The 144,179-nt window shown below is 39.1% G+C and overlaps 1 protein-coding gene and 1 long non-coding RNA gene across 2 annotated transcripts; one reads left to right on the forward strand and one right to left on the reverse strand.

Moving 5' to 3' along the window:
• Positions 1-51,195: 51,195 nt before the first annotated feature.
• Positions 51,196-98,994, forward strand: LRIG3 (leucine rich repeats and immunoglobulin like domains 3). Its single transcript, XM_033221456.1, has 19 exons — positions 51,196-51,727; positions 57,425-57,496; positions 57,701-57,775; positions 79,708-79,839; positions 80,364-80,507; positions 81,578-81,721; positions 82,081-82,224; positions 82,618-82,761; positions 83,664-83,744; positions 84,650-84,721; positions 86,935-87,006; positions 87,492-87,655; positions 89,622-89,942; positions 91,734-92,015; positions 93,298-93,750; positions 94,549-94,707; positions 96,589-96,732; positions 96,830-97,105; positions 98,333-98,994. Exons 1-19 carry the CDS (start codon positions 51,492-51,494, stop codon positions 98,575-98,577), a joined length of 3,360 nt encoding a protein of 1,119 aa, XP_033077347.1. The 5' UTR covers positions 51,196-51,491; the 3' UTR covers positions 98,578-98,994.
• Positions 98,995-130,742: 31,748 nt separating this feature from the next.
• LOC117091042 lies at positions 130,743-139,686 on the reverse strand. The gene is made up of 5 exons (XR_004440220.1): positions 139,673-139,686; positions 135,239-135,244; positions 133,639-133,648; positions 133,144-133,145; positions 130,743-130,861 (listed from the first exon to the last, which is right to left on the reverse strand). It is a non-coding gene; the product is annotated as an uncharacterized LOC117091042 (long non-coding RNA).
• Positions 139,687-144,179: the final 4,493 nt, after the last annotated feature.

Genomic DNA, 144,179 nt, shown 5'->3' on the forward strand with positions numbered 1-144,179 from the left:
AGTGAGAAAATGCCAAATGCCCACTTCCCAGGACCCCAGAAGACAAGTAGGATTGTCAGGGAGGCTTTTAGCATTTCTATAATCAAAATAAACCAGTAAACAGGGTGACTCTAGTAGCAGCATTTGAGGAGAAATATTGTCAAGAGAAAAAAAGCTGAAATCTCAGACACTGTCTTGCCTAATGCAGGACATCTGGTTACCTTATACTAGTATGGTCAATACATCAGAAGAGTCTAAAATGCAACATCCTGATGGCCATATTAACTCTCCCATATAGAGCTTACCCTGGAATTTCCTGTATTTGTGTTTCAATTTCTGGGTTTATTTCTTCACGTTCTTCATGAAAAGAGCTGGGGGTAGTGGGGAGAGTGGGCAACAGGAAAGAAGAAAGGGAGAGAAAGAAGAGAAACAGAAAAAGTGTTCAGGAGATTATAGCTGCTCTTGTCATGGGGGCAAGGGTGGGGGGAGATGTGGAGTGGGTGACTGACTAGATGGCATGATGAATATGTTAACTGGTTTCACTGTAGTAATCATTTTACTATATATATGTATCTGATAATGTCATGTTGTATACCTTAAATATGTACAATGTTTATTTTTCAAAGATTTATGAAGGTAACATTTAAATGATCATTCCCTCCAGAAATGGGGCGGAGGGAAGTCCTTAGCCTGAGGAAGAGGTATTTTAAGCAGACATTTAATGAATATAAGCATTCAAAAGAGGTGTGAGCTTATATGTGTTCTGATTAAGCAAACACCATAAAACAAATACTTTCATTAACTAAGAACATTAAGTCACCATTTGCCAAGTTTATCTTAAGAGTCTTTCCTGTCAAATGTCAGAATTGTAATTTTAGCTGTTCTTTTAAAATAAGGCTTAATTAGGACCCAAAAGTAAGGAAAAGGATTTGACTTTTCTATGACATGGCAAAAGGGTGCAACCAGATCACATTGCACAGCCCATGGGAGCAAAGTCCCAGCTCTCAAATTGCTTTTCTTCTAAGTTATAGGAAGTTGCGATAGCTAAGATCTCCAGGGCTGTCTTTATTCAGTGGCTGAGCAACAGGACACTCACTATTCACTTATTTGTCTGCTTTGTATGGCTGAACAACCTAAGAGTACTCTCTAATTTCATGTAGAGGAATCTCTTACACATGGAATTTTGAATGAAAGTTGCACAATTCTTAAGAATTCATTTATTAAATAGTGATTTAAAGAAAAACCCTTATCAAAAAAAAATTACATTTGGTTTTAATCTACTTTTGTACAGAAAATTACTATTTTATTAATTAATTAATTTTTTTAGAAAGGAGTCTCACCACATTGCCCAGGCTGGTCTTGAACTACTGGTCTCAAGCCTTCCTCCCATCCTGGCCTCCTGAGTAGCTGGGATTACAGACTCGAACCACTGCACCTGACCAGAAACATATTCTTATTGTTGTGAAGTAGGCCAGTATGTTTAAAACTGCTGGGCTTGCAGGACTGAACCTGGGAAACAGGCCTTTTGCTGTCTATGACTCTGTGGCCCAAAATCTGCTACATGGTCTTCATCTTTCTTCATTCATCTAATGGGTATGGATCAGTGGTGTACTAGAGCTGACTGTACACATTTCTTCCCAATTCCATATTCAATAACTTGGGTTGCTTGAAATTGGCCATAATGGGATTACTTACATCATGAACACGGGCAAACACTACAAATACCAGAGCTTTTCCCCCAGAGAGCTAGCTGTTAAACATTTACTACACAACTGAGATTGAGTGTGATATTCACATTGACAGTGTAATGACAAGTTTTATAGGCATTGTTGAAGAGTGTGTTTGATTTTTCATTTTCTATGTAAATTTGAATATTCTGATTTTGAAACGGATCACCAAAGCAGCCAATAGCCACCTTTATTTCAAGGTGGTCTATTGTAAACCATTAAAACTATTACAAAAATTCATGAATGAAGAGTTTGATTCCCCACTATTTTTAGAAACAAGTAACTCTTAAATGGGAATGATCCCACACTAGAATTCAACATGAATCGGTATGTTTGCTTATTCATGACACATCTGGCCTATCGTAAAGCTCCATTTGCCTTTCAGCATGATGAGAGATTGACTGAAGGTGTCATTAAAGACCCTCAAAAGGTATTTTGTCCTGAACCTTTAAGGGTTAGTTAGAGCTGGCAAAGGTTACAGAAGGAAGTAGATGTTCATAAAGTGTAGTTTGGAGTTTGGTAGGGTAATATGCTTCTTTCTCTTAGATCAGCAAGGATAACAGAAGGGACCAGACCACATAGAAGAGATATCACCTTTGTGCAGTTAAATATAGATACTCCTTTTAGGATAGCTATAAATCTGTCAAAAAGGCCTCCCGGAAGGAATTGTATACTTGCAAAACCACAAACTATGGACTTGGGTCTGTTTCTATTAGGGAATTCTTTCCCAGATATTATGTCACTTTATTTATCTTTTAACATTGTTTATGAACAGGTCTGCAACTATAGAAAATGTGTTGATTATACCTGTCACAATGAAACTGTTTTCCAAACACTTTACAGTTTTCATGCCAATAAAATAACTTGGAACATCTAGGGCAGATAGTTTAATCACTAAATTTTACACGTATTTACTTATGACATCATTTTCTATTTCAAATATGACCAGATCCCATACTCTCTGTTGAGATTGAAGAGGTCATTTTATATATAACAAAAAAAGTGTCAATTTTTTCAAACAAATGATTAACTATTTTTTAAGTTGCTTTTTCAGGCTGGAAAAAAAGGGTAGCCAAGCATTTTCTGAATGGTCAAAGGAATATCATAAATATGTATTTATGAACAGTATTAGCAATACAGAATCAATGACTTTATAGACATGTAGGCTGAGATCTTGAAAAAAATCAAAGAATTATAGATTTTAGGGGGTGGAATCTTAGAAATCATGTCTGATTGTCTAATGTAACAGATGAAGAAGTCAAGCAGTGCAATTAGATGATTTGTTAGGGGTCATACATCTGGCAGGTGGCTGAAGACTTTTGGCTAAATCAAGCATTCTAATTTCTGAGACCATTTTCCATAGCACCGTGGTCTTTCCAAGATATATAGCTGACATGCTAACATAGCATTTATAGTGTTAAAATCGTGCCTCCTTTTCACCAGAGGGACTTCAGTAGATTTCAGATAAACTCTTTTGTTTAGTGTTTTCATTTTTAAAATTATATAATGTAGCACCTTTACAATGCACATGTTGACATACAGCATTAACTCTTCTAGGTTAACCATGTTACATCAGATTTGACCAGGGGTGGGTGTTATATTTCTGGAGATATGTTTTCAGTCTAATACTTGTAGAAGTCAATATATTTCAGTAGAAATTATGCTTCACAGCTGGAAAAATTAATACAAAAAGGTTACTTAACATATCCAAACTACAGCCATAGTTAGAGTCAGGTCATTGCTATCTTTCAAATTAGATGGCTTTCCACTCAACTACACATCAATTTAATCTTTAGTAACACAGAGGAAAACCACAAGAGCAACCTAGTGGCTTCAATTACCCGTAGCAAACATTCATTTACACACACCACTTCAGGGCTCCACACTGGGAAAAGCCCTCAGTACAAAGGAGAGAACACATTCTGAATTCAGTCCCCAGGTAGGAAAACCCCAATACTCTTAAAGTAGGAATCACTCTTTGGAAAATTAATTCTCTAGTCTTTGAGCTCTACTCAAATTTCATATTCATCTTTCATATGTGACTTTTGATTTGCAGTGTTCAATTATTAGTTTTAGACTTTTAGAGTCAAAAGGGGTCTTGAAGATCCAGCCCCACACAGCACAGAGATTCATTCAGCATTGCAAATAGTCATCTATGTGTTACTTAAATACCTCTAATGAGAGAATACATGTATTTTTTTGTCAAAAATCTTACAAGGGCCCCGATACAATGCAACACAAACATATCACTTCTGGGGTATATCTCAAAATTCATAACATCAATGTAATAATGAGAATATATCAGACAAACCCAAAATGAAGGACACTTTACAAAATAGCTGACAGTGTTTTGATCTTGGATTGATCTTGCACTGCCCAGTCTTCAGAACTGTGAGCAATAAGTTTCTGTTATCTATAAATTAACATATGTAAGGTATTTTTTAATAGCAATCTGAATGAACTGAGATAGTACAAAAACTGGGGAAATCCAAATGTTAATTTCTTATTTTGATAAATAGACTATGGTTATGTAAAATGTTTATACTAGATATAAATTACATGAGAAATTAACATTAGAGGAAGCTGGGTGAAGGGTATATAGAAACTCTCTGTACTAGCTTTGGAACTCTTCTCTAAGTATAAAATTATTTCAAAATAAAGTAAAAAGTATCTTGGCTAGACGTGGTGGCTCACTCCAGTAATCCCTGCATTTTGGGAGGCCAAGGCAGGTGGATCACATAAGGCTAGGAATTCGAGACCAGCCTGGCCAACATGGTGAAACCCCATCTCTACTAAACATAAAAAATTAGCCAGGCATTGTGGCATGCACCTGTAGTCTCATCTACTAGGGAGGCTGAGGCAGGAGAATCACTTGAACCTGGGAGGTGGAGGTTGCAGTGATCCGAGATCATGCCACTGCACGCCTGAGTGATACAGCAAGATTCTGTCTCAAAAAAAAAAAAAAAAAGTATCCTACAAAGATACTACTTCCGTTTTATGATGAAGAAACTGATTGACTAAGATGTGAGAGTTAATGAGTTTTTAACTTCAGCCTGTCCCTTACCTTTTTTGGTAACTAAATCATCAACGTTTTGTTGAGAAGCAGCATAAAAATGAGTGTTGGACACTTCAAAGCGGTTTCTGCCACTCACAAACCAAAACAAATTTCCTTGGCTGTAAAATGTCATGGTGATTGGTACAATGTACATGCTCAATAACTGTTAGCCACCTACTGAACATCCACTGAAGGCACAGAAAATGACTTAGCTAATGTCCAAGCAGCCACTTTAACAGCAGTCCCCAAACCTGGCTAAGCAGCAAAATCAATTGGGGAGCTTTTGAAAAATATAAATTCCCAGGCCTCATTGCATTTTTATAAATCTCTCCAGGGGACTCAGATGTGCAGCCAAATTTGGGAGCCACAGTTGTTTGGTATTTAGAGACTCACCAAGGGGGAGTTTTTTCTATAGTGTTCCTTGAAAGTCAAGAATTTAAACCTAAGCCTCTGAATAAAGAACCAATAGATCCCATACAATAGGTAACATTATACATAGTTTTACCTTCCCTGAGGGAGCATTGAGAAAGGGGCATTTGTATGTTATTTAAGGAAAGGTATAACTGCAGAAACTAAATCTCCTAGACAATCCTAAATGCTATTAGATATTTATGTATTCTCATTGTAATCACTTTGTATTTAAGCCTCTTGCTTTCATTTTTCAGTTTACTAGAGCCAAGAACATGCCCTTTCATTTAGCATGAGTTTGCTCACTTGATTAGTTAGTCATCATTTTTCAGAAAATAGTCATGACAAATTTGGTCCCAGGTGGAAAAATCTGCCTGGAACGGGACAGCATGAAAACACTAAGTAAAGACAGAATAAAGAGGGGACATTGCATAATGATTTACATTTTCACTTAAGGGCCAGGACTATTGGCTAATGAAGACCGTATATATTTTTAATTTACACGTATATGCATGCACACATACATGCACGTGTGTGTGTGCATATACATAAACATATGTAAACTAAGGTAAAGCCAAATAAATGTTTTTTGGGGGGTGGGATTGATAAGGCCAGGATGAAAGATAGAAGTGAAGAACTCAACAAGAAAATAGATAAAAGCAGATGGGTTACTAACAGAAGCAAAATATTTTGGGGAACTGAGTTCTACCACCACTAGCAGGACTTTAGGTACGCTCAAATCACTGGCACTAGCTTCTGCTTCAAGAACAAAGATGTTTGCCAAGGTCTCATTCTCTCTTTATTTCATAACGTACCTTGGAATTCCTATATTCATGCTAACTACTCCTTTGGGACAGAATTTTATTTTATGCTCTTTTATTTTTGTTACAAAGCAATCTGTAAGAATCGTGATTAAAAACAACATTTTGTGCTGTGCCTTTTAAGCATCTGCACATGCTCTGCAATCTTTGGCCTAATTTCTCTTCTTGCTGTGTTCCCCTAAAAAGCTGCTCTGAGAACACAGCATATTCAAAACCAATGGGTACTCTGTGTATGAATTAGCTCCAGGAGTTTCATGAAAAGATAAGGCAGTGGCCTATTAATGAGCAAAGGTCAGGCTTGACTTAGAGAATGGTTTCCCTATTGCTTAGCCTGCTGCCTTCTCTCATCACATCATAAAAGCTTCTAAAATGTAAGTAGTCCCATTAATTAACTTTTAAAGAAGATTTAAAGTTTATGCGTAGATGTGGTATTTTTTTCCCAATGGCCTTGTAGTCATCATAATTTAGAAAAGTGTGACATTAAAATGTCTTCATAGCAGGCAATAATTCTACTTCTAGACATCTATCCTAAGAAAATTATCAGATAAGCTATGATTTATATAAAAATAGTTCATCATAGCATTATTTATATTAAATACCTGTAAACAATTTAAATGCCTGACTTAAAGGGAAAAATTATATATAATAGGGTACAGCCATATAATGAAAAATTAGATGACTTTACATTTATGAAGAATTACTAACATGAGAAATCTTTACGAAAATAAGTTTTTTTAAAAGGCAGAATATTACATTGCTCCTAACATATAATTTAAATCAAATATAAATGAGCATATATTTGTGGCAGCAGAAGGTAACAGTTCAGACTGCTAGAATTCACATTCAAACACTCTCCACTGTACTTTGTATGCCTTTGGCCGAGTTATTTAACTTCTCTGTGTCTTAGTCCCCTGGAATATTGGAATGGTAATATTATCTACCCCATAATATTTTTGTTAGAATCAAACCAAGAAATGTATATAAATTACATAGAGAAGTGTCTGGTTCATAGTTCTCAATAAATGTTAGCTGGTATTATAATTATGTTACTGTTTTGTTTTTATTATTATTTGTATTACTCTTATTATTAATATATTTAAAATCCAGGAGGGAAGAAGACCCAAATGTTTACATTAGTTACCTCTACATGGTAAGTTTAACATGGCAGTGTTTCTGTTTAAGTTTTTTCCGCTTTTTATAAATTTATAACAAGATGCATAGCAGGCTTTTAAAATCAATGAAAAAGAAACTCACCTGATATAAACATGAAAAACAATCACTATGACAATTTTCAATCCTCAAAATGCCAAAGTGTATGCACTATAGTGATGTCCACAGCAAATAAGTAACACATGTCACACACTGAACTCTTAACACACTGATGTTATTTCCAAGTCACTGACTTCAGTTTCTTAGAATAAGAAGGGTTTCCCCAACTGCTGAGCTATAATTTAAGCCTACTCCTGCCCACATAATTGTTAAAGTCAGACCAACCCATTCCTGTTTGTTGATACACTTTATTTATGTCTTATTTCTGAAGAAATACCCTTAAATATAACAGAGTCGGCAATGGGCATTTGTTTGTTTTGTTTAGTTGTACTCTGTCATCAAAAAATATATATCATTCAAATGAAACAAAAAAAGTCCATGATATACAAAAGAACTTCCAGTTCCAAAATGAAGTGGAATCAACCCAAACTAAATATGTAGGATTATGCCCACAGAAAATAATTGAAAAATTATCATGGAATTTAGTTACCAACAGTGACGCATCTTAATTTGATTTACAAGCTGCCACCCTCAAGAGGGTAAATAAGATTTGATAAGACCTATAAGCTTTCCAAGCCTTTGCGTTATTTGTCCCTTCAGTCCAACCACCTAACACTCTCTGAAGAGCTCAAATTTCCACCCTGGGAATCCCACGTCATGTTTAATTCAATTGACACATACAAAATCTCCTCTTCTAAGAAAACCTTTAAGGCTCAATTTCAAAAGAATCTTTTCATATGTTTTATATTTAAATCTATAAAACTAGAACCAACCAACTTCTGAAATCAATAATATACCAGTTCTGAGATAGGTTTGTTTCATTTTATTTTTATTTTTTATTACTTATACATCACTCCAGACGTGCTATATGCGACCGTGCAAATGGTACAGCTGAAGAAGTCCTACAAACTCATTCTCTTCATAAAGGGAATAAACCAATTATAGCTGCTTTATAAGATCACAGTTGAGGCAAGTGGAAACAGTATTTCATTTATTTGGCAGCCAGATCCTTTCACACCTGAAGGTAGCAAAACTTTCAAACAGATCATCCACAGTAATAAGAAGATGAACCTATTGCTTGAATCCAAGTACAACAAACACAGTATATACATTTAAAGAAAATGAAGTGAAAGAAAGAAAAAGCATTCTCATATTTGATATAAATTGGCAATCATATGCCAGATGATGTAAGATACTCAGGTCAGCGAGCCTCATTTCTAGTTCCTGCTGTGCTGTTGTCCAGCTCTCTGACCCTAGACAACTTAGTCACCCCTTAAGACCTTTGTTTGGCCGGGCGCGGTGGCTCAAGCCTGTAATCCCAGCACTTTGGGAGGCCGAGACGGGCGGATCACGAGGTCAGGAGATCGAGACCATCCTGGCGAACACAGTGAAACCCCGTCTCTACTAAAAATACAAAAAACTAGCCGGGCGAGGTGGCGGGCGCCTGTAGTCCCAGCTACTCGGGAGGCTGAGGCAGGAGAATGGCGTAAACCCGGGAGGCGGAGCTTGCAGTGAGCTGAGATCCGGCCACTGCACTCCAGCCTGGCGACAGAGCAAGACTCCGTCTCAACAAAAAAAAAAAAAAAAAAAAAAAAAAAAAAAGACCTTTGTTTTTCTTTACTCTAAAAATGAACGTTTAGGGCAATATATGCCAAATATGTACTATATGCTTAATGTATATGTAAATGAAATTGACTTTTTCTCTATTACTGCCTTATAAAGTAAGAAAAAAAGCTAGGTGGATTTTTGCCAAATTTGGAGGATATTTTAGGGTGATCTGACTTAATAGATAAGCTCCAAGGAATATTCGCTTCGGGCGCCTATTGATGAAAGTAGGACAGTCTCCACTGTCAAGGAATTGAGGAGAAATAGGCTTTGATTTCAAAATCAAAGGGCAGACAATCCGAATTTCAGGAGCTGATTCATAATGGAGCTGTTCATTACTTGGGTAACTCTAATAGCTAGCTCAAGGGTGAAGAACAGCAGGAACATATTTATTTAAAGATTGTTAATTATTTTTCTGGAACAGTTCCAGACTAGTTATAATACAGATTTAAGTTTGCATGTATATATAGAGAGGAAGATAACTCTTGGTTGAATGTGTGTTTACAAGGTGTTTCACGGCGGTCTCCTTAGAGCAACAGGTATCGCCACTCCCTTTCTACCTTCTTTAGGGCCTACTTGATCCGTTATCTCCCACAGAGGTCTTTTTCAACCGCTCCTTCTTCCCTGGCTCCTTTTCTACACTATAAAACCATAACCTGCATCTCTTCCCCAGTCTAAGGGGCTCTACACCTTATATCTACCAATGTTCTTGAGAGTGGCCTGTATTTGCTGCTGCCAATCTCTCACTTCCTACTCACTATCCCACCCACTGCATTCAGACTTTTTGTCCTATCCTCTGACCAAAGTACCAATGACCCTCCAAAAGCCAAATCAGTGGCTACCTCTCAGTCTTTGTCCTGGGCCTCTATGCAGTATTTAATACTGTTTGACATACTCTTTCTGGGATGTCAACCCAGTGCCACGGTTTTACCATCATCTCCACATTGGTCTTTATTGCTGGCCCTGACCTCTCTCACAGGCTCCACTCAGATCTACCTGCTGACTGATTATTTCTTCCTGGATGTACTATAAACTCTCTTAAGACTCAAAAATTAAATCCACGATTTTTTCCTAAACCTGTTTGCCCTCTTTATTCCATTGATCAGTTTGGTGACATTACCATTCACACCCTCAAATACTACTTACCTGAGAGTCACCCACATTTCCTTTCTTCATCACCTCTCAAACTCAACTATAGGCCTAAGTACCTTTTACTTTCAGTGTCTAACTCCATTCCCAATATCCTCAATAACTCACAGAAGAAATGAAGCACTAGCTTCTAAAGTGGACTCTGCATCCCCATCTCACCCACTCAAGTCCATTCCTCCCACCTGAGTGTCACAAGGATTTTTCCCTGGCTCTGCTTTCCTCCCTGAGATCTTTTCCTGGGTGATCTTGCAAATACTCAGACTTGTAGTCATTATGTATCAGCAGGTAGCTCTCCTACTGATAATCACTACTTACTTCTGTTCCAAACATCGGTATAAAATTACCAGTTGTCTGGTGGATGTTCAGCATGTAACAAAGCTGACAGCAAAAACTTAACAGATTGTCTTCATCAAAAATCCCTTCCCTAACTCCTATATTCACTATTTGGGTTAATTGCAATACTCAACAATGTATAAACTGAACTCAGTTACCTTCGTTGAAAACCTGCACCTCGGCCGGGCGCGGTGGCTCAAGCCTGTAATCCCAGCACTTTGGGAGGCCGAGACGGGCGGATCACGAGGTCAGGAGATCGAGACCATCCTGGCTAACACGGTGAAACCCCGTCTCTACTAAAAATACAAAAACTAGCCGGGTGAGATGGCGGGCGCCTGTAGTCCCAGCTACTGGGGAGGCTGAGGCAGGAGAATGGCGTAAACCCGGGAGGCGGAGCTTGCAGTGAGCTGAGATCCGGCCACTGCACTCCAGTCCGGGCGACAGAGCGAGACTCCGCCTCAAAAAAAAAAAAAAAAAAAAAAAGAAAACCTGCACCTCCCATCTTGGAGAATCCATTTAACTTTTCAGAAAAACGTGGAATCATCTTCAGCTCCTCCTGCTTGATCATCAGCCACACACACAGGCCAAGAAACTGTTGATTACAAGCCTGAAATGCCTCTTTCAAATACATTCTTGCTTTTCTGTTTTGGTGTTCTATTCATTATTTTCTATTATGAAAGTAATTCAACTACATTATTTAAAACTCATAATTAGAGAAAGAAAAAAAATCCCACCCACATGATCCAACAATTTGTTAGCATTTTGCTGTATTTCTTTCTAAATATTTTAAAGCACCTTTCAGAACATAGTCATAACTATAGTATATATGCAATGTATTCTCTTCATATCCCAATGTTTTCATTATTTTTCTTCATGATGCTACATAAACCTTATGTCATTTTAAATGGCTGCAATAATTAACCTAGTGCATGTTCCACACATATATTATAGCTTCCCTAAAATGAATTATTTTGGGATACCTTTATTCTGATATTCTTGCTGAAACTCCATACACAATTGGAGATATGACAGCTAATCAAAGCAAAATGTCTAATTTACAGACATAACTTTTTAAAAATGTTTTTCAATTGCTTATCTAAATTATAACAAGCAATATTTCTCATCAGAATTTTCATAATACCATTGGTCACCCATAGGGCATATGTATTGCTACTAGATCCTCAAATCAAACTGAATAAGAATGTTAGTATCTTAACTAACACACATGAACACCTAATTCTGGTCTCTCCATAGAATCTCCTACATTAGGAGTCAGTTAAAATTGTCCTTCACTCCAGAACAACAGTAAAAGGTTTAAAGCACTGGCTCTAAGCTTAGGGAAATACAGGGGTAGAGGAAGCAGCAGCAATTTCCTGGGAGCTCGCTGCATCCCCTAGCTGGCCGTTCCTGCCTGGCACCACAGGGATCCATCGGGAGGGTGACCAGAGGAGCAGGGGATAAAACTCCACAGGGAGAAGAAAATCTGTAGCTGAACTTTGTAATAATTTGAACTGGGTGAGAAACCTCCTGCCAGAACTATGGGGAGGGCAGAAAGCCGGCATGCAGACTCCACAGGCGGGGGAAGAACCATGCCCTTTTCTTTCACAGCTGGGAGGCAGGTAGCCTGTGGCAAGTTTTGAAGCCCTTCTAGTCCGGGACACAGTGGGAGTGAGATCAGCCCTTTGGTTTGCATAGGAGCTGGGTGAGGCCTGTGAATGCCGGCTTTCCCTGACTTCCCTGACAACCTGCATGACTCAGCAGAGGCAGCCGTAATCCTCCTAGGTACAGAATCCCAGTGTACCTAGGAATCTAGGTGACCTGCGAATCTTACCCCCATCCCCCACAGCAGCTGTAGCAAGACTTGCCCAAGGAGAGTCTGAGCTCAGACATGCCTAGCCCCTCCCCTACCTAATGGTCCTTCCCTATCCACCCTGGTAGCCGAAGACAAAGGGCACAGAATCTTGGGAGTTCTAGGGTCCCACCCACTGCTGGTCCCCTCTCCACACTGCTACAGCTGATGCCTTCTGGAAAGTGCCACCTCCTGGCAGGAGATGGACCAGCACAAAAATAGAGCATTAAAACACCAAAGTTAAGTGCCCTCACCAAGTCCATTGCACCCCTCAATCCCCAGCACCTGCATTGGAACAGGCACCAGTATCCATGGCTGAGAGACCAATAAACAGTTCTCATCACAGGACTCTGTGCAGACAACCCCCAGTACAAGCCCAGAGCTGGGTAGACTTGCTGGGTGGCTACACCCAGAAGAGAGGCAACAATCACTGCAGTTTGACTCACAGGAAGCCACATCTATAGGAAAAGGGGAAGAGTACTACATCAAGGGAATACCCCATGGGACAAAAGCATCTGCCAACAACACCCTTTAGCCCTAGACCTTCCCTCTGACAGAGCCTATCCAAATGAGAAGGAACCAGAAAACCTCCCGTGGTAATATGACAAAACAAGGCTCTTCAACACCCCACAAAGATCACACTAGTTTACCAGCAGTGAATCTAAACCAAGAGGAAATCCCTGATTTACCTGAAAAAGAATTCAGGATGTTAGTTATTAAGTGAATCAGGGAGGGACCAGAGAAAGGCAAAGCCCAATGCAAGGAAATCCAAAAAATGATGCAAGAAGTGAAGGGAGAAATATTCAAGGAAATAGATAGCTTAAGAAAAAACAACCAAAAATTCAGAAAACTTTGGACATACTTTTAAAAATGCAAAAAGCTCTGGAAAGTCTCAGTGATAGAATTGAACAAGTAGAAGAAAGAAATTCAGAGTTCAAAGACAAGGCCTTCAAATTAACCCAATCCAACAAAGACAAACAAAAAATAATAAGAAAATATGAACAAAGCCTCCAAGAAGTCTGGGGTTATATTAAAAGACCAAACCCAATAATAATCAGTGTTCCTGAGGAAGAAGAGAACACTAAAAGCCTGGAAAATATATTCCGGGGAATAATCAAGGAAAACTTTCCCAGCTTTGCTAGAGACCTAGACATCCAAATACCAGAAGCACAAAGAACAACTGGAAAACTCATCACAAAAAGATCTTCGCTTAGACATATTGTCTTCAGGTTATCCAAAGTTAAGATGAAGGAAAGAATCTTAAGAGCTATGAGACAGAAGCACCAGGTAGTCTATAAGATTAACAGCTGATTAACTTACCAGATCAACATCAGATTTCTCAGCAGAAACCCCTACAAGCTAGAAGGGATTGGGACCCTATCTTCAGCCTCTTCCAACAAAACAATTATCAGCCAAGAATTTTGTATCCAGTGAAACTAAGCATCATATATGAAGGAAAGAAACAGTCATTTTCAGACAAACGAACACTGAGAGAATTTGCCATTACCAAGCCATCACTACAAGAATGGCTAAAAGGAGCGCTAAATCTTGAAACAAACACTGAAAACACATTAAAACAGAACTACTTTAAGCATGAATCACACAGGACCTATAAAACAAAAACACAAGTTAAAAAGCAAAAACAAAAAGATGAAAGTACACAGGCAACAAGGAACACGATGAATGCAATGGTACCTCACACTAAATGCTCCACTTAAAAAATAGGGAATGGCAGAATGGATAAGAAATCACCAACCAACTATTTGCTGCCTTCAGGAGACTCGCCTAACATATAAGGACTCACATAACCTTAAAGTAAAGGTTGGGAGAAAGGCATTTCATACGAATGGACACCAAAAACGAGCAGGAGTATCTATTCTTATATAAGACAAAACAAATTTTAAAGCAACAGTAGTTAAAAGAGAAGAGATGAAGAAGAACATTATATAATGGTAAAAGACCTTGTCCAACAGGAAAATATCACAATCCTAAACGTATATGCACCTAACATTGGAGCTCCCAAGTTTATAAAACAATTACTAATAGACCTAAGCAATGGGATAGACAGCAACACAATAATAGTGCGGGACTTCAATACTCCACTGACCTCACTAGAGAGGTCATCAAGACAGAAAACCAACAAAGAAACAATGGATTTAAACTATACCTTGGAACAAATAGACTTAACAGATGTATACAGAACATTTCATCTAACAACCACAGAATACACATTCTATTCAACACCACATGGAAATTTCTTCAAGATAGACCATATGATAGGCCATAAAACGAGCCTCAATAAATTTAAAAACATTGAAATTATATCAAGTACTCTCTCAGACCACAGTGGAATAAAACTGAAAATCAACTCCAAAAGAAACCTTCAGAACCATGCAAATACATGGAAATTAAATAACCTACTCCTGAATGAGCATTGGGTCAAAAACGAAATCAAGATGGAAATTAAAAAATTCCTTGGGCTGGGCGTGGTGGCTCACACCTGTAATTCCAGCATTTTGGAAGACCAAGGTGGGCGGATCACCTGAGGTCAGGAGTTCGAGACCAACCTGGCCAACATGGTGAAACCCTGCCTGCCTCTACTAAAAATACAAAAATTAGCTGTATGTGGTGGCACATGCCTGTAATTCCAGCTACTTGGGATGCCCAGGAGATGGAGGTTGCAGTGAGCTGAGATTGTGCCACTGTACTTGAGCTGGGGTAACAGAGGAAGACTCTGTCCCAAAAAAATAAATAAATTATACATATCTATATATAGATATAGATATATATGAGCTGAATGACAATAACTATACAACCTATCAAAACCTCTGGGATACAGCAAAGGTGGTGCTAAGTTGAGAGTTCATAGCCCTAAGTGCCTACATCAAAAAGACTGAAAGAGCACAAACTGACACTCTAAGGTCACACCTTAAGGAACTAGAGAAACAAGAACAAACCAAACCTAAATCCAGCAGAAGCAAAGAAATTACCAAGATCAGAGCAGAACTAAATGAAATTGAAACAACAACAACAAAATACAAGATAAATGAAACAAAAAGCTGGTTCTGCTAGGCACGGTGGCTCACACCTGTAATCTTAGCACTTTGGGAGGCCGAGGTGGGTGGATCACTTGAGGTTGGGAGTTCAAGCCCAGGCTGACCAAGAGGGAGAAACTCCATCTCTACTAAAAATACAAAATTAGCCAGGTGTCATGGCACATGCCCGTAATTCCAGCTACTTGGGAGGCTGAGGCAGGAGAATCACTTGAACCTGGGAGGTGGAGGTTGCAGTGAGCCGAGATCGCGCCATTGCACTCCAGTCTGGGCAACAAAAGCGAGACTCTGTCTCAGGAAAAAAAAAACAAAAAAAACCTGGTTCTTTGAAAAGATAAATAAAATTGATAGATCATTAGCAAAATTAGCCAAGAAAAGAAGAGAGAAAATCCAAATAACCTTACTAAGAAGTGAAACAGGAGATATGACAACTGACACTACTGAAATACAAAAGATCATTCAAGGCTACTATGAACAACTTTATGTACGTAAACTAGAAAACCTACAAGAGATGGATAAATTCCTGGAAAAATACAACCCTCCTACCTTAAATCAGGACGAATTAGTACCCTGAACAAAACAATAACAAGCAACGAGATTAAAATGGCAATTAAAAAATTACCAACAAAAAAAAGTCCAGGACCAGATGGATTCACAACAGAATTCTACTAGACATTCAAAGAAGAATTGGTAACAATCCTTTTGACACTATTCCATAAGGTAAAGAAAGAACCCTCCATGATTCATTTTATGAAAACAGTATCACCCGAATACCAAAACCAGGAAAGGACATAACCAAAAAAAAAAAAAACTACTTTCAAGTTCGTATGGAACCAAAAGAGAGCCCCCATTGCCAACACAATCCTAAGCAAAAAGAACAAAGCTGGAGGTATCATGCTATCTGACTTCAAACTATACTACAAAGCTACAGTAATCAAAAGAGCATGGTACTGGTATCAAAACAGAGACATAGACCAATGGAACAGAATGGAGCCTTTGAAATAGTATCATACATCTACAACCATCTGATCTTTGACAAACCTGACAAAAACAAGAAATGGGGAAAGGATTCCCTATTTAATAAATGGTGCTGGGAAAACTGGCTAGCCATATGTATGTAGAAAGTGGAAACTGGATCCCTTCCTTACACCTTTTACAAAAATTAATTCAAGATGGATTAAAAACTTAAATGTTAGACCTAAAATCATAAAAACTCTAGGAGAAAACCTAGGCAATACCATTCAGGACATAGGCATGGGCAAGTACTTCATGACTAAAACACCAAAAGTAATGACAACAAAAGTCAAAATTGACAAATCGGATCTAATTAAACTAAAGAGCTTTTGCACAGCAAAAGAAACTACCATCAGAGTGAACAGGCAACCTACAGAATGGGAGAAAATTTTTGCAATCTACCCATCTGACAAAGGGCAAATATTCAGAATCTACAAAGAACTTAAACAAATTTACAAGAAAAAAAAATCAAACAACCCTATCAAAAAGTGGGCAAAGGATATGAACAGACACTTCTCAAAAGAAGACATTTATGCAGCCAACAGACACATGAAAAAATGCTCATCATCACTCGCCATCAGAGAAATGCAAATCAAAACCACAGTGAGATACCATCTCACACCAGTAAGAATGGTGATCATTAAAAAGTCAGGAAACAACAGGTGCTAGAGAGGATGTGGAGAAATAGGAACACTTTTACACTGTTGGTGGGACTGTAAACTAGTTCAATCATTGTGGAAGACAGTGTGGCGATTCCTCAAGGATCTAGAACTAGAAATGCCATTTGATCCAGCCATCCCATTACTGGGCATATACCCAAAGGATTATGAATCATGCTGCTATAAAGACACATGCACATGTATGTTTATTGTGGCACCATTCACAATAGCAAAGACTTGGAACCAACCCAAATGTCCATCAATGATAGACTGGATTAAGAAAATATGGCACATATACACCATGGAATACTATGCAGCCATAAAAAAGAATGAGTTCATGTCTTTTCTAGGGACATGGATGAAGCTGGAAACCATCATTCTGAGCAAACAATCACAAGGACAGAAAAACAAACACTGCATGTTCTCACTCATAGGTGGGAATTGAACAATGAGAACACTTGACTCAGGGTAGGGAATATCACACATCGGGGCCTGTTGTGAGGTGGGGGAAGGGGGGAGGGATAGCATTAGGAGATATACCTAATGTAAACGACAAGTTAGTGGGTGCAGCACACCAACATGGCACATGTATACGTATGTAACAAACCTGTACATTGTGCACACGTATCCTAGAACTTAGAGTATAATAATTAAAAAAAAAAACACTGACTGATATCCTTGATAAACATTGATGCTAAAATCCTTAACAAAATACTAGCTAACAGAATCCAATAACATATCAAAAAGATAATCCACCATGATCAAGTGGGCTTCATACCAAGGGTGCAGGGATGGTTTGACATATGCAATTCAGTAAACGTGATACACCACATAAACATAATTTTTTTAAAAATCACATGATCATCTCAATAGATGCAGAAAAAACGTTCGACAAAATCCAGTATCCTTTTATGATTAAAACTCTCAGCAAAATTGGCATACAAGGGACATACCTTAATGTAATAAAAGCCATCTATGACAAACCTATAGCTAACATAAAGAGTGGGGAAAAGATTAAAGCATTCCCTTTGAGAACTGGAATAAGACAAGGATGCCCACTCCACCACTCCTCTTCAACATATTACTAGGAGTCCTAGCCGTAGCAATCAGATAAGAGAAAGAAATAAAGGACATCCGGCCAGGCGCGGTGGCTCAAGCCTGTAATCCCAGCACTTTGGGAGGCCGAGACAGGCGGATCACGAGGTCAGGAGATCGAGACCATCCTAGCTAACACAGTGAAACCCCGTCTCTACTACAAATACAAAAAAAACTAGCCGGGCGAGGTGGCGGGCGCCTGTAGTCCCAGCTACTCGGGAGGCTGAGGCAGGAGAATGGTGTAAACCCGGGAGGCGGAGCTTGCAGTGAGCTGCGATCCGGCCACTGCACTCCAGTCCGGGCGACAGAGCGAGACTCCGCCTCAAAAAAAAAAAAAGAAAAAAAAAAAAGAAATAAAGGACATCCAAATTCGTAAAGAGGAAGTCAAACTGTCACTGTTTGCTGACAATATGATCATTTACCTTGAAACCCCTAAGGACTCCTCCAGAAAGCTCCTACAACTGATAAAAGAATTTAGCAAAGTTTCTGAATCCAAGATCAATGTACAAAAATCAGTAGCTCTTTTACACACCAACAACGACCAAGCAGAGAATCAAATCAAGAATTCAACGCCTTTTACAATAGCTACAAAAATAAAATAAAATAAAATAAAAATAAAATAAAATAAAATACTTAGGAATATACATAACCAGGAAGTTGAAAGACCCTCTACGAGGAAAATTGCAGAATACTCCTCAAAGAAATCATAGACAACATAAACAAATGGAAACACATCCCATGCTCATGGATGGGTAGAATCAATATTGTGAAAACGACCATATTGCCAAAAGCAGTGCATTCCCCATCAAAATACCACCATCATTCTTCACAAAATTAGAAAAAGCCATTCTAAAATTAATATGGAAACAAAAAAGAACCCACATGGCCAAATAAGACTAAGCACAAAGAACAAATCTGGAGGCATCACACTACCTGATTTCAAACTACACTATAAAGACACAGTCACCAAAACAGCATGGTACTCGTATAAAAATAGGCACATAGAACAATGGAACAGAATAGAGAACCCAGAAATAAACCTACATACTTACAGCCAACTGATCTTCCACAAAGCAAACAAAAACATAAAGTGAGTAAAGGACACCCTTTTTGACAAATGGTGCTGAGATAATTGGCTACCCATATGTAGGAAAAAGAAACTGGATCCTCATCTCTCACATTATACAAAAATCAACTCAGGATGGATTAAAGACTTCCAAGCCTGGAAACTATAAAAATTCTAAAAGATAACATTGGAAAAATACTTTTAAACACTGGCTTAGGAAAGGATTTCATGACCGAAACCAAAAAGCAAATGCAATAAAAATGAAGAGAAATAGCTGGGAATTAATTTAACTAAAGAGCTTTTACATGGCAAAAGGAGCAGTCAGCACAGTAAACAGACGACCCACAGAGCAGGAGAAAATTTTCACAATCTATACATCTGACAAAGGACTAATATCCAGAATCTATAACAAACACACACAAATCAGTAAGAAAAAACAATCCCATCAAAAAGTGGGCTAAGGACAAGAATAGACAATTCTCAAAAGAAGATATGAAAATGGCCAACAAACACATGAAAAAATTGGCAACGGCCCGGCGGAACAAGATGGCCGAATAAGAACAGCTCCAGTCTCCAACTCTCAGCGCGAGTGACACAGAAGACCGGTGATTTCTGCATTTTCAACTGAGGTACTGGGGTCATCTCACTAGGGAGTGCCGGACAATCGGTGCTGGTCAGCTGCTGCAGCCCGACCAGCGAGAGCTGAAGCAGGGCAAGGCATCGCCTCACCTGGGAAGCACAAGGGGGAAGGGAATCCCTTTTTCCTAGCCAGGGGAACTGAGTCACACAACACCTGGAAAATCGGGTAACTCCCACCCCAATACTGCGCTTTAAGCAAACGGGCACACCAGGAGAATATATCCCACACCTGGCCGGGAGGGTCCCACGCCAAGGGAGCCTCCCTCGTTGCTAGCACAGCAGTCTGCCATCTCACGGCAAGGCAGCAGCGAGGCTGGAGGAGGGGCACCCGCCATTGCTGAGGCTTAAGTAGGTAAACAAAGCCACTGGGAAGCTCAAACTGGGTGGAGCTCACAGCAGCTCAAGGAAACCTGCCTGTCTCTGTAGACTCCACCTCTGGGGACAGGGCACAGCTAAAAAACAACAACAAAAAAGCAGCAGAAACTCTGCAGACGCAAACGACTCTGTCAGACAGCTTTGAAGAGAGCAGTGGATCTCCCAACACGGAGGTTGAGATCTGAGAAGGGACAGACTGCCTGCTCAAGTGGGTCCCTGACCCCTGAGTAGCCTAACTGGGAGACATCCCCCACTAGGGGCAGTCTGACACCCCACACCTCACAGGGTGGAGTACATCCCTGAGAGGAAGCTTCCAAAGGAAGAATCAGACAGGTACACTCGCTGTTCAGCAATATTCTATCTTCTGCAACCTCTGCTGCTGATACCCAGGCAAACAGGGTCTGGAGTGGACCTCAAGCAATCTCCAACAGACCTACAGCTGAGGGTCCTGACTGTCAGAAGGAAAACTATCAAACAGGAAGCACACCTATACCAAAACCCCATCAGTACGTCACCATCATCAAAGACCAGAGACAGATAAAACCACAAAGATGGGGAAAAAGCAGGCAGAAAAGCTGGAAATTCAAAAAATAAGAGTGTATCTCCCCCTGCAAAGGAGCACAGCCTATCACCAGCAACGGATCGAAGCTGGTCAGAGAATGACTTTGACGAGATGAGAGAAGAAGGCTTCAGTCCATCAAACTTCTCAGAGCTAAAGGAGGAATTACGTACCCAGCGCAAAGAAACTAAAAATCTTGAAAAAAGAGTGGAAGAATTGACAGCTAGACTAATTAATGCAGAGAAGTTCATAAACGAAATGACAGAGATGAAAACCATGACACGAGAAATACGTGACAAATGCACAAGCTTCAGTAACCGACTCGATCAACTGGAAGATAGAGTATCAGCGATTGAGGATCAAATGAATGAAATGAAGCGAGAAGAGAAACCAAAAGAAAAAAGAAGAAAAAGAAATGAACAAAGCCAGCAAGAAGTATGGGATTATGTAAAAAGACAAAATCTACATCTGATTGGGGTGCCTGAAAGTGAGGGGGAAAATGGAAGCAAGTTGGAAAACACTCTTCGGGATATCATCCAGGAGAACTTCCCCAACCTAGTAGGGCAGGCCAACATTCAAATTCAGGAAATACAGAGAACGCCACAAAGATACTCCTCCAGAAGAGCAACTCCAAGACACAAAATTGTCAGATTCACCAAAGTGGAAATGAAGGAAAGAATCTTAAGGGCAGCTAGAGAGAAAGGTCAGGTTACCCACAAAGGGAAGCCCATCAGACTAACAGCAGATCTCTCAGCAGAAACTCTACAAGCCAGAAGAGAGTGGGGGCCAATATTCAATGTTCTTAAAGAAAAGATTTTCAACCCAGAATTTCATATCCAGCCAAACTAAGTTTCATAAGTGAAGGAGAAATAAAATCCTTTACAGATAAGCAAATGCTTAGAGATTTTGTCACCACCAGGCCTGCCTTACAAGAGACCCTAAAGGAAGCCCTAAACATGGAAAGGAACAACTGGTACCAGCCATTGCAAAAACATGCCAAAATGTAAAGACCATCGAGGCTAGGAAGAAACTGCATCAACTAACGAGCAAAATAACCAGTTAATATCATAATGGCAGGATCAAGTTCACACATAACAATATTAACCTTAAATGTCAATGGACTAAATGCTCCAATTAAAAGACACAGACTGGCAAACTGGATAAAGAGTCAAGACCCATCAGTCTGCTATATTCAGGAGACCCATCTCACATGCAGAGACATATATAGGCTCAAAATAAAGGGATGGAGGAAGATCTACCAAGCAAATGGAGAACAAAAAAAAGCAGGGGTTGCAATCCTAGTCTCTGATAAAACAGACTTTAAACCATCAAAGATCAAAAGAGACAAAGAAGGCCATTACATAATGGTAAAGGGATCAATTCAACAGGAAGAGCTAACTCTCCTAAATATATATGCACCCAATACAGGAGTATCCAGATTGATAAACCAAGTCCTTAGAGACTTACAAAGAGACTTAGACTCCCATACAATAATAATGGGAGACTTCAACACTCCACTGTCAACATTAGACAGATCAATGAGACAGAAAGTTCACAAGGATATCCAGGAACTGAACTCATCTCTGCACCAAGCGGACCTAATAGACATCTATAGAACTCTCCACCCCAAATCAACAGAATATACATTCTTCTCAGCACCACATCGCACTTATTCCAAAATTGACCACATAATCGGAAGTAAAGCACTCCTCAGCAAATGTAAAAGAACAGAAATTATAACAAACTGTCTCTCAGACCACAGTGCAATCAAACTAGAACTCAGGACTAAGAAACTCAATCAAAACCGCTCAACTACATGGAAACTGAACAACCTGCTCCTGAATGACTACTGGGTACATAACAAAATGAAGGCAGAAATAAAGATGTTCTTTGAAACCAATGAGAACAAAGATACAACATACCAGAATCTCTGGGACACATTTAAAGCAGTGTGTAGAGGGAAATTTATAGTACTAAATGCCCACAAGAGAAAGCAGGAAAGATCTAAAATGGACACTCTAACATCACAATTAAAAGAACTAGAGAGGCAAGAGCAAACACATTCAAAAGCTAGCAGAAGGCAAGAAATAACTAAGATCAGAGCAGAACTGAAGGAGATAGAGACACAAAAAGCCCTCCAAAAAATCAATGAATCCATGAGTTGGTATTTTGAAAAGATCAACAAAATTGGCAGACCGCTAGCAAGACTAATAAAGAAGAAAAGAGAGAGGAATCAAATAGATGCAATAAAAAATGATAAAGGGGATATCACCACCGACCCCACAGAAATACAAACTACCATCAGAGAATACTATAAACACTCTATGCAAATCAACTAGAAAATCTAGAAGAAATGGATCATTTCATGGGCACTTACACTCTCCCAAGATTAAACCAGGAAGAAGTTGAATCCCTGAACAGACCAATAACAGGCTCTGAAATTGAGGCAATAATTAATAGCCTACCAACGAAAAAAAGTTCAGGACCAGATGGATTCACAGCTGAATTCTACCAGAGGTACAAGGAGGAGCTGGTACCATTCCTTCTGAAACTATTCCAATCAATAGAAAAAGAGGGAATCCTCCCTAACACCTTTTATGAGGCCAACATCATCCTGATACCAAAGCCTGGCAGGGACACAACAAAAAAAGAGAATTTTAGACCAATATCCCTGATGAACATTGATGCAAAAATCCTCTATAAAATACTGGCAAACCGGATTCAGCAGCACATCAAAAAGCTTATCCACCATGATCAAGTCGGCTTCATCCTTGGGATGCAAGGTTGGTTCGACATTCGCAAATGAATAAACGTAATCCAGCATATAAACAGAACCAAAGACAAGAACCACATGATTATCTCAATAGATGCAGAAAAGGCTTTTGACAAAATTCAACAGCCCTTCATGCTAAAAGCGCTCAATAAATTCGGTATTGATGGAACGTACCTCAAAATAATAAGAGCTATTTATGACAAACCTACAGTCAATATCATACTGAATGGGCAAAATCTGGAAAAATTCCCTTTGAAAACTGGCACAAGACAGGGATGCCCTCTCTCACCACTCCTATTCAACATAGTTTTGGAAGTTCTGGCTAGGGCAATCAGGCAAGAGAAAGAAATCAAGGGTATTCAGTTAGGAAAAGAAGAAGTCAAATTGTCCCTGTTTGCAGATGACATGATTGTATATTTAGAAAACCCCATCGTCTCAGCCCAGAATCTCCTTAAGCTGATAAGCAACTTCAGCAAAGTCTCAGGATACAAAATTAATATGCAAAAATCACAAGCATTCTTATACACCAGTAACAGACAAACAGAGAGCCAAATCAGGAATGAACTTCCATTCACAATTGCTTCAAAGAGAATAAAATACTAGGAATCCAACTTACAAGGGATGTCAAGGCCTCTTCAAGGAGAACTACAAACCACTGCTCAGTGAAATCAAAGAGGACACAAACAAATGGAAGAACATACCATCCTCATGGATAGGAAGAATCAATATCGTGAAAATGGCCATACTACTGAAGGTTATTTATAGATTCAATGCCATCCCCATCAAGCTACCAATGACTTTCTTCACAGAATTGGAAAAAACGGCTTTAAAGTTCATATGGAACCAAAAAACAGCCTGCATTGCCAAGACAATCCTAAGTCAAAAGGACAAAGCTGGAGGCATCACGCTACCTGACTTCAAACTATTACAAGGCTACAGTAACCAACACAGCATGGTACTGGTACCAACAGAGATATAAACCAAGGAACAGAACAGAGTCCTCAGAAATAATACCACACATCTACAGCCATCTGATCTTTGACAAACTGAGAGAAACAAGAAATGGGGAAAGGATTCCTATTTAATAAATGGTGCTGGGAAAATTGGCTAGCCATAAGTAGAAAGCTGAAACTGGATCATTTCCTTAATCCTTATACGAAGATTAATTCAAGATGGATTAGAGACTTAAATGTTAGACCTAATACCATAAAAACCCTAGAAGAAAACCTAGGTAGTACCATTCAGAACATAGGCATGGGCAAGGACTTCATGTCTAAAACACCAAAAGCAACGGCAACAAAAGCCAAAATTGACAAATGGGATCTAATTAAACTAAAGAGCTTCTGCACAGCAAAAGAAACTACCATCAGAGTGAACAGGCAACCTACAGAATGGGAGAAAATTTTTGCAATCTACTCATCTGACAAAGGGCTAATATCCAGAACCTACAAAGAACTCAAACAAATATACAAGAAAAAAACAAACAACCCATCAAAAAGTGGGCAAAGGATATGAACAGACATTTCTCAAAAGAAGACATCCATACAGCAACAGACACATGAAAAAATGCTCGTCATCACTCGCCATCAGAGAAATGCAAATCAAAACCACAATGAGATACCATCTCACACCAGTTAGAACGGCAATAATTAAAAAATCAGGAAACAACAGGTGTTGGAAGGATGTGGAGAAATAGGAACACTTTACACTGGTGGTGGGATTGTAAACTAGTTCAACCATTATGGAAAACAGTATGGCAATTCCTGAAGGATCTAGAACTAGATGTACCATATGACCAGCCATCCCACTACTGGGTATATACCCAAAGGATTATAAATTATTCTACTACAAAGACACATGCACACGTATGTTTATTGTGGCACTTCACAATAGCAAAGACTTGGAATCAACCAAATGTCCATCTGTGACAGACTGGATTAAGAAAATGTGGCACATATACACCATGGAATACTATGCAGCCATAAAAAAGGATGAGTTTGCATCCTTTGTAGGGACATGGATGCAGCTGGAACCATCATTCTTAGCCAACTATCACAAGAAGAGAAAACCAAACACCGCATGTTCTCACTCATAGGTGGGAACTGAACAATGAGATCACTTGGACTCGGGAAGGGGAACATCACACACTGGGGCCTATCATAGGGAGGGGGGAGGGGGGAGGGATTGCATGGGAGTTATACATGATATAAATGATGAATTGATGGGTGCTGACGAGTTGATGGGTGCAGCACACCAACATGGCACAAGTATACATATGTAACAAACCTGCACGTTATGCACATGTACCCTAGAACTTAAAGTATAATAAAAAAATTTAAAAAAAATTTTTTTAAATGCCCAATAAAAAAAAAATTTTAATTGTTTAAATAGTTGCATGTGGCTAGTGGTTCCCACAATGAGGAGCACAGCTGAATATGCGCGTACACCCATATTAAGTCACTGATGGATGGAGGACTGTGTGCTGGTGTTGAAATGTGTCACGTGAGTGTATTCCTGTATTACTTGTGTCAGTGGAAAAGGAATGTTTACAAAGCAAAATACAATAAATAGCTTCTCAAAAGAAAAAAAAAAATTAGCAACATCACTAATGATCAGGGAAATGCAAATCAAAACCACAATATGATACCACCTTACTCCTGCAAGAATGGTCATAATCAAAAAATCAAAAAAGAGTAGATGTTGGCATTGATGCGATGATCACGGAACACTTCTACACTGCTGGTGGGAATGTAAACTAGTACAGCCACTATGGAAAAGAGTGTGAAGATTCCTTAAAGAATTAAAAGTGGAACTACCATTTGATTCAGCAATTCCACTACTGGGTATCTACCCAGAGGAAAAGGAGTCGTTATTTGAAAAAGCTACTTGCACATGCATGTTTATAGTGGTACAATTCACAATAGCAAAATCGTGGAACCAACCCAAAAGCCCATCAATCAATGAGAGGATCAAGAGGATAAAGAAACTGTGAGATATATATATACACACACATATATATATGTTATATCATATATGATGGAATAGTACTCAGCCATAAAAAGGAATGAATTAACAACATTTGCAGTGACCTGGATGAGACTGGAGACTATTATTCTAAGTGAAGTAACCCAGGAATGAAAACAGTATATCGTATGTTCTCACTGATATGTGGGAGCTAAGCTATGAGTTACACAAAGGCATAAGAATGATAAAATGGATTTTGGGGACTTGGGGGGAAGATGGGGAGGTGAGCAAGGGATAAGAGACTACAAATATGGTGCAGTATATACTGCTTGGGTGATGAGTGCACGAAAATCTCACAAATCACCACTAAAGAACTTACTCATGTAACCAAATACCACCTGTACTCCAATAACTTATGGAAAAATAAATAAAGAAATAAAGTATTGCTTCTAAGTTCAAAAGCTAGCTCTTTCCTTTACTTAGCTTGTAACTTGAAGCAAATTTATTTAGCTTCACTTGGTCTCAGTTTCCCCATCGATGGAATGATGACAATACGAGTAATTACTATATAGTATTATCAGGAGGAAGAAGAAATGATATAAGTTATATAAAGTTCTTGGCTGGGCGTGGTGGCTCACGCTTGTAATCCCAGCACTTTGGGAGGCTGAGGCGGGTGGATCACAAGGTCAGAAGTTTGAGACCAGCCTGGCCAACATGGTGAAACCATGTCTCTACTAAAAATACAAAAAAGTTACCCAGGTGGTAGTGGTGTGCGCCTGTAATCCCAGCTACTCGGGAGGCTGAGGCGGGAGAATTGCTTGAACCTGGGAGGTGGAGATTGCAGTGAGTAGAGATCATGACATCACTGCACTCCAGCCTGGGTGACAGAGAGAGACTCCGTCTAAAACAAAAAAACAGAAGTTCTTAGTCAAGTGTCTAGGGCAGTGGTCCCAACCATTTTGGCACCAGGGACTGGTTTGATGAAAGACAATTTTTATGAGGACAGGAAGCGAGGAAGTAGTTTTGGGATGAAACTGTTCCACCTCAGATCATCAGGCATTAGTTAGATTTTCATAAGGGGCATGCAACCTAGATCCCTCGCATGTGCAGTTCCCAATAGGATTCAAACTCCTATGAGAATCTAATGCCAAGGTTGATCTGACAGGAGGTAGAACTCAGGTGGTAATGCTCCATCAGCTGCCGCTTACCTCCTGCTGTGTGGCCTGGCTGCCAACAGGCCTCGGGCTGATACCTGTCCATGGCCCAGGGGTAGCAGACTCCAGGTCTAGGGTATAGCAAACACTGAAAAGTACTGGCCATTATAATCATTTATCAGGCTTGGAGAGTAAAGTCTAGACTCTGTCATCATCTTTTTATTGCTGTGGGGTTAGTAAGTCTGGGCCTACATCTCATTTTTGGTTTTATTCACTCACACTCCTGGGTTTTTCTGCCCGTCTTGGGTATTACTGCATTCTTTATCATTGGGAGATAGTAAATAGCCTGAGTAAACAGGGATTACAACTCAGTACATGGCTCACTACATCTCATGTCACAACAGAAAGAGCTGTGAGCACTGTAACTACCTGATTCATATCCCACCAAAATGACATTGAGGTTGGCTCCTGTCTACGTAACTGGCAAAATGCAAAATGTGTATTAAAATAATTTACTTTGAGGCCGGGCGCGGTGGCTCAAGCCTGTAATCCCAGCACTTTGGGAGGCCGAGACCGGCGGATCACGAGGTCAGGAGATCGAGACCATCCTGGCTAACACGGTGAAACCCCGTCTCTACTAAAAAATACAAAAATCTAGCCGGGCAAGATGGTGGGCGCCTGTAGTCCCAGCTACTCGGGAGGCTGAGGCAGGAGAATGGTGTAAACCCGGGAGGTGGAGCTTGCAGTGAGCTGAGATCCGGCCACTGCACTCCAGCCCGGGCAACAGAGCGAGACTCTGTCTCAAAAAAAAAAAAAAAAAAAAAAAAAAAAAACACAAGAAACTAGCCGGGCGAGGTGGAGGGCGCCTGTAGTCCCAGCTACTCGGGAGGCTGAGGCAGGAGAATGGCGTAAACCCAGGAGGTGGAGTTTGCAGTGAGCTGAGATCTAGCCACTGCACTCCAGCCTGGGCGACAGAGCAAGACTCCATCTCAAAATAATAATAATAATAATAATAATAATTTACTTTAAGAGTCTATAACTTACTTTGACTAGATTTTACCAAACTACTAGTAAATTTACCAAATTACTAAATTTTAATTGCCAATTGAATTTATCCATGCTTTCAGTCTTAAAGTTTTGGTCACCACTTACTTTCTCCTAGTTTTGAAGGAAGTGGTAGGAAACTATTTTCAAATTTTTCTAATGAATGAGTTTCTTGATAAGAATTATTCTGATTTTCCATGTGTATGTATTTGATTTTTCTTTTTTTTCAGTATTTACTTAGGTTGACATCTGAAAACTTACATAAGAAGTGCAAGTGAAGGAAAACAAATTATAAATAGAAGTGATTAGCTCACCGCCACCAACCCCCCAAAAAAGAAAAAGGCTGGCTATATATTTAGGAAAACCTAACTTTTCTTCTTTTATAAAACATAGCAAAACTACCTATAACTAAAGCACTATATAGATATTAGTTTGGTGATTTATAACTTACTTTTAAAATATGACTAGCCGGGTGTGGTCACATGCAACTGAGGAAGCTGAGGAGGGATGATCATTTCAGTGATCTATGATCTTACCACTATACATTAACCTCAGCGACAGAATGAGACCCTGTCTTTAAAAACATATATTAAATATAAAAGTAAAAAACAAAATATTACAAATATGGCAATCAGCATATTACCTGCTGGATCAGTTTGAGAAAACGACTTGAGAGATTTAGGTTTTCATAGAGAAGCCAATTTTTGTTTTCTTTCTTTTTCCAACTTTCTTTTAAAATATTTCTAAAGTTAATTTCTTATAGTAGCTGTATATATCCCCAAGTGTTAAACAATCTAATTCAAAAGTCAAGTAAGACTGAAATATTATCTCTGTAAAATATAATTAATAATTTTAAGGTAATATTTTAAGTTTCACTTTGAAGGGTATATGTGTTTTTCTCCCAAGGCAATGCCTATTTTAAAAATCCTAAAGTAATCCCCATTCATATAGTTAAGACACGACTTTACAGTTTTTACTGTTAAATGGAAAAAAGTAAATTTTGAACTTAAAGGTTGAATGTACCCTATAAAAAGTAAAACAGGAAATGCAACGACAACTTCAACTTAAGCTGTATCAGTAGCTGATTTAAGTTATTCACTCCAAACAGTGACATTCTTCCTTCCCCCAAGGGCTTTCCATTTCCTTCTTTTCATCTATTTTTTTTTTTTTAAACTATAACTGAGTTTCCTATAGGAAAGGGAAGCTGGAGTAGCAAAATTTAAGTGCATGTATACCCCATTTCTACTCATTTTTCTCTTGCTGATGGTTAGAAGTAAAGTGTATACTTATTTTTTATTTTTCCTAAAAATATGCCCCTGTCACAGGAGTGAAAGGCATTTTCTGTGAAATTATAACCAGCCTTACTAAGTGAATTTACCCTTTCAAAAGTAATTGAAAGATAAGGAAATGTATCAAGGCATGAGATAAAACAAATTCAACATTTTAGCCAATGTTTTGCTAAAGTGACAGAGGAAGACAGCAATACCAGCAAAATAAAGCAGAAAAGCCAGGTGGCTGATAGTTCCACTTGTAAAAAATCTGGAAACAAACCAAAATGATATTAGAAAAAGAAACCTAACAGTTATTCTTCTAATGGCACAATTGTTGCTAATTATGTAAAATCATTGTATTTTTGTTGTCACTTATCATATTTTGATTGTATGCTATGCAATATAGTGAGCACATTCAAAACACTAAGTCTCACAAAAAGCTGTCTGAAATAGATACTATTATATCTGTTCTATAGATTGGAAACCGAGCCTTAGAAATTCTCAAATCATTGCCAAAGATCACTTACGATTTGAACCTAGGGCTTAGCCACCATGGTAAGTTGACAGCATTTCTCCCTACCTTTTCATGTTCTATGTAGCTACTAATTGCATGGTACCAGGCATTTGGTCTTTATTCATTAAATAATATTAATGTGACCCATTCTTTCATTATTTTATATCAAAATAATTTCTCTTCAACTTTCCTTGGGAATTACTACAACAAAACTTTGTTTTGTTTCTTCTGTTTTTGTTCATTCAAGTAAACATTTCATTTAGGCTCCTCTGGGGGCATAATTAATTGGTTAGATCATTCTAAAGTTCTCCAATAGCTTTTTCCCCTCATTTTCTTAAATATTTTCATTAAGTACTCAAAAACTATTTAAAAAGTCCAAATTGTTAGCAACAACAACAACAATAACTTCCTAGGCTTATCTATCCTTACCATCACCTCTACATAATATCTTTACATCCTTACCTCAAAACTTTTACTAAATGCACTCCTTTTTCTCAAATTACACAACCACCACTCCTTATGCAGGAAATACTATAACATTCTCCTAACCTAGTCTTCCTGACACTACTTTCTTCCTCTTCTGGTTAGTCCCAAATACCTCTACCAGAGTGATCTTCCTGAAACATAATCTAATTTGATTTCAGACTGTAGTTGAATTGATATATTGTTACGAAATATCACATATACAAGAATATATAAAATACATACTTGGCATTTAAGGAATAAAATGAAACGAACAACTAAAGGTCTACTAACTTGACTGAGAAAGAGAACATTCCCAGTATTTTATTTTATTTATTTATTTATTTTGAGACGGAGTCTGGCTCTGCCGCCCAGGCTGGAGTGCAGTGGCCGGATCTCAGCTCACTGCAAGCTCCACCTCCCGGGTTTACACCATTCTCCTGGCTCAGCCTCCCAAGTAGCTGGGACTGCAGGCACCTGCCTCCTCGCCCGGCTAGTTTTTTGTAGTTTGTAGTAGAGACGGGGTTTCACCGTATTAGCCAGGATGGTTTCGATCTTCTGACCTCGTGATCCGCCCATCTCGGCCTCCCAAAGTGCTGGGATTACAGGCTTGAGCCACCGCACCCAGCCATTCCCAGTATTTTAGAAGCCCTTGTTTGGCCTTCCCAGATCTCAGTCTGTCCTTCCCCCAATAGGTGAACACATTCCTAAAGTTTGTATTAATTATTGTCTTGTTTCCCAATTTAGTGTGGTCACATAGCATGTGACTCAAGTGATATATATATACACACACACACACACACACACACACACACACACACATACACACACACATATATGTATTTTAGTGTTGTCTATCTGCACTTTATTCAAATAGGTTCATACTGTACATATTCCTTGGTGATCACTCCTGTTTTTCAATACTATGTTTTTCAGATGCATCCAGGTTACTGCCTCTAGCTCTGTTGCATAGCATTTCTTTGTATCAACATTACAAAATACATTTATCTATGTTATTGATGATATAATGTGAGTTATGCTATGTATTAGTCCATTCTCACACTGCCAATAAAGACATACATCTGAGACTGGGTAATTTATAAAGGAAAGAAGTTTACCTGACTTTCAGTTCTGCATGGGTGAGGAGGCCTCAGTAAACTTACAATCATGGCGGAAGGCTAGAGAGAAGCAAGGCACCTTCTTCACACAGCAGCAGGAAGGAGAAGTGCTGAGTGAAGGGGGAAGAGCTCCTTATAAAACCATCAGGTCTCATGAGAACTCACTCACTATCACAAGAACAGCACGGGGGAACGGTCTCCCATGATTTAATTACTACCACCTGGTCTCTCCCTTGACAAGTGTGGATTATGGGAATTATAATTCAAGATGGAATTTGGGTGGGAACACAAAGCCTAACCATATCATGCTATAATCTGAATGTGTATAACCAATGTAGTGATACAAAGAGGTGAGGCCTTTGAGAGGGGAGTAGGTCACATGGGAAGAGCCCTCATAAATGGGATAGTGCCCTTATAAAGAAGATCCAAAAGAGACTCCCACCCTTTGCCAAGTGAGGACACAGTGAGAAGGTGCTGTCTGTGAACAGGCCCTTATCAGACGTTGAATCTGCTAGCACCTTGATCTTTGACTTCCCAGCCTCCAGAACTGTGAGAAATAAATTTCCTGTTGCACACAAGCTACCCAATTTATGATATATTATTATAGCACCCTGAATAGGCTAAAACAAGTTGTTCTGTTATTTTGTTATTATAAGCAAACTGCCATGAACATTCTTGTACATTCCTTTGGTGTGCATATGCTGGAGATCCTGTATAGTACATGCCAGGATACATTGTACATAAACTATTTTCAAAGATTATTTCCAAGATTTATACCAATTTATACTCCCATGTGATTTCTCTTTTCCTCCACATCAGAGATCAGCAAATCTCAGCTCATGAGCCCAATCAAGTTTGCTGCCTATCTTTGTTAATAAAGGTTTATTGGAAAAAAATTATGTTCATTTGGTTAGATATTGTGTGCAGCTGCTTTTGTAATACAACAGCACAGTCAAGTAGTTATGAGAAAATTTATGCAAATCCTAAAATAATTACTATCTGGCCCTTTACAGAAAGTTAGCCAACCTCTGTCCTATATCCTTGTAAACACTTGATATTTTTTGACTTTGAAAATCTTTGCCAATTTGGTGTATAACAAAATACCTCATTGTGATTTAAGATGTACATATATTAAATTACATTTTACTTCATTACTAATGATGTTTATCATCTTTTCATATGCTTACGGACTTTTCCGATTTCCTTTTCTGTGAAATGTTTATTCATGCCTTTTGCCAATTTCTCTATTAGCTTTTGTTAGATTTTCTCCCCTTTTTAAACCATAGGAGTTCTTTGTATATACTAGTTAGCAAACATTTGTCAGTGACATGTGTTGGAAATATTCTCTCCCAGTCCCTGGCTTATCTTTTACTCTCTCTCTCTCTGTGTCTCTTTCTGTGTGTGTGTGGGGGGGGGGGGGGGGGGGGGGGGTGTTTCCTGAAACAGTGTATTTTTTTCTGAACAGAAATAATTAATAAATAAATTAATTAATTTGAGACAGTCTTGCTCTGTTGCCCAGGCTGCAGTGCAGTGGTGCTATCTCAGGTGACTGCAACCTCTGCCTCCTGGGCTCAGGTGACCCTTCCACCTCGGCCTCCCAGGTAGCTGAGACAACAGGTGCACGCCACCACGCCTGGCTCATTTTTGTATTTTTGAGAGAGTCAAGGTTTCGCCATGTTGCCCAGGCTGGTCCCAAACTCCTGAGCTCAAGTGATCCACTCGTCTCAGCCCGCCTTGGCCTCCCAAAGTGCTGGGATTACAGGCGTGAGCCACTGTGCCAGGCCGGGATTGATTTTTGAGTGTGAGATGAGATAAGGCTTCAATTTCACTTTTCATCTTCAGGGGTCATCACTTTTTCCAGCATCGTTAATTACATTGTTTTTTTCTTTTCCCACTAATTGGCAATGTCTATTCTTTCAACAGCCAAATATCAAATAGGAAAGGATCTCTGTCTAGGTTATTTGGTCCTACTGTTCTATTTTGTTTTCACTACGACAACACCACACTGTCACAATATCTGATTGGGCAAGTGGCACATGGATCATCTCTGTTCATCGACACAAACTGTAGAGTTAGTTTGTCCAGTTCCATGAAAAACCAGGATGAAATTAATTTGAATTTTTAGATCAAAGTTGAGAGAATTCACTTCCTTATAATATACAGCCTGAGAACACGGTATATAGATTGTGCATCTCTTATCCAGAATGTTTGGGACCAGAAGCGTTTGGATTTTTTTGAATTTTGAGATACTTGAATATATATAATGAGACATCTTGGGATGAAAACCAAATCTAAACACAAAATTTATATACATTTTATATATACCTTATACACATATATAATTGTATAAGATTAGCCTGAAGTAATTTTACACAATATTTTGAATCATTTTGCGCATGAAACAAAGTTTTGACTACATTTTGATGGCGACCTGTCACATGACGTCAGGTGTAAAATTTCCCCACCTGTGGCATTATGTCAGTGCTCAAAGTGTTTAGGATTCTGAAGCACTTCAGATTTTGGATTTTCAATTAGGGATGCTCAACCTGTATATGTCTCTATTTATTTAAGTATTACTTAATATCTTACAACAAAATGTTATAATTTTCTCAATAAAGGACATTAGTGTATTTTAATAGTTCTTTAGTTGTTTGTGGTGGTTATTATTGTTATTGTTGATTTAAGAGCTGTTAGAAAAAAGTTTTTTAGTTTGTTTTATTTTAATTACATTTCCTGATTGTTACAGGCATGTGGATATACAGTTGAATTTTACATATAGATTTTAGTATCAAATACATTTGCAAAACTCTTTTAAGCTGGTTAGAAATTCTGATAATGAGCGTATTTGTCTTGTTCTGGATTATAAAGAGAAAGTTTCCTATATTTCATACCAAGTATGACATTTATAATATACTTCTGGATATGACCTTTTTCAGATTTGGGAAATTCCCTTTTATCCTAGCCTGCTAAGATCCTTTTATCATTAATAAATATTGAACTTACCAAATGTTCTTTCTGTATTTATTACTATAATTAAGCACTTCCCCTTTAACCTATTCATGCAGTAAATTAAATTAATTAATTTTCTATTAAATTAACCTTGGTTTCCTAGGATAAACAGTCTGGCTCATTAATTCTGAGCATTGTTGTATAATTAAAATATTTAAGGCTGTGAAATTCATTCCAAAATTTGCTTTACTTTCAACCCACAGGTTTTGTAACATATTTTTGTTATTATTTAGTTTTAAATACTTAACAGTTCAATTATGATTTCTTTCTTTTAACCTATCAGTTATTTGAAAATGTAGTTTTAAGTTTTCAGATATTTGTCTTTTTCTTCCTAGAAGTATGCCTAGAGTGATTTTTTACTTCCTTGGGTGGTATTTAAGAAATGTGAGCTATATGGTCATCAATGGCTTAATATTTGTTGAATATATCTTTATGCCCTAGAATGTAGTCAACTTTCATAAAGTTTTTCCTGTGTTTGAAAAGAATATTTATACCTCAATTGTGGAGTATGATGTTCTCTGAATGTTACACAGATCAAATTTGTTAATTGTACTGTTTAAATCTTCTATGGAATTGTTGATGTTTTTTCTGGTTGATTTATCAGTTACTGAGAGATGTAGTATAAAATCTCTGGCTACACCCAGAGACTATATTATTAGGTGCATATAAGAATAGCACTATTATGTCTTAACAGTGGTTGAATTCCTTATCTCTAGGAATGCCTCTTAAAGTTTACTTTTTCTGATAATAAAATGACTACACTAACTTTCTTTTGTTTATCAATGAGTGGTAAACAAAGTTTGTCTGTCTTTTGGCTTTAAATCTTTATCCAGAAGTTTTAAGTATATATCCTGTAAACACAATGCAACTTGATTTTTGTATTTTATTTGTTTTTAAATCCAATATGACATCTGTTTTTAACCAGAAAGTTTAGTCTACTTACATTGATAGTGATTACCATTATATTTTGATTATTTCTACACTCGTATATGCTTTCCACCTTTTTCTTTTTTTAAAATCAAGAAAATTGAGTTATTGAATCTTCAAAAAAAAAAATGAACTGAACTTATTTCACATAGGCAAGACACACTGCAGAATATAAAACACAGATAATAAACAAGAATCTTTAAAACACTTCCCTATGCATCACTCTGGTGTATACCTATTCATATTTTTATTATTTTTATAGGTTCAATTATATTGGGTATAATGAGATATGTATACATACATAATGTTGAAGTTTTCTGAGGAGGAAAACTATGAAATAATATTTAAGGAGATTTCCTTAGTAGTATAAAACAGATTGGAGGAAAGAGATTAGTGCCACCAAATGTAGAAAAAAAATAAGGCTGCTATAGTTTTCTGAACATAAGATAAAAGCATGATTACAGGTGCATTTGAGCACTGAGCACCAAGTTGCCCTTGATAAATATGTCACTAAAACTTAAAAGCCAGAAATGTTGCACTAAGTTTGAAAGCAAATCTTCATATCCCTACCATTATTAATGAAAGACATTGTTTTAAGTTATAATTCAAGCATAAAGTCACTGAACCTTAGCTCTTTAATGATATCATAAATCTCCGCTGTGTGCAATAGAAATAGCCCACTTTTGGAAGATCTTGACAAGTAGTTGGAAGGTGAATTAGTTAATCAAAGGTCTGTTCATTTACATGTCGTCAAATTAAATTGGGGAAATAGTTTCACTGAATTAACCAGTTGTTTAAGTGTTGCATAAATATAGCCTTAGTTTTAAAATTAAGAACCGGCAGGATTTCTTCTTAGAAGATTGCCAAGTCTGGGGCTATTAAAGGCTGTCCCATCCCAAGAACTTTCCACTTCTAGCTGTCAAGGATCTTTTTTCTTAATTAAGCCAAAATAGCTTGATGTCTGAGAGACTTCCTGATTGTAAATGAAGTGTCTTTGGAAACATTTCTATGTCTTCCAGGCCTAGAGACTGATCCACTTGCTCTTAAGATTCATGTACACTCGAGTGGGAAGAGCAGGAGGAGGGAGTGTTGCAAGGAAAGAGAGCACTGGCCAGTGAGTCAGGTGTTACTGAGTGAGACTTGCCACAGGAGCAAATATGTCCATTGGGGATTTGTGGCTGTCATAAACAGTTTCCATAAGCTGTTGGGAAGCCCTGTTTCCACACTATTGGGACTGTTTAGAAAGGCACCCACTATCCTGGCAGAGTTCACCATCTTAGTTCTTAACATCCACACTGATTTGTTCTTTGTTCAACAGCCTAGTTCTTCAGGCTCGGGGATCTACATGTTCCTCTGAAAATGGCCATATTATCACTATTTAGACCTCATATTCAGTATCACGGTTATTTTCCCTCTTTAAGTTTTTCCTTTCTCCCTTTACTCATTTCAACACACACACACACACACACACACACACACCTACTTCTTGAGCATGTACAATGTTCTAGGCACTAGACACTTAGCTAGGTTCAGGGAGTATGGTGATAAATAACTTAGAAATAATTTCTGCATTTCCAGTGCTCATAATAGTAGGGACACATAGCAAAGGCATTATCCATGTTCACTCTTGATAACCTTTTTATCAACTGTTGTCCCAAATAACCCTTTTTCCACCCCCACAATCTCAACCCAAGAGTCTCTATTTTTTCAATGACTGGAATAAATACTCCTTTTGCAAAATGTGACCAAGAAGGACCCAGACAGATGTCTTAGACAAAGACTGTAATCTGTTAAGGGTCATACCACATCAGATTTGGGCAAAAAGGTAAAGGATTCTGGATATAAGAAATAATTTTGTTCTCACTCATAGGTGGGAATTGAACAATGAGATCACTTGGACTCGGGAAGGGGAACATCACACACCGGGGCCTATTATGGGGAGTGGGGAGGGGGGAGGGATTGCATTGGGAGTTATACCTGATGTAAATGATGAGTTAATGGGTTCTGACGAGTTGATGGGTGCAGCACACCAACATGGCACAAGTATACGTACGTAACAAACCTGCATGTTGTGCACATGTACCCTAGAACTTAAAGTATAATAATAATTAATTAAAATTTTAAAAAATAATAAAATTAAAAAAAAGAAATAATTTCACTTTCTCCACACTTAATACAGTTGCTTATTTTTAGTTGCCAGTTGTTGTTTTTCTTTTGGGAAACTTTCTCTCTTCAATGAAAATTCAATGGTGACTCATTGAGACCCCCCATGGAGAGGACTGTGCTCCATGGGACACCTGTGGATAGGGCCACCATGGCAGTTCCCTGGTGGAGTGGGTCTGCTGGGCACACAGCCATCCCCGCAGGCCAGCTCTGACCCAGGTTACAGTAATGCAAACAATTTGCTTTAATCCAACCAAAATAAGAGTAGGCAGTCCTAAAGCACTTTAAGAAAAATCTCGTTCTACCTTTGACCCAGGCTATTTTTCTTCAATATTTAAAGTTCAAAGGTGTCGTGTGCTTATGCTTTTATTTCAATGTAGAAAATCACCTTTATTGTATTTGATCACTCTCTTACTTTAATTTGTAGACTTGCTTATTTACATAGCATACGCTGGACTTTAGCCTAATGTTTAATGGATATAATAATACAAGAACTATTTAAAACTTGTTAACTAGGAAATACATAAAATACTGACCTTGTGAGTAAATGTCTTTTGCATACATTTTTAAGCATTAGTTGCAAGAGTGAGGTTTTAACATGACTCCTGGGAGAATTATACCAGTCTTTATGGAACACATTGCTCACAGCTGTGGTGAAATTGCGATCACTAAAATTCACAGTACTTTTTATTCCACATCAGTGACATCACTGGTATAATTTAACTATAATTCACATATGGGAAGCAGTTGTCTACAAATTGAAATTCTCCACAGACTGATTCTAAGGTGGGGAAGAAACTGTAACATAAAGCAATTGTATGATTTTATTTTGCATTCATCATTAATGTCAGTTTCCAAAACATTTTGGATAACATTATCAGAGGGTATACTTCTCTTCCCATGAAAGCAGATGATATTTTGAGGGCACTTTTCAAGGTACTAATAGAAAGACACCCTTCCATGAGACCAAAGTGCTAGCTTTCCAGCTACATGTTCTACTGTTTTTGTTCCATAAAGACCTTCTGTTTGGACATATGACAGTAAGACAGCTTGTGTCTAAAACCTAATTCAGTGTCCCCTGGTAATCTCATGAGGAATCTGAAATTAAGGCAAAGAGAATACCAAAACAGGTGGATTGTTTTAGAATATTTAGGTCCTCACTGGAGAAGAGTAAGATAGAAACAAGTAGAGAATTGCCCATTATTAACTCTCTGTTGTTTCATCGCTCATATTGACTTGCTTCATCGTAACTTGAATGTCACCCTGTATCCTTTGTTGGGCAAATTAATTTGATTACAGGATGAAATAGATCCCAAATTTTTTTTTAATTAACAAGAACTAGACTGCTCCTTGACTTCATTCAAACAGGAGAAAATAAATCTTCCCATGGGAGAATATGGTCAAGGAAATAGAATTCAGGACTAGGCTAGAATGGCCACCTGTACAGAATACATTCTGCTCAAGGGGAATATTTGCAACCAGAAAAACAAAGCTTCTAATATTCATTCATTTAGACCCTCAACATAGATATATGAAGCTCTGGTCATGTATCAGCACTAGGGATTAGACATTCTATAAGGTTTTGTTGATTACTATGGCATGGCTGGCATTGCTCTGGGCATGGAGTTTCAGTGGTAAATAGGACCAAGTTCCTACCCTGTGGGGCTTCTATTCTAGTAGAGGGCATAAACAGTATAAAATATAGATATAATTTCAGGTAGTGGTAATACAAAGAAGAAAAATAAATCCCAGAAGGACTAGAGATTGCCTGGAGGCAGGGAGAGGAAGAAAGTTATTTTGAGGATGTGGTAAGGAAAGTTTCTCTGGAAAGTGAAATTTGAAAAAAGGCCTTAAGGAGGTGAGAATGAGGCATGAGGCTCTGGCATTCCAGGTGGAATGAACAGCAAGGGCAACTGGCCTCAGATGATAATAGGCTTAGTACTGCCAGAAATAAAAGGAAGGGGAGCAAGTGTGGTATTTCCAGGGGGAGATAAGGTTGAGAAAGCAAATGGATCCTGTGGGGCCTTTGTAGACCTCAGGCAAACTTCTGGATTTTATTCTGAGTGTGAGAGAAACCACAGGAAGATTCTGAGCAGGACAGCAGAGGAATCTGGCCCATGCTTAACAAGGAGATGTAGGTTGCTTTGTGAAGAAATGATTACAGGATTTGAGACTAGTATCAGAGATGGGGTAAGGGGCTTTCCCATTAATCCCGGTGAAAGACGATGATGGCTGAAATAGGGTGATGGGAGTGGAGGTGTTGACACTGGTCAGAATCAGCATGAATTCTGAAAGTAGAGCTGACAGAGCTTGCTGAAGTAGGAGGTGGGTTGTAAACTGTGAGAGAAAGAGAGGAGTGAGGAAGATTCCTAAGAATTTGGGTGAGTGGATAAAAAGTGATACTGCTAGCTGAGATGGGTACTCAGATCATTAAGACAGGCCCTGGACTCAAGATGCAAGCAGTTCACATCACTGAGAATAGACCAACCAACACACACACACAAACACACACACACACGTACACACCCCTAGCAAGTGTTGTAATAAAAATATACACAGGAATTTCCTTATCTCTGGATTTTTCATAACTTTTATTTAAATGATTCACCTTTTGTCAGTTCCATAAATAGACAAGTGAATGGTGTGGCCTGCTGCTATGTGGATATCTGATAGTTCTGTGCTGGCTGACTGTACAAATTAGTTTGTATAGCAGCAGATTCTTCATGGTTATTTACCATATAAGTATCTATTCCTTCACATCACAGAAGATATTCTCCCTATCCCTTTCTCCAAATTTCCAAACTTGTCCAGGCTATGATGATCACTCAAGATAGAATCAGAGTGTCTTTTTCTGTATAGATGGATAAGATTCATCTATATTGTTTGATGGAGCAAGATGGAGAAAGAGAAGAGTTTATGCACGCTTAGCATTTCATCACCCACAGAAAGAAACCATAAGAAGAGCTACATGGTAATAGAACTTGTTCCTCACAATTCCAGAGTAGCAACTTGCAGATTCTCAAATTTTGGAGAGTGTGTTAAAATGCTGATCCCCAGAACCCATCTGTAGAATATCTAATTCAGTAAGTTGGGAAAGAGCCAAATAGTCTTTATGGTTTATTATTATTATTATTATTTTAGAGACAGGGTCACTGTCACCCAGGCTGGAGTGCAGTGCCATGATCATGGCTCATTGTAACCGCGAACTCCTAGCCTCAAGTGATTCTCCCACCTCGGCAACGCAAAGTGCTGGGATTACGGGTATAAGCCCCATACATGGCTTGAATAGTTTTGTGTTTAATAATTTCCTCCCCCATGTCTGATGCTAGATTTACACTGATCATCCTTGGAGAACCACTATCATCTATAAATTGTTCCATTTTATCTTAGTGTGTTGTGCCTTCTAAACTGTAGACAGAGGAATCATATTCAGCATAAAGTTTTGCAATTAAGGATGATAAAAGATGAAAGATATTTTAAAGATTCTCTGACCTAAACTTCTTTTTATTCTTTTAAATATCAGAGTTATAAGAAGTTGACAGCTCTTAATCTCAGATCTAGTCACATATAAAATGCATCTTAAATATGTAACTATAGTTACCAAATATGGATTGCCTTAGGATATTGAAGCTATTTTTAATGGAGGCAAGCATGCTACATTTGAGTGATTTTATAAAAGATGATTTTAAAAACTTGCCTAGGGCAAAACTTTTAGAAAGAGCTTTTGTGGCTGCTATCAGTATGTTCAAATTATGCATAATTTTGTTTCTACCATTCTTGTCTTAAATCACCAGAACTCAAGTGTAATTATTAACATGATGGAGAATACTATCCTCACCTTGAGACATTTTGCTGTGTACTCTCATGAACACTATAGAAAAAGATCTAAAGTTATGGGAAAAATATAGTATATTTTCTTGTTTACCTCACAAGCATATCAATTTCAATCAATAATCACAAACTTTAGGAAAATGTCCATCAACTGTTAATGCTATGGAATCCTTTTGGGACAGATCCACTGACATTTAATGCAACTGATTATTCATGTTTCCATTAACTTCCTCGTACTGTATTTTCATTAGGTGAAATAAATGTTTTATCCAAATTCCTATTTTAGTTAAGTTGCCTTGACTTTAAAAAATATTACCATTACATTAAATAATTTAATGTTCTAGGACTAACTGCTCAAATAAGCTTTACTTTCAAGAACATATTTTTATATATCTGAAAAATTCAATATACTTTTATATGAATTACTTTTGTGCATAGACTGATAAAATCATAATTAGAGCTCTTAATATTGGATGATAATAAAAATTCAAAAATGAACTCACAACCTTTAATGCAAGGAGTATATGTCTCTAGTACTTTCTCTTATATGAAAATATAGATTTTATCAGAATTCTAGTAGGTTCATTTTCATGATGTGTATTGTGTTATTCGTAGCACAAAGTATTTGTCATGTAACTGAATTGCTTAACTATAAATTCAGATAATGAATATAACTTAAATGAATATAATGACTTTTAGAATTTGTGTTATGTCTGAATTTAAGGGAAGATTCTAATTCAAGACTCACTGAGATGACTCAGGTAGTCTCCTAAAGAACGGAAGCCTCTGAGATGTTCCTTTGGCAGTGGACTTGAAGGTCAGCCTCAAAAAATAAAAAACTGAATGGGAAACTAGAATTTAAACTTAGCCAATTTGGGACACACGCTGTTCAGAAGTTGGAAAAGCATAAAAATTAGCATTTACCCATAAACAAAAAGAAAAATTCTGTTACCACATGTGAAGTATCTCAACGGTAAAAATAACCTCTAGCATTAATATTTAATTTCCCTGGACTTGTGGGATCATATGCACCCCATTCATGGTTCCCCTAATTAGGTGCAGCCCCAGACAAAACTGTGAAGAAAGAAAAGCCTGTTTCCCTTTCTGCATCCTTTTCCTCTTCTGATTACCAAACACCTAGGTTCTCCTGTGAGCCAAACTTAGTTTTATAGAACACTGACCCTAAAATATCAACAATACCTTATGCAACACTCCTGGAGGTGAGGGTGTATTGATATTGCCGAAGAGGACTTTAGAAAGACAGTAATGTCTGACCCATAGTTCATCTCTAATGGTTAGATTCCAAGGACTACTCTGATATCTGGGCAGGACATCAACCTTCACAAATTGGACCCTAAAGTGATTGATTCATATATCTGCATAAAGCAAATCTTTTTTGGATCAATGAGGAAAGGAGGAAAAAAAAGAAGTGGGGTGATTGCAACTGCCCACCCTCAAAAATTACCAGGCAAGGTCCATGCTTTCCTTATTGATTTCAATCTACTGGAAACTCCTTCTTTTTAGCACCAAGGAAGACAGTGAAAATCCTTGCTTCTCCTGACTGTAGTGGAAAGCAGGGTAGCCTAGTGGTCAAGGGGTACACTGTGAAGTCAGGTTGACTGAGTTTGTATCCCAACTCCATCACAGGTCAATTCCTTAGCATCTCCATCCCTCCGTTTCCTTATCTGGTAATATGGGGAAAATAACTTAAAAGGTGATTATAAAACACAAATGAGTTAATAATATAAAATATCTAGAGAATAGTAAGAGTAATAAGAGCTTGATAAATGTCAAATATTATCATTTGTATAGCTGTAAGGGCCTCATACCTCAATGTCTCCATATTCATTTCTATAAGGCACATAAGCAGAAAGACATCCCTGATACACACGAGGGTGTGAGATAGAAGAACAGTAGTGTTCATGCAAAAGTATTTAAAAGAATTGTAATTATTAGGCCAGACACCATGGCTTACGCCTGTAATCCTAGCACTTTGGGAGGCCATGGCAGGCGGATCACTTGAGGTCAGGAGTTCAAAACCAGCTTGGCCATCATGGTGAAACCCCGTCTCTACTAAAAATACAAAAAATTAGCTGGCCATGGTGGTATGTACCTGTAATCCCTGCTACTCAGGAGGCTGAGGCAGGAGAATCACTTGAACCTGGGAGGCAGAGGTTGCAGTGAGCAGAGATCATGCCACTGCACTCCAGCCTGGGAGACAGAGCGAGACTCCATCTTAAAAAAAAAAAGAATTGTAATTATTTAATTTGCAAAGAGATAGCTAAGAAATATTGCTGGTGACAGCTTCGATTTTGCCCAGGAAAAAAATAGATCAAACATACTTTGAGTATGTTTGTCATTTGAGGACAAGAGAGCATAAGTTTACTTACGTGGACGTAAATATAAACGTTCTGATTGAAAAAAAGTTTTTTGAGTCTGAAATAACCACCGTGAGAGCAAAAAAGGTTTCCTGCTGTAGACACAGCTGTGCCTAGGGCAAGCAGATGAGCGAGGTGTTCTTGCAAAGCGTCTTCATGCTTCACGTCAGTATTTCAGTGGAAATCTTTCTGCATGGATGTATACACATAGTAGAAGTGTAGGAAGCTTTGGGCTAAATTTTAAGATGTTAGTAAGAAAGTATCTATACTGTCCTTACTGTGACAGGTGCACAGTGTCTTGCTGAAACTGACCCCATTCCACCAAAATTATCCTTCACTGTCTATTTGAACAAATATATGTGGAATCATATTGTAACTTGATAGTGATCCTCATATTTAGGGACAGAAGCAGAGTTTCTAGTGCAGCGAACTTGATTCTGACAATGTTTATGACAAAGTCACCTTAATAATTTGATACTCAGGCCTGGGTAAATGTAATATGTGTTAAGAGGATGAAACTATAAATAAAAGCAATAAATAACTCATTTATGAGTGCTCTCATGGTTCTGAAATGCAAATTAATTCTTAAAATAGTGTATAGGCCAACTGTTCATCCAAGAAGCGGGAGAAAAACATTCTGCAAAAAAGTTCCCAGGAGGGATATATAAGTCTTTTTACTAAATATGCCTAATGATTCTTTCTGAACTCGTGGCATAAATCATAACAAATTGAGTTATGCAGTAACTTCTTGAGATGGCGTAATAAAATTCCCACTAAAAAAATCTCAGAATAGGTATAGTACGCTGTCATAACAGACAGATTTAGAACCTTGTATTAAGGTTATAGGTGGTTTAAGTTTTGTTTTCATTTTAAAATTAAATATTATTTTCCTCATTCTATTTCATATTAATAATTGAAGGTTTACTTAATCCCAACATTCCATTAGTAATTAATTTTAGCAGTGGGATGTTTCTGTAGTTCACTCACTTTGTTTCATTATTTGCTGCATAATGAAAACAGCAATTTGGAAGTAATAGGAACTAGAATCTATATGGGATGTTATAGTCACAAAATATTGTAGTATGGTACAGCAAGGTATCGTTTTTCACTGGATTTTACAGGTGAGAAAAATGGAGCATAGAAGAGTGAGGAAATCTAAAGTTACAGTGTTTCACTTTCTGACCACCCAGCTTCTTCGCTAACAACTTTTCAAGCATTTGGATTTCTGTATTCCTGACAGGGTGGGCTATTTTACATGAGTTGAGATTCTCAGTGGAGTTTTAGGATTGCAGCTGGCCACAGGAAAAAAAAAAAAAAAAAACGAGAGATGACAAGAAGCAGCAGCAAGGATTGGAAAAAGAAGAGAAACTGTTCTGAGGTTCTCAAAGGAATGGGAAAACTAGAGACCACTCAAAAGCTCTATCGCTGGGAAGGACACTCTGCCTTGAGGAGGGTCTGGTGGAAGCCAAAGGCGCCCTCCTTCTTTTCCCATTCCCTACCCCATCTCCAGACTCCCAGCAGCTCCAAAATGATTTCCAGGATATCCCATGTTGTCTACAGTATGAGATTTCCTCAGAGCTCACACTATAACCAGAGGGTGATGTGGGAAATGAGTAAAACACAAAACAGCATATATTAATTTGCAGTTCAGATAACACTGTTCGTTTTCAATTCAAATAATATCACACAGTTGGCCAACTTGAGAAAAACAGATGGGTGGCTATCTTTATTTTTCTAAATATTTTCTGAAAGTTAAGACATGTTCATAGCAGGGATTGTGTAAAGTAATCTGCTCTCTAAGTGAAGCTGTGCATTTTGTGTGTTTGTGTGTGTGTGTGTGTGTGTGAGAGAGAGAGAGAGAGAGAGAGAGAGAGAGAGAGAGAGAGAGAGAAAGGAAGGTTATCTATTTCTTCTAAAATGCCCTAATGAATGGGAAAAGATATGGTTCAGTTACAAAGTACAGCAACATTTGCTTTTGGCATCATTATCTGGGGATTTTTGTGCTTTTCTTCCTCCTTTGCCTTATCTCTTTTCCCTTTTCACAGCTCACACTTACACAAACTGTGTCATTCATTGTAATGATAAAGCAAGTACTGAGTGTTTAGCTTTCATTCTTGTCCTTGGATGTTAAAACTGACAGCTTAGCACCTCTATTACTTTTTATCGGTGAGTCACTGGCCTTGCCAGCACTCAAGATAAGAAAGTCTCACACTTGCCAGAGAAAGAAAAAAGACCAGGAAAACGAAAAAGAGCACTGGGGTTGGGTTATGCTAACCACAAAATGGGCGGTAGGAGACCCTTTTGAAAATGGATGAAACTTACCATTCACTGGGACACAGTTGGAAATGAGAAACTGTCTGGTGTGATCTCAGCAATTTCCAATGGAAAGTCAACTTCCGAGTACCTGGTTAAGCGGCGTAAACCTCTGAAGGAGTAGAGAAACCCAACATCTTATCTCATTTTATTTCAAATGCTAAAAGACCTCTGGTCAAAATGAATTTGACTTTCTCATACTAAATTCTTATTCGTAAGACATTAGCCACAAAAACTGAGATTCAACATTTGATAGCACTGTGTCCTGTGTGTGTGTGTGTGTGTGTGTGTGTATGTGTGGATACATAAATGACATCATAAGAATATCAGAGAATTCAGTGATACATTAATATTGTTTCTAGGTCACTGTTATTCACGGATTAATTTTGGGAGATTAAATAGAATTTTATGTACCTCTTCTTCCTCTATTACAACTATCTTTGCTGTCACTCTGTCTTCGTGCCTATTTTCTATCTACTATAGAGGAATCAGAACAGAGCTATGAGGGATCTCAAAAGATATTAGCTGTCATCTGCCCAGATGGATACCCAGTGGAAGTTCTCTCTGCCCTGTGGTTCATGAAAGGTTTGAGAAGCCTGTGAAACTATTATATTGATGTAAAGTTTCAGACAGGCAGGTGGCTCATGCCTGTAATTCCAGCACTTCGGGATGCCGAAACGGGTGGGTGAATTTCTTGAGCCCAGGAGTTTGAGACCAGACTGGACAACACTGTTAAACGCCATCTTTCTCTCTCTTTCTCTCTCTCTCTCTCTCTCTCTCTCTCTATATATATATATATACACACACACATAAATACAAAAATTAGCTGGGTATGGTGGCACGCGCCTGTGGTCCCAGCTATTCAGGAGGCTAAAGTGGGAGAATCACCTGAGCCCAGAAAGTTGATGCTACAGTGAGCCAAGATCCCGCCACTGCATTTCAGCCTGGGTGACGGAGTGGAGACCCTGCCTCAAAAAAAAAAAAATTAAAAAATAAAGTTTTCATGTAGGACTAGTTCCCCTTTGTATTGACCACATGGTTAAGCACATATTGAAATGGAAAACAGTGATTTTTAATGTGCGCTGCATTCTTTCCATGTCATCCTCTTTTACTGTTTCAACGATCACATAAAGTTCTGAGTAAGCTTAAGCGACACCCATAAAAGATCCTCTGTTAACTGATTCCCAAATACACTTAAAGTGCAACAAGATCTTACTAGCAAAGTAACCTTTCCAAAGAAATCTCCTAGATATGTGTAATCTCCTCCTCCCATATTTACAATTGTCTTATCTTCATCTAATTGGATAGCACTGTTTTAGCGATCACCATTAAAGAATCTTTCCCAACCTTCAAATTCATTATCATAGAAATAAAGGTATTTTCTTGTTGCACTTGTATTTATTTGGTTTACACAACATTGTGTAACATTAATAATAAATATTAACAAGTCTGTAACTACTGTGGATTAGCACCTGACAGGTAGGAGCAAATATGCAAAAGCTGTTCTAGGAAAAGGCTGGTAGTTTCTAGATTTCAGTTGGTCATAGGCATCAGTCAGTAGGTTGTACAGACAGAACAGAGTGACTGCTAAGGAAGTAACTCATAAATGGAAGCCAGCTAGGTAAGAGAGTTTTTTTTATTGTATTCCTAATTTACAGACTGAGAAACTGGGGTACTGAAAACTTAAGTAATTTAACTTCACCATAGCCGGTAAAAGCCTTAAAGGCGATAAGGAATACATGTTTATGGGAAAATTCTAAAGTATTACCTAGAGGTTAGAGTGAAAATGGTCTACTACACTCCAGTCAATACTGATGTGCTGGGAGTACACTGGAGGTACAGATAGTTAAACCTGACTCAGGGAAGTGTTTGCCAAAGGAAGAATGCCATCAACGAGGCAGAAGAAGGAGCAGAGAATGATTTGGACAGAAGAACCATTTGCAAGAGGGCTGAAGGCAAGAGCACAGCTGAGAAGAGAATTGCAAGTAGTTCCTAGAGTAGGAGAAAAATGATGAAAGACAATGAATTAAAGAGGTAAGTAGAGGCTCAACGCCAAACAAACAAACAAACAAAACTGTCAAAGTCACTCTAAAGAATTTGAACTTTATTCTCAAGACACTAGGAACCCATGAAAAGACCTGGTCAGTTGAGTCACAGGCTCAGATTTGACCTTCAGAGGTATCACTTGACTGCACTGCAAAGAAAGGAGTAGAATGCCAGAGAGGTGGCAAGAGCTGCTGGTGGTCTGGATTTGCATAATTTCTACAGAGAGAAGATACATTTAGGAGCTAGCTTTAACAGGACTTGTTAATTGATTGAATGTGGTGGTGGTGGTGAGAATGAAGTCATGTTAAGGTGACTTTCAGGTTTCTCGGGCATTCATCTGGACGGAGGGAAGTATCCATTCTTTAAGACAGTGAATTCAGGAGGAAACAAGTCAGTTTCAAGGGTGGTGAAATTTAATTCTAGACATGTTACATTTGAACACCCAATTTTTAATGACCTGTGGGTAATTGCGCATATGGATTTCGAGTTTAGGAAAAAGAACCGGGCTGGAAATATGGATGTTGTATTTATCAGCATGTAAATGTAAATGGAATTCATGGAAGAAGATGAAATTATACAAGGAGAATAAAGAATGAGAAAAGGAAATGAGCCAAAACTCCCCAAAATGGTAGCACATTTATATTCCTGTCATATGTCTCATGTCTCAAGAGCAAGCCTCCATACTGATGCCACCATGCTTATGTATAATGGCATGTGTATAATGGAATCTTTCTTCTTTTAAAAAACTTCAGTGAACTATACCTAATTTTCCTTGTATGAAATAGATGGGGAGCCAGGTGTGGTGGCTCACATCTGTAATCCCAGCACTTTGGGAGGCCAAAGTGGGCGGATTGCCTGAGGTCAGGAGTTCAAGACCAGCTTGGCCAACAAGGTGAAACCCTGTCTCCACTAAAAATACAAAAAAAATAGCCAGGTGTAGTGGCCGGCGCCTGTAATCCTGGCTACTTGGGAGGTTGAAGCAGGATAATTGCTTGAACCCAGGGGGTAGAGGTTGCAGTGAGCAGACATCGCCTCACTGTGCTCCATCCCAGCCTGGGTGACAGATGGAGACTCCATCTCAAAATAAAAATAAAAATAAAAATAGATGGGGGATACTGAGCTAGAAAATCCTTACCATGACTGTAGTGTGTCTTGTCCACTCTCAAGCAGACAAAATCATAAATTCAAAACCAAGGTGCTATCATTATAGATATTTTCTAATTATAATTATACATCATCCAGAAAGCTAGTGAGGTTGTTGTTAATGGTAGCTGGAAATAAGAAAATGGGATACCATATCTAAAATAGGGTGTGTTAACTTCAAAGCGAGTCTTTCCTTTCCCCGTAAATGGGAGTGATTTGCTACAGTGAAAAATCAATGGGCATTAGAGTCAGGGTTAAAGTCTCAACTCCACAAGCTATCTCCACTCCTCAATCATGAGCAGTTTACGTAACTCCAAGGACAGACAAGCTTGGGCAAACAGCATGCAATAAACAATGTACAGAAGTGAAAACTTACTTTAAGCTTCCAAGATTTGTTTTATGGTTTGTTCATATTTTTTGTTTTGCTTTTATTTTTATTTTTATTTTTTATTTTTTTGCAACAAACACATTAGTTACCTTCTCTAGGTCTATTTCCTTACCCGGAGGAGGAAGGCCCCTTAGCACATGATCTCTGTGGTCTCCATTAGTTTCAACATCCTGTGGCTCTGATCACCTGTTAAGTTAAGGAACAAACTTCACTGTGAAGTCCTGTAGCCTGAATCCAGCCCCAAATATCCACTCCCCCAACTGAGGGGGCCGGGAAGCACTTTTACCCTGGTAGCATTCTCAATCAACATGTGTCATTACTCAAAGCGCAAGTGGCCTAAGGTGCATATACCAATATTTTCCTCCAAGGTCTTAGTTTTCATTTTACTTTGAAATGTCACTGTGACTACGTTCATTATTACTATTACCAGGAATCCATGATTGCCATCGAGGTCTATTAGAAGGTCATTCCCCACCCCCACGCCGCCCAGCTTTATCCAGTGCACGAAGGCTGGCGATTTGTAACTCAATATACACTTCACAAAACCACGAGTTTTACGTTTTATTGTTGTTTTTACTTTTGAAGCCGATGTATGGGGGAAAACCCACCAGCATTAACGTTAAAAGAACTGTTTTCATTGAAACCACTGTTTTATCTGTGGATGGTAGGATAATTTATCAGTGTCTTTAATTTGCAATTGAAAGTTTTCCTGAAAACACTAATTAAACTTTACTTCCCTGAAGTTCTCCTAAATACCTCCACCTCCGAGAACTAGCCTAGTATTTGCTCACTCCTTTTTGCCTTTCGACTCCATTGGATATATGGTTCCCACGACGTAGTGGAGACTTCTGGCTGGAGAGGCTGGAAAATATAACTCTGAATTTCCTACAATCTCAGCTCCACTTTCTCCCGCGCGTAGGCCCCCGGCTGGAGCGGTGTTATTGTCACGTGGCCGCGGGGACGCCCGCAGCCGAGCCGGCCAATGGGCGCGCGTCGGCCTCTCCCCGCCCCGCCTCGCTACCCCGCTGCGCGGGGACTTGGCGCAGCGCCGCGGGGTGGAGGCGAAAAAGTTTCTTTTGCGTACAAGAAGGGGCTTCGGCGAGTTGCTCAAGCTGCAACGTTGCAGTTGGCAGTTCTTTTCAGTTTCCCTCCTGCTGTTTGGGGGCATGAAAGGGCTTCGCCACCGGGAGTAAAAGAAGGAATTGACCGGGCAGCGCGAGGGACAAGCGCGCACGCGGCCGGGAGGGCGGGCGTGCACCCTCGTCTGGAAGTTCGTGCCGGGCCCCGAGCGCGCGCCAGCCGGGAGCATCGGGCAGAGACAGAGGCCGCTGGACCGCGATGAGCGCGCCGAGCCTCTGTGCGCGCGCGGCAGTGTTGGGGCTGCTGCTATGCGCGGTACTGGGGCTAGCCGGGCGGTCCGACAGCGGCGGCCGCGGGGCACTTGGGCAGCCCTCCGGGATAGCCGCCGAGCGCCCGTGCCCCACTACCTGCCGCTGCCTCGGGGACCTGCTGGACTGCAGTCGCCAGCGGCTAGCGCGTCTTCCCGAGCCGCTCCCGCCCTGGGTCGCTCGGCTGTAAGTGTACTTCCCCCGGGGGTGTGGGGGCCGGGCCCCTGGAGATTCGGGAAAACAGGAGCCGGCCAGGGCCTGGTTGCTTGGGGTTTGGTGTGCATTGCCTTTTTTTCCGTATAGCTCCTTCTGGCCCAGGCCGCGATCGGCGCTCCGTGGACGTGGAAAAAGAACTGTCTGGGCCTCAGTTTCCCTCCCACGTGCTTTGCGGGCGGCGCAGGTGGGCTCTTGGCGCGTCCTAACTGGCTGCAGGTAGCCTAGGGGTGGGGGCCAGTGACTACGCCGTAGGCCGGGAATGAAGTCCTTCGCCCTATGTTAGCCAAGGGATTCAAATGCGCGCTCCTGCCAGGCCTAGGCGAGGTAAGTGGCAACCTGCGCACATCAGGAGTTTGCAGTTCTCCCTGAGTTGTGAGTCTGGTTCAGCTTTAGTTTCTACCTGCGTCAGACTCCTTTTCCTGTTCCTACCCAGTAACTGAAGTCAGGCTTTTCATCCGGGAAGCCTCCTCAACAGAATTCGGTCACTATCCAAGTTATGGTAGACGTACTTTTGTTCTCCCTCTGCTTGCTTTGACATTAGCAGACCGTAAGTTCCCACTCCTCAACCAGATTGTAAAGACTGGTCAGTAGCTATGGAAAGGAAGGAACTCGATTATTCAGAATCAAGGGCGTGATTTCTGTAGCTCCTCAGAACACCCAGACGGTTTAGGGGAGAGCGCAGGGTGCTCTTATGCAAGTGTTTGGATTTTAGCTGCGAAGTCTGAAAACCTGAAATCACTGCCAACTGCGTGAAGAACAAGAAAGAAAATGTAATTTAGTTGGAAATGCTGATCTTTTCCAAATGTCATCTCTCTTTCTATTCTTCCTCAGTCCCAGTTTTAAAATTGGAGGAGTGCTGTAGAAAGTAAACAATCAAAACTTGTATTTTTTGAAGTAGTTGTTCTGTTTAAAATAAAGTGCAGTTCATACGTAATCTTAGATTTTGACTTAGCAGAATTGCAATGAAAACTTTAAGTTCTTGAAGCAATTCTAGTGAACTATTCCAATGCCCTTATCGTGGTAGGAGGTTTGGTCAGGTGTTTAAGAATTTATATTTTAAAATTATTGTGCTAATCTAAATAACTTTTGTGAATGTCGAATTGTTGGCCATCAGAAAGTATACTCCTTGTGTTTTTAATAAGCCTTAGTTTAATAAAGTAGAATTAGAGAGTATTGGATTGATATTTAATTTCTTATCATGGGATGTTTTATTTAGTAGTTTTTATTACAATTGGAAGAGGAGATAAGGGCTTCAACGGAAAGCAGGGAGACTTTCAATTAGTTGTGGCTAATTCTGTTCAATTGCCTCTTGTGGAGGTCATGCTGCCTTATTCATGAAATGTGAATGGCTCTATTGACAACATATGGAACTGAACATGTAAATGACTGGAGGTGAACACTTAGGAATAATAGAGTGATGAGAAAGAGAAAATGATTACAGTGCTTCCTGGAGTGTATTTAGAAATGCTTAGATTATTCACGGCATCTAACTTGTTTTCGATAGTTTTTCAATGTCAAGTTGTCTATTGTGATCATGCTAGTGTGCAGTACTTTTTTTTTCATGGATTTAGATGTTTAGAAAAAAACAATCTGTGTTGCCCTTGATTAGAAGTTGAGTTGAACCAAAAGGGGTTCGATACCTATTTAAACATTGTCTTAAAAGTAGCTGACCTAATTAGGATTTTGTTTTGCAGATAATTTGGTGGCACACTAAAAACAAATTAGAGTTTATTTGGTTAGCACAGTCTTTAATTACATTTCCGCCAGCAGTAAATTGTCTCAATACTAGTCCACATTCCTTAAATGTATGTGAAAATAAGTTCCACTTGTATAAATAAGCTCTCAGTCTGTTGTCAGGAACCCCACTGTGATCACTCATTGGACAGCTCTGTCATTCTTGTACTTCTGTGACTTTTAACCATCTTTGTAGGTGTCACCAAGCCATGTGGTCTGAATTCTTTATTGTAAATTTTTTTTTTTTTGTTTGTACCTAAAACTCTAGAGGTCTCCTCTCTCCACTTTTGAAAGAGGCAGAAAAACACGTGGAATTGAGTTTTACTTTCTCTGTTATTTGGTATTTTAGAATAGGAGGTTCAAAAGGCTACTAAAGTTTTTCATAATTAGAAAAATCGTCCTAACGAGATGATTTCCGAGTTCAGATATAAATAGAAAAATGCATGTTTTTCTTCCACGTTTTTCTTCTCTTTCCTTAGGTAATCAAAATAGTAGAAGTTTGTCTTTGGACTGGCTTATGAAAGCACTTTTCAGAAAAAGTTCAGTAACTGTCTTTTGTTTTGTTGAATTTGCAAGTTTAAGAAAAACCTCTACGTGTGTATGTATTTTTTCCACTTTATTTGGTTGTGATTTATTACTATAGGAGGCCCATGTGTGAAAAGTTGAATAGTTTGAGCTGTAAAATAATGATACTGTATCAGTACTCCTTTTAGAAAATAACCTCTAGTACTTTAATGAAAGTGCCTCTTAAAAGAGTAACTACGTGAGCCAGCCTTTGTCTGAAAAAAACAACCCAGTAACCATGCGAAGCCTTGCTCACAACTGCCATTAAAGGCAAGCTAGAGTTTGTCTAGAGTTTGTGCTTAAACAGTTCTCAACCTAAAGAGGAATGCTTATTAGAATGTTATTTAGCCCAGAGACGGAAAAGTTGCTAAATTGCCAATGAGAACTTCCAGTATTATTAAATTCTCACTGGCATTTCAGAATTATTTGTCTTATGTAGAAATGTTTGAGTTCTCAACAGGACCCAGGCGAAAGTCCCAAAGGTAGTTTCTGCTGGTGTGACTTCTTTAGTGTTGACCTGTTATAAATCTTCTGGTCCGTACCAGAATTGGGGGTGGAGTAGGGGTAATAGTCCTTATGGTTTTCACAGCTGTTTTTCTATATTTTCCAGACTAAAACTTGAATATAACAGGCTGATTTATGAGTCACTTTGGATCAGTGTCTTAAAACAGCTATAGCCTGGCTTTTTGTTTTTCAGCTTTCCAGATTTCTGCTGAATTAGCAGCTCTGCAGGCCCCAGTGGGATTGATTAAGAAGCTGTGCTGGATTTGCATTTAAAATTTGACTTGGAAGTCAGATTTCCAAATGCTAAAAGGAAGAAAATGATAGCTTGAACCAAATGTTGCAAATTGATTATTTTCATATATATTTATTCATTTGCTAATATGCAGGAAGAGAGAAGTCTGTCTAACCATGTAGAAAGAGTTTGATTTTCCAGTTTTGGCCAGCTGAGCTCTGGGTACATAGTTAATACTTCTGTATCTTACTACCTTTCCCATTAATTAACCCCACTACAAAAAGGTTTTGTAAAAGTTTTGTGGGGAAGATGTTCATTAATGGAACTCTAAACATGAATAATCTCCTTTCTTATTGAATGTTTTATGATCTGGGTTTAAGAAAACATCGACATTGTACAACTTGAATCTGTTTTTAATGGTCTAGCCATAAAAACAATATAAGGAAGATTTAGGAAAATGTGACATCCCTTAACTGGAAAGTAATCATTTCTCAAATGTAAACTATATTAAATCTAAATTTAGGTACACTAAAACTTTCATAGCTGTAAGTATTTGGCAGTAAATGTCATTTAAGGGGCGTTTTTTTTTTCCTCCTACATATAATGTAGTTTTAATAGTACACAAAACTCAGGAATGGAAGCTTGTTGCAATAACTGAAATATTCAAAGTTGCCAGCTCCTGCTTCTGGATCAGAAATGAGGGGTCCCCAGCATGTGCACTGCTGTCTGAAGGCAGTTTCTTATTTTTTACAGGTCTTTTGTAGGAGGAATCTTATCCCGTTACTAGTTGAAAAAAAGTTAAGTACTCCATCTCATTTCTCTCACAGGATTGCCCTATGAAATAATCCTTAAAATGAAATGGAGAGCTCAGTTTTAGTTTTTTTTTTTTAATTCTTAATTAAAAAGAAAATCACCTGTGCTAAATATTAATGCCAGATTGCTTACCCCTTTCTTTTTAAGATCTGAAATAATAGGGGATGCAGTTTTACGCTGGCACAATGCTCTTTAGTTAAGTGGGTCCAAATGAGACTTTCTGTTGACTCAGGCTACCTCCCAGGTGAAAGACTCTTTTCCTTGGTTGTTTTTTAAACCATGTGGGAAATCTGTGACTGTCTGGGGTGCTAAAAGCACACAGGTCTTGTTTGAATCCTAACGTGAGTTGTTGGGCTCACGGTTTCCTTGATGAACTCCAGATGGACTTGAGCTGGGCTATGAGGGAAAGTGTCTGGCTCCAGCCAGTGTGGTGAGCATGCACAGCAGTGGTTGTAATTGCAGGATTTTTATAGTTTAAAGACTGTGCCAGATTTTTTTCGTGTTATAACTCTACCAGAACAAATCTACTCATGTCTGTCACTGTCTGGTAGGTCTTTGGGCAAGCATATTTCAAATAAAACCTTGCAGTTTTTTTTTTTTTTTTTTTTAGGTGAAAAAGAGAATCCAGGTTTATTCTCAAAACAAAAACTCAAAGACTGAAAGTATCTCTGATTTCTAATTGTTGACTAAACACTGAGTAACACTGTGCTTCTCTGGAGGTGATTTCTCTTTAGTTACTTTTTAGAAGGGGTATACTTATGCATGTAACACATAATTCATGCTTTTCTCCAGTCAACTTTGGTTATTTAAAAATCTCTGTTTTAAACACTGAAAAAATTAGTATGGGTTGGATAACCTCTTTCAGTGGGAAGCTTCAAGCCATGCTATTTGTTAGCCTGGTTTTTCATCACTCTTGAACCATTTCATTTTTATTACAGTGTTTTGAAGGCACATAGTGAATGTATTAACACATATGGGGAATATAACCAAGAATATTTGCTGGAATTTATTCCATATTTTTAATCTTAAATGAGATGACTTTCTAGCCTAGAGTATTGTATATATATGATTTTGTTATTGTTTTTAATAGTAATGATGTTCTATGGAAATTGTTACTGAGTTAAATTGAGTTATTGAGTAAGAAGCACATTTATTTTAATGATTGAAATCTGTTCACAAGTTTTTGTGCAATCTGCTGAACTTTGTTAGGTGGTGGTGTGGTTTAAATTATGTATTACCAGATATTGAGATTTGGGGAATTTAAGAAAGCAGAGGGTTTAGATTGTTTTCTACCCTCTCAACACACACACACAAAATAATACTTTAAATTTAGTGCTTTAACGCAGAGAAACAAATATGTATGCAAAGCAATTTCTGTTTTCCTTGACTGCAATAAGGACATCGATGCTTAAATGTATAACAATAAAAAGATTTCTATAGAGGCTTTAGTTTCAGCAACCTGCCTAATTAGCTCCTTTTCATAAACCATGATGTCATCATATCAGGTTGGGAGTGGGGAGATGGGAGGGTGAAGCAGACCTGCCAGTTCACAAAAGATCTGTTCACCGTGTGCCAAAAAACATCTCTTAAAGTGTTTGTGGGCTTAAAGTATTTGAATCTGCCAGTCTCCTTAAACTAATTTTGTCCTTGGAGCTTGTATTTTTGAGTTTGGCATTTTGGTTGCCATCTAGTTTGTGGACATAATAGACCAGTTATTTCTCCTGCTCCCACTAGTGTTCATAGAGATACTTCATGAGTCCACTTAGCACTATCAGTGATTTTTAGAAATGACTCATAGTTTTAATTTTGTTTTCTTATAGGGACTTAAGTCACAACAGATTATCTTTCATCAAGGCAAGTTCCATGAGCCACCTTCAAAGCCTTCGAGAAGTGTGAGTCTTCGTTATTTTGCTTTTAAGGTTTGAGTAAAATACATTACCCCTTATGCTATTTAACTGTAAGGAATACTTGGATTATAGTGAGTTATTCAAAACTTTTAACTTGGGAGGTATCTTGAAATAATATGTACAATTTTCACCTTTGTGAATGACAGATTACCTAATCAGCTTTTCTTTTTCTTTTTTTGGCATTTGTAGGAAACTGAACAACAATGAATTGGAGAACATTCCAAATCTGGGACCAGTCTCGGCAAATATTACACTTCTCTCCTTGTAAGTGAATTATCAGCAGAATTCCTCGTGTATGTTTGCAGGAACCTTGAGTAGTAGTTGCATAGGGACTAGCATAGAGATCTTAGAAGAAAAAATTGAATATTTTCTTCAGGGCGTAATAACGATACGCTCTTTAAATTGGTTAACTTGTCTTCTAGCCTCTAACTCTGTCACCCCTAAATTTCATGTATTCTTATAACAACACACTTTACACTTTGCTGTCATTGCCGAACTGGTCTTCAAGATTCAAAGAGGCCAGCTTTACACCATAGAAATGTATATTTAATCATATTCTATAGACTAGGACTTTAATTCTGGTATTGCTCAATGGTTGTCATGGGGATCTGTGGATTACGTATTACTTAGTTCCTAGTGGAGAATGATCAGAGTTGTTTTGTGAGGAGAAACTGGAGTTGAGAAGAAGCCATTGGAGTATCCTCTTTTAAGTGTGGTACCTGCAGTGGAAATCAGAGTTCAGAGCCATCAACTCAAAAAAAGTAAATATGTGACTGAAGACAGAAATAACTTTGCAGGTTGTTTTGCAGATATGAGTTTTCAAATACAATTAAGGTCGTACCAAGTTTTCTGTGTTTTTAGTGTAGGTAACATGTATATACATGCACCGACGTAGGTTTTGGAATAATTTTGACTTTCAGCATTTAAAGGTAGCATTTAGAATGCCTGTGGTTTAATTTCTAAAATCTAATTAGCTTACCACCTTAATCTTAAATAATTTAAAAATGTATTTAAGCTACTGATGTTAAAAAATGTTTTTCTTTAAGCAACTTAAGAAAAAACCCACCGTTGTTAGTTGCTTCTGAGAGAGGTGTTGGGAGAGTTGAAATTATACAGTAAATTTCAGGAAAGCTGTTCAATTAATAGAGTGATCACTACCCAATTGCTTACATCTGGTGATTTATAGAGGTTTGTTTTTACTGAGGGCCCAGGTCAGCTAAGTCACGGGTGCAGCCGCTGTGTCTGCTTTCCTCTGTTTGAATAAGAGCTAAGTGACATTTGATACTGATGTGGTTTTCCCAAAGATCAGAAACAGAAAGGAATGAAAGAAAAAGCAGTTGGTATTTGACAAATAAACACTGTATTTAAAAAACATTTTTATGCTAGCATAAATACCTTTTTTCTTTGTTTTTTACAATTGCTTAAAATGTTAGAATCTAAATGGAGTGCTGGTTTTGGTATCGTAAACATCTGCAGCTATTCTTGTTTGACCAAGGTGGCCTTTTTAAATTCCACTTCGCTCTTTCTGTCCTTGCACTGCATATTGGCAGATTCTGTCAGTATGTTTAAGAGAGCTTGAGGGTCGTGGCATACTTCATGGCTGAGAGGATCCGCAGTGCAGTTTTGTAATCTGGGCAGAGTGGGGAAAGCAGTCTACTCTTTGGCATAGTATAGCATTGAAAGCATTATGAACTTGTGAGGAAGTTAGAAAATTATAAGTAACCTAGTGTTTTACACTTCAAAGTTATGATTAGAAAGCTATAGTGATCTCTCAAAAGTTAGAAATTTGTGCTCCTTCAAAATTTGTCCTCTTCTCCATATTGTTTTTGTGTTTCACTTTAGCAAGTGCTGGGTGTGAAATCACCCTGAATAATTTCACTTTCTTTCTCCTTAATGAGTTATGGTACGTCTGGCCAGTGATTGCTTTGTTCATCTCACATAATGATACATCCAACGTATTACCTGGATTACATAGACTCTGTGAAGGGTAATTTCTATCACGGGTCTGGTAATTCAATGTGGAGAGTAAAAACTTCTTTTTATACCAATGAAATATCTTGAAAAATTTACCTCTCTGGTTGTTTCCATCTAAAAATGTTTTGTTTCCTCCTGCAGGCTTTATTGGATATTGTAATACACAGTCATTGTTTCTCAAGCACTTTTAATTTCTGTGTTGTGTAGAGTAAAACATTTTCTTTTATATAGAAACACTTGAAAATAAAGCTAAAAATGAGTTCTGAAATACTTTTCTGAGATTTAAAAAAGAAAATCTCTTAAGTTATATAACATGACACAGATTGAAAACTTGCTGTAGCACCACAATTAAATCTCATATCTTTCAAAATAGTTTTTAGAATAATTTGACTTTCATATTAAGAGTTTTTTTGTGTCTTTTACATTTTGCAGAGGCAAACATTTTTATGGGTTATTTGCACAGCTTAAAAAGTTTGAAAACTTGTGTTTAAAGAAAATGAGTAATTAGTTGAAGTCTTAACCATAGGATTTAATATTACTGCTCCATACTCTTTCTACGCTGTGCCATGAAGACCCCTCCCAGCTGGAGGGGCTATAGGCAGAGAAGACTGTCCTAGTGAGACTTTTGTCTTCTCATAGCTGTAGGAGCCAGGAGCTGATAATTGGATCAAAGGGAACCCCATGTCCAGAGACGAATTCAGTTAGGGACCTATTCTCATAATATCAGGGAATCTGGGATGATAGGGATCTGGGATAATCTTCCCACTAACAAAGCTCATCTCTAACCTTTTTAGGAATCTTTTAGCATGTACAAGGCCTGAATAGAAATGCTTTCCTTTGAGTCCCACACAGAACTAGCTGAGAAGTCAACCAGTGTGCTAGGTACAAGGCATGATTTGTATGTTTTTAAAATTTGTCTCTCTCAGTATCCTAGCTATAGCAGGATGACATATTTTAAAAGAAGTGGAATAATCTTTGGAGTGAACATATCTTACAGTAAAACTCTATTGACCTGGCTTACATAAGGGAGCTGATTTTTCTGAAGGTACGAACTCTGGCTTTGTGTGATGTGGAATGACCTGCTTGAGCACTGGACATGATTAAAACCTGTGCTCTGGGTTAGGGAAGTTTGAATCCGTGAGTTCTACAACATTGTAGTTGAACAAAAGAGACTTGTTGGTTATTAGAGCTAGTTGGGTCTTAGTCTTGATGCTAATGGTTTATATGGTGTTACCCAGCATGCAGATGCTGGCCTGGTGTCCTAGAGTTGAAGAGTGTTAGGTCAGTGACTGTCAAAGAGGCACCTAGGGTACTTGTTAGATTCTCAGACACTATCCCTAGAGATTCTAAATTAGTAGATTTGGGTGGGGCCCAGGAGTATCAATTTTAACATATGCAATATTCTAATCAGATACTGCATAAATATTTCTAGAGTTACTGATAAGGGTCATATCATAATCAAGTAAGCCTTTTCTCTTTATTTCTTATCTCAAAAGTAGAGCATTTCTTCTTAGTCCATCATTGTCTTATAGCCTGTGGTCTTTCCAGAGGTGACATTGTCATCATTCCAGAGAGGTTGTTATATATATTGATGACCTTTGCTGGTAGAACACCAAAACATGTACTCTACCAATGGAAAGCCATTGAAGAGATATAAAGCAGGGTGACATGATCAGATCTGCTATTTGAAAATGTCACACTGTCTTTAGTGTGGCAAATGACCTGGAGGTGGCAGGAGAATGGTTTAGAGGGGCAGATAATTAAACCACGTGATAGTTGAGAAGCCATGGTGGCCTGTTCTCCAATGAAGTCACATCAGTAGAACAGTGATTAAAAGTAAAGCTCAAGTCAGGTGGCCTGGAATTAACTATTGGCTCCACCCTTTGCCAGGTTTTTGGGCAAGTTACTCACTGACTGTGTTTCCTCATCTCTAAAATGAGAATAATGCTGGTGTCTATCTCATAGAGTTACTGTGAAGATATAGAGAATACAGGTAAAGCTGTCTTGCATGTACTGAGTGCTCAGTGAATGTGAGCTGTGATAAGGATGATGATTCATTCAACTGCAATTTATTGAGTGTCTGTTATGTGCCAAGCCCTCTTTTAAGTGCTGGGACACCCAGTGAAAAAGCATACAAACTCCCTCTTATCCTGAGGCCTGAGGCTTCCATTCTAGTGAGGAGAGAAAAATAAATAAGTAAATAAACATCAAAAGAAAAGATAACATCAGTTCATGATCAATGCTATGAAGGAAAAGACAGGAGAATAAAGGGATTAGAGAGCTCTGGCAGTTGTTCTTTAATGTAGTCAGGAAAGGCACATATTTACCAAATCCTACTATGTTCTGGGTACTGTTCTGAGGTTAGAATTCAGAAAACAGGCAGGAATCCCTGCCCTCATAGAGCTGACCTTCTCATGTAAGGAGAAACACAAAAAATAAGAGATGTGATCAGAAGGGGATAAGTGCTGTGGAGAGAAGCAGCAGGGAAGAGGTGTCGGAAGAATGTGGCCAAAGAGGGGTTTTACAGTTTTAAATGGGGATGTAGGGAAAGGCTTGCCAGGAGGAAGATACTTGAATCAGGGACTGAAAGTAAGGGAGGGAGTTGTGTGTGTTGCTGGGGACATTGGGTCATCTCCGCTAAGCCTGCCCTGCCATGTTCGGGCTCATCTTACCTTGTATATCCAACTGACATGGTAATTAAATAATTTTGTTTATATTTTTCTCCTCTGCTGTATTTTGAGGCCTCAGTAGCTAACTCTTCTTTTCCCCAGCATTTAGTGTAGGTATATGGCATAAATTAGTGCTTAATTAATGTATGAATTACATTATCTATGTATGTATGAATTAAAGAATATTCATAGAATAACCACATGCTGCACTTAGCGTAATTCAGACAGATCTCCTTCTGTACACTTAGTTTAAACTAGTGGCTACAGATTTACAGTGGCAACAGCATACCTATGTTTTACGTAACTTGTGTTCAACTATGCACACTTGAGAAAATAACAATAATAAATTCTGACAATAGCAATAATAATTAAAAGGAAAAAAAGAACAAGAGAAGTAACTTAACACAAAGAGTCAGCTCACCACCCTAAGCTGGTGAGTGCATGCCCTGGAGTATGTATGAGGTGGGAAATAAAAGCCTCCTTTCCCATATGCCTTTCTAAGCATGAATATCTCAGCCCACTGAGGGTGACAGTGGTGTTCAGGCATACAGCTTTTTCACAACCCCCGTGCCCTTCACACTTCTGAACTACTTTGACAGACCCTGAACCAAAAATTTAAAATGCGCAACAATGACAAAACCCTCCTCTTTCCAAATTGATCTCTTCCCACACTGAAGGAGAACTGCCCATGTTAGATTCATTGAGAGGGGAGGACTGTCTACATAAAGTACCTTGCTGGAGTCATAAGAGATCTTCAAGAGTGTGTTGATGATACATGGTTTTCCCCCATCTGCTGGCTTGGAACCTAATGCCGTGAGATGTGGTTCCATCACATCATGCATCCTTCTGTATTGGAGATGCTTTGGGGCTGCAGGAAAGTAGGACAGTCATGCCCATTGCTATGCTACAGAGATCAATACTGGGTGGTAGGAAGTACTGGCAATTTGTATGTCATGAATAGTTATTGTAGAATCCCAAGAATGGCGATTTTTCTTTTCCAGTTTTGAAGCTTTTACAAGCACAGCATGTGTAGTCTTTAATGGCATGGTCACACATCACCTTCCAGGGTCCGACTTCTATCTTAGTGAGCTCTCAATCCCCTCAGCCCACTACAGTCTCAGACACACAGAAGGTATTCACTAAGAATCGAGTAGACAAGAGAAATCACAGGCCCTTGTGCAATAGAGGGGAGCCCTGAGCTGGGAATTGGACTCACAGAAGCACAGATTTTCGTCTCGTCTCACGCTACTAACCTGTCTGACCTTAGGCAGACTTAATTAACTTTTCGTTGTTTATCTGTGAAAACAGTCTAAGATGTCTGCCCATCTCTCTCCTGGGGTTCCGGTAAAGGATCAAATGGCATAATGTACATGAAAGAGTTCTGAAAGTGTGAGCACAGGCAGCTGCTGCTTTTGCATTGTGGTGGGCTTGGCAGAGGAGCAGAGACTGGAGGCAGTGGGCCAAAGTGGATTCTTGAATGGGAGGGTCACAGGAGGAATGCAGGATTTAGAAACATTATCCTGGCAGCAAGAGATGAGGGAAGGAAAAACTACTTTGCATTGGGGGTGAATTTTCAGGAAAATTTCCACTCTCTTCAAATAGTTCCTAATAATTTTGGTGGGTACTCAATTATAAGTAACAGCAGTATTTGTAGCCTGAAGGCTTGTGTATCTATAAAGTGAATTTCAAGCTCTTCAGAATGCCCAGCAACAATGCCCACTGTGTACTAAGTGCTAGGGAACAAAGAAAAAATAGGATTTGGCCCCCACTTTCAAGGTGCTCTGAACAAGAGAGAAGAGCGATGGTAAAGACATAGCACACATGGGGTGTGCCCGGGACAGTAGAGGATGCGTGGGCCACCACATAGATTTCAGGATGTGTGGAGCGTGGGGGAAGTGAGGAGGAGAAGGAAGAAAACTTGTGTGAGTTGGTAGGGATCAGCTCAGGAAGCTTCTTCCATGCTTAGGTGGTTTGCATGTTTGGAGAGTCTTCATTGAAGACTTTAAAAAAAAAAAAAAACGGGAATAAAATGACTACAGTTAAGCACAGAATCTGCTTTTCTCCTTTTCTTTGATAGCCATTAAAGAAAAAGTCATTCATTTTCATTCATTAAAGTTATTTAATTTTCAAAATCAAGTGGATAAAAACAAATGTGGCTTTGATAATACATAATCATGACTTGCCAAATGCCTCTTACCCATTGACCCCGGAGCTGTTCAGTGTTCTGAGCCCTACTGTGTGTTAGGGCCACATCTCTTTTTCTCATAAAGGGAAACTGGCCATGAGGTGGGAGTCACAGGAGCGTTGGCTTATGAATGATGAATAGGGTAGAGTTGGCCAAAGTGATCACAAATCAGATCTGCAATATTCCACTATTTATATACTGAACCCAGCACCATATTAAGTGAGAATTTCATTCATAAGCATGTATTTCTCATTACATTCCAAAAATCAGACCATTAAACAAACAAGTTTGGGAAACTCTTATTCGAGAGACTGTTGCTTGGGTACATGGCACAGAGTTTATTTAATTCATCAAACTCAACCTATAACTTTAAAGTAATATTGATATTTTAATGTGCTCTGAATTCATAGGTAAAGTTGCAAAGAGGGAAGGCAAGCATTACATGTATTTTCAAGTGATGATGTCTCTTAGTAACGTTGTGCAGTAGAGCTCAAATAATTGCTACCTTTTTTAAAAAATGGAACTTTTATAACTCAGTATTTGAAAAGTGGTCATTTGTCATATTAATTATGGAAGTTGAGGAGCAGCTTTAGCCACAATTAGAACTTAAGTTTCTGGGGAAATGGGAGAGTTTTGTTTTATTTAAGTGGACAGAAACCATATCCCATCCTTATACTCTCGTCTTAGTATAGAGAAACCCATGGAACTTGACCGTCTTTACTGCCAGATTTATCTAGAACGTGTGCTGTCCTGATGCAGATGAATGGGCTGTTTCCTTCACATGTAAAGGACATCTTTGTATTAGAGGTTGTCCTAGTCTGTTTTCTGTTGCTTATAGCAGAATACCTGAAACCTATGCGGAAAGCTATGCAGAATACCTATAACATCTTTAATTTATAAAGAAAATGAGTTTATTTCTTATTGTGGAGGCTGAGAAGTCCAAGGTTGACCGGCCTCATTTGGTGAACCTTTTTGCTGGTAGGGACTCTGCAGAGTCCCTAAGCCCTAGGGCACACTAGGGCATCTTGTGTCAAGGGTGCCTGAGCACACTAGCTCAGGTTCTCTTCCTCTTATAAAGCTGCCAATCTCACTCCCATGATAACTCATTAATCTATTAACCCATTGATTCACGAATAGACTAATCCATTCATCAGGGCAGAGCCCTCATGGTGCAGTCACTTCTTAAAGGCCCTGTCAGTACGACCGCATTGAGCATTACATTTCTTTTTTTTTTTTTTTTTTTGAGACGGAGTCTCGCTCTGTTGCCCAGGCTGGAGTGCAGTGGCACCATCTTGGCACACTGCAAGCTCCGCCTCCTGGGTTCACGCCATTCTCCTGCCTCAGTCTCTGAGTAGCTGGGACTGTAGGCACGCACCACCACGCCCGGCTAATTTTTTGTATTTTTAGTAGAGACAGGGTTTCACCGTGTTAGCCAGGATGGTCTCAATCTCCTGACCTTGTGATCCGCCCGCCTCGGCCTCCCAAAGTGCTGGGATTACAGGCGTGAGCCACCGCGCCCGGCGAGCATTACATTTCAATATGAGTTTTGGAGAGGAGCGATGTTAAAACCACAGCAGGGGACTGCAGCCTTCACCAGTACATACAAACCAGGTATTACGTTTAATGGAAGTAAACTTATGAAGCTCAAGTCTTACAAAATAAACACATAAACATCTTAATATGATAAGTTGTAATGTTTTATTGGATTTTAAAATGTTTATAGATGAGTTACACATAAAAGAGAGTTTGCTATACACAGAGCTGTATTTGTGACAAACACTGTAAGTTTATCTTCACATTTAAATATAAACTGGTCCCCAGAATTCAAGGTTGCTAGGTTTTTGAATTCTCAATTTAGAATGGCCGTATTTGACACATAAATTTGTGATTGTTGCATGGTTCCTTAAACCCTTCAACAGTTCCCATTGCTCTTAGGTGAAGAGAAGAATCCTTCTCAAGACATACAATGCTCTGCATGATCTGCTTCCTGTTGGCCCACTGAGCAGTCTCTGTAGTCACCCCTCAGTTCTCCAGATGTGCTAGGTCGTTCCAGCCCTGGGTCCTTTTGCATACGCATTTCCCACTGCCTAGAGTACTCACCCTGCCTGCACTCTGTTTAAATCAGACCCTTAGGTTTCCCCTTATACATTTTTATATCTCCATTATTATAATGTCTACTTTATCATCATATAAGTAATTATATTTTTTACTCATCTATTTGTTATTCTTTAAAAAGTTTCCCCCACCAAAATGAAATTTTATAGCAGCTGAGATCATGTCTATTATTTTCCCCATTGCAACCCTGGCATGTAGCACAGTGCCTGGCCCATGGTGGATGCTCAGTACATGTGTGTTGGATGAACGAATGGATGGCTTAGTCCAGATTAATATATATGGGTAACTTTTCTGTTCCTGCATCTCCGTTGTTTTCGTTAATAAGTCTTGGTTTTTCCAAGGTAATCACAATTTTAGATTTGACAGGGACCCATTTTGGGCAACCTTTCTGTGGTTTTGAAGCCCGTAAAATTCATTCCCACCTGCTTGACTTGACTTTTCAGTATAGCTTGCCACAAAAACTCTTGTATTACCAATATTTACCCTGAACCTACACCATTCTCTCATGCCCTCTCTCACCTTCATTCTATTAATAGCCATTTCAGTTGGTGCTTTAAAGTATCAGGTACAACTTCTACCAAGAGACTTCTCTGTGCCAAAAGGAGACTTGTTCTACCAAGAGAGACAAGACAATAAAGCTACAGCTAGTTTCTTTTCATGATTGGGATGGCAAGATTCAACATGTGTCTCTATCCTGGCCTAGTTATTTTTCCCTCTTCTCTTCCTTATTTTGGTTTCTCAGTTGTCTTCTATAGGGCAGAGGTTCCGGGCTCTTATTTGATAGAGAGACCAAAACAATGAAACAGAGCTCTAGCAGTACCACCTCCTCTCTTTTTGGCTGAAAGTTGCTTAAGTACTAAATTTAAAACATGAAATAAAAGGCAATTATAAATATAAACACCTCCTTTCTAATACTTAAAATCACCTGCCTGCTGTCTCTTTGTCTCTCATATAGCTTTATCGAGCAGATAGAGCAGCCTCTAGAGTCAGGTAGAAGGCAAAATGAAACATTAAGGTGATATTCATGCTGCAGGTACCATACAGCATAGGACGAACATGGTAAACATTCTTCGACTGTCACTTTTACTGTGCGTGAGCAATTTTAACCATTTTTAAAATTAGAAATTATGAAATAGAATCAAAATGAGCATTTTTTTTTTTTTTTAAGAATAAGATGCTTTTGAATTGAGACACATCACTTTGTGATCCCACACAAGGTATCGACCTAGGATAGAGGACAGTACTCTTCAAAGATGAATGGATATTTACAGACTCAGGGAAGTAGTCAATTAATCGTATAAATCTCTCTTTCTCTTATTCTCCTCTGGCCTTTCCTGTCTTAATTTCCTCAGTACAGTTGCCATGTAAATTTTAAAGAAAAGGTGAAAGGAGTTAGGAACAGCTTGCTATATTATATTATATAACTGGTGATAACCATTTGTTGATAGTTTAGTGTGTTGTTGCATAATTCTGGTAACTTGGAATCAGAAGAGCCATTTTCCTCTATAGAGAAATCCCTGGAAGGGTGGTTGTCTGACCTCCCTCTCCTTAATCACTTCTAAGAATAGAAGTTCATTCTTGGTGAGCAGCCTTTCTGTAGTGACTAATTCTAATTGCTAGGTTTTTTTTATACGTTAAGCAGAGGTCTGCCCTTCGGCAGCAGCCTCTACCTATAATCGTAGTTCTGGGTGCTGGAGAGAGCAACTTCTCTTTTCTGCGTAATTCTTGTAAGTCTTAAAATACAAGATTTTCTTAAAGCATTCCCTTCTCCTGGGTCAAATTCTCATTCCCATTTCTTGTATGACATGGGGTATAGACAAGTGCTGTCCAATGGCACTTTCTGCAATGATGGAAATATTCTGTATCTGTGTTGTACCTGGTGGTAGCCATTAGATGTGAATATCGGACACTTAAAATGTGGCTAGTGTGACCCAGGAATTGAATTTTTAGTGTAAATTTAAATAGCCACTCATAACTAGTGGCCGTTATACTGGAAAATGCAAGTCTAGAGCCTTCAAGTCCACCCCATCACACACCTGTCTGGCATGACAGTATAAACACAATGGCCAGAACAAGATAATTGAGATGTGGCCTTATACAGAATGTGGTGGGGTCATCTCTCGACCAGAATACTGAACATTATTAATGAAGCTTAAGATTATATTAGCATTTTAGGCACCATGTTGTATTATTGGCTCATACTGAATTTGTGGTCAACTGTTGTCAGGAAGCTTGTTGTCGCTTTTCACAAGAATTGCTTTCACATAGGCCTTGTAAAAATGCTTGATTAAAATTCCAAAACACTGCCTTATCCCAGCTCAATTCTCATCTTGCTATTTAGTACGTTGAGAGGTTTTGGATCACGATTCATCTAATATATGAATTACACTTTTAGTTTTTTGGTATTTGCACTTGATCATTCACATCTCTATGTTCATACAAATGTCGGTAGCACGGGGCCACAGTAGCTGCCACTAGCTGCTTCCCTAAAGGTTAATGCCAGTCTGTGAATAAAGACTAGGGATATGAACTCACCTGCCTGTATGATAATTGTCACCACATTTTCTGTGTCTTATTCACAAGGACAAGATAAATACTCGGGTGAAATAAAGTTATTCTGTGTCTGCATTCTAGTCCATTGGTCTGTGCACCATATCAGAAAGTAAAATGAAATTTGTTTAACTGGATGTGTTTATATGGAATCAGTCATCTATATGGTAACTGATGCAGTGTTTTCTGGTTTGTACTATCATCTGAAGTGAAAATTCTTTAGGCTAATTAAAAAATATATACAAATCTAAGTTGATTTTTTTTTTTTTCAGTAAAACAGACTACAGTAACTTAATGGTTTTATTTTGGTGTTTAGAGAAAAACTAGTTTTACTCATTGAATTTCTGTTGAAGGCGTGCTATTAAGCATGATGGACTGAGTGCATTTATTTCACTCTGCTCCTTCCTAAAAATCCCTTTAAAATAAAAGTAAAGGAATAAAAAAGTGCATACCAATGGGAGCAAAGAGAAAATAGAGAACACGAAGAAAGGATATAGTTCAAATGAAAGATGCCATACAAATTTTGCAAGCAAATGGATAAATTGTAACTGACTTAAAAGTGAGAAAAAGTGAAGTTGATCCAAAAAAACAAAAAAACAAACGAAAAAAGATGCTTCAGAACCTCAAAGTGGCTTAGGAATTTAGAACCTATAAAGATGGGAGTGCAGAGTAGGACTGAAAACAGGATTGGTTAAAACTTTTGCATAGCAAGATAGAAGTAATCAGAACTCCAGGTTTCTCCTCCAAAACTCGAAGCCCAGTAACTATCTTTTCCATGACACAGGTTTGGAAATTTAATTTTGGGAGACCTTAAATAGAAAGTCTCTGGGATTCAGGACACAGGCCCAGCTGTTTTGGGGTAATGATTGAGGGGGGCCACATCTTATAAAATCAGGAAAATTAAGTCAAATTTCAATACTTAAGATAACACCCCCACCCCTCAGTTTATTTCCTGTTAGCCTTCCCAGATGGTAGCATCCAAGCTGTACTCACCAGACTGGAGACTGGAGAATTTGAGAGAAGATTCACAGAAACTGACATGTGGCCATTTCATCCTGAAATAGGTCCCTCCTTCACCTGTGCTGGCACTCACTATTCAGCAAGCCCATACCACACACAGCCCTCAGGAGGCTTTTAGTGCTGCTTTTTATTAAGTATAAATGAGTAGCCAGTGATCATCAGACTTTTGAAGATATTTCTAACAATGAAGTCAGAGTCTGAAACAAACGAGGAATGAGAATCAGAGACAAATGGAAGGAGAAAGGAACATCAAAACAAATTTAATATCTTTGGAGAGAAAAGAAAAGGTACTATGTCCACAAAATCAGAAAAACATGGTGAAAAAAACAGTAAAAGGAATATTCAGAAAAAGTTAACAATACAATCAGACACTTTAAAAAGGTAATAAAATGTTGGGAGAAAGTTGAAAATCTCAGAAAAAAGAACCAAAAAACAAAGGGATGGAAATCATGGGAAGAAAAAATAAGAAAGCAGGAAGATGAACTAAAAAGGCTAACACTTATCTAATTGGAATTTCACAAAGAGATGTCAGTGGAGATAGAAAGGAGGAAACTATGAAAGATAAAAAATGTTGAATTTCCTGAAACTGAGAAATATACATTTCTAGATTGAAAGGACCTGCTGAGTGATGTCTCAGTGAAAACAAGGCAAAGGTGGTCCTATGAGGACTGTGCTCCTAGCGCATCACCATCACCTGGGAACTTGGTAGAAAAGCAGCTTCCTTGGTACCCACCCACGCCTAGTAAAACAGAAGCCCTGAAGGTGTGGGCTTAACAATCTGGGCTTCCAGAAGCCCCTGCCCACCAATTCTGACGTGTGCTAAAGTTTGCAAAACACTGGTGCAGAGAGTCAGAACGGCCTCTGGCTTCCCAGGCTGGCATCATCCATGAGCAGTGTCTTCAAAATGCTAAGAGAGGCCGGGCGTGGTGGCTCCCGCCTGTAATCCCAGCACTTTGGGAGGCTGAGGCAGGTGGATCACGAGGTCAGGAGATCGAGACCATCGTGGCCAACATGGTGAAACCCCATCTCTACTAAAAATACAAAAATTAGCTGGGCGTGGTGGCGTGTGCCTGTAATCCCAGCTACTCGGGAGGCCGAGGCCGGAGAATTGCTTGAACCAGGGAGTTGGAGGTTGCAGTGAGCCGAGATCGTGCCACTGCACTCCAACCTGGCAACAGAGCCAGACTCCATCTCAAAAAAAATCCTAAGAGAAAAGGATTGATAACCTAAACTATACACACCCAAATCCTATAAAGATATTTTCAAACATGAAGTGACAGCTTTTACACATGGTTTCTTGCAAAGCTAACAAAAGATAGACCCCAGGAAAATGAAGGAGCAAGCTGAGAAAGAGGAAGACTAGACATCCAGGTAATGGGACTCTCAGGAGGAGAGAGGTGAAAGAAACCCCCAGGAGGGAGGGTAGGTTCTACAAGAGGCTGCAGTATTTACATGATGCAATTGGATGACTTCTCAGCAGCAAATCTGGTCATTCGCAGTGTTTCTCATCCAGATCTAGAGTCACAACTCAGTAGAGCTGGAAGAGATCATTTCATTTCATTTCAGTTCCCTCTGTTTACAGGAGAGAAAACTAAGGTTCACAAAAACGTAGTAGATCAAGACACAGAACCGTCTGGGTCTAAATCTAAATCTCCTGTCTGGGGAGCTGTAGTTTGAGTTATTGTGTCAGATCTTATCAGCAGGTTGATTAATGTAGAGTATCACAGTTTTGTGTTTACGCTTTCTGGCTGGCAGCAGTAATGGACATTCTGTTTTCTGATGTTCCTATGCATTTTGAACAATAGCTAAGGTAAATCCTTATGGTGCAGTCTACAGCTGCTCTTGAGTGTCTGAACTCTAGTTTGTTCACTCTGGGGTCTTGAACTCATTCATTTTATCCTGAGTTCTGGGGAACCAAAGATAAATCAGAGGTTCTCTCCACTCACAAGTAAATCGTCTAGTAGGGGAGACTCAAACCAGATCAATGGTCCGACGTGTGAAAATGACTGTGGAAGGCCTCTGCCCCAAAGAAGAAATAGGAAAAATTTTTAAGTTTACTAATCAGAGTAGAGTCCATTTTTATTGTACATAAATTACTTCAGATTAAATATTTTTTCAATGTTTTCTTTATCCTGTTGTCTTCCAGGATTTGCTTTTTAAATTTCCATTTACATAAAGGACTAGATTGAATTTATACTTGGGGATCAAAGAAGGGCTGTTTGGTATGTGGTGTGAATGGGGCTTTTGACTTCTTTTTCTTTTATTGATCTGTTGTTGTTGTTGTGTAAAGAGACAGGGTCTTGCTATGTTGCTCAGGCTGGATTTGAACTCCTGTCCTTAAGTAGTCCTCCCACTTCAGCCTTCCAAATAGCTGGAATTGCTTGCATGTACCATGGAGCTTGGCTCATATTTCTTTTTTCATTTTTAACATGTGTTATGACTAGTACATGAATAAGACACTGATTATTGCAGGACCTCTATATTAAAATATTAATATGTGGCCATCTTTATTATGTTTGTGATCCAAAGGATAATTATATTTTATGTTGACCTGGCTTTTTGCTGAAAGAACTGACTCTTTGCTTTTTTTTTTTTTTTTTTTTTGAGACAGAGTCTCACACTGTTGCTCAGGCTGGAGTGCAGTGGCATGATCTCCGCTCACTGCAACCTCTGCCTCCTGGGTTCAAGCAATTCTCCTGCCTCAGCCTCCCAGGTAGCTGGGACTACAGGTGCATGTCACCATGCCCGGCTAATTTTTTTTTGTATTTTTAGTAGAGACAGGGTTTCACCATGTTGGCCAGTCTGGTCTCGAACTCCTGACCTCGTGTTCCACCTGCCTCGGCCTCCCAAAGTGCTGGGATTATAGGCGTGAGCCACCATGCCCGGCCTGACTCTTTGCTTCTTACACCAACACACGTTTGCTGGTTAGTGTCCTTAATTCTTCATCAAGAATCTGTCTCCTTACACAAGTTTCCTCCGTTGGCTTTATTCTTTGATGCCACAGTACCAATGGACCAGTCTAAACATGTGTTCTTTTAATGAAACCTCTTAATTATCTTTTTAGAAAAGAGATGAGCGGAGACTGTTTATTTTTTATCCATATGAGAGGAGTTCTTTGCTTGCCAAATTTCTGTTAAAAGTTGCCTGATATTATGGGGTGTTAGTTATTCCAGCCAAGATAGTTTTCAGGGAAGCTTTTCAGAAGAGAGTGGGGGTTATTGTTGGAAATATAAGTGACCTTTACTGTGTTGGTAGAATGTAGTGTTTTCTTTAACAGTTTGTAATTCCTTTATAAATGGTGCTAAGCTGGTTGTTTGCAAGTTATATATAGAAATTAGTATTTCCTTGGGGCCAGGCTTGACTGTACCAGTCAATACATTTAATCTGCTTGCTTGATGGTTGTTTGTATGGAATGACCATAGATTCAGCAGTTCGTTAGTTGCAATCACTGAATTGGACTTAGGGGATGTGGTTAGAGTGATGCATTCTAAGAAAAGACGGTATTGCAAACATAAAAAATGACTTCACATTAAATTTCAGTGCACACATCCTCTAAAAGGAAAATGCTGCATGCAGATACCTTCTCTAAATTGCCTAGATTGCATGTCCTTACACATCACAGCTACAAGGTCTTAAGCTGCCTGTTATCTCGTGTACTAGGGAGGAGACAGCTAAAACTATTGACAGGTATCCCTTATTCAACAGGAAGCTACACTTCGGTTGGTTTAGGAATTCCAGCGTGAGAAAACCTGATATTCTGTTTCCTCACTAACAAAGAATATTCCACTCTGTGGTTCTTCTTTCAGACCCTGGAATTAAATTAACACCATTTATATCCACTGAAGAGAGCATGAAGGTTCTTTTGAGACAGTTATGCTTTCTGGAGATTACAGTGAATCAAGAAGTAGAACCAATCATCACACTAAGTGGTCATATCACTAACCTCATAAGTTATATTTTACTGTTGTTAATTTAGTCCAGATTTAGATTCAAGGCAGGTGTTAAGAGTATCCAGACAAACTAGCACAGTTCTTATATGTGAGAATAATGCACTTACCCATTTTCTTAGTGATTACAGATGCATTAAAATGCCAGTATTGAGCTGTTCTAGGCAGTAGCATCTCACACCTGAGCACAGAGGGACCCTAGTCTGCACTCTGTCTTAGAAAACCTCCCATATCAGAAGCATCAAGTGCAATGGTAATGGATAGTGAATGAGAACTCCAGTAGAGTTGAACTGGGTCCCTGTGGCCAGAGGCTGCAGAGCTGGAAGAACTGATCCTGTATGTCAGGGAAGGAGAAGAGCACAGTGTGTACCCTGGAAACCAGAGGAAGTGTGGTGCCTCGCCCCCCAAGTGGGCATCAAGGTCACCCGTCATCCTTCTGTCATCTGTCCTGCATGGAGTTAGGAGCCTCCAATTGGTGCCCTTGCACCTGGTCATGCCCTCCTCATCCCAGTCTTTCCACCCACAGCCATCAGAGTAGCCTTTCTAAAATGTACATGTGATATTGTCACCCCACCATTTGACATCCTCTGGCCCCCTCCCCACAGTTGACCTTGAGATAAAGGTCAAATGCCTGATGTGGTTTCCAGGGCCCAACTTGACGCCTCTCATCTCCCAGCGGCCTCACTCTTGAGTCTCTTCTTTCTCCAGTCTCCACCTGTGCACGCTGTACTCAGCCATCAGGTGTTCCTTCATTTCCTCAAAGGGAAGCGTTGCTCTGCTCTCACTTGCCCAAATCTTTGCCTCTGCTTGGAGCACTAGCCTCTACTGTCCCTTGCTGAGCTAACTCATCCCGCAGATCTCAGCGTGGCCGTTTCTTCCCTTCCTTTGGGAAGTTTTGCTGACCTCCAACATTCTCCCTGCCACTGTGTAGAAGTCTGTCCACAGTACCTCCACTGCCGACTCTTCCTTGCCTGTTTCACACTGTGGACAGCTCCCTGTTGTCTGCTGTTCTCCCCACTAGACTTTAAGCTCTGTGAGGTCAAGGGGCATGTCCATCTTGCTCATGTAGAACTCCAGCACTCTCAGAGTTAAATATCATCAGATGAAAATGGCAAGCCATGTTTGCCTCTGCATTTTAAAGGGATTTGGCAAAGTCGGCTGAAAAGTGAAATGGGCAACAAAATGAAACCATTATCGGTAGACCCAAGAAGCCGAGGCCAAAATACCTGGGACTCCTGTTTTTCCAGTGGCCTCTTAGAAGCCTGAGGGAACCATCTGGCATTCCTGACCAACCCAAGTCCCCAGGCCTGTGTGTCCACAAGGGACTAATTATACTTCACTTCAGAAATTATTTAACCGTGGAACTCCCTGTACTATCAACAAACATAGAAGACCAAAATATTCCTAGTCTCTAAGATGGATTTGTACGAGACTGAAATACCTTCCAGTATTTACAGTTTATTTTGTGATTTTTGAACAATGGAAAGATGGTATTGCCACATTCAGTAATGGAAAAAGGTATTCGGAGTTCTGTTTTTGTTCAAGCGTTGCACGTTTCCTGCCAAAAATATTGATTAACTACAGTGCTTTTTAATGTGTTGATCAAGTTTGGGATTTATTCCTATTTGGAGAAAAATGAAAACTGGGGTTGAGTTGAATCTTTGTCTTCTAGAACTGGATATTTTTGACCAACTCCATAAATTTTTTTTTTTTTTTGAGGATTTTAGATGATAAAAAAGATTTTTTAATCTAGTTTTTTAAGGTAGTTGTCTCCCATTCTTAGCCCTCTTCATTATACAAAGCAAGTTTTTTGTTTGTTTTGTTTTAAACTGGTGTGGTATATATCAGGTGGTTACTTGCTAGTTAGTCTGAGAGCTAATAAGAAACGGGTATTTGGATTTAATTCAGTTCCATTAGGACAGATTTAAATTTTTGTGATACAAGGACTATTATTCTGGCAGTTGTAAGGGATTTTTGTGCTAGGAAGCAGTGCTGACAAAGACAGCACTGTGCACGCGCCATCTATAACTGAGCACTTTCACACTGCAATTTAGGAGGTGTGCAGTTCAGGAAATTGCTGGCTTTGGCTGGAGCATACTTTTACTGCAAGGAAAATTTTATTCGTCACTCAAGTAATTGGCAGTTTTAATACCTTGTTCATAATTACCTTATAAACAAACGAATATATAAACCAAAGATTGTATGGTCTGTTATCTAACTTGTAGCCTTATTTGACCAACGTGATAGACACCTGTGGGCCTCCCCGCCCCCACCACCAACTGATTTGCTGTATTTATTGCACACATCCATAGCTGAGTGTTTTGTTTTTGTTGTTGTTGTTAAATACAAATGTAGCTATACGTGCCTGAGACAGCCTGGGGACCAAAACCAGATGCAAAGTTTGAAGGGAGATAGGACTAGGGATGGGGGAGGGGATAGAGGGAGGGGCACTGGGGCACTTCAGAGTGACTCCAGTGTTTGTAGGAGGACATCCTGCTAATGCAAACATTTGGATTATGCATTTAAGAGAAAACTTTGGTCCCCTAGAGCAGTGTGGTTTTATTTAACCCACACACCCTGACCCTAAGGCCTTGTGGCTTGTCTCCTGGATGGAATCCATCTCCGGGACCTAGGAATTGACTAATTGTCTCACTTGCATTACCCTATACCTCACAGCTAGATCAAGGACTTTATACGCAGGCAAATCCAGATGTGGGAAATGGTCAAAATCAGAGGTCATGGCTGACTTGACTCTAAACAAAAGCCTGTAAGACTTTATGGGAATCTGAAGGGCTTGATATTCATTTGTGACTTGTACATAGTACTGCTGAATCATCTCTTTTTTAAAACTTTACTATCATCATAAAGTTCAGCTCTTAAGATATACATTGTCTATGCTAGTTACTCGACATTAGATTTTCTGATGACTTGGATTTTAAAGTTGGAAAAAGACAATCCACCCACAGTCCTTAAAAATACTGTGCAGAAGGGTTTTAACAATATTTCGAGAAGCTTTCTGAATTTGTTCTTTAAATATAAAATGTATGCCCTTTTTCTCCCCTTATTCTCGTGTGAAGAAGGTGGCACCTGACAGAAAGTCAGCCATCTGACTCTGGTAGATGGTAAATACATGCAAGCCCTGGGGCCCCCTCTCACCTGCAAAGTGGGCAAGCACAGATTGGGAGGGCCTCTGTTCTGTGGCATTCTTAGTGTTGGCATGATGATGGCTCAGTGAGCCAGGGTAGATTCCCGGATGAATTTAAAACCAGAAGTTCAGCATTTTTGCAAGGTGGGAAGTAGGGGCCTTTTCAAGGGAAATACATATCTGTATGAGAAATTAAATGCTAGAGTATCTTTCATACTCTGTATTCTATGAAAGAAGCCTTAAGGGATTGCTTCAGGAACAATCGGGCTTATTCTTTGAGCTGACTGGGGAATGCTTGAACTTGTTAGGTGAAAAGCCCTAGTTTTAAAATGTTTTGTAATGTCTGTACCAGAGAAATTTTATTATCATTAAAGGGTATAATATATGAAAAGTGTTTAGCAAAGGGCTTGGCACTTAATCGATCCTCAATATTATTAGATTTTATACACTTTCTCAGGGTGATACATAGAGAGAATTCTGCTTCTAAGAATATCTCAGTATGGCAGAGAAAACCAGCGGTGTAAGTTCAACATCAGCTTGCAGCACAAGATTTTGTGAAAATATATAAGAGGTACACCTCGCTTGGGAACCTACTGCGATAGTGAGAGACCGATGAGTTAAAATAATGCAGAAGAGCTCAGAACACCATAGAAATCCAGTTTGGGGTACAAAAAATACACAAGATATATTTTGCAAGTTTTCTTTTTAGTTGAAGATTAACTGCAGACCATGTACAAACACCAGTGTGTGACTTCCATAAGACACAGAATTCTGTTTAGAGCATTCAGATTGTTTCATTGTTCCTTGCGTTGTAAAGAGGAGACCTTTCTATGATTTGTAGATATCCTTTCTACCTTGACGTTATTTTCTCCTGCCAAAAGATGGTCTAAAAAAGACCAAACTTCCTGATCTAATACGACAAGATGGCTTGCCCATCCGTTTGATTGCTGTTTTCTAACAAAATTGTCATTTAATGCTGCATTTTCCCTCAGGAGTTACTATATTGATTGATGACTTTTTAAGAACTTTGAAATGGCCTCTTTTTTTTCTGTTTGTTTCTTTCCATTTGTTCAGTAGAACACTCACCAATAGAACTCTACACAATGGTAGAAGCATTCTGTATGTGTGCCGTACCATTTGATAGCTACCAGGAGTGTATGGCTGTTGAGCACTTGAAATGTGGCTACTGTGACTAAGGAGCTAAATTTCAGCATTTAATTTGAATTAATTTAAATTTAAAGAGCCTCATATGGCTCGTGGCTGCCATACTGGACATCATGGTCTGATGTTTAAGACTTTTAATGTAAAACATGTTTTGATCTAATTATGCCAAGGGATTATTCAAACTGGAGAGCTCTTATGTAATACTTTGTACTATTGAAAGGGCTGGAGCATATTCATTGATATTGAAGACTATGGCAGTTCCTTGAAACTTGCTGTTAAAGAAAAGGGGATCTCTCTAGAATGGTTCTAAAAAATCCCCAATCTGACAAGTATTTTAAATTCATTAGCACCTGTAATATGGGCACTTTTCAACGGAAGAATTAGAAATAGATTAGGAATCAAGAAGAAGGAATAGGGAATTAACTCATCAGTGCCTGGTATGCCACCTTGGTGTTAGGCATTTTGTATACCATTTAATAAGCAGAAGGGAGAAGAGCTGTTAAGAAGAATAGCCAGATGTGGTGGTTCACACCTGTAATCCCAGCACTTTGGGAGGCTGAGGCTGGAGGATTGCTTGAGGCCAGGAGTTGAAACCAGTCTAGACAACATAGTGAGACCCCCACTGTACAAAAAATTAGTAAGGTGAGGTGGCACTTACCTGTAGCCCTAACTACTTGGAAGCTGAGGTGGGAGTGTTCCTTGAGCCCAGGAGTTTGAGCTGCAGTGAGCTATGAGTGTGCCACTGCACTGTAGCCTGGGTGACAGAGTGAGACCCTGTCTCTAAAAAATAACAATAAATAAAAAATTTTTTTAAAAAGAAAAATAGAATAAACATCCAACCGTTGTCTTTAAGTGCGTAGCATTTAGACAGCCACAGCTGCTAAACAGTACCCCAGATTTATATAGGAATGTTTTCCACGTATTTGAATATTATGATTTATAATTTAATGAGTAACTTAAAATGGCCATGGTATTGCTGTTTAACTTTTTTTTGTTGTTGTTGTTGTTGTTGAGACGGAGTCTCACTCTGTCACCCAGGCTGGAGTGCAGTGGCCGGATCTCAGCTCACTGCAAGCTCCGCCTCCCGGGTTCACGCCATTCTCCTGCCTCAGCCTCCTGAGTAGCTGGGACTACAGGCACCCGCCACCTCGCCCGGCTAGTTTTTTGTATTTTTAGTAGAGACAGGGTTTCACTGTGTTAGCCAGGATGGTCTCGATCTCCTGACTTCGTGATCCGCCCGTCTCGGCCTCCCAAAGTGCTGGGATTACAGGATTGAGCCACCGCGCCCGGCCTTGCTGTTTAACTTTTAAAAGTACTGTTTAGTCAGTTCCATATTTCTGAAGAACCAGTCAGGAATAGAAAATATTTTTCTTCTTTCAGATTGTTGCACCATTAACCTTGTTAATGGTGCTTTCTTTTAATTCTAGGGCTGGAAACAGGATTGTTGAAATACTACCTGAACATCTGAAAGAGTTTCAGTCCCTTGAAACTTTGGACCTTAGCAGCAACAATATTTCAGAGCTCAAAACTGCGTTTCCACCCCTACAGCTCAAATATCTGTAAGTGAAGTTTTCTTTAGCAAAAACTTTCACCTGTAATGAAAATATTATAATGAAAAAATAAGATATAACAAACTTTGTCTACTTTACTACTGATGGATCAAAAGTATAATTTATTGACTTGAAATTTGCTATAAGCTTGAACAACCACAATCTGCAGTTTATTCTTACACTTTCAGATTACAAAAAAATTACATTTTTTTAATTAGAAAACCTAGATGGTGTGAAAAGTGCTCCTTTTTAAAAAAAATCAAAATCAGACCATTGCTATGTTTTGTTAATAAATGAATGTCATAAAAAGTGGATATTTATAAAAGAAATTTCCATCCGTCACATATTTTAATCACTCTTTTCCCAGCAATATGTGTGAATCTTAGCATCTGTCCTTGAGGACCTAAAAAGTAATTTTTTTAAGTTTCCATTGATGGTTAGGTTCTCTGGAGACTCCTTCTAATACAGAGATGGCCTGCACTTTAACTTGCAAATAAATCAGAAGGAGAAGCTCATCTTTAAATTTTCAACAGGTATCTCAACAGCAACCGAGTCACATCAATGGAACCTGGGTATTTTGACAGTTTGGCCAATACACTCCTTGTGTTAAAGCTGAACAGGAACCGAATCTCAGCTATCCCACCCAAGATGTTTAAACTGCCCCAACTACAACATCTGTAAGTAAAATGTTCTCTTAGATACTGTTTCTCACCTCCTCCAAACCCCTGGTGTCTATTCCTTAAAATCTACAATGTGGCAAAAAGGAGTTTAGAAACAAGAATGTAGCTGCCTTTCCTTTGAGAATTGGAGCTATAGAACCTCCAAATTGGAAAGAGTCTTAAATGTCACCTCATCACCTCCTCACCTTGTGCCAGCTGCTGCTTGACAAGACACGTTAGATTGTTACTGAAAACGTGAACAGTGTAATCATTGACCAACGCAGGCACAAAAGTGCCATTGTGGCACTGAAAAAAGCCAAGGTCTCTCAACAGCTGTGGTTTATGAGAATAATACCGGCAACTCCAGGAGTCTCTGATAGCTTAAGTGGCTGTAAAGATCTGTCTCGTTAATAATGGTAGAGCGATCTGTGAACAGACTCCTGCAATAGTGCAACTTTGGCTGCACATTGCAAACACTTGGGGAGCTTTTAAAAATCTCACTGCCCAAGCCCCACCCTAGACCTCTGGGGGGTCAGATCCAGGCTTCAGAAATTTTTAAAACTCCCAGATTGGGTCCAGTATGCAACCAAGGCTGAGAACTACTGCCATAAAGAGAAAGCATTAAGCCTAAAAAGAATGGTGAAAGATAGTAACCAACTTGTAAACAGATCGTACAGGATAAATTTGAGGCCCAGCTCCTTGATAGACCTCATATTTTAGTGTAACATTTAATAATCTCATTCTGGATTGTTTAAAAACAAATCTTAATTTGTTTGTGTCTATCCTGAGTGGACAAGACTTTAGACATTGAAATGCAGTCTAGTTTCAGTATGGACAAGACTTTAGACATTGAAATGCAGTCTAGTTTCAGTATTTTATTATTCCAAAAACACATGACCCATTTCAGTAGGAAATTCACTCCCTGCTTAACAAATTGAAATTCTTTACAATAAAAATGTTTAGAAACTGAAAACACTCTATGTAATTGAACACTGACTGGTTTAACTATATTGTAGTAATGACACATTTTATTACTACCTCCAGAATTTAATTGTCATATAAGCTAACTCTTGTAATACTCAATGCAGCGAATTGAACCGAAACAAGATTAAAAACATAGATGGACTGACATTCCAAGGGCTTGGTGCTCTGAAGTCTCTGAAAATGCAAAGAAATGGAGTAACGAAACTTATGGATGGAGCTTTTTGGGGCCTGAGCAACATGGAAATTTTGTAAGTGTGGGTTATCACAGTTCCTGCTCAGGTAGTATGATCATAGAATGCTCAGTGTTCATTCAGTAGGTCTTATGTGAAATCCTATGTTAAAAGTCTCATCATCCACAATCTTATTTATAATTTAGTATTCAGTTTTGATTCAGGTAATGTGATCGATAATTTATAAGTACCTAAATTTATAACCACCTAAATTATAAGAATATGTATTTTTTTTTTTTTGCTGACGTCTTCATATAACAAAAGCTTAAACATCTAATAACAGTAGGAATGTGCAATAGGTTGTAATCATATGTCCCCTTTGAAGAGACTAGATAATGAAGTTTTGATCCTGCTTTTGATTCTTATTGTAAATGTAGGCACCTGGACCATAACAACCTAACAGAGATTACCAAAGGCTGGCTTTACGGCTTGCTGATGCTGCAGGAGCTTCATCTCAGCCAAAATGCCATCAACAGGATCAGCCCTGATGCCTGGGAGTTCTGCCAGAAGCTCAGTGAGCTGTGAGTTGCCTTTTATTCTCCTCAGGTTTGAGAGCAGGGATCATGCCAGGGCATGAGCTTCTTACCACTGATCTGTGAAATTTTCATAACAAAGTTTCCAAGGTGACAGCTTTTTTCACATGCAACCTAGTCTTATTTTTGTTGTGGTAAGTTGAAGCCAATTCTGTTGCAGTTCTATGGCACATTGGCAAAAGCAATGATGGTTATTTTCAAGCAAAGAGAATGTACTGTTTTAATTCCTGAGATTAGAAATATTTACTTGGGTATTATTAAGGCAGAATTTAAAAATAAGGATTAGTGTAGCTCATACGCTACCTCTCTTTTGGAAAACGAATCATTGCATTGAATTGAAAAATAAAAGCTATTATTTGTTTTTCTCTTTTTTCTTTACAGGGACTTAACTTTCAATCACTTATCAAGGTTAGATGATTCAAGCTTCCTTGGCCTCAGCTTACTAAATACACTGCACATTGGCAACAACAGAGTCAGCTACATTGCTGATGGTGCCTTCCGGGGGCTTTCCAGTTTAAAGACTTTGTAAGTTAACACATTTTGCTGTCAGTACACGAACCTAATTGGTTCCTAAATGTGCCCAGTTTTCTCCTAGCAGATTTCCTTTGTTGTCAAGGAAATGCATACAGCCTCAGAAGTAGTGTCTTAATCTTTCCCAGATCAGTTTGATTAAAATGGATCCATTTCATCCATATGTGTTTCGTAAAGGGATTAAAAAGGACAGTAATCAGTTTGTTTTGGTGATTACAGTTAACCTTCTCAGGATCTCCAGGAAATTGGTAACTGCTTGAGAGGGAAACAATTTTAAGTCCACTAAATTTTCTTTAGAAAATGCAAATTAAAAATTACTTAGAGCACAAAGGTCTACAAAGGGCAGTGAAGGAAGATACTGTTTATCATGCTGGTTATATCCTCAACCTGATCTCTGTCCTAAGAGAAAGAAAAGGGAGTTGAATTAATTGACCTTTGAAAAATTTCTCAAATGGTAATTTAAGGTTGTGCAATGGGCTTTTGATTTTTGCTCTGTCAGAAACTTTTGCTCTGTTCACGATTTGAAGCATTACATAATTGAAAGACATACTGTATACTTTGGCGAACTTCTGCATGTGTGGTTGGAACAGTGGTTTTAAAGTTTAATGTATTTTTCAGACTGTTCGGATCTTTCAGAATGTAGTCATTTTGATAGAGGAATTAATAGGGCCAGTGTCAACTTTTTCTGATTTTAGGGGAAAACTTAAAATGTGGTTGAGGGAGTCAGGCAGGGTGTAAGAAGTAAGTTGGAGAAAAAGAGTTTTCTGTTGTTTTGAAAGAGGTGGAGATAATGTGGGAAATTAGGAGACATGTTTTACAAATGATAAACCACCTGGGTGGTGACATTAGGCTTTCTGAGCTTATCACTCTAAAGGGAATGCTTCTTTTAAAATTAGGGATCTGAAGAACAATGAAATTTCCTGGACTATTGAAGACATGAATGGTGCTTTCTCTGGGCTTGACAAACTGAGGCGGCTGTGAGTATGAATTGCCTCATGATTTAGCTCACTCTGCGATGTAAAAATTTTGTCTTCACTGAAGTCAGCTGTACAAGTTGACATCATGAAGAGATGAAATCGGTGCTTAATCTGGTTTTACCACCCTTTATCCTCTCCCCAAATGCCTGCTATTGCACGCGATGTATATTATAAACTTTTTCTTCCTTAGGTGAAAGTGTTTTATTCAACACTTTAGTGTGTGTAATTTACTTTAATATCCTCATAATCATTTTCATCTATGTTGAGGGCTTAGACTTTTGGAATTATCATTGTGTAAAAGTTAGTGCATGCACTTCCACATTTTGAAATTCTCAATCTTGTACTGTCCTCGCAGGAATTTTTTTAATGAAGTAATCTAGTAGCGACTGATAATGCTGTGGTAGGTTACAAGCAAAACAGGATGAAAACATCTTATAATTAGCCATAAAATGGTCTTGCAGATGGCCAAATTGCATGTTTTAAGCCAGCAGTATTCAAATTCACTTCCCTAGAGTCCTAAACTCCTGTGGATGGAGGGTATCCACAGAGAAGGAGGGGAAGGAGAAAACATTCACTATTTTCTGCTTTGTTAGTGTTCTGAGACAGTTTACTTGAAATAAAGTCTCTGCCTCTTCCTAAAAGGACTCTGAAAAACAATTTAACTTAATCAGCAGAGTAACTTACTGAATACCTATTTTTGTTGGGCTCTTTGTTGAATGCTTTGAAAACCATGTTGAACTACATTATTGAAATAGATGGCGTGGGCACATTTTTACAGGATATATTGTTTAATTGAAGAAAATTGAATTGCTCACACATAATTTAAAAAGCAGTTCTGTTTATGAGAGTTCCACACCCAAAATGGCTTTTTAAATTAAGTGTTCCAATGTAATTTTTTTCCCCAGGATACTCCAAGGAAATCGGATCCGATCTATTACTAAAAAAGCCTTCACTGGTTTGGATGCATTGGAGCATCTGTGAGTAGCTAGAATTTAGTTACCCTAAAGAGAATCTCTAAGATGGTTTTTACTTACGTGTCATGAAAGATAAAACAAACTGGAATGTAATTTTGTTGGCATCCTTCCAGTTCCATAAAATATATTTAAACATCTCCCTATCTTTCTATCTCTTTCTCTGTCTACCTACTTATCTACCTGCCTATATAGAAGTGTACAGGTATATGCTTTCCTTTGTATTTAAGGACAAAAGTTATATCTCCTTAATGGGTTTTTAATTGTTTTTCTCAAACAGTGATTATTTAATTATTTTTAAAAAACTACTAGATGTAGTTCATTCACTATATGTCAGGCATTGTACCACATATTCACGTATATTGTCTCATTTAATTTTTAATCAGAATGCAATTCAATAGCTATTATTATCTTTATTGTTAAGCAGAGGTTCTAAGAGTTTATTGATTCCATTGGACAGTTAAAGAGATGACTTGGCTTTTAAAGAACAATGTTCCACAATCCTTAAGGGTGACATAGGAGAGTTTTAGCACTACTTTGAGAATTGTTGGTCTCTGATTGTTGTTTAATTATGAAACATGCAACCCCCTTACCATTGTTCTCTTTTTTTCGTTTGTTTGTTTTCTTTTGTTTCTTCTTGACCCATCAGTTAGTAACTGTCAGAAGCAGGACTCGACCCAGAGCTGCCCCTACTTTCACAGTGTCCCTGCATCACACTAGCTCTTGCCTTTACAATGTCTGCCGCTGCTCCCAGTAACTCGTAACTCCTGGCACACATTTCTGAAATGTCATTTAGGGGCTCAGGAATTTTCAGCCACTAAGAGAGGAAAGCTAGCTAACATTGATAGGAATCAAAATGTTGCATGTTTTAACTAAGGGAACCAATCAGCTGCTTATAACCATGTTTGTATGTTTTACTCTTGTACAGTAAAAGTACAAAGTAATGTATGACTGTTAAGGAATGCTTATAGCCAGAAGTTTTAATGTCTATTAACCAGGACCAAAGAAGTTACCATTTAAAATACATATTGGGTTCTCCCATGTGTGCTATGTATTGAGAGTGAAGATTTAGCTGTTCTCTATAAACCACTTTGTTGTCACCTTCTGACTGCACCGTTTCTTCTGAGGGAGACTTGGATCGTGAGCCATCCTGACAGTGAACGCAGCAGTTCAAATTATAGTAGAATGATTCTGCAAAGCTGAGTCTTGGAAGGGCAGACCAACATTACAGTATTTATTGAAACCGATTATTTTGAAAAGAAAACTAGCCAAAAGAGTTTGTCATTTGGCCCATTCCATTTCTGGGAAAGTGGAATTAGTGGATCAGTGGAGTATTAATCTCTGCTTCAGTTTTCTTAAATCTCCCTTAATTGCCCCAGCCTCTTCGTCTAGCCATGTCTGGTTCCTTCTTTCTTTGTCTTCTCTTCCCCTTGTCTCGCTCGGTATTCCCTTTGTATACTCTCACCCCTGTAAAGAAAAACAGACTGGTAATCATTGCAGTGAATACTTCAATGCAGACTGCTTATAAGTCTCTGTAAAAAGAGAATTAACCCAGAATATATGTTCATTTTATGAATTTCCTGCCTGAAGTATTTGCTTTAACAAGTGTATCTTGTCTGAACATCTTACTGCGTTTGTGTTAGTGAGCTGTGAGTGACAGAATTAGGTTAATGGTTAAAAGCACAGGTTTTGGAGTTGCAAATAATTGTTTCAACCCTTACCTTCCCCTTTTGTGCTGAACTAAATAGTAATACCATCATATTTTGGGTTGTTATAGGAATAAATGCAGTAACACATGTAAATCACTGAACTGAGTGCCTGTCTTCAAAAATACTGTGCAAATGGTGTTTTATAAAAGCATAATTATGAGAAATTTTGTTTGTATATTTAGAAGTTTCTAATAGTTACTAATTTGAATAAAGAGTAATAGAATAAAATAATAGAACAGCTTGGGCCCTAATGAGTCAAATAATCTGTAAGTGATGACATAAAGTGAATCTTTTTCGCTAAAACACAACCTATCTGTGATACAAAATGCCCTGGTTCTTCAGCACAGGCTTTGCAGTGGATTCTTCTGGGGTTTCCCCAGTCATGTATTTCAACACAGAGAGGGAGTATTTGTTTGGCAAATGGGGTGGGCAGTGTTGGGCCCAAACTTTGTCCAAAAGCACGAAATGATGGTAGTTTGCTCTGATGCATTTGTTTTGGTGATTTTTCAGAGACCTGAGTGACAACGCAATCATGTCTTTACAAGGCAATGCATTTTCACAAATGAAGAAACTGCAACAATTGTAAGCTTTTCTTTTCCTTCTAGGAGTCTGAAAGTATAGAGGGAAAACTGTCATATGGTGTGTCACCCTAGATAATGTATCTATAAAAAGTGCCTGGCACATTCTTAACATTATTTAATTTTTATACCAGACAACAAAAAAGGAATTTATTTGTTCTTTTTGTTGAAATGAGTTTTTCTTTCTATTTTAAATTTGCAACTTTGTGGGGCCAAATATAGTACAGTCACTCAATATAGTAGTAATTTTTCAGTTATAAAGAACTTTTGATAAATCAACACTTCTATCTCTGTGGGACAGTAAGAACAACAGAAAATCATGCTAGATACATTTCTTGTATTTTAAAATGGACTGTAGAATACTTATTCCATGGGATGTGTGTATTCAGTTTCCAAATCCATTGCTTTGTTAATATTTACTTGGGTTTAGTTTACTTGTAGAAATCTGCATTTCATACAGAACAAATTGAATATAATTACTCTCCTCAGGCATTTAAATACATCAAGTCTTTTGTGTGATTGCCAACTAAAATGGCTCCCACAGTGGGTGGCGGAAAACAACTTTCAGAGCTTTGTAAATGCCAGTTGTGCCCATCCTCAGCTACTAAAAGGAAGAAGCATTTTTGCTGTTAGCCCAGATGGCTTTGTGTGTGGTGAGTATAAGTATTGCCCTTGCCTTTTATTTATTCTTCTTTTTTCTACTCCCATTTATCCAAATAATGGTTTTGAATAGATTTATGATCTCTTTATAAAGCTTTTATTTCTGCTGAGGTAGAGGAAAATGGGTCTATAGTTTGCTGATTATTTTAATTTCACAGATGGGAAAGAGAGTTTTCTAAAATTGCTTCATCTTTGTTTTGGCATCAGGATGGTGTGGTGGAAAAAGAATGAAATTGGATCTTGAGAGAATGGAAGGATAATCCCAGCCCTTCTACTTAACTTAAATTCCCTAAATGTTAGTCTCTGCATCCATGAAATGGGAACTCTCTTTTCTTCTCTTCCCAACTCTGAGGCTTGTTGGGAGGCTTATATGAAAGAGATAATTATTAATGATTTATGGGGTGCTAAAAAATTATTGGTAGGTAACATTTACAAGTAATAGGAAATGTGAATTTATTATAAATAATGTTAAGGTCCATTGTTTTAGCATCCAAGAATCTCAGCATTAGAAATCTAGTTACCTAAACTTTCTGCTACTACCTAGCTGGTTAGTAGCAGATCTGGATTTAAAAGAAAAGTATTCATCTCTGGTGCAATTTTCTATCTATTACATGATGCTGCTATTTACTATTAGCTGCCATGGAGACCTCTGTAAAAGTAAATATGTTTCATAAAACAATAAATCAGATTTTGCTTATGTTTAAGCATGGGTGTTAAAATATTAAGAACTTTCTTTTGCATTGGCATTTAAAAATTTACTTAAAACTGCTTTGTCCACGATATATATTTTTAGGTTGCAGCATTAAGCAGTGCCAGTAGTTTCTGGAAATAAAACCTCTGATGTAGCTTTTGGAACTGAATAAGCTTTTGGCATTCATCTGTAAGGGCCTGAACTGCTTGCTCCTTTCCCATGGTCCTTATTTCATAGTTTTTTCGTCCCAGGATCTGATCCCCCTATTACTTTGAAACACATATGTAGTGTCCATAGTTTTTTTCACTTTCTTGTGAATCTGAACATCGATTTATTAGATGAGAATTTCAGAATAATACAGAAAAGAAACCATCTCGATTACAGTATGCAGACATTGAAAAATAGCAGCATTGGAGTTATCAAAGCATCCCCCATAACCCACTCAGCACACATAAAAAGTTTTTTCAAATAGTAGTAGCACCCAAATAGTACACTTTGGTAGATCTCAGATGTTTCCTTCTGAGTTTACATCATCATCACTGAGAAACTGAAGTTCAAGGTAACTTTTCCAAAAAGTAACAGAGAACTAAAAATAACTGTTTAGAATGAAAGAGTCGCTTAGCTCTAATTATAATGTAGCTTTGACAGGGTAACACAGCAGCATGATTGGCCGCTCAAAGCTCCAGGCTGAAGCCAGTGTCTTACAGTTTGTTTTAGAGATGCTTTTTCTTTTGCTATCAGCTTTTTTTTTTTTTTTGGATCTACTTAAAGTACTGCTTTTTAATAGTGGTTCTGTTTTGGTAAATGGAGTGTTAATGGCTGTCTTTGTTGAATAATCATGATTGATGTTTGATTTCTTAATCTTGCTGCTCCTTATCTGGGCAGAACATGGGAACAATTGCAGTTTCGTGATAGTAGTAGCATTCAGAAATGATCCATGAGCCTGTAAGTTTTTAAACTGCTTTCTTCTTGTACTTATACAAAGCATCAGGGATCAGGAATAAACTGTGGGTTTTCTGATAGCCCCAAAATAACAGTCTTTTCTCAGGTAATAGTGATTGATAAATAGATCTCCATCTGTATTCCAGATGAATGAGTTACTTTATAAACTCTCATTTCAACACGGGGACTGCTAGTCCATCTGGAAAACATACACAAAGGGTAAAATCTAGGCCGCTGTTTTTGCATTTCTTGGTGTTCAGATTTGAGTAGTATTTGGACTCTTGAGCCTTAACATTGTTTTGTCTCCTCCTCTCCATTTTGAACAGATGATTTTCCCAAACCCCAGATCACGGTGCAGCCAGAAACACAGTCGGCAATAAAAGGTTCCAATTTGAGTTTCATCTGCTCAGCTGCCAGCAGCAGTGATTCCCCAATGACTTTTGCTTGGAAAAAAGACAATGAGCTACTGCATGACGCCGAAATGGAAAATTATGCACACCTCCGGGCCCAAGGCGGCGAGGTGATGGAGTATACCACCATCCTTCGGCTGCGCGAGGTGGAATTTGCCAGTGAAGGGAAATATCAGTGTGTCATCTCCAATCACTTTGGTTCATCCTACTCTGTCAAAGCCAAGCTTACAGTAAATAGTATGTGATCTGACTTTTCCTTTAGCATTTAAAGATACCTTTTAGAAATAGAAAGCACCTATTTTTCTCTCTTAATCTTAACCCTGTCTTTTCTTCTCACAGTTCCCCACCTGACTCTTCCTTTCCCTACCTTTCATTCCACAAAATTAAGATTCTTGGTTATTTGTATCTAAACCTGCAATTATGTTGAAGATGACACCGTACTCAGTGTGGTGAGTAACACAGAGATGGACCAGACACGTTTTGCTCTTTTGTTTTCTTTTTCTTTTTTTTCTTTTTTTTTTTTTGGAGTCGGAGTCTTGCACTGCCGCCTAGGCTGGAGTGCAGTGTTGCAACCTCAGCTCACTGCAACCTCCACCTCTCAGATTCAAGGAATTCTCCTACCTCAGCCTCCTGAATAGCTGGGATTACAGGCCTGTGCCACCATGCCTGGCTAATTTTTGTATGTTTAGTAGAGACAGGGTTTCACTATGTTGGTCAGGCTGGTCTCGAATTCCTGACCTCGTGATCTGCCCACCTTGGCCTCCCAAAGTGCTGGCTGGGATTACAGGCATGAGCCACTGTGCTTGGCCATGTTTTGTTCTTTGAGAGTTTACAGTGCAGTTTACTGATCTGGAAGGCTGCAAAGTGTCATGCTGAATGCACAGTGCCTTTAATTCAGAGATCTGTGTGTGAATCCTGCCACTCCTGCGTGATTTTCAGCAGTTTACTTCACGTCTCTGCCTCCAGTTCCACATCTTTTAATTAGGGATAATAGGACCTGCCCCCTGGAGGCATTATGCTCACTCAGTGAAATAATGTGTGTAAAGGATGTAGCAAAATGGCTACAAGGTGTAGTGCTCAGTAAATGCACTGTTAGCCACTGTTAATGGAAGTCTACTCTTGTTTGCTTTGTGTGGTAGGTATACAGTTTTACAGTAGGATGCTTGCCACTTTATCATGTAACTGTCTGTATCTGCCATGGTAGAAGATTTTGAATATGATTCATGAATGCATTCACTCAGCAAATGATGGCTGTGACCTGGCACATAGAACAGTTTAGAGTTTAAATTGTAGGACAAAACATGTATCAAGAGTCACAGAATGGGCCGGGCGCGGTGGCTCAAGCCTGTAATCCCAGCACTTTGGGAGGCCGAGACGGGTGGATCACGAGGTCAGGAGATCGAGACCATCCTGGCTAACACGGTGAAACCCCGTCTCTACTAAAAATACAAAAACTAGCTGGGTGAAGTGGCGGGCACTTGTAGTCCCAGCTACCCGGGAGGCTGAGGCAGGAGAATGGCGTAAACCCAGGAGGCGGAGCTTGCAGTGAGCTGAGATCCGGCCACTGCACTCCAGTCCGGGGGACAGAGCGAGACTCCGCCTCAAAAAAGAAAAAAAAAAAAAAATAGTCACAGAATGTTAGAGCTACCAGGAGGGACTTAAAAAAAAATAGATGAAGTGAGTGGTCAGGGTACAAAGAGATTAATTGATATGCCCAAGATCTCACAGTTCATTACTGAGGAAACTAAAAAGCGGCAGAAAATAGCAGGAAGATCTTCATTCTGAGAATCAGATGACCTGTGTTTTATCCTGACTTCATTGTTTCTGTATCTGTAACCTTGAGCGGGCTTTTAATCTTTCCATCTCAACTTTAGTTTCCTTGACTTGAAATTGGAATTAACCCCTGCCCAATCTATGTCAGGGACAATCTGTAGGTATCAAACAAACAAAAATAATAAATAAAAAGGAATGCAAGTGAATCTCTAAGACTCCATTGAGCTAATGCCTATATTGTTTCTCTGATTTCAGTGCTTCCCTCATTCACCAAGACCCCCATGGACCTCACCATCCGAGCTGGGGCCATGGCACGCTTGGAGTGTGCTGCTGTGGGGCACCCAGCCCCCCAGATAGCCTGGCAGAAGGATGGGGGCACAGACTTCCCAGCTGCACGGGAGAGACGCATGCATGTGATGCCCGAGGATGACGTGTTCTTTATCGTGGATGTGAAGATAGAGGACATTGGGGTATACAGCTGCACAGCTCAGAACAGTGCAGGAAGTATTTCTGCAAATGCAACTCTGACTGTCCTAGGTGGGTGAATTTGTTAAGATTCTGTAGTATAAATCAGTCTTGAAGATACTGGCTCATCCAAGGTGTCCCTAACTACCAGAAGTTGTGAGAATAAGAGATGAAGATCTATGGGGCATTGCCTTTTCCTAGGAAGTATTAATGCAAATGGCCTCTTGAACACTTTGAAGTCAGAGATTGCATGACAGCCTCAAGTCTGGCCACTAAGGTGAATCCCTGTCCCCTCCATCCTGAAGAGAGGGGCCAAGGAAAATTTGTGATGCTTTCCCTTTTAGGGGAGATCACCCGCCTCTAATTTTCCCACTGTGCTGTCTATATTGGTAGTCTTTTCTTTTTTTTTTTTTTTTTGAGACGGAGTCTCGCCCTGTCGCCCAGGCTAGAGTGCAGTGGCGCAGTCTCGGCTCACTACAAGCTCCGCCTCCTGGGTTCACGCCATTCTCCTGCCTCAGCCTCGCAAGTAGCTGGGACTACAGGCGCCCGCCACCACACCAGGCTAATTTTTTTTTGCATTTTTAGTAGAGGCGGGGTTTCACTATGTTAATCAGGATGGTCTCAATCTCCTGACCTTGTGATCCACCCGCCTCGGCCTCCCAAAGTGCTGGAATTACAGGCGTGAGCCACCACGCCCAGCCTGTATCGGTAGTCTTAACACCATAAAGAGCATATTTAAAAAATGTAGGAACAAATTGGGAAGGCCTTACTCTTTTCTCTCAGCCTACCATACCTCCTGGAAGTTTTTTTCATCTTTTACCTAACCAAATGCTTTTTAAAAATGTAAACACAATTATTATTCATGTGTCTTTGAAAGAGCTAATTAAAGTAACCTATTAAGATACTAAATAATAAAAGTAAATTATTGTCAGAGTTTCAATATAGGCCTGGGCATCCGGCCCTAAAAAGTTTCACTTAAAAAACTTAAGCATTCTGATTTTTCTTATTTATCAACGTAGCCTTGTGCTTGAAATTATTTTTATACTTTCTATTTTTAAAAAAGGTTTTGTTTTCCACTCTCCCTGCCACCACCAGCTTCCCGACTTTTGCAAAAGTGAGGGAAGTTGAGATTTTAAAAATAGAGATATTATGCTTAACCGGTGTTATGAGTTAATGATAGCAGAATAGTGAAATACTGAATGTTGTATATGTTTAGGCTCTTAAAAAAGCCTGTCCAGTAAGTTGTGGGAGAATAAAATTTTAGGTTGCAATTTGAATAAGTTTAAATGCTACATTTTATGATATGGAAACTAAATTTTATTTGGGAAATTAAAAGTATAACTTGTTATTTCAGAAACGCCATCATTTTTGCGGCCTCTGTTGGACCGAACGGTAACCAAGGGAGAAACGGCCGTCCTACAGTGCATTGCTGGAGGAAGCCCTCCCCCCAAATTGAACTGGACCAAAGATGATAGCCCTTTGGTGGTAACCGAGAGGCACTTTTTTGCAGCAGGCAATCAGCTTCTGATTATCGTGGACTCAGATGTCAGTGATGCTGGGAAATACACATGTGAGATGTCTAATACACTTGGCACTGAGAGAGGAAACGTGCGCCTCAGTGTGATCCCCACTCCAACCTGCGACTCCCCTCAGATGACTGCCCCATCGTTAGATGATGACGGATGGGCCACTGTGGGTGTCGTGATCATAGCCGTGGTTTGCTGTGTGGTGGGCACGTCGCTCGTGTGGGTGGTCATCATATACCACACAAGGCGGAGGAATGAAGATTGCAGCATTACCAACACAGGTGTGTAAACAGAAGCTTGGCACAGGTCATGGGAGTCATGTGTATTTGTGGTTCTGCAAATACTTCTAGAACGTGTGTCTTGCAGTCTGAGTTCATCTCAGAAGGGTGACTCATTTTTTTCAAGCTGCAGAAATCTGGTTCGCTAAAAATAACACTCCAGCCCCAAATAAAGCTGATGTTTAAAGATTAATACTTTTTGTTAAAATGACATCAGAATATCCTGTGGCAGTGAGATAAAATCCAAGTCACTGACTAAAATATTTCTAACTCCTTCATAAGATAGTGATGGAGAACCAGGAACAGCCCTTTAATGATGAGGTTTACTTTCTGCAGTAGTTGTGTGTCTTGTTGCGTGTGTGTGTGCATGTACTTAGGTTGGATTTTATTAGTGGAAGAGGGGCTGTGACTTGATTAGTATGTGCAAAGTCAGATATTGATTAATAATATTAAGCAGAGAATATGGCAGTAATCAAGCTTAATTCGAAAGCTTAAATACTGTCCCATGAAAATTATTAAGCCTTCAGCCTTTTAAAAAATCTTTTTAAACATTTGTTGTTTTGAAATTTGGGAGGTACATCCAATGGGTGATAAAATATAAAGTCAGCTTACACTTCCCGGAGCAGCAAAGTCCTAATTTGCCATTCCAGAATACTGTACAATCGAGATGGTTTTGCCACAGTAGATCCCCCCCTAATTTGATGTACACAGAAGCCAAAATAGTCTATGCCATTCCCCTGGGATGCCTATGGGAAAATTACGATCATTCTTGGTTAATAAAATGCTGCTGTTTTATTACAGATGAGACCAACTTGCCAGCAGACATTCCTAGTTATTTGTCATCTCAGGGAACGTTAGCTGACCGGCAGGATGGGTACGTGTCTTCAGAAAGTGGAAGCCACCACCAGTTTGTCACATCTTCAGGTGCTGGATTTTTCTTACCACAACATGACAATAGTGGTAAGTGTTTAAAATGAACGTGGGCTGTAATTGTTTTGAAGTCATATGGTGGAAGACTCAGATACGATATTCATTTTCACAAGACATTGATAACACTCACATTTAGGACCTGGCCCAAGATCACTAGCAAAGTTGAAATTGTATAGTTCTATACCCTTCTCTTAAATACTAGGAAAAAAAATAAATTTTTGTTTCTAACAATACAAACAGACTGGTGGGTTTAGAAAAGTGTAATTATTCCATGTGTAAAGGATGTTCGTATATCCTTTACGTTATAAGTGTTCTTTGGCCCTGAATGTTCTCCTTCCTTAAATGATATTAACTGGTTACACGAATGGGCTTAACAGTCAAATGGTTTACATTATTTTCTTTTGAGAAGTCTATTTTTTGTTTATTTATTTTTATTTATGTATTTTGAGATGAAGTCTCACTCTGTCACCCAGGTTGGAGTACAGTGACACAGTCTCAGCTCACTGCAACCTCCACCTCCTGGGTTCAAGAGATTCTTCTGCCTCAGCTTCCCAAGTAACTGGGACTATAGCCATGTGCCACCATGCCTGGCTGATGCTTTCTTTTGTTCTTGTATTTTTAGTAGAGGCGGGGTTTTGCCATGTTGGCCAGGCTAATCTTGAACTCCTGACCTCAGGTGATCTGCCCACCTCAGCCTCCCAAAGTGCTGGGATTACAGGCGTGAGCCATCGCGCCCAGCCTCTTTGAGAAGTCTAATTCTGACCCTTGCTTTCAATGCTGCATGGTTTCGAAAATAATAATGGAGACAGCATAATACAAGAGCACAGATTTTGTACAAGACCGACTCCTACTACTTACTCCATGTACTTTGGGGCATGTGGAGTACTTTCTGGTGAGGTACTTGTGCAAATGAAATGAAAATGGAAAACTACGTGGTGCTAGGCACGTATTAAGGGCTCAGCAAGTGGAAGCCATCTATGTTATTCTAAAATATATGACCAACTTTTCCCATAAGTATTTATTATATGCTGCTCTGTGATAGACATTGTAGTTGGGAGAGAAGTATATTTGTTTTCAATTTCACAGTTTCGTCATAGATGAGATAAATTAAAAGTGCTTGGCAAGCCACAGATAGCATAGAGTTAGAGGATCTGAGCACAGAAGTGAGTATTCTGGTTAGACCCATTTAGTGGCAAAGCTCATTAAACTATAATGGGGTTAACTGAAAAGACACTTAAGGAAAACCTAAAGGGACAGAACTGGGGCATAATAATGCCAGGCTGCCTAGATGCTGGGGCTGGAGATGAGGCTGCTCCCAGAGCAGCTCTGGGCTACCAGCATTACTGCGTCACATTCTGCGTATTTGCTTTTCTCTCAGCCCACCACCTCTGACTGCCCAGTTTCTGCTTCCCAGACACATGCCTCATCGTAACATCTCTAACCCTGATATCACTTATTCTTCACCTGCTGTGTCCAGCAGTAAATGGCATATCATTTCTGTGTTGTTTGGTTCAAATACCCATGAGATGATATGTTTAGCTGAGCTTATCTTTGAGATGGGCATTAAGAGGTCATTGGCCAAGTGCCAATCCTGGTTCTGGTCATCTGGGACCTTTTGTTAGAAGGGGGCAGTGCTGATGGTATGTGGTTCAGACCATGGCTGCCTTGGCTGCAGGATCCGCATACATCAGTTTGCCTTAGAAACCAAGTGAGCAATAAGGCCGACACACCTAGCACAGTGACTAATCAAGTCCTCTAATAAAAGGTTTAAAACCCCACTGTAAATGTTTGCAATTTTTTGGTCTATGTGATGTTCTAGTCAAACTTTCATCTATAAATATGGAAAATACCAAAACTGGGGAGAATGGCACTTGAATAATTGGATCCGTGACTAAGTCTTTTGTTTCAAAGGGACCTGCCATATTGACAACAGCAGTGAAGCTGATGTGGAAGCTGCCACAGACCCGTTCCTTTGTCCCTTTTTGGGATCTACAGGCCCTGTGTATTTGAAGGGAAATCTGTATGGCTCAGATCCTTTTGAAACGTATCATACAGGTAGGTAGTTTTCTTGCCTGAGTACAGTTCTGTTTCTTAGAGACTTCTAGATGTGCTAACCATAATCTCCTTCTGTTATTACCCCCAAATTAAAAAGGTTGCAGTCCTGATCCAAGAACAGCTTTAATGGACCACTATGAGCCCAGGTACATAAGGAAAAAGGAGTGCTACCCATGTTCTCATCCTTTAGAAGAATCCTGCGAACGGAGCTTCAGTGATATAGCATGGCCCTCACATGTGAGGAAGCTACTTAACACTAGTTACTCTCAAAATGAAGGACCCGGAATGAAAAGTCTGTGTCCAAACAAGTCCTCTTTAGATTTTAGCACAAATCCAGAGCCAGCGTCAGTTGCCTCGAGTAATTCTTTCATGGGTAAGTTTATTAAGTTATCAGGTACCTCGTCTGAGGATCCGTACTCCAAGTCGTGTGTGAGAGAGCGATGAGAGCCTTGAATGTCAAACTGGTAAAAAATGGTTTCTTGAATGAGGCTGCCATGACATCCGACTAGGTCGTGTAAATGCCTCTAAAAGCAAAGTCAGAGGTGGGATTTTACTTGATGATGTGTTTAATCTATAACTAAGCCTCAGGAGCTTTCTGGGTAGCACTGTGTGTGGCATCTACTCCAAGACAACGGTTTGGGGAGGACTTAGGAGCTCAGCTTGTCAGCCATGTGGAAAAAGTGGTTTTGGGCTCCCACGGCCTTTGGGGTGGAGTTGTGTTCTCTGCATGATTGTGGTTTAGTATGTCTGGTGGCTTCCAACTGAACCCGCAGTCAAAGGGTGGAAAACAGCATCCTACCTAGCAACAACTGTTAGTCTGACAAGCTGGACTACCTTTGGCAATGAAAACCAGCCTTAAGGTCCAAATCGGTGGTATTAGATGCTGGCTGGCACTGAGATTAGCTTGTGAATTTTTTCGTCTGATGCATGGGGATAATAGGATGGAAGAGCTGAGATCATCTTTTCACTGAACGGAGAAATGGGAAAATCAGCCACAACTTGCCATGTTGGCAATAATAAAAGGGAGAATTTTCAAATATTTTACCCAACTTCTACGAAATGTTATGTTTTATCACAGTGTAATTATTTATATTCCTTTTTGGAAAAAATTAAAATAATATGCTTTGTATGACTGAGGCAAGAATTGGATTCAATTGAGTAATATTTTGCTACAGTTAATGACGAAAGGGCAGGACATAGGTTATTTTGAAAGAAAATTTGTATATTTAGCTCCAGTTAACTTGGATGTTACTGCCCAACGCACCCTTCACCGAAATTGGTGGGCTCTCAGCTAGGATATTGGGAAACTTATATTGGGGAGCTTTATTGCATGACCATTAACATCACTGCAGATCACGAGAAATGATAAATAATAGATGCATTTGTTCAGTGGATGTAAATATGAGGAAGGGCAAATGTCTTTTGCTCCATTCTAGAAGTGATCTGTCTGTAACACAGATGTACATGTATGAGTGCCACAATGTGGACTTGTAGGAAACACTCATATTCATGGGGTAAGATGTTTCTGCATTTGCAGTGGGTTTTATTGATTCACATGCTAGCAAAGGGACCCTGTGCTCAAGGTGTTTCTTTCTTTCAGGTACCTTTGGAAAAGCTCTCAGGAGACCTCACCTAGATGCCTATTCAAGCTTTGGACAGCCATCAGATTGTCAGCCAAGAGCCTTTTATTTGAAAGCTCATTCTTCCCCAGACTTGGACTCTGGGTCAGAGGAAGATGGGAAAGAAAGGACAGATTTTCAGGAAGAAAATCACATTTGTACCTTTAAACAGACTTTAGAGAACTACAGGACTCCACATTTTCAGTCGTATGACTTGGACACATAGACTGAATGAGACCAAAGGAAAAGCTTAACATACTACCTCAAGTGAACTTTTATTTAAAAGAGAGAGAATCTTATGTTTTTTAAATGGAGTTATGAATTTTAAAAGGATAAAAATGCTTTATTTATACAGATGAACCAAAATTACAAAAAGTTATGAAAATTTTTATACTGGAAATGATGCTCATATAAGAATACCTTTTTAAACTATTTTATAACTTTGTTTTATGCAAAAAAGTATCTTACATAAATTAATGCTATAAATCATGATTATTTTATGTATTTTTATAATGCCAGATTTCTTTTTATTGAAAATGAGTTACTAAAGCATTTTAAATAATACCTGCCTTGTACCGTTTTTTAAATAGAAATTACTTCATTATATTTTGCACGTTATATTTAATAAAATGTGTCAATTTGATGCCAAGCCCCATTTATACAATAACAATTTTTATTATTTTCAACACAACTTAGGCTTAATTAGTTCACATTATCACGTCTCAAACTAATGGGAATTATATTTAGCCCATTAAAGTACGAACAAAAATGACCGTTCTTTCTACCTCCCAGGATTGTTGTAATACAGAGTGAAATCAGATTGTGCATATGGAAGCACAATTGTAAACGAGAAGGAGCTACAGAGATTTAAGGTACATTAATTTATTTCTAAGTCTATGAACAAAAAAAGATTTGTTGTTATAATCTGGTGTAATATAATACAACTACCATTCCATAAATCACTGCTCAATTCATGATTCTTTATTTATAATGATGGTTTACATGGTCCAATGCCTTATGCTTATCGAGTAGTTTCACTTTTGCCGTCCCTTTTCTTACAGCAAGCGAGTGGTTTATTGCACATGTCTATAGCTAAAATGGCCATAGCAGAGGTGGACTTTCAATGCACTGTTCCAGGTTATAGTGAGATGCTGCTAGAATTGTTTTCTGTTTTTATTGATTTTCTGCTGGAAGAGCAGTTTGTATATAAATGGTACTTCTAAGCTATTCTTGAACAATTACTGAAATATTTTCTTTGATCATCAAGGTTTGGTTAAAAACTAAGTATAAAATCTGTTACTTAAGCACATAAAACTATTTAAAACATTTGTTTTAAAACAGTATTTATTGAATAATGTAATTACATGACAGGCATATATACACAGAAAAATGAATATAACAATATTTTCAAAACTAGATGACACAATTCAAAATAATTGAATGGAAAAGCAATTCAGTTTAATTCAGATTATCAAACTTTCTTCTTTAGTAAATTCTAGCTCATATGTGTAGTTTAAAGAAAAACTCTTGCTCAACATAAATTGGCACAAAAGGAGTTAATATAGCACAATAAGCTTTAAAAATCAGCTAACCTTCAAGGTGTGAATTTATGCCATTGTCTTGTCTTTGAACTAAACTGAAAGCAGCTATTCAAAAAGCGGATTCTTCTTAGAGAATATGTCGAGGGTAAAGTCTTCCAGCTTTTAGTAAGTTTTGAGCTTTGTTGCTTGTGAGCCAGAAACCTGGAACCCAGATTGCAGTCGATTTTCCTGCTTTAATTTAGACGCCCGAGTCAGAGTCCAAGACAGGAAGTTGATCCTTCCTTGGGCCACCAGTGACTAAATACAGAGAAGTAATTTGGTATGCTTTGGCTTGATCATATTGCCAGATTTTCAAAATTTTATTGTTAATTTGTCTTCATTATTGCCAGATGGGGCCTTTTTCAGTTATTATGAACTTCTTTTAAAGGATTTAATTTTTCCATACTTCAGCACAAAGGTTTAAATCATTAATGCTTGAAATTCAAAAATTAGATTCACTCTACATCAATATGATTTTACCCTTTTACTGTGTGTATGTGCTGAAATGTGTGAATTAGATGTAATCTTAACTGTCTGGAGAAAGAGTAGGAACTTGATTTCTCTTTCACAATTTGCAGGAAAATAATATATACAATTTTGAGACTCCATATTGAATTAAAATGAATTAGTAGGTGGTATGATATCCTAAAATAACACAGACTCAATGTAAAAAGCCTAATGTGGATAAATGTCACATTGCTTGGAGGAATGCTTAAAACTTCCAGTTTAATCATCTTATGCTTTTTGATATGAGTTCATGTACAACATATCTTAAAAGATGTTCACAAAATTTCTGTATTATTTTTATCTTAATTCCACTATTGGCACTAATTGTAGGATATTGGGGAAAAGCATTCCTTAGTTCTGGCAAAATTTTATGAAAGTTAAGTATCTGGAATATATATAATTTATTTTCACAGCCTTTCTACAGAAAGAAACCAAAAGTTATTGGTCACAATAGAGCCGTACTACTTTTTAAAGATTGACAGAAGAAAGGAAAGTGGTTTGGTGTTTGTACACAACTTGGGAGGCTTTATTTCTTTCAATTCAATGTGATAGGAAGTGATGTATAACCAATATTACCATAGATGTGCTATACTGGTATTCTTCAAGAGAATGGGAACCACATGTCCTTGCAAAATGCCTGAGCTATCCTTCCCACTCTTACAATCTGAAGTGATCAGATTTTTGTAATAGGATAATTTAGAACTCATCGTTTAAGACAGCATTCTATTAACACATTGAATAACACAGTACCCTGCCATGAAAACAACTAGTCTTCAAAGAGAGGTACAGTTTCTTCATGAATTGAATAATATTCATACTCCAGAAATATCTAGCTGCCAGAACTTAACCTTTTTCATGGAGCATTTCTTAAACAAATGTGTAATAGGAAAGTCCTGAAATAATTGTCTTGCTTAGTCTCAAATGTGAGCTAAAATGGCACAGAAGTATTTTCATTGGTATTTTATTTTAATAGAGAAGAGGTTTTGCCCACATATTTTCTGAATTATCTGAATAACTTGGGCCATTTGGTTTTTTGTTGTTGTTGAAAAATCTGTTACTGAATGTGATGTCTTTTGACAAAGATGTTTTATTTTACTCAAGGTATATTATTAAGATAAAACATGAAAGTCTACATTGTAGATTAAAATGTGCATAATTCGGCCGGGCGCGGTGGCTCAAGCCTGTAATCCCAGCACTTTGGGAGGCCGAGACGGGCGGATCACGAGGTCAGGAGATCGAGACCATCCTGGCTAACACGGTGAAACCCCGTCTCTACTAAAAAAATACAAAAAAACTAGCTGGGCGAGGTGGCGGGCGCCTGTAATCCCAGCTACTCGGGAGGCTGAGGCAGGAGAATGGCGTGAACCCGGGGGGCGGAGCTTGCAGTGAGCTGAGATCCGGCCACTGCACTCCAGTTCGGGCCACAGAGCAAGACTCCGTCTCAAAATAAATAAATAAATAATTAATTAATTAATTAATTAAAATGTGCATAATTTATCAAGTCCATTTCACTATTGTAAAAATTACAAGTTCATTTTTCATTCCTTTTTTTTTAGTGTCAGATCTGGATTCCATATCTGCCTATGTGATGGTGGATACCCACGAATACCAGAAAAGTTAAACTAACATTCACATGTATGTGGCTTTTAATTAAAATTACATGTTTTAGTTAAAGAAATTTTAAGAATACATTTTAAAGAATACAAAAAGGTGGCCGGGCGCCGTGCCTCAAGCCTGTAATCCCAGCACTTTGGGAGGCCGAGACGGGCGGATCATGAGGTCAGGAGATCGAGACCATCCTGGCGAACATGGTGAAACCACCGTCTCTACTAAAAAATACAAAAACACTAGCCGGGCGAGGTGGCGGGAGCCTGTAGTCCCAGCTACTCGGGAGGCTGAGGCAGGAGAATGGCGTAAACCCGGGAGGCGGAGCTTGCAGTGAGCTGAGATCCGGCCACTGCACTCCAGCCTGGGCGACAGAGCGAGACTCCGTCTCAAAAAAAAACAAAAAAAGGAAATTCACAACCGTACAATTCTTGCTTTTCTTCTGTAATTTTTTTGTATGCCTTTCTTGGGTTTCATGTTGAACTTTGGCTTCTATTTTACAAGTGTAACTTTTTTCTTAACTCTTTTTTTTCTTCAGTACAACACCTAATACTTTTATGAGATTATTCTAGTTGTTTTGGTGGTTATTTTGAGATTACTTCCTATAGCTTTGTTTTGATCTAACGACAGCTCAGAGTTGAAATTTGATAGCAATACACTCAGTTTTCAAACATTTCTTATGCTCTGGTGATGTGAAAAATGAATAAAATCTTATTCTAATTATCAGTGGGACACGAAGCAGGTTCGTGAATAAATACTTAATTATTGATATGTTAAATGCTATCGCTCAGTAGGCTCCTGTAACTGGCAGTGATTGTCTCCAAATGTTTACTTTCTAACTGTACTACCTGGAAGTGTTACATGGGCCTCACCAGCATGTCCCAGGCTAAGCCAATTATCTCTTTTCTCCACCTGCATTCCACAGCCGTTGCAGTTCAGGTACTCTCTTTCTTGTTTAATCACCGATAATCACCGTTCCTGATGGTTTTGCTCCTGAGTTTTCTCAAGGCTAATGATACCTTCCCTCTTAACCCATTGCCACAGCTGAAGTTCAGCTCCTTTGTAGCAGTGTTTTAACTTGTCTTCTCCTCCCTTGTTTTATCCAATCCATTGTCTTTGCTGTCACCAGAAATACCTTTTTCTAAAGTAAATCTAAATGGGCCACCTCCCTGTTTAAAAACCTTCGATGAGTAATTTTAAATCCTAGTTATGTCATATAAGACCTTTCTTACACATCCCAGCTCACCCTTCAAGCCATGCTCTCATCACCCCCGAATGTTTTGACCATACAGTACTCCTTATCCACCCCTGTGCCCTGTGTCCTTTTATAAACTAAACATCATTGTATATATTATGTCATATTCAGTTCTGCAAACATTTGAATGGCTACTGTGCTAGGTGCTATCTTAGATGCTATAGATATGGTAACATTACTAAGACAAATATTCTCTCAAGAAAGTGCTAGATAAACGACAAAACTTTTGTCCTGAAATATTTTTTCTTCTTTCTCACTTGGCAGAATCCAGTTCTTCCAAGACAAAGCTTTTGCTTTTACCCCAAGTATAATAGCTGTTTTCCCACAGAACCCTGTGAACCATCTGATAAAATCACAGAGAAGCAGCTATGACTAAGCCAGCTGTGATGTCGTTGTATAAAATACTAAAAACAGTTAACCTCTGTGTTAATCAGATACTTTCTAGGAAGAAATGAAGTGAAAAGGTCTCTTTTTGACAATCGCCAGGTGATGTGGTCTAGCACTTAGTCGTGTAATCACATGATGAATTAGATGATGTGTGGACACTTAGCAGGAAGTCAACTTGTGCAGTTTACTAAAGGTAAACAGGTGGCCACGTGCATCAAGAGATGTTTTTCTTTTCTGTGGAACACTGAGTGGCTCCAAGTTAAAAAGTATGGGGTTTATGGGGGAACTATAGTGATGTAGCTGGAGTGAGAAGTTGCCGTCTCTCTTTTGTCCTCAACTAGAAATATGATTGTGAGAATCCTATAATGCAATATCCATCTTCCCTTAACCTTGCCTCTATGTTATCCCCTCTCTTATTTTTCTCATCCAAACGTCTCAAAATCTTAGTTCCTTTTCAACCCGGGAAGATCAAAATTTGTTCATGTTCAATTGAAATTGCTTTTGCCAAGATCGCCAGTTTTCCTAACTTCCACACTTAACCATATGTTTACGGTTTTTATTTTACTGGACTAATACATTGTTGTAGCACCTTAATGAAACTCTACATTTTTCTAATCCTACTTGTCTTGCTGGTCATTTTCCTTGGTCTCTTTCATTACTGCATCTCTCATGGCCCACTTCTTAAAAATCAGTGTTATTCAAAGTTTAACTTGCTTGGAGTGTCTGATATCTATTCTTTACGAAGTTAATTTTTTATTTGCTTGGTATATTTTTCCCGGTTTTGTCATTTCCAGTCTTACTGTGCCATTTCTGAAGTATGATTCCATTTACATCAAGTATCTGAAGTAGGCAAAGAAACAGAAAGTAGAATAGTAGTTAACCAGGGGCTGGCGGGATGAGGAAATGGGAGTTGTCGCTTAACGGGTATAGATTTTCAGATTTGCAAGATGGAAAATTTCTGGAAATCTGTTCCTGAACAATGTGAATATGCTTAACATTACTGAGCTATACACTTAAATTTTAAGATGGTAAGTTTATGTTGCGTTGTTTTAATCACAATAAAAAAAAATTGTGTCTGTTACAATCAAAATATACTTAAAACTTTTCCCAACATGGTCATCTTTAATAGGTGTGTGTATTAGGGTTCTACAGAAAAACGGAACCAATAGGAGATATATATATATATGGATTTATTATGGGAATTGGTTTATGTGATTATGGAGGCTATGAAGTCCCACAATATGCTGTCTGCAAGCTGGAGAACCGGGAAAACCAGTCGTGTAATGCAGCCTGACCCAAAGACCTGAGAACCAGATGATGTAACTTTCAGTCCAAGACCTAAGGCCTGGGAACTTGGAGCTCTGATGTTAAAGGACAAGGATAAAATGGATTTCCCAGCTCTACAACAGCGTGAATTCACTTTTCTTCCCGTTTTTTGTTCTATCTGAACCTACAATGGATTGGATGATGCCTGTCCACATTGGTGTGGAGGGATCATCTTTACTCAGTCCACTGATTCAAATGCTAATTTCTAATGGAACCACCCTCAAAAACAGAAATAATGTTTTGCCAGTTATCTGGGTATCCTTTAACCCAGTCAAGGTGACATGTAAAATTAACCATCACAGTGAATTCATGCTATTATAATTTGAGAATTATGAATGCATTTGGAACAATGTCTTTTATTTTTTTTTCTGAGACAGAGTCTTACTCTGTCACCCAGGCTGGAGTATAGTGGCTCACTGCAACCTCTGCCTCCTGGGTTCAAGCCATTCTCCTGCCTCAGCCTCCAGAGTAGCTGGGATTAGAGGCATCCACCACCATGTCCGGCTAATTTTGGTATTTTTAGTAGAAACAGGGTTTCACCATGTTGGCCGGGCTAGTCTTGAACTCCTGATCTTGTGATCCATCTGCCTCAGCCTCCCAAAGTGCTGGGATTATAGATAGGTGTGAACCACCACACCCTGCAGAGCTATTTCTGCTATTTTATTTTGTTGTTTCTCATCGTTTCTCTTTTTTTCCTTTTCTGGACTTTAATTTTTTGTTTTCCCTTGCTAGTTTGGAACTTACAGGTTAGTTATATTTTTATTCTTTGTAAAGTTACCACTAAAATTTCAACATGTTTTCTCTCTTTCTATGCCTCTCCAGGTTTTGTTTTTGTTTTTTTTTTTTTTACTAATGAAGGGTTATACTTCTTTGTCTTCCCAGAAAAGATAGTGATTTAACAGACTTTTCCTGCTCACCTTCACTGTCTTCATGGATTTTTCTAGAAATTGTTTCCAAATATTTATTAGAATGACCAACATACTTTACCATTCCTTCAATCTCTTTAATTTCATTACGTTTGGTTAATTTTTCTTCTTGATAAACTACAGTTGTCCCTCGGTGTACTCGGGATTCATTCCAGGAGCACCTGTGTATACCATAATCCACACATACTCAAGTCCTGTGGTTGGCCCTGTGAAACCCACATACTTGAAGTCAACTTGCCTTATATGCAGGTTTGGTATCCCTTGAATACTGTACTTTTGGTCCAGGTTTTTTTGTTTGTTTGTTTGTTTGTTTAATCTCCATATAAGTGGACCTATGTAGTTCAAATTCAAACTGTTCAAGGGCCAGCTGTGTATTCCTTAGGAATTCTTTTGACCTGTTAAAAAATATGTTCTCATGGCTTTTGTGGGTCTAAAGATATCCTCATCTTGCCCTAACTTGAATTATGGTTTAGTGAATAAAAAGTATTAAATTGGTGGTCGTTTTACTTGACTGTCTTTCAGAATCATTTGTTGAAATCTGTTCTCACTCTATTGTCAGTGCTCTGCTACTGATCCATCTTTCCCTCTGGGGTAGCTTTTAAGTTTCTTCACTTTATCTTTCATCCTTTTCAGTTTCATTGTAATGGCTCTAAATGTGAGTTTATTTAACATACCTGACCTGATGCCCATTTAATCTGAAAATTCGTTATAATTCTGGAAAAACCTTGACCTTTTAGAAAACTGCTTACCTGCCTTTCCATTTACTCTGAAATTCTCAAATCCCTTTAAGATGTGTTTTGGAGCCTCAAATAATCTTTTATATTTCTCATTTACTCTCACGTGTTCTTTCTAGGTGAATAATTATCTTAATTATTAAGATTAATTATCTTACTGCTCTAATTTTTAACTGCAATCTAAAAAGTCCTTTTTTATGTTGAGGACTGTATCTTTACATATGTCAGAATGCTAGAGGTTTCTGTTTTTAGCCATTTCTTATTAAACTGTGTCTGCCTACTTGTGTTTCACAACATTATACGGGTGCTACTTCCTTGTGTCTCTGATAATCTTAAAATTATTTCAAAATCACAAAGATTGTTGTATTTTTATTTTTTCAAAACTGACACAATCTCTGTCTTGTTTACCATCTCTCTTAGTGTTAGTTTTGGTTATGTGATTTGGAAATTTTGTTTGCAGGTTTATCTTTTTCCTTTTCTTCCTTTTAGGGTTGACTCTCCCTTCTTAGTGGTTTTATGCTTGTGGTACCACGGGACCCTTGGTCCAGAAACAGCTTTTGTAGTAAAAGCTAGGGATGATGTAGGTACTTGCCATAGTCAGTCATAGAGCTGGCTGGCATTGGCTCAAGTACTACCTCCTTCAAGCACTGTAAGTTCACAAATTGACATATACCTTAGTCCTAGTCAGTGGTCACTGCTGTTTCCATAGGTGGAGAGCCCTGCTCCCATGTCCAGTTTGAGCCTGCCTCCATTCCTTGCAACACCAAGGGAACTTTTGGCTCTTGATTAAGCTTTTGGCTCTGCCAGTTTTCTGACTTAGAGCTTTATAGAGCAGTGACTTTAGTCACTGTTACTGCTGTGTGTGTGTCTGTTGTTTTTTGTTCCTTGAGTCTGGTCCATAGATATGTTCTCTAATTCTATGTCTCATATGTAGCCGTGTGTGTACCATATATGTGACACATACATGTGCATATATGTTTATATTTGCTGGGTGACAATTAAAGCATAATGCCATTCGGGCCATACAGGGATTTCCTAACTGAGGAAGAGACTGTGGCTCTAGCTTTTGTGATTAGATGGACTGTAACACCACTAAGCAAGATATGGAACAAAAGTTTGGAGAGAGAACATAATACATTTTATTTTATACAATTTGAAGGATTTATTAGAAAACTAAAATGGAATTCCAATAGGCTCTTAGAAAGTGGGTATAATGTGAAAATGCTTGAGATTGAAGAGGCAAGAATCACTTGCACGCAAGTTAGAGTCTAGGTTCTGAGAGGTTACAAGATGAGAATTTGTTGAGTGTGTAGATAAGATACAAAAGTATAGGGGAAAAACAGATGAAGTGGAATTAAAAGAAAACCTGAAAAGAGTTTTCAGAAAGGTAAAAGAAAAATGAAGAGCAACGAAGAATTTTAAAATGTATTCATTGCCTACTATTCATTCAACAAACATGCATTGGACACTTTTTATTTTTTGTGTTTACCTGCAGAATATACAGTGACAAAAGATGCTATCCTCATTGAGCTTATAGAGGATAGATGATTATGCAAAATAAATGCTATGTGGTATGTTACATAGTGATAAGCGCTAGAAAGAAAAAGCAAGGAGATGAGTTTACTAGTATCTGGGGTGGGAACTGAAATTTTAGATACAGGAAATGCTCTCATTTGAGTTATGTCCTAAAAGAAGTGAGGGACCCAGCCATGTTATGTGCAGGAAAAGCACTCCACACAGAATGGACAAACTGCCAGTGAAGTGGTGTTGGGGCAGGAGGAGGTAGCTACAAGTGGGTGGCCAAGACAGAAGGGAATCACACATGAAGCCAGAGAGGTAATACAGGGGTCCTAAAAACGGCCTTACATGCAAGGACTGTGGCCTTTTCTCTATGGGACAGGCCCAGAAGTTGAAGGGCTTTGGTCAGAGGGAAGGCATGTTAACAGGTTCATCTTATAGTTATGCTGATAATAAACTAAAGAGGGCAAGGCTGGAAGCAAGGAGACTATAACCATTTTATAATCCAGCCAAGATGATAGTAACTTGGACTAGAGTTATACCGGTAAAGGTAGTGAGAGTATTTTTTATATAGCCATAAGTTGGCTATAGGGTATGACAGAAAAAGTGGATTCAAAGATGACCATAGAGTTTTTGGTTCGAGTAACATGAGAGATGGAGTTTTCTAATCTCAGATGAGGGAGTTTGTGAAGGATCAGGTTCATAGAGAACGTCAGCTGGTCGGGTGTGGTGGCTCACACCTGTAATTCCAGCACTTTGGGAGGCCGAGGCAGGAAGATCACCTGAGGTCGGGAGTTCAAGACCAGCCTGGTGAAACCCTGTCTCTGCTAAAAATACAAAAAATTAGCTGGGCATAGTTGCAGGCACCTGTGATCCCAGCTACTTGAGAGACTGAGGAGGGAGAATCTCTTGAACCCGGGAGGCGGATGTTGCAGTGAGCTGAGATTGTTCTACTGCACTCCAGCCTGGGCACAACAGAGCAAGACTCCACCTCAAAAAAAAAAAAAGCTCAGAGATGCATGGATTCTGAGGGGCATCTCAATAGAACTATCAAGTTGGCAGTTGAATATGAATCTAGGATGAATGTGTCATGCACATCCGTGTGAAGAGACCACCAAACAGGCTTTGCATGAGCAATAACCCTTTTTAATCACCTAGGTGCAGGCGGACTGAGTCCAAAAAGAGAGTCAGAGAAGGGAGATAGGGGTGGGACCATTTTATAGGATTTGGGCAAGTAAAGGAAAATTACAAAGGGGGTTGTTCTCTGGTGGGCAGGGGTGGGGGGCTTCACAAGGTGCTCAGTGGGGGAGCTTTTGAGCCAGGATGAGCCAGGAAAAGGAATTTCACAAGGTAATGCCATCAGTTAAGGCAGGAGCAGGCCATTTCTACTTCTTTTGTGATAGAATGTCATCAGTTAAGGCAGGAACTGGCCATCTGGATGTGGTCAAAGGGGATGTGGCCTAGCTGCGGCTCAGAGGCCTGACATTCCTGTCTCCTTATATTAATAAGAAAAATAAAACAAAATAGTGTTGGAAGTGTTGGGGCAGTGAAAATATTTGGGGGGTGTTATGGAGAGATACTGGGCGATGCTTCTCAGGGCTGCTTCAAGTGGGATTAGGGGCGGCATGGGAACCTAGAGTGGGAGAGATTAAGCCGAAGGAAGATTTTGTGGTAAGAGGCGATATTGTGGGGCTGCTGGAAGGAGCATTTGTCATATAGAATGATTGGTGATGGCCTGGATGCGGTTTTGTATGAATTGAAAAACTAAACAGAAGACACAAAGTCTGAATAAGAGGAGGAGAAAAAACAGGTAGTAAAGGACTAAGAATTGGGAGGACCCAGGACATCCAATTAGAGAGTACCCGAGGAGGTTCAGCATAGCCCTGCCAGCAAAGATTATTTATGTACTTTAAGAGGGAGTTATCAGCTGTGATGGCTTGGAGAAATAGTGTAAACTGGGAGTGTAAACAAGAGCAGGGCATTTATGAGTAGTTGAGAATGGTGAATAGGAATATGACAAGACAGAAGATAGTAGGGATGACAGGTTTTTTGGGGTGCAGTCCAAGTTGGTCTGGTGTCTGGAATGAGACTGGGACCTAATAAAAGGAGCATCTATACAGGAGCTTAAACGGGCTGTATCCTGTAGCATTCCGAGGACAGGCCTGAATTCTGAGAAGGGCAAGTGGTAAAAGTATTGTCCAGTCCTTTTTAAGTTAGTGACTGAGCTTGGTGAGGTGTGTTTTTAAAAGACCATTAGTCCGTTCTACCTTTCCTGAAAACTGAGGACAGTAAGGAGTATGAAGGTTCCACTGAATATTAAGAGCTTGAAAAACTGCTTCGGTGATTTGACTAATAAAGACCGGTCTGCAATTGGACTATATAGAGGTGGGAAGGCCAAACCAGGGAATTATATCTGACAGAAGGGAAGAAATGACTGTGGTGGCCTTCTCAGACCCTGTGGGAAAGGCCTCTACCTATCCAGTGAAAGTGTCTGCCTAGACTAAGAGATATTTTAGTTTCCTGACTTGAGGTATGTGAGTAAAGTCAATTTTCCTGTCCTGGGCGGGGGCAAAACCTTGAACTTGATGTGTAGGGAAGGGAGGGGGCCTGAGAAATTCCTGAGGGGTAGTAGAATAGCAGATGGAACACTGAGAAGTGATTTCCTTGAGGATAGATTTCCACGACGGAAAGGAAATGAGAGGTTCTAAGAGACGGGCTAGTGGCTTGTAACCTACATGCAAGGGGTTGTGAAATGATGACAGAATAGAATGGGCCTGTGAGACTGGAAGGAGAAATTTTCCTTGGTCTAAGAACCATTTGCCTAGTGTGGGAAGAGATTGACAGGTGGAAGTTTCAGCTGGGGAGTAGGTGTGAGTGACCTGTGTGAAGGAGGAAAACTGCCGTGAGGGATAGAAGTTGGAATGCTAGCTGCTTTTTTAGCTAACTTATCAGCGTAAGCATTGTCCTGAGCAATGGGAGCTGATGCCTTTTGATGGCTGCTTTTTTAGCTACCTTATCAGCATAAGCGTTGTCTTGAGTGATGGTGGGGGGAAGCAAATAGATTTTGGAAGTTACCAGAACTGCAGAGAGTGAGTTGAGCATAGTGTGTGATTTTTAGGGCCTCTAACAGTATTAAAGCAGTGACAGCCACTGCACGCAGATTTGTGGGCTAGGCTAAAACAGTAAGGTCAAGTTGTTTGGACAGAAAGGCTACAGGACACAGTCCCGGCTCTTGTGTAAGAATTCTGACCTCACTAACCATGCCCAGGAGGGAAAGGAGTTGTTGATTTGTAGAAGGGATTGGGGTTTGGGAGATTAGCTGGACAGGATCAGCAGGGAGAGCACCTGTGTTGTTACGAGAATTACGCCGAGATAGCTAACAGATGAGGAAGAAATCTGGGCTTGACTGAAGTAATGAGGGCTGTCTGTGAAGCCTTGCGGCAGTACAGCCCAGGTAATTTACTGAGCCTGATGGGTGTCAGGGTCAGTCCACGTGAAAGCAAAGAGAGGCTGGGATGAGGGCTGCAAAGGAATAGTAAAGAAATAATGTTTGAGATCCAGAACAGAATAATGGGTTGTGGAGGGAGGTATTGAGGATAGGAGAGTATATGGGTTTGGCACCACAGGGTGGATAGGCAAAACAATTTGGTTGATAAGGCACAGATCCTGAGCTAACTTGTAAGCCTTGTCTGGTTTTAGGACAGGTAAAATGGGGGAATTGTTAAGGGGAGTTTACAGGCTTTAAAAGGCCATGCTCTAACAGGCGAGTGATAACAGGCTTTAATCCTTTTAAAGCATGCTGTGGGATGGGATATTGGCATTGAGCGGGGTAAGGGTGATTAGGTTTTAATGAGATAGTAAGGGGTGCATGATCAGTCGCCAAGGAGGCAGTAGAGGTATCCTATACTTGTGGGTTAAGATGGGGGGGATACAAGGGGAGGATGCAAAGGAGGCTTTGAACTGGGGGAAAAGGCAGCAATGAGGTGTGACTGTAGCCTAGGAATAGTCAGGGAAGCAGCTAATTTAGTTAAAATGTCTTGGCCTAATAAGGGACCTGGGCAGGTGGGGATAACTAAAAAGGAGTGCATTAAAGAATGTTGTCCAACTTGGCACCAGAGTTGGGGAATTTTAAGAGGTTTAGAAGCCTGGCCATCAACACCCACAACAGTTATGAAGGCAAGGGAAACAGGCCTTCGAAAAGAAGGTAATGTGGAGTAGGTAGCCTCCGTATTGATTAAGAAGGGGACGGACTTATCTTCCACTGTGAGAGTTACCTAAAGCATCTGTGATGGTCCTGTAGGCTTCCGAGGCAATCAGGCAGTGTCAGTCTTCAGCTGCTAAGTCGAGAAGCTCTGGGAAGGAGTCAGTCAGAGAAGCTTGGTCCAGAGTTCCAGGGACTCTGGAAGTGGCTGACAGGTGAGTTGAACAGTCCGATTTTCAGTGGGGTCCCGCACAGATGGGACACAGCTTAGGAGGAATCCTGGGCTGCAGACATTCCTTGGCCTAGTGGCCAGATTTCCAGCACTTGTAGCAAGCTCCTGGGGGAGGTGGTCCTGGAGGAACGCCTGGCTGCTGCTGTTCAGGCATTTGAAAGTTCTTGTGCACTGGAGATATGGCTGGGGTTTCTCTCACAGTGGAGGCAAGAAATTGCAACTCAAAAATGCATTGCTACTTGGCTGCCTCTATTTTGTTATTGTATAACTTGAAGGCTAGGTTAATTAAGTCCTGTTGTGGGGTTTAAGGGCCGGAATTTAATTTGGGGGGTTTTATTTAATGTTGGGCGTGGATTAGGTAATAAAATGTATACTGAGAATAAGACGGCCTTTTGACGTTTTAGGGTCTAGGGCCATAAAGCGTCTCAGGGTTGCTGCCAAACGAGCCATGAACTGGGCTGAGTTTTTCATATTTGATGAAAAAGAGCCTAAACGCTAACTGATTTGGGAGAGGTTGGATAAAGAAAAAGGAGCATTAACCTTGACTATGCCTTTCACTCCAGCCACCTTTTTAAGAGGAAATTGCTGGGCGGGTGGGGGAGGGCTAATCGCCAAATGAAACTGTAAGCAGGACAGGGTGTGAGAAGAAATGATAAAAGGATTATAGGGTGGGGGAGCAGAGGCTGAGGAAGAATTGGGACCTAGCTCGGCCTGGGAGGAGCAGCCTGGGCAGGAGGGGAGAGGTCAGATGGATCTGTAGAAAAGGAAGATTAGAAAGACTCAGCGATGCTTGGGGTTGGGACTGAGAGGACAGGAGGGAAGGATAGAAGGAGGACTTGGGATGAGTCGCATTGGGAACAGAGACTAGGAAGGGAACAATGTGTAAAAGAATGCCTGGATGTCAGGCACCTCAGACCGTTTACCCATTTTATGAGAAAAATTATTTAGATCTTGTAGGATGGAAAAATCAAAAGTGCCATTTTCTGGCTATTTGGAACTACTGTCGAGTTTGTATTAGGGTTAAGCAGCATTGTAGAAGAAAATAAGGCATTTAGGTTTTAGGTCAGGTGTGAGTTGAAGAGGTTTTAAGTTCTTGAGAACACAGGCTAAGAAGGAGGAATGGAGGGTGGAAGGTTGCTCATAGTGAAGAGGCAAGCCCAGAGAAAAGAGAGAGTAGAGACATGGAGAGAAGGGATCGGGAGGTTCTTGCCCCCCAGAAAAGCGAAGGGGTCAGGGGTAGGTCTTGCCCGGCAGAAAAGCAGAGAAGGGGTAGAGACAGACAAGGGGTCGTGGGTTCTTCCCCCCGCCCCCACCCGGAAAAGCAGTACTTGCTGCTAAGGGTGAAGGATCAAGGCAGGTGTCCCTGCGGTGATCAGACACCTCTGAAACATGGGTGAATAATCAGGCAGGCGTGCCCGCGTGACTAAATACCAAGGGAAGACTGTCTTCCCGAGTCCGTGACCGGCGCTGGAGTTTTGGGTCCACAGATAAAACATGTCTCCTTTGTCTCTACCAGAAAAGGAACGGAACTAAAATTACAAGAAGGGAGAGATTGAAGTGTGGCCCCAAGATTGAAAGGAGAAACAGGTTGAGGGATAGTGAAAGAGGTTGGAGAAGAGAGTGAAAAGAGGCCACTTATCAGATTTAAAATTGGTGGAGATGTTCCTTGGGCTGGTTGGTCTGAGGACCAGAGGTTAGGTGGATCTTTCTCATGGAGCAAAGAGCAGGAGGACAGGGGATTGATCTCCCAAGTGAGGTCCCCTGATCCGAGTCACGGCACCAAAATGTCATGCGTGTCCATGTGAAGAGACCACCAAACAGGCTTTGTGTGAGCAATAAAGCTTTTTAATCACCTGGATGCAGGCGGGCTGAGTCTGAAAAGAGAGCGAAGGGAGGTAGGGGTGGGGGCCATTTTATAGGATTTGGGTAGGTAAAGGAAAATTACAGTCAAAGGGGGTTCTCTGGCGGGCAGGGGTGGGCGTCACAAGGTGCTCAGTGGGGGAGATTTTGAGCCAGGATGAGCCAGGAAAAGAATTTCACAAGGTAATGTCATCAGTTAAGGCAGGAGCAGGCCATTTTTACTTCTTTTGTGATGGAATGTCATCAGTTAAGGCAGGAACTGGCCATCTGGATGTGTATGTGCAGGTCACAGGGGATATGATGGCTTAACTTTGGCTCACAGGCCTGACAGAATGTATAAACTTAGGAAGAGTCATTAGCATAGAGATGGTATTTAAAGTCTTTGAACCAAATTAGTTCACACTGGGAGTGGGCATAGACAGAAAACAGGCAAGGTCTAAGACTGAGCTCTGGGCCTCTCCAACAGTAAGAGATCTGGAAGATGAGGAGTATCCATCTAAGCTGATTGAGAAGAAGCCACTAGTGACATAGGAGGGAAAGAAGCAAAGGTAGTGAAAGTCAAGTGAAAAAAGTGTGTCAAGGAGACAGGAATGACTGAAGGGCATGGTTTGGCTGTGTCCCCATCCAAATCTCATCTTGGATTGTATTTCCTATGATCTCCACATATCGTGGGAGGGACCCAGTGGGAGGTAATTTTATCATGAGTGCAGTTGCCCCTATGCTGTTCTTACAGTAGTGAGTTCTCATGAGATCTCATGGTTTTATAAGGGGATTTTCCCCCTTTGCTTGGCACTTCTTCCTTTTGCCATGTAAAGAAAAATGTGTTTGCTTCTCCTTCTGCCATAATTATAAGTTTCCTGAAGCCTCCCAGCCCTGTGGTACTATAAGTCAATTAAACCTCCTTCCTTTATAAATTACCCAGTCTTGAACATGTCTTTATAGCAGCATGAGAATGGACTAATACAGTAAATTGGTACTGGGAGTGAAGGTGCTGCTATAAGCGTACCTGAAAATGTGGAAGTGACTTTGGGACTACTGGGTCACAGGCAGGCATTGGAACAGTCTGCAGGGCTCAGAAAACGATAGGAAAATGTGGGAAAGCTTGGAACTTCCTGGAGACTTGTTGAAGGTCTTTGACCAAAATGCTGACAATGATATGGACAATAAAGGCCAGGCTGAGGTTGTCTCAGATGGAGATGAGGAACTTGCTGGGAACTGAATTAAAGGTGATTCTTGCTATTCTTTAGCAAGGAGACTGGCAAAATTTTGTCCCTGCCCTAGTGATCTCTGGAACTTTGAACTTGAGAGAGAGAATTTGGGATTTCTGGCAGATGAAATTTCTAAGCAGCAAAGCGTTCAAGAGGAAGCAGAGCATAAAAGTTTGGAAAATTTGCAGACTGACTATGCAGTAGAAAAGAAAATCCCATTTTCTGGGGAGAAATTAAAGCTAGCTGCGGAAATCTGCATAAGAAATGAGGAGCCAAAAGCTAATTGCCGAGACAATGGGGAAAATGTCTCCAGGGCATGTCAGAGACCTTTATGGCAGCCCCTCCCACCACAGGCCCCGGAGGCCTAGGAGGGACCCCTAGGGGTCCCAAGACCCACCTCCCCGCTCCCCTCCCCCCACCCCCACTGTGTGCAGCATCAGAATTTGATGCTCTTCATCCCAGCTGCTCCAACTGTGGCTAAAATGGGCCAACTTACAGCTCAGGCTGTTTCTTCAGAGGGTGCAACCCCCAGCCTCAATGACTTACACATGGTGTTGGGCCTGCAGGTACACAGAAGTCAAGAATAATTAAGGTTTGGGAACTCCCACCTAGATTTCAGAGGATATATGTAAATTCCTGGACGTGCAGACAGAAGTTTGCCACAGGGGTTCAACCCTAATGGAGAATCTCTGCTAGGGCAGTGCAGAGAGAAACGCAGGGGTAGGGTTGGAGCCCCCACACAGAGTTCCCACTGGGACACCACCTAGTGGAGCTGCAAGAAGAGGGCCACTGTCTTCCAATCCCCAGTACGGTAGATCCACTGACAGGTTGCACTCTGTGCCTGGAAAAGTCACAGACACTCAATGCCAACCTGTGAAAGCAGCCAGGAGGGAGGCTGTACCTTGCAAAGTTACAGGGCCAGAGCTGCCCAAGGCCATGGGAAGGCTACCTCTTGCATCAGTATGACCTGGATGTGAGACATGGAGTCAAAACAGATCATTTGGGAGCTTTAAGGTTTAATGACTGCCCTATTGGATTTCGGACTTGATTGGGCCTGTAGCCCCTTGGTTTTGGCCAGTTTATCCCATTTGGAAAGGGTGTATTTACCCAAAGCCTGTACCTACATTATATCTAGGAAGTAACTAACTTACTTTCGATTTTACAGGCTCCTATGTACATGGGACTTGCCTTGTCTCAGATGAGAATTTGGACTTGGACTTTTGGGTTAATGCTGAAATGAGTTAAGACTTTGGAGGACTATTGGAAAGGCATGATTGGTTTTGAAATGTGAGGACATGAGATTTGGGAGAGTCCAGGTTTGGCTGTGTCCCCACTCAAATCTCATCTTGAATTTTGGTTCCCATAAACCCCATGTGTTGTGGGAGGGACACACGGAATTGAATCACACACATGATTCAATTACCTATGATAGTAGGTGATTGAATCATGCCGGCGGTTATCCCCATGCTGTTCTCGTGATAGTGAGTGAATTCTCATGAGATCTGATGGTTTTATAAGGGGCTTTTCCACCTTTGCTTGGCACTTCCTCCTTCCCCTTCTACCATGATTGTAAGCTTCCTGAGGCCTCCTCAGCCCTACAGAACTGTGAGTCAATTAAACCAATTTCCTTTACTAATTATCCAGTCTTGGATATGTCCTTATAGCAGCATGAGAACAGACTAATATACTAACCATATCAAGTCAGCTAACAAGAAAGATGAGGACTGATAATTTATCAGTCAACTTAATAATGTGGAGATCATTTGTGACAATAATAGTCCCTGTTTCAATGGATTCATGGGTGCAAGGTTTGATTACAATGGGTTCAAGAGAGAGTGGGAGGGGAAAAAGTTAGATACAAAAAGTATAAACAATCCTTTCAAGGTATTCTACTGTCAGAGGAACAAGAAATAGAACAGTCACTGCAAAAGAAAAACTAGATAAAAAGAGGTTTGTTTGGTTTTGTTTTGTAAGATGATAAGTAAAAGCCCAGCATATTTATATGTCAATTAGAGAGATCTGGTAGACAATTAAAAGTTACTGATGAAGCAGAGAGAAGGAGACAGAGAAACAGAGAATTTCAGGGCCAGAGCCTAGGAATGTACCTACATGTTCTTTCTATGTCAATTCTGTGGAAAGCTCCGATAGAAAGCATGCCAAGAATGGTTTTTATTTTTGAGCATTCTTATGACTCTGTCAAATCAATATCAGAAGAGCAGTGGTGGTAGAACCTAGGTAAGTTGAATAGTGGTCTTTAGGTGAAGACAAGTGTAAACTGTTACCAAGAGTGTGTCAATGAAGGGAGGTTGAAAGATGAGTTTGTACCTTGAAGGATGGGCAGGATTTTAAAAAGTTAGTCTTAGGGTGGGGAAAAAACATGACTCAATTTATAGACTTGGAAGATGGAGTCAGTGAAAATCATCCTTAAAATATGTAGTCATCTTGGCTAATTGAGAACCAACCACAGCATCTCAGATATTTTACAAGTAAGTGAAATGAAAGCCTATTTAAGAGGTTAGGTCATGATAGGTATTTTGTGTGGAACTGGAAGCTGTAGTTCCTAATCCTCAATTGTGTAACTATGTTTGAGCTTGTGAACTGTAATATCATTTTCTTTAGACATTAGGTCTTCGCCCTGTGGCCAGATGTAACTAACCATGCCTGCCCACCAATGCAATGCTTTCTAAGAATACAACGAGATGGCTCATAAACTCTGAACTCCCATTGACGACACTGTAAAGATTAATGTGTGAGAGGATAAGCTAAGTCTAATGATGTATGATTAAGTTACTACTTTGTGACCAGTTAGATATCTACTAGTAAAGGCAGTCAAAGTATGTGTCTACCTTTTCACAATCAAAAAGGCTCAATGACTTTCTAAGGAGATAGTTGGAAAGAAATATATGAACTAAATCTATTTTATGTTTTAATATTTACAATTGAGTTTATTTTCAGGGAGCCCATACTTTTAGAAATGTCTGGGTATTTACTATTGAATGAAGAGAGAAATATGTCAAGAGGATGAGAATATGGGAGAAACTTTCTGATATAAATGATTATATCAGACCTCATCAATACTTTTTAATTACTGTGAAACAAGCACTGAGAATGTTATACAAACAAAACAAATGTTTATAACTTAATGTGGCACAGTAGTTTATTAACAAGATCCAAGATTTAGGAGTCAGACATATCTAGACTCCAATCTCTACTCTAACCCCATACTTAATATATGAATTATTAATATCTCTAAGCCTCAATTTTATGTGTAAATTGGAAATAACACGTACTTTTCAGGGTTACTATGAGTGTTATATGTAATGCAAGAGTGCATGATTCCCAGCACCCAGATTGAATAAAGATAGCTACTAACATTTTTTTGTTGTTTTTTACTCTTATTATTGAGTAACTTGGGCAAATAGGAAACCTGGTTTTATTTCTGCCAGTAAAAATCTAGGGCAAATTCTATATTTGTTATAGAACAATAAGACCTGCTCCTACACTTACCTCACTTATCTTACTCTGATGTTATAGATTTAAAGGAAAAGCTATACTTATGATCATACATTAGAGATCAAAGTGTTGGGTCTAACTTGAAACTATACTTTGAGTGCTTCTGGAAATTATTTTTTATTTCCTCACTTATGAAATGTGCTTATTGAAATAAGTATAGTCTTTGTCATGGGAAAGTTGTGGAGATCAAGTGAAATGACATACCAATGCACTCAGAAAACTATACAGTGCTCTATAAAGAACAGGTGTAATCACCCAGGATCCCACAGGGGAAGCTGGATTCCCATGTTCTTGTTGTGGTTGAGCTGGTATTTTTTGAATGATCCTAGGGCAAGTCCCTTAACTGTTCTTGGGATCAGCAATGAGCCTCTACTGAAGAAAGAGCACCCAAAGTTGGCTACAGAGAGAAGCTTTATTTAACTGTGAGGGACCAAAGATGTGGTCTCTTACAGTCGAATAAAGCTTCTCTCTGTAGCTTCCAGAGGCTCTTCAGAATAGATAATGTCACTTGCTCTCTAGAACACTGTAGCTGCATTTCAACATAGAGACCAAGAAAAAGAAAAAACGATCTCTAGAGACTGTTTTCTAGGAGTTTATGGAATTGCTACAGAGTGGAGTTGGCTACAGATAATTCAACAAAGGTTCATTGGGTATTTATGCATAGAAACTTACTGTCATATTCTGTTGGGGAAGGAAAGGGAGGCTTTTAAAGAGGCAAAGATGAATAAGATGAAGAGATAGATTCCTGTTCCTCTCTACCACTACCTCAACGTGGTCCCAAAGAGTAGCAAAGACAGTGTCCAGAGGCCAGAAGAAGTGAGTGGTTCTGACTGGCAACTATCTGGCAAGGCCAGATATAAGACATTAGGAAGTAGCAGGCATCATGGTGTTCACCAAGGATGCCAACAGGTAAAATCATATTTGCCAAGACATTCTGGGAGTTTCACTACTATTTGGGAGCTCTTGCATATAACCATTTATAGCAAGAACCAAAATTATAGTGAATGTGTCTCTTGTGCATTTTCACCATGACCCCTGTTTTGCCAATTTCTTCAGGCTCTCTTAGCTTGCATTTAACCTCAGACCAGGTGTTTCTAAATAAGTAATGTATGTTTCTAATACAGGAGGAGTAAGGCCTAAATGTAAAAAAGAGCTATTAAAGCTAACTACTTTTTTTTTCTTTTGTAAATAAAGGTTGTGAGAAGAAAAAATTTTGAAGTTTTTTTTTTTTTTTTTTTTAATGCCACCTCAAGGGAAAAATGAAACCCACCTTTTAGAGCCAGGTGTTCTTTATAGTTAAGTGATAATGGCAAGGAGAAGTTAAGCTCACTGGACTTTTCACAGAGTAATAAAAGTTTATACTGGCTTTATTAACATGTATAATGTTAAACACATTGCATAAAAATAAAAAGAAAAATATGGTATATGTGTTCAATTCTTTTGCAAATCTCTCATGTCCACAGGTAACTGGGCAATTTGGTAGTCTAAAGTGGGCCCAGGTTCACCCCCTCCTTCACCCTACTTCATTGCTACAGATGCTAATATAAATCAATTAGAGGCTGACACAGCAATTGGCTGCCTGACAAATGTTCCATAATAATGTGGCTCAAGAGAATGTGGAATTTCTGAGGTGCTGGTTATAACGCTTTCAATAATAGCTGTAAATTCCATGCCATGTCAGCACAGGTGGAAAGCTGAGCCGTAAATAAAATGTTTCCCCAATTCCTAAAGAGCTCCCTAGATGATTGAGCAAAGTAAGTTGGGATTTAATTCAACCACTTAAACTTTCAGGAAGTAAAAACCAGACCTTCATCAAATTTAGACCAAAAAGAAATGGGAGGGAGGAAGTGGGGAGAATGTGTATGTGGAGAATAGAGAGAAGGAAGAAGGGAGAGAACACTGGCTGCCAAGTATTAGAATGAGCACGGCTGCTCCAGCTGAAGTCATTAGAGTACTCATTATTTGGAAAATAGTAAAAGACCCTGGCTAGACATGTGCTCAGTTCCATGGGAGTAATTAATGGAGGCACGCCACTGCCACTTCAGCCCCCTTCCTGGAGCACAGCATGTCACACATGTAGGGACTTAAATTTTCCATTGTATTTTAATGGCTAATGATAGAAGCACTCTACCAGACAGCCCTTCCAGTTTGAGAAGTCTAGCCGATTACCTTATTTGAATGGGGGATGAAGGGAAAGCTGAAGTTCTCACAAGCATTCTCTGGGCTTCTCCCCAAGGAGACATGTTTTGTATTCTCCACAGCTTTTAACGTAACTCCAAAAACATAGTAGACGCACTAATACCACATTGAAGAATGAATGAAGTCAAAGGGTTGTCCTCAGAGATTTATTTTAGGATACGTAAGGTAAATACAGAAATATTAACAAGTTTATATGAAGTCCTAAAATTTGAATATACCCAATATACCCCATGTTACCTTTTTTAATAGAGAATTATTACTCTGCCAAATTTGCCCTTAATTCTCTACAGTTTTTGATGCCATTATGTCCAAATATATTTTGAGTATTTATGAGAAGAATAAAAACCTCCTACAGATGTAAGTATTGAAAGATATTACTATCCGAATTGATGCTAATGCATACTCTTATTTTCAGAGAGATACCTAAGTAGAGAGAAAGAACTCATTGCCAAGATAGTAATTGGTTTTATTTTTATGTTCTTCCATTTCACATTTTATCTAGCTTCTTTGCAAAATTATGAATATGTATGTTTGTGCATAGGTGTGTGTTTGTACAATTCTGAATATGTTCTTAGTATGCTTCTACTAAAGATACTAAATATTATAAGTATATTATTAAATTCCCCTAATATAATCACTATAAAGCTATATTATAGAAAAGCTGAGGATAATATAGTCTATTATCTGTGAAATGATGAATACTTCTCATATTTGTGAATTGCACTTATGCTTACTTTTCTGTTCATGAAGCTAATTGTGACTTTCATTAGGGAAATCAGTAATTTCCAGTGTATCTGAAATTTCCAAGTAGACATACATTTCTTCTCTTGACTTGTGCTTCAGTAACTCTAATTCACCAGATATTTTTTATTATCCATGTCATCAGAAAAGACCAAACTCCTGCTTAATCAAAAGTAATTAATAATAAGCTATTTTAAAATTTAATATATTTGGGTTGAGTTAGTATATTTTTAATTTTTGTTTCCTGGCATAGATATTATCTATAGAATTCCTAGAAATATAAGACCTGAAAAATAAATCTTCTAGCCATCTATTTCTACAATCCCAACCTACTCTTCTTATCATGCACTGAACTCAACAATATTCAGATTCAAATGTGCTATGCTTTTCCCAGTCTTCAGGTCTTAGCACATACTATATTCCCTTTTCCAGAAGATAAATCCTCTGTTCATTAGAGTAACTACAGCTTATTCTTAAGGTCTCAGTTTCAAGATTCCCTTCCCCAGGAAACAGTGGCACACTCTCTAAACAAGTACCCCTGTACTCCTATATGACTATTTTAACTTCCCCTCTTCACAAGCCTCTAAAACCTCCTCGTCCCTTCTTCTCATTCTCAGATAATTTTATTGATAAATACAGGCAAACAGAAGTACATTTTTACAACTCCCACTATTACCCATCTACCTCCATCTATGCCCAAATAACTTGCCATCTCTCTTAGTTCATCTCTTGGATGAACTATCAATTCTCCAACCAAGGCTTAAACCTATTGTACTGTTTACAGTTTATGTATCACTACAGATCAGTGTACTTTCCTTTTTGTCTGCCTGGAGCAGCAATGACAGTTTACACCATTAAAAACTAGGTTCAGACTGCTGCTGCCACCAGACAAGGTGCATACTCTGGGAGCTGCTTCAAGTCTCCAGTCATTCGTAAGCATAACTCAATGGCAGCTTCCTTAACCCTTGCTAGGGATGTACACCTCTTGCCTCCCACCCCTCATCTTCTCTCGTTGAGGCAACTTTGACAGATGGGAGGCATGAACAGTTGAACAAATTCTTCTCCCTTTCTCCCCCTTAGATGGATTCTTTGGGAGTTCACTAACTTCTCCGATATAGTATCTCTGAAGATGTCTCGCAAGATTAAGCAATTCGTTTGTCACAAAGCTATGGTCAGATCCAACATATTATCTTATATTTGATTTTTTTTTCTTTCAGACAACATTCCCTTTATGCTCACTTCTGCTTCCTTGGGTGGGATTTCACCCTCCTGATAAAATATTAACACATAAATCTTTGTTTTCATAAGAACACACACTAAGACACCCTCTACCTGTGCACTGGGTCCTCCATTGCTTACTCAAGGACACTGCTCCAATAATCTTCCCTTTCTTGCATCATCTATCTTTTTCTGTGTTCTGAATTTTTCCTATAAAGATACAGACAATTGTTATTTATCTCACATTAAAAATAAAAATCTGGACAACACCTGGATTTTACTTCTTTCTTCATCTGCTCCATTTTTCTCCTTTTACTATTTTTCAAACTGCAAAACTGTTGGAAGAGTTGTATCTAACTCTTGGCTTCCTTTCCTTTCATGAACATACCCCCACCTCTTCTCTAAAACTGTTTTTGTCCTGGTCACTTATAATTTCCATGTTTCTGAATGTAATGGTCATTTCTCAATCTTTCCTCTACTTGACCTACCAACAGCATTTGACACTTGATCCATTGTGCCTCCTTAGAGCATTTTATTCTCTTGTCTTCCATGATATTTTACTGGTTTTCTTTCTATCATAAATTCTCCTTCTCATTCTCCTTTGGTGATTCCTTCTTATATTCCCAGTCTCTTAACACTGGAGTCCCGGAGCTCAGTCTTGAACCTCTTCTCATCTGTATTGATAGCCCCTCTTTGAGATAGTCATTGTCTTGTCCAATGGCTTTAAATAACATCTAAATACTGATGATGCTCATGTCTATATCCAAGCCCTAATTCCTTCCCCAAATTCCTTCTATACCTCTGCCTCTGTGATATCTCCCATTAGATGTCTATTTGGCATCCTGAACTTCACATTCTGAACTTATCTTTCCTTCTCAAAAGCTGCTTCTCCTATAGTTTTTTTCTTATTTTTTTAATGGTCATTTCATTCTTCCCTTGCTCATATATATTTTAAAAGTCACTGTTAGCTTCTCTCTTCCTATAATACCCTATTTTCAATTCATCAGCAAATTACGTTGACTCTACTTTCAAATTATATCCAGAACCCAGCAACTTCTCATCTCATCCCTCGCCACTGACCCTTATTCCAAACTACCGGCATCATCACCTGCACAAGTACAATATACTTATAGTTGGTATCCTTAATTCTTTATTTTCATTCCTTCAATCTATTCTCAATAAAACTACCAGAGTGATCCTATTATCACGTAGAGATCCTATGATTCCTATCCTCAGAACATTGCCATGAATTCAGAGTAAAACACAAAGACCATTACATTGGTCTGCCAGATCGCATAGGATCTGAATTACTATTAACCTCTTTGACAACATCACCTGCTGCTATATTGTCTCCTTCCTCACAGTCTCCAACCATGTGGACTACTTACTATTCCTGGAAAGTGTTAGACTTGTCATGCTGGGACCTCTCTTCTGTTTATCTCTCCTTCTTTCCCTTCCTTTTCCTCCTCCAGAATAATCCTCCTCTAAATACCATATGACTCACCCTCTTCACTCCAGTAGGTCTTCATCAAATGTTACCTTTTCTGGCAGGCTTCCATGATTCTTTATCTAATTCCAGTTGCTCATGATTCACCACCCACCTTCCAACTGCTTTTTTTTCCTTAGAACTTACCACCATTTCACCTACCTTGTATTTTATTTGTTTGATTTTCTCTCTTCCTTCACTAGCGTGTAAGCTCTGTAAAGGAAGGGATATTTAACAGCAGCGTTCATGGCAGTATCCTCAGTGTGTGTAGCAGAACCTCACACATAGTAAGCAGTTAGTAAATATTTGTTGAGTAGCAACATGCCACACTTCCCCTCCCATCTGACAGTGAGTGTTTGTTAAATGTCTCTCTCCTCAACCTGAGTGAGCAGTTTGCTAGAGCAGGGTCAGTTTCCCCAGGGTATAGTATAGGACTGGCGTGAAATTAAATGCCCAATAAATATATTTTAGAAAACCAAATGCAATGTTCCTATTATCCATGTGAAATACTTATTTACATGAATTTAGATGATTGATTTGCTAAGGTTTATATGATGTCAATGGGAAAGTCAACAAGTTAGCTTTTGACTTAGCCGAGTACATTAACAGCCTTTGCCATGGTTTTAAGAAACATTCAATCTATTTTGTTATAAATATATTAGCAAGACTTGGGTTGACACTCATTACTTAAATGAGTTGCAGTCCTAGAGATAATGTCCCCATTTATCATGTTAGAATCTGAACCATATGGATATCTAAAACCAACTTCTCCTAAATGCTTATTGCAGTATTTCTCTAGTTCCCACTCTCTCTTTGTCCTTTTAAGGAAAGCAACAATAACAATAATGCCACACTTTTCTTATTGTTGTTCTTATGAAAATAATCACTATAAAACTTTGGAGACAATAGTTAAGAAAGAAAAGAAATTTCAAATCATCTGGCATAACTGTGTTCAGTAATAACCTGTGTATACATTATATATATTATCTGCTTGAAATCTGATCATACTTTCATACCTTATTTCCACATAAAACATTATATGTACAAATATGTAGATAGCACTAAATATACTGTATATACATATATATCACACATCTATGTAATACACATGCTTTTAAAGAATATATCATAATTTATTTAACCATCTTCAGATTGTTGATTATTTAACTTTTCTCTAATAAAAATAACACATTTGATAAATGTTAGCTATTTGCTCAGAACTTAATATATTTTGAAATATATACGTATATATACACATATATATATTAAGGCTTGATATATTTTGTCCTTTTGAAAGATTATCAATTTCCACTCATTTAGCTGTGATTATCAGGATCTAATTCTTCAAGGCTTATTAGAAGTATGATGTGTATACGTTTTTTACAATATGTGAAGTGAAAGATGAATTCTCATTGTTTACCTAAAAATTCTTCAGCACTGTATGCCAGAAAAACACGTTTTAGAGCATTTAAAATGAACTACATAATTTAATCCTCACAATAACACTATGAAATACTCTGACATAATTCCTTTTAGTACCATTATATCAAAGGCAAGGAAAATGAGGAACAGAGACTTTTTCATAGTTCAAAATGTTAAACTAAGTAATTTGTCCTTGTTTAAATCTTTTAACTTGTAGTTAATCCTGGATTTGGACATATACTAACTTGTAGCTTAGTTAATCCCTGTGACAGTAAGATTGCATTTCCTCATATGTTTATTGGTTATTTCTTTTTCTTATTTCTGTGAATTCGCTATTTAAGACATTTTCATTATTCTTTTAGAGTCTTCACCTTTTATTGATATGTAAGAAATGTTTATATATTAATAATGCTTTGTGGCATAGCATACATATGTTTCTCATGTGTGTTTGTATTAATTCCGTATATAATACTTTGTCTTAAAGAAATTTTTGTATTTCATGTAATCAAATATATCACTTGCTGCTCTTATGATTTCTATTTTGTTGTAATATTTAGTAAATCATTTTCATATCAGAGGTATAGAAATAACTGCCTATATTTTGCTGTAGTTCTTTCAGGATTTCTCCTTTTACATTTAAATTACTGGTCCATCTAGAATTTATTTTGATGTGAGAAAGAGATTTGTTTTTTCAGATGATTTAACAGTGTTCAAGATCACTTATGAAATCATCCATCCCTTTTCCACTGGTATGAAATGCCTCCTTTATCATATACTAAATTTTTATGTCTACTCGGATTCGTTTCTAGATTTTTAACCTTCCATAATTTTGACAATGCATATTTCAAAGTGCCATTTTATGAGGTTTTTAGTGTTGTGTTCTGGAAAGAACATGGGTTTAGACTTACTAGATATGTCATTCTCACCAAGCAATTTCTCTGATCCTCTTTCCTTTGTAAAAAAGGAGGGAGCATAATATTTGTTCGAACAATAGCTAAGCTTATGTAGGCTTTTTATGAAAAAGTGTTTAACCAAAGAGCACTATACATCTTCATATTTTAGATATTTTCAGCTGCTATTGTATGTGACAGATATTTAACCATCATTTTAAAAATATTTTCAGCTGCTATTGTATGTGACAGATATTTAACCATCATTTTAAAAAACATTAATGGGGGTTGCTGGCAAGATGGCTGAATAGGAATAGCTCCAGTCTGCAGCTCCCAGTGAGATCCATGCAGAAAGCGGGTGATTTCTGCATTTCCAGCTGAGGTGCCTGGTTCATCTAATTAGGACTGGTTGGACAGTGGGTGCTGCCCAAGGAAGGCGAGTCAAAGCAGGGTGGGGCATTGCATCACCCGGGAAGTGCAAGCAGTCGGGGAACTCCCTTTCCCAGCCAGGGGAAGCCATTAGGGACTGTACCCTGCACTCCAGCCCAGATACTGCACTTTCCCCACGGTCTTCCCAACTGGCAGACCAGGAGATTCCTTCCCCTTCCCATGCCTAAACCACTAGGGCCCTGGGTTTCCAGCACAAAACTAGGTGGCTGTTTGGGCAGAGACCAAGCTAGCCGCAGGATTTTTTTTTTCATACCCCCATGGCACCTGGAAAGCCAGAGAGACAGACCGTTCACTCCCCTGCAAAGGGGGCTGAAGCCAGGGAGCCAAGTAGTCTGGCTTGGTGCCCCACGGAGCTCAGCAATCTATGATCCACTGGCTTGAAATTCTCGCTGCCAGCACAGCAGCAGTCTAAGCTGGACCTGGGATGCTCAAGCATGTTGCCAGGAGGTGCATCCACCATTGCTGAGGCTTAAATAGGTGGTTTCACCCTCACAGTGTAAACAAAGCTGCAGGGAAGTTCAGTCTGACTGGGGCCCACCCCAGCTCAGCAAGGCTGCTGTGGCCAGACTGTCCCCTCTCTGGGCAGGGCATCTCTGAAAAAAAGGCAGCAGCCCCAGTCTGGGACTTACAGATATAACCCCCACCCCCCTGGGACAAAGCACCTAGGGTTGTGTGTGTAGCTTCAGCAGACTTAAACGTCCCTACCTAGCAGCTCTAAAGAGAGCAGCAAATCTACCAACACAGCATTCCAGCTCTGATAAGGGACAGATTGCCTCCTCCAGTGGGTCCCCGACCCCCAGGTATCCTGACGAGGAAATACCTCCCAGTAGGGGCCAATAGACACCTCATACAGGAAGCTCTGGCTGGCATCTGGTGGGTACCCCTCTGGGATGAAGCTTCCAGAGGAAAGAACAGGCAGCACTCCTTGCTGGTCAGCAGCCTTCACTGGTGATACCCAGGCAAACAGGGTCAGGAGTGGACCTCCAGCAAACTCCAGCAGACTTGCAGCAGAGGGGCCTGTTAGAAGGAAAACTAACAAACAGAAAGAAATAGTATCAACATCAACAAAAAGGACATCCGCTCAGAGACCCCATCCGAAGGTCACCAACTTCGAAGACCATAGGTAGATAAATCCATGAAGATGGGGAGAAACCAGCACAAAAAGGCTGAAAATTCCAAAAACCAGAACCCCTCTTCTCCTCCAAAGGATCACAAGCAAGAGAACAAAACTGGATGGAGAATGAGTTTGATGAATTGACAGAAGTAGGCTTCAGAAGGTGGGTTATAACAAACTCCTCTGAACTAAAGGAGTATGTCCAAGAACCTTGAAATAAGGTTAGACGAATTGCTAACTAAAATAACCAGTTTAGAGAATAAAAATGACCTGATGCAACTGAAAAACACAGCACGAAAACTTCATGAAGCATACACAAGTATCAATAGCTGAACTGATCATGCAGAAGAAAGGATATCAGAGATTGAAGATTAACTCAACGAAATCAAGTGAGAAAACAAGATTAGAGAAGAAAGAATGAAAAGAAATGAACAAAACCTCCAAGAAGTATGGGACTATGTGAAAAGACCAAATCTACATTTGATTGGTGTGCCTGAAAGTCACGGGGAGAACGGAACCAAGTTGGAAAACACTCTTCAGGATATTATCCAGGAGAACTTCCCCAACCTAGCAAGGCAGGCCAACATACAAATTTAGGAAATACAGAGAACACCATGAAGATATTCCTCAAGAAGACCAACCCCAAGACACATAATCTTCAGATTCACCAAGGTTGAAATGAAGTAAAAAATGTTAAGGGCAGCCAGAGAGAAAGGTTGGGTTACTGACAAAGGCAAGCCCATCAGACTAACAATGGATCTCTCTCAGCAGAAACCCTATAAGCCAGAAGAGAGTGGGGGTCAATATTCAACATTCTTAGAGAAAAGAATTTTCAACTCAGAATTTTATATCCAGCCAAACTAAGCTTCATAAGCAAAGGAGAAATAAAATCCTTTACAGATAAGCAAATGCTTAGAGATTTTGTCACCACCAGGCCTGCCTTACAAGAGATCCTGAAGGAAGCACTAAACTTGGAAAGGAATAACCGGTGTCAGGCACTGCAAAAACATATCAAATTGTATAGACCATCAATGCTATAAAGAAACTGCACAAATTAAAGGGCAAAATAACCAGCTAGCATCATAATGGCAAGATCAAATTAACACATAACAATATTAACCTTAAATGTAAATGGGCTAAATGCTCCAATTAAAAGACAAATTGGATAAAGAGGCAAGACTCATTGGTGTGCTGTATTCAGGAGACCGATCTCAAGTGCAAAGACACACATAGGCTCACAATAAAGGGATGGAGGAATATTTACCAAGCAAATGGAAAGCAAAAAAAGCAGGGGTTGCAATTCTAGTCTCTCATAAAACATACATTAAACCAATAAAGGTCAAAAGAGACAAGGAAGGGCATTACAAAATGGTAAAGGGACCAATGCAGCAAGAAGAGCTAACTATCCTAAATATATATGCACCCAATACAGGAGCACCCAGATTCACAAAGCAAGTACCAAGAGACCTACAAAGAGACTTAGACTCCTACCCAATAATAGTGGGAGACTTTAACACCCCGCTATCTATACTAGACAGATCAACAAGACAGAAAATTAACAAGGATATCCAGGACTTGAACTCAGCTCTGGACCAAGTGGACCTAACAGACATCTACAGAATTCTCCACCCCAAATCAACAGAATATACATTCTTCTCAGTACCACATCACACTTATTCTAAGATTGACCACGTAATTGGAAGTAAAACACTCCTCAGCAAATGCAAAAGAAGAGAAATAACAAACAGTCGCTCAGACCACAGTGCAAACAAATTAGAACTCAGGATTAAGAAACTCACTCAAAACCACACAACTACATGGAAACTGAAACTTAACAACCTGTTCCTGAATGACTACTGGGTAAATAATGAAATGAAGGCAGAAATAAATATGTTCCTTGAAACCAATGAGAACAAAGACACAACATACCAGAATCTCTGGGACACATTTAAAGCAGTGTGTAGAGGGAAATTTATAACACTAAATGCCCACAAGAGAAAGCAGAAAAAGGCTAAGGAGGGGGCAATAATATAAAGGATGGTGGTAGAGGTTGAAGGTTTTAGGGGTTCTTTGGTAAAGAGTTTTATTGCATCAGCGAAGGGTTGTAGTAGCCCATAGGGACCTACAATATTGGGCCCCTAAAATCAACACCCTAAATCACAATTAAAAGAACTAGAGAAGCAAGAGTATACAAATTCAAAAGCTAGCAGAAGACAAGAAATAAATAAGATCAGAGCAGAACTGAAGGAGATGGTGACATGAAAAACCCTTCAAAAAATCAATCAAACCAGGAGCTAGATTATTGAAAAGTTCAACAAAATAAATAGACCTCTAGCCAGGCTAATAAAAAGAAATGAGATAAGAATCAGATGCAATAAAAAATGATAAAAGGAAAATGACCACTGACCCCACTGAAATACAAACTACCATCAGAGAATACTATAAACACCTCTATGCAAATAAACTAGAAAATCTAGCAGAAATGAATAAATTCCTGGAGACATACACCCTCTCAAGACTAAACCAGGAAGAAGTTGAATCCCTGAATAGACCAATAACAAGTTCTGAAATTGAGGCAGCAATTAATAGCTTATCAACAAAAGGAAGTCCAGGACCAGACAAATTCACAGTTGAATTCTACCAGAGGTTCAAGGAGGAGCTGGTACCATTCCTTCTGAAACTATTCCAAATGATAGAAAAAGAGGGAATCCTCCCTAATTCATTTTATGAAGCCAGCATCATCCTGATACCAAAGCCTGGCAGAGACACAACAAAAAAAGAAAATTCCAGGCCAATATCCTGATGAACACTAAATGTGAAAATCCTCAATAAAATACTGGCAAACTGAATCCAGCAGCACATCAAAATGCTTATCCACCACGATCACATCGGCTTCATCCCTGGGATGCAAGGCTGGTTCAACATACTCAAATAAATAAATGTAATCCATCACATAAACAGAGCCAATGACAATAACCACATGATTTTCTCAATAAATGCAGAAAAGGCCTTAGACAAAATTCAACAGCCCTTCATGCTAAAAACTCTCAATAAACTAGGCATTGATGGAACATATCTCAAAATATTTATCAGAGCTATGTATGAAAATCCACAGCCAATATCATACTGACTTGGGCAAAAACTGGAAGCATTCCCTTTGAAAACTGGCACAAGACAAGAACACCCTCTCTCACTACTCCTATTCAACATAGTGTTGGAAGTTCTGACCAGGGCAATCAAGCAAGAGAAAGAAATAAAACGTATTCACATAGGAAAAGAGGAAGTCAAATTGTCTATGTTTGCAGATGACATGATTGTATATTTAGAAAACCCCATTGTCTCAGCCCAAATTCTCCTTAAGCTGATAAGCAACTTCAGCAAAGTCTTAGGATATAAAATCAATGTGCAAAAACCACACGGATTGCTATACACCAATAACAGACAGAGAGCCAAATCATGAGTGATTCCCATTCACAATTGCTACAAAAAGAATAAAATACCTAGGGATACAACTTACAAGGATGTGAAGGGCCTCTTCAAGGAGAACTACAAACCACTACTCAAGGAAATAAGAGAGGACACAAAAAAATGGAAAAACACTCCATCCTCATAGGAAGAATCAATATCATCAAAATGGCCATACTGCCCAAAGTAATTTACAGATTTAATGTTATCCCAAGCAAGCTACCATTGACTTTCTTCACAGAATTGGAAACATCTACTTTAAATTTCATACGGACCAAAAAAGAGTCTACATAGCCAAGACAATCCTAAGCAGAAAGAACAAAGTGAGAGGTATCATGCTACCTGACTTCAAACTATACTACAAGGCTACAGTAACAAAAACAGCATGGTACTGGTACCAAAACAGATATATAGACCAATGGAACAAAACAGGCCTCAGAAATAGTGTCACACATCTACAACCATCTGATCTTTGACAAACCTGACAAAAACAAGCAATGGGAAAAGGATTCCCTATTTAATAAATAGTGTTGGGAAAAAACTGGGTAGCTATATGCAGAAAACTGAAACTGGATCCCTTCCTCACACCTTATACAAAAATCAACTCAAGATGGATTACAGAATTAAATGTAAAACCCAAACCATAAAAAATCCTAGAAGAAAACCTAGGCAATACAATTCAGGACACTGGCATGGGCAAAGACTTTATAAATAAAACACCAAAAACAATGGCAACAAAACCCAAAATAGACAAATGGGATCTGATTAAACTAAAGAGTTTTTGCACAGCAAAAGAAACTATCCTCAGAGTGAACAGGCAAACTATAAATGAGAGAAAATTTTTGCAATCTACCCATCTGACGAAGGGCTAATATCCAGAATCTACAAAGAACTTAAACAGATTTACAAGAAAAACAACCCCATCAAAAAGTGGGTGAAGGATATGAACAAACACTTCTCAAAAGAAGACATTTATGCAACCAACAAACATGGGGGAAAAAAAGCTTATCACTGTCATTAGAGAAATGCAAATTGAAATCACAATGAGATACCGTCTTATGCCAGTTAGACTGGCAGGCATTAAAATGTCAGGAAACAGATGCTGGAGAGGATGTGGAGAAATAGGAACCCTTTTAGACTATTTTTGAGAGTGTAAATTAGTTCAACCATTGTGGAGGACAGTGTGGTAATTCCTCAAGAATCTAGAACTAGAAATACCACTTGACCAAGCAATCGCATTACTGGGTATATACCCAAATGATTATAAATCATTCTACTATAAAGACACATGCACACGTATGTTTATTGTGGCACTGTCCACAATAGCAAAGTCATGGAAGCAACCCAAATGCCCACCAAAAATAAGCTGGATAAAGAAAGTGTGGTACATATACACCATGGAATACTATGCAGCCATAAAAACAGGTGAGTTCATGTCCTTTGCAGGGACATGGATGACACTGGAAACCATCATTCTCAGCAAACTAACACAAGAACAGAAAACTAAACACCACGTGTTCTCACTCATAAGTGGGAGTTGAACAACGAGAACACATGGACACAGGGAGGGGAACATCACACACTGGGGCCTGTCGGGGGGGTGGTAGGGGGCCAGGGGAGGGATAGCATTAGGAGAAATACCTAATGTAGATGACAGGTTGATGGGTGCAGCAAATCACCATAGCATGTGTATGATACCTATGTATCAAACCTGCACGTTCTGCATGTGTACCCCAGAACTTAAATTATAACATATATTAAGAAAAATTAATGGTAGAAAACAAGTTGCTTATGCAAATTAACTAAAATAAAAGAGAAATTATTTTACCAATTCTGATAGTTTAAAACTAGATTAGTATTTTTTAAGAGAAGGTAGACCCTTTTTGACACATCAGGGCAAGACCCCATGGGTTTCCTCAAACAGCTGCAACCTTCTGTTTACATTGAGTAAAGCTAAGGATTTCTAGTGCTGTAATACAATCAGTCTAGGCAGGCAGAATGACAATCACGTGACAAGAAGAAGGTGAGCTGTCCTGGAGATGGTCTGCACCTGAAACGTTTCCTAAAGTTTGATCATAGAGCCTGAAATGCACAACCTCTTGGGTTTCAACAGCTCTCTCTGATTGTGTAAAGGGGCCTCAAATCCAAGTGGCAGTGCCACTATGGTGCCTTTCAGGCACTATGACAAAAATCTTAGGATATATGTGTGCTGATGTCTTCACTCAGCTGCAGATTCTTCCTTTACTGAACTCCATCTAACCTGAAACCTGTGTTACACAGATAAGTATATGTAGCCCTAGATTAGAGTTATTTGTTCTCTAGGTCTCTGCTTACTCAGAGTGAACTCTTGGATAAAGTTGTAGCCCAATGCCTTTCATAGAGTAGTAACCCAATGATGTGATTTGATCTGTGTGCCCCTCCAAAATCTTGTGTTCAGTTGTAATCCTCAGTGTTGGAGGTGGGGCCTAGTGCAAGGTGATTGGATTATGGGGGTGGATCCTGCATAAATGGTTTAGCACCATCCCTTTGGTGGTGTTCTCATGATGGAGTTCTTAGGAGATCTGATTGTTTAAAAGCGTGTGGCACCTCCCTCCATTCTCTCTTCCTCCTGCTCTGGCCATGTAAAGGGATGGCTCCTCCTTTGTCTTCTGCCATGATTGAAAGCTCCCTGAGGGCTCCCCAGAAGCAGAAGCTGCTGTGATTCCTGTACAGCCTGCAGAACCATGGGCCAGTTAAGCCTCTTTTCTTTATAAATTACCCAATCTCATGTTTTTCTTTGTAGCAGCATGAGAATGGACTGATGCACCCAATATACATTGGTTTGTTGGAATAAGGCAGTGGCTGGGGGAAGTTATTAAAAACCATAGGAAAACAAATTCTGCAATCACAGAGAGGAAAATTTAAAACAATTTTGTCAACCATTACAATTTTGTCTTAAACTATTACAGAAAAGTAGTTATTATTTTTAAGGGTGTCTACAGTCATGCCCCAAACTATCTTCTGGTGGTTGCCTCTCATTATTCTGCAAGAGCTTCTACATTCTCTTTGACACAGCCCTCAGGAATAGAAGTTCTAAGCTCAAGGACTCTGTATAACCTCCCTCTCTCTCCTTTATGCTTCAAATACCTCCCAATTTTAAAGAACCATTTAAAAATGTATTTTGTTCTGAGAAGTCACATATACTTCCTTATATAGCTGTCCATATTCATACCCATTACAGTTTTCATTACCCATTTTGAACTTAATTTATTGAATGATATTGTTGGTTACTTTTTATATATTTATATTCCACCTGTATAGCTGAGAACATTAATTCTTAGGGGGGTTACAAGTCTGTGTCTTTTTAAACCATCTTTGAAACTATGTCAGTGCCTTGGTTAATGCTAAATAAATAGTTGCTTAGTTAAATTGCCTTCCTAACACACATAGTATGTCTAATACTATTTGCTTGTCTCGATAGGCAGCTTAAAACCTCTCTGGAACCTGCCCTTCACTTTACCATTCATTTCTCCTTTCTCTTCTTCTTATAGCCCATTGTACTCAGGGGCTGCTCAACAAATGTTAATGGCCATGATCTTTTCAATCAGCAATTTGTAAAGTGGGTGATTATTGTCTATAAGTAACAAGGGAGACACTATTTTCTATTTATGCTAATAAAAGACTTGACTTATGAAGATAATATCTACAAACAGTACATGGCAAAACTAAACTCCTTAGTTCTTCCAAAGCAAATACAGTCCATTTTCAGGAGGAAGAGTGACATCTATTGTTCAGAAGATACTCGATGTTTTCTGCTGTTAATTTCTGCATTGATTCATGCCTATGTCAATAATATAAGCTATAAATAGTAGCATGTCTAACACAAAATGGTACTTGTCGGCCCTTTGTCGCATTGGACATCTAATTTCAGCCCTGTTTGATTATAAAGCTTATTGGCAGTTCACACATTCAGCTGCAGCTGTATTTTAATTCATGCCCTTTTAAACAGCAAGTCATTGAAGACTGGCGAAGGACTATGTAAAAACACAACTAAGCTACATCTTTTTAAATTACTGAAGAAAACCATGAATTATGAAGAAGTAATTCCTTTAAGCATGCCTGGTGAAATTTGACTTCTTTGTATAAAATTATAGTTATCTAATTCTAAAGAAAAAATGAAAGCTTTAAGTTTTATTTTACATATGACCTATGTAAAAACAACTTCTCCTAAAAGGTCATTGTCAACAGCCACGCTGACACTGACTTGTATGTAGTCAATTCGTATTAATATTTTCTTGAAGATGGAGAATGGCCCAGTGGGGATAGTCTGTCATCCAGCCTCAACTTCAATATCTCCAGTGACAGGAATTTCGCTCTTTTTTGAGACAATTACAACATAACATGGTACAACCTGCCTTAGCTTTGTTATAGTGTTGTTGAACAGATCCAGTGGTAAAATGTGCATGAAAGCATTTGAAATGTGTTGAGTACTACTAAAGATGAGATGAATACAGTGAAAGCCATGTCTATTTGGAATTCTAGAGAAAGTTGTTAATCTGCATGACATAACTTTTAAAAGGTGATGATCCCTTTAAATACTACACAATATTGGAAACTGTGCTAGAGATTGGCATTTCTAAAGAATATAACCATCTTTGGAGTTTTTTAAAAAGTTTATCCCAAAGATAGTTTAAATTTCTATAAAGGGCTCACGATCAGCATTTAAAATACTCTCATTTATATGTGTTTTATAAATTATAAAGTTATATTAGTCACACAACACAAAATATTTACTATGTTCTAGATGCACTGTATGCTGTGGCATAAAGTTCATACCCTCAAGACAGTCTCAAAATGAGTTGATTTCAAAACAATGTGGGATAAGAAAATTGGAGAACATTAAAAGGAGAATTTAGGCCCAAAATTAAAAAAGATATAATGGAATAATTGCCAAGGAACTGATAACATAGAATGTTTATGTGTTAATCAGATGAAAATAGAGGGGGCAAAGTGAAGGGACAAGGAAAGTAATTCTAGGCAAAAAATAGCATGAGCCCAATCACAGAGAATAATCTACTATACAAGGATTGGCTGAGAAGGGAAGGCGAGAAAGAGCTGAAAATATGATCAATGGATGTTTCCTTTTCTCTTGAGGATGTTTAAAAGCTAAAAAGGAGGAGTCAGTAAAGATCCAAGAGTGTAGAAAATGGAGACAATATACTAGAGGGAGATGAAGAGAGACTTTATAGTGGAAAAAACAGAATCCAGTCAAGATAGTTGGGTCTTTAAACTGAGAAGGACATCTTATTCTCTGAGCCTGAGAAAAGTAGGGAAAAAGGAGAATTAATGATGATAAATTTGTGAGGAAAAATGCAAGGAAGCACATATCTGGTCAACTCAAGTTATTTGCCAATTTTATTTCCTTTTGGTCAACTTTGTTATATGCATCATTTACATATGATAACATTCATCAACTCTATGTATATAATTTGATGAGTTTTACAAATGTATACAGTAATCATCACAACAATCATGACATACATTTTTATCACCCCAAAACGTTCTAACATGTACCTTTGTAACCATTTTCTTTCCTATACCTCCTAGCCCCCCAAAGCCATTGATCTTCTTTCTGTTGCTATAATTTTGTTTTTTTTCTAAAATTTCTTATCAATGAAATCGTACAGTACACAGTCTTTTGTATCTAGCTTCTTTCACTACAGATTCAGCTGAGTTGCATGTTTTGATAGTTCATTCATTTTTATTGCTAAGTGGTATTCCTTATATGAATAAAACACAATTTATCAATTGACCAATTGACAGATTAGATTCTAACAAGTTTTTGGCTCTTATAAATAAGATTTCAGTAAACAATCAAATGCAAGTATTTTTCTTAAGATAGATTTTTATGTCTCTTTTGTAAATATCATGCAGTGGAATGGTTGGTAAGTGTAGGTCTAACATTTTGTAAACAAACTTTTAAACTATTTCCAAAGTGAGTGTACCATTTTACATTCCCAAAAGTAGTAGTTGAAAGTTTCAGTTGCTCTACTTCCTCATTATACTTGATATTATCAGTCAATAGAATTTAGAATTCTAATAGGTGTGTAGTAGTATCTCATTGAAGGTTTAATTTGCATTTCTCTAATGATGAATGATGTTGAGAATCTTTCCATGTGAGTGTTTACCATCCCTATATTTTCTTTGATGAAATGTCTGTTCATCTCTTGACTACTTTATATTGGAATATTTGCTTTTATATTATAGACTTTAAAAATTCTATATGTATTCTAAATATAAGTTCTTTATCAGATATGTAACTTGCAAATAATTTTTTGGAGTCTGTGGCTTAACTTTTTAATCTTTTAGTGGTGTGTTTATCAAAAAGTCAATGTTTTAAAATTTTGATGAAGTCTAATTTTTTTTTTTTTTTTGGAGATGGAGTCTCGCTCTGTCGCCTGGGCTGGAGTGCAGTGGCCGGATCTCAGCTCACTGCAAGCTCCACCTCCCGGGTTCACGCCATTCTCCTGCCTTAGCCTCCCAAGTAGCTGGGACTACAGGCGCCCGCCACCTCACCCGGCTAGTTTTTTGTATTTTTTTACTAGAGACGGGGTTTCACCATGTTAGCCAGGATGGTCTTGATCTCCTGACCTCGTGATCTGCCTGTCTTGGCCTCCCAAAGTGCTGGGATTACAGGCTTGAGCCACCGCACCTGGCCTGATGAAGTCTAATTTCAGAATTTTTCTTGCATAATCATGCTTTTGGTGTTGTACCTAAGAAACATTTGCTTCACCCAGAGTTACAAAGATTTTCTCCTATTTTTTTCTCCAAGTTGTAAAGCTTGAATTTTACATTTAGCTCCATAATCCATTTTTAGTTAATTTTTATATATGATATAAAAATATAAATAGACGGGGCGGAGCAAGATGGCCGAATAGGAACAGCTCCAGTCTCGAACTCCCAATGCGAGCGACACAGAAGACCGGTGATTTCTGCATTTTCAACTGAGGTACTGGGGTCATCTCACTAGGGAGTGCCGGACAATCGGTGCTGGTCAGTGGCTGCAGACCGACCAGCGAGAGCTGAAGCAGGCGAGGCATCGCCTCACCTGGAAAGCGCAAAGGGGAAGGGAATCCCTTTTCCTAGCCAGGGGAACTGAGACACACAATACCTGGAAAATCGGGTAACTCCCACCCCAATACTGCATTTTAAGCAAAAGGGCACACCAGGAGAATATATCCCACACCTGGCCGGGAGGGTCCCACGCCCACTTAGCCTCCCTCATTGCTAACACAGCAGTCTGCGATCTAACCGCAAGGCAGCAGAGAGGCTGGGGGAGGGGGGCCCGCCATTGCTGAGGCTTAAGTAGGTAAACAAAGCCGCTGGGAAGCTCGAACTGGGTGGAGCTCACAGCAGCTCAAGGAAACCTGCCTGTCTCTGTAGACTCCACCTCTGGGGACAGGGCACAGCTAAAAAACAACAACAATAAAAAAAGGAACAGAAACCTTTGCAGATGCAAACGACTCTGTATGACAGCTTTGAAGAGAGCAGTGGATCTCCCAACATGGAGGTTGAGATCTGAGAACGGACAGACTGCCTGCTCAAGTGGGTCCCTGACCCCTGAGTAGCCTAACTAGGAGACATCCCCGACTAGGGGCAGTCTGACACCCCACACCTCACAGGGTGGAGTACACCCCTGAGAGGAAGCTTCCAAAGGAAGAATCAGACAGGTACACTCGCTGTTCAGCAATATTCTATCTTCTGCAACCTCTGCTGCTGATACCCAGGCAAACAGGGTCTGGAGTGGACCTCAAGCAATCTCCAACAGACCTATAGCTGAGGGTCCTGACTGTCAGAAGGAAAACTATCAAACAGGAAGGACACCTATACCAAAACCCCATCAGTACGTCACCATCATCAAAGACCAGAGACAGATAAAACCACAAAGATGGGGAAAAAGCAGGGCAGAAAAGCTGGAAATTCAAAAATAAGAGCGCATCTCCCCTGCAAAAGAGCGCAACCATCGCCAGCAACGGATCAAAGCTGGTCAGAGATGACTTTGACGAGATGAGAGAAGAAGGCTTCAGTCCATCAAACTTCTCAGAGCTAAAGGAGGAATTACGTACCCAGCGCAAAGAAACTAAAAATCTTGAAAAAAGAGTGGAAGAATTGACAGCCAGATGAATTAATGCAGAGAAGGTCATAAATGAAATGACAGAGATGAAAACCATGACACGAGAAATACGTGACAAATGCACAAGCCTCAGTAACCAACTCGATCAACTGGAAGAAAGAGTATCAGCGATTGAGGATCAAATGAATGAAATGAAGCAAGAAGAGAAACCAAAAGAAAAAAGAAGAAAAAGAAATGAACAAAGCCTGCAAGAAGTATGGGATTATGTAAAAAGACCAAATCTACATCTGATTGGGGTGTCTGAAAGTGAGGGGGAAAATGGAACCAAGTTGGAAAAACTCTTCAGGATATCATCCAGGAGAACTTCCCCAACCTAGTAGGGCAGGCCAACATTCAAATTCAGGAAATACAGAGAACGCCACAAAGATACTCCTCCAGAAGAGCAACTCCAAGACACATAATTGCCAGATTCACCAAAGTTGAAATGAAGGAAAAAATCGTAAGGGCAGCCAGAGAGAAAGGTCAGGTTACCCACAAAGAGAAGCCCATCAGACTAACAGCAGACCTCTCGTCAGAAACTCTACAAGCCAGAAGAGAGTGGGGGCCAATATTCAATGTTCTTAAAGAAAAGAATTTTCAACCCAGAATTTCATATCCAGCCAAACTAAGTTTCATAAGTGAAGGAGAAATAAAATCCGTTACAGATAAGCAAATGCTTAGAGATTTTGTCACCGTCAGGCCTGCCTTACAAGAGACCCTGAAGGAAGCCCTAAACATGGAAAGGAGCAACCGGTACCAGCCATTGAAAAAACATGCCAAAATGTAAAAACCATCGAGGCTAGGAAGAAACTACATCAACTAATGAGGAAAATAACCAGCTAATATCATAATGGCAGGATCAAGTTCACACATAACAAAATAACCTTAAATGTCAATGGACTAAATGCTCCAATTAAAAGACACAGACTGGCAAACTGGATAAAGAGTCAAGACCCATCAGTCTGCTGTATTCAGGAAACCCATCTCACATGCAGAGACATACATAGGCTCAAAATAAAGGGATGGAGGAAGATCTACCAAGCAAATGGAGGACAAAAAAAAGCAGGGGTTGCAATCCTAGTCTCTGATAAAACAGACTTTAAACCATCAAAGATCAAAAGAGACAAAGAAGGCCATTACATAATGGTAAAGGGATCAATTCAACAGGAAGAGCTAAGTATCCTAAATATATATGCACCCAATACAGGAGCACCCAGATTCGTAAAGCAAGTCCTTAGAGACTTACAAAGAGACTTAGACTCCCATACAATAATAATGGGAGACTTCAACACTCCACTGTCAACATTAGACAGATCAACGAGACAGAAAGTTAACAAGGATATCCAGGAATTGAACTCATCTGTGCACCAAGCGGACCTAATAGACATCTATAGAACTCTCCACCCCAAATCAACAGAATATACATTCTTCTCAGCAACACATCGCACTTATTCCAAAATTGACCACATAATTGGAAGTAAAGCCCTCCTCAGCAAATGTACAAGAACAGAAATTATAACAAACTGTCTCTCAGACCACAGTGCAATCAAACTAGAACTCAGGACTAAGAAACTCAATCAAAACCGCTCAACTACATGGAAACTGAACAACCTGCTCCTGAATGACTACTAGGTACATAACGAAATGAAGGCAGAAATAAAGATGTTCTTTGAAACCAATGAGAACAAAGATACAACATACCAGAATCTCTGGGACACATTTAAAGCAGTGTGTAGAGGGAAATTGATAGCACTAAATGCCCACAAGAGAAAGCAGGAAAGATCTAAAATGGACACTCTAACATCACAATTAAAAGAACTAGAGAGGCAAGAGCAAACACATTCAAAAGCTAGCAGAAGGCAAGAAATAACTAAGATCAGAGCAGAACTGAAGGAGATAGAGACACAAAAAACCCTCCAAAACATCAATGAATCCAGGAGTCGGTTTTTTGAAAAGATCAACAAAATTGACAGACCGCTAGCAAGACTAATAAAGAAAAAGAGAGGAATCAAATAGATGCAATACAAAATGATAAAGGGGATATCACCACCAACCCCACATAAATACAAACTACCATCAGAGAATACTATAAACACCTCTACGCAAATCAACTAGAAAATCTAGAAGAAATGGATAATTTCCTGGACACTTACACTCTTCCAAGACTAAACCAGGAAGAAGTTGAATCCCTGAATAGTCGAATAGCAGGCTCTGAAATTGAGGCAATAATTAATAGCCTACCCACCAAAAAAAGTCCGGGACCAGATGGATTCACAGCTGAATTCTACCAGAGGTACAAGGAGGAGCTGGTACCATTCCTTCTGAAAGTATTCCAATCAATGAAAAAGAGGGAATCCTCCCTAACTCCTTTTATGAGGCCAACATCATCCTGATACCAAAGCCTGGCAGAGACACAACAAAAAAAAGAGAATTTTAGACCAATATCCCTGATAAACATCAATGCAAAAATCCTCAATATAATACTGGCAAACTGGATTCAGCAGCACATCAAAAAGCTTATCCACCATGATCAAGTGGGTTTCATCCCTGAAATGCAAGGCTGGTTCAACATTCGCAAATCAATAAATGTAATCCAGCATATAAACAGAACCAAAGACAAGAACCACATGATTATCTCAATACATGCAGAAAAGGTTTTGACAAAATTCAACAGCCCTTCATGCTAAAAACGCTCAATAAATTCGGTATTGATGGAATGTACCTCAAAATAATAAGAGCTATTTATGACAAACCCACAGCCAATATCATACTGAATGGGCAAAAACTGGAAAAATTCCCTTTGAAAACTGGCACAAGAGAGGGATGCCCTGTCTCACCACTCCTATTCAACATAGTGTTGGAAGTTCTGGCTAGGGCAATCAGGCAAGAGAAAGAAATCAAGGGTATGCAGTTAGGAAAAGAAGAAGTCAAATTGTCCCTGTTTGCAGATGACATGATTGTATATTTAGAAAACCCCATTGTCTCAGCCCAAAATCTCCTTAAGCTGATAAGCAAGTTCAGCAAAGTCTCAGGATACAAAATTAATGTGCAAAAATCACAAGCATTCTTATACACCAGTAACAGACAGAGAGCCAAATCAGGAATGAACTTCCATTCACAATTGCTTCAAAGAGAATAAAATACCTACGAATCCAACTTACAAGGGATGTAAAGGACCTCTTCAAGGAGAACTACAAACCACTCATCAGTGAAATAAAAGAGCACACAAACAAATGGAAGAACATAACATGCTCATGGTTAGGAAGAATCAACATCGTGAAAATGGCCATACTACCCAAGGTTATTTATAGATTCAATGCCATCCCCATCAAGCTACCAATGAGTTTCTTCACAGAATTGGAAAAAACGGCTTAAAGTTCATATGGAACCAAAAAAGAGCCCACATTGCCAAGACAATCCTAAGTCAAAAAGACAAAGCTGGAGGCATCACGCTACCTGACTTCAAATTATACTACAAGGCTACAGTAACCAAAACAGCATGGTACTGGTACCAAAACAGAGATATAAACCAATGGAACAGAACAGAGTCCTCAGAAATAATATCACACATCTACAGCCATCTGATCTTTGACAAATCTGACAAAAGGAAGAAATGGGGAAAGGATTCCCTATTTAATAAATGGTGCTGGGAAAATTGGCTAGCCATAAGTAGAAAGCTGAAACTGGATCCTTACCTTATCCTTATACGAAGATTAATTCAAGATGGATTAGAGACTTAAATGTTAGACCTAATACCATAAAAACCCTAGAAGAAAACCTAGGTAGTACCATTCAGGACATAGGCATGGGCAAGGACTTCATGTCTAAAACACCAAAAG

The sequence above is a fragment of the Trachypithecus francoisi genome, unplaced genomic scaffold (genome assembly GCF_009764315.1).
Source record: "Trachypithecus francoisi isolate TF-2019V2 unplaced genomic scaffold, Tfra_2.0 Lachesis_group11, whole genome shotgun sequence".
NCBI lineage: Eukaryota > Metazoa > Chordata > Mammalia > Primates > Cercopithecidae > Trachypithecus > Trachypithecus francoisi.

Bases quoted from the DNA above. Each gene is read 5' to 3' on its own strand.
- LRIG3 (XM_033221456.1), top strand. From the start codon at position 51,492: ATGAGCGCGCCGAGCCTCTGTGCGCGCGCGGCAGTGTTGGGGCTGCTG. The intron at 82,762-83,663 runs GTAAGTTAACAC...TTTTAAAATTAG, and splicing joins CTTTCCAGTTTAAAGACTTT to GGATCTGAAGAACAATGAAA. The intron at 94,708-96,588 runs GTAAGTGTTTAA...TTTGTTTCAAAG, and splicing joins ACCACAACATGACAATAGTG to GGACCTGCCATATTGACAAC.